This window comes from Xenopus tropicalis, chromosome 2 (genome assembly GCF_000004195.4).
Source record: "Xenopus tropicalis strain Nigerian chromosome 2, UCB_Xtro_10.0, whole genome shotgun sequence".
NCBI classification, from domain to species: Eukaryota; Metazoa; Chordata; class Amphibia; order Anura; family Pipidae; genus Xenopus; species Xenopus tropicalis.
The window spans coordinates 39,078,368-39,222,546 of NC_030678.2; the positions used below are offsets into that span (position 1 = coordinate 39,078,368).

Consider the following 144,179-nt stretch of genomic DNA (forward strand, 5'->3'; position numbering starts at 1 on the left):
TTTGCCTTGAGGAACCCCACTGAACCCCTTTGTTACATACCTTAATAAAACACCAGGTAACAGAGGTGGAGAAAATGGCCACAGCATTTATTCACATTTTATCAAATAAATAGGACCTTGCCAGCCTAACCCAAGGCAATATTCTAAAGCCATAATTCCATAAGAGGTCGCTACTATACTCTGCCGTTCCGCGCTGAAGACTTGAATGAAAATTAGACTGCCTCTACCTACAGAGAGGATGGCCCCAAACTCTGCTACCAACAGGAGCTGCATTACCAACCATGAGAGAAGTTCAGCAGCCCTGCTGCCGGTCCTGGATCTGCAGTGTCTCGATGATAGGAAATCCAAGCAGGCTGTCACCTAGCACAAGCCATAGTGGCGTCTGTATCTATCAATCCACCATGCAGTCACAGGAGAGAACCTCCTTTCTCCCTCTGCTAAAATGACCTGTGCAGTACTCTGGCAAGGTCCTACCACTACTGTAACAAATAAAACTTAAAATACATTATCATATATCCACTGTTTTGATCCAGAGGAAGTCAAAAAACCCAACCTAAAGCTAGTGCCAATTATGCCTCAAGAGGGAAAAAAATCCTTCCTGACCCCTGATTGCAAACATTCCCTGGATAAAGCAATCGTAGTTAACATGAATTAAATACAATGCTGACTCTCAAGTTTATACTGTATAAAGATACAGAAAGCACAATATAACAATGCATTCAGGAAAACATCCACATTCAGTTATTAACAGATAATATGAGAACAAAAAGAAGAGAAACTCCTGACATTTTGCAAAATATGCAAAAAGGGGGAGGGTGGGTGGGATGTTTCTACCTGCTCAGAAGATAAGGAAGTGAGTGCTTTTTTTTCTGCCATCACATCCTTCTCTTTCTCCACCCCCCAGGTCAATTTTCTCCTGCCTTAACTCTTTCCTTCTCACCTAATCACAGTTGCACCTGATTCTGCCAATATCTAAACATAAACCAGTGTAATCTGGCTGCTGGTTATTCTGATCCCTTGTCATGCAGCCTCTGCGCTTATAGCTCCAGGGCTTTCCTTTCTGGAGAACTTTGTTACCACTCTGTAAAAATAAAGTTTGCCTGGCTTATATTATTTGTAAAAAGTAAATAAAAGGTATTTCAAATGAAAGATAGTGGAAGAGGATGTAGAAGAGTCATTTAGAAACTATAACATTTGCAAAAAATCATAGTTAGCAAAAACAGAAAAAACAAGGAATTTATTCCAAACCAACACAATATATATCGATAGTGGAAAAAAGATGAGGACTACTGGTCTGTTGAACAAAATTTATTTTTACAATTATTTTCCTCAGTATACACAAAAAAACAATTAATGTCTAAGTACCTGTACTTAGTAATTGCAGCATAGAATACTCTTTCTTTAACATTAAGACAAAATAATCATTGACTTTGCACTAGCCTGATGTCATTGAAACATAAGTCCTTAAAAGCTCAGCTTAGGTTAAAGGTAGCCATACAGGTTAATATCTGTAATATATATCTGTATATATCTGTAACAAATACATTTCTAAAAAAAAATCCATAGAAATGAATTGAAAGTTGGTGAATTTTTCTGTTCTGTCTAATCTCACATTTTGATAAATCTGGCCCTTAACATATCTAAATGATGAATATTAGTGTATGTATACAGGACTCATTTATAAATACAAATGTATGCAAAATGGAGTGTGGCCAGGGTCCATGGCTCCCTGCAACCATATTAATGACACAGTACAACAGTGTCTCTATACTGTGATCAGCAAACCAACCCGAATCTTGCAGGCCACACAAATTATGCCTAGCTATACCCCAGTTACTCCGCAGTCATACCCCCTGATACCATTCTCTGTTTGTAGCTGCCTGTTTGAGGATTTCATGGGTGTTTGATGCATTTCAGTGGAGGTTTTTAGCAACAATTTGGTTGCAATTAACTGGAAACAGGTGCCCGGGAAGGAGGGACAAGAAATCTGTGGTAGTTGACATGTCTGGTACCCAATAAAGTAATTATATTTTCCAAATCTTCCTTCAACTAATTCCATACTGGCCCTCCACCACTGTTCCAGGCCTACCGTAGAGAATTCCCTGTTTAGAACCCAATGCACCCAACATAGTGGTATATTTATCATGCTGTGTAAAAATTGGAGTTACATAGTTACATAGGGTTGAAAAAAGACCAGAGTCCATCAAGTTCAACCCATCCAAGTAAACCCAGCACACACAACCTATACTTACCAATCTATATATTCACATACATAAACTATATATACAACCACTAATACTAACTGTAGATATTAGTATCACAATAGCCTTGGATATTCTGATTGATCAAGAACTCATCCAGGCCCCTCTTAAAGGCATTAACAGAATCTGCCATTACCACATCACTAGGAAGGGCATTCCATAACCTCACTGCCCTCACCGTGAAAAACCACCTACGCTGCTTCAAATGGAAGCTCTGTTCCTCTTATCTAAAGGGGTGACCTCTGGTGCGCTGATTGTTTTTATGGGAAAAAAGAACAGTAAAACATTACTGGTGATGTTGCTCATAGCAGCCAATCAGATGCCTTGCTTTGATTTTCTAACTGTTGAAGTCTAATTGCTGACTGGTTGCCCTGGGCAACATCACCAGTAATGCTTTACTCCACTTTTTACACAGCATGATAAATACTGTATACCCCTGGATCTCTTCTATATTAAAAACACATAGCCTGGAAGGGGGGTCAAGTAGTTTCCATTCCATTCCTGATACAGCTGCTTTCAGTATGAACCTTGGCAATATAGCTGACTATAAAACAAAGTGGGTGCAAGTGATGAATTTCACTGTCCGAATGCCAGATTTTATGACATTATTTTAGTTCCATCAGAACATCTAAATAAGAATAAGAGGTATTTCTGTTGTACTATAATGAGGCAAATCTATCCATTAAAACTTAAATGAACTCATATACAAAATACTGTGTTAATACTCATTTGACAAAGGAAAAGGTATTGTATTTGTATGTAGGTGGGGGTGACCTGGGGATTACTAACCACAACCCTTCTTGGGTAAAGCACAGAATCGTTGTTGCTAGCTACTCTTTTCTGACTAATAAACTAGTAAAAGGTACATTTGCTACAGGCCTAGTCACTTATAGTAACTAATTAGCAAATACCAGGGTTGGACTGGGCAGCCGGGACACCGGGAAAAATCCCGGTGGGCCTCGGCTCTAGTGGGCCCCGGTGGCCCAGACCCGACCCTTTCCGACGCTCCCCCTGCCCCACCTCTCCTCCCCTGACACGTTAAATTTACGCGCTTGGGGGAGGATGTCGGACCCTGCGAGGGGGATTAGGGGGGCCCCAGGAGGGGGCAGGGCACGGGCACCTGCAGGGCCCCTGGGGCGGGAGCCTCGGTGGGCCCTTCACCCCCCAGTCCGACCCTGGCAAATACCATTTACTGATCACCATTTAAATAGCTAACATCTTGTTAGTTGCTATGGGTTACTGCACCTGGGCAAACTTTGTGCCTAACTTTGTGCCTTTTATTACTTGCCACTTAAAAAGTCCCTCCACCCTGGCTTAATTTAGGCTTTGGAACATGTCCTCCAGTACTGAGACCTTCCTTTACCTCAGCCCCGCCCCCCCTTCCCTTCAGGGCCACCTCCCTGCTAATGTGGAATTCAAAGTTATAGACTTGGGAACTAGTTTGGGATTTGGATTCTGCTAAATCTTTAGCGTTCAGCTAAATCTCAACCCTAACCATAAAGTTGTACCATTTAACCCTTTAAAGCAATGCCATTTTTTTGCATGTGATTCCATTCCATCAGACAGATTGGTAATTATAGTAAGTTTGGTATTTGTCTAAATATTTTGAGAAGGATTCAATAATAGAAAATTATGGAGTTGGTACATCCCTATCATCATAAATTATCAAGTGGTAGGATGGGTAGGGGTGTCATTGGAAATATGACACTACGATGAATCCCCTTTATGGCCTACTCTTAATTTTATAAGTATATCTCATTTTTTCACCTTTCTTAAAAAAATATATATTTTATAATAGAAAACTAAAGAGTTATCCCAAAGCTTCCCCAGGAGCCCCAAACAGAATAGAGGAGTTTCAGTGACTCATATTCTGGTTACAGTGTCATGCACTTCCAATTCAAGTAAATGGGAGACAAAGGGGATGACTGAGTGCTTTTGAATAATTTTGATTAAATTCATATTTGCCCCTGAGTGGCATTAAGGCCCATTCAATATTTGTGACAAATTAGGGCCTTTATGAAATATTGTGATTTTACCATCTAACTAACTGTTATCTCATTGGACTCTGTTTTTATGCTCCTGGAAATACATCAATGTTAATGCTATAGGATTAAAGAATCCTAGTTGTGAGATGTTCCTGGCCCCCACACCACATCCATTGTGGGCCTTAAGCACCAAAATTCCTCCTGATTCAACAGGAAACACAATACTGTAGTAGAGCTTAAGCTTCTTTACATGTAAATGCACTTCCAAGCAGCAAATATAGATCAGAAAGCCAGAAAAGGTAAATTATATTATAAATCTACGATGTTTTTGGCTTTTATGCAGATTGAAATCCAAAAATACACCTTGTGCATATTCAAGTAAAAAGGGCACTTCATAAATTCAGTGTCCTTGGCCACATTGTGCAGAGTCCATTGATGAGTCCACTGTCACAATCTCAATCTCTGAAATGGGTACACATTCATGCTGGGCTGGAACAGCACATTTCTGCCAAAAAAAGGTTAGAAAGTTTTTATCGAAAGTATTTTCCTTTAAGGACAATGAAAGATTAATATAAATTAAAAGTAAGTTATGTGCTTACTGCATATCTAAATTCCCAGATCCCTGCTTGCTTCTCTGAGATATGGTGCTGGCAGCCTACAGCAATTTGAAGACTACAGTGACATCACTGAAATCTCTCTCCCCTTCCTGTAGGTGCCAGCGGCAGCCTTCCTATTCTCTGAGCATGTGTGTAACTTGATCCTGTCTCCTGTTCTGAGCTACACATGCCCACCAGCCAATCAGAAGCGGATCTGGCAGAGGGGAGGGGGGGAGGGAATGAAACACATGTGCAGTATGAAGCAAGGAGGGAAAGGAAGGGAGAATACCTTTTTAGAGATGGCTGCCTGTTCTAGAAAATGTGAAGTAAGTGTGACTGAGTAAATATTTGATTAGGTGAGCCAAAAGTGTGGCATTTTTACTAAACAATAGGAGGACTATTGGGCAGTATGCTTTTTAAATTTAGTTTCACTTAGGAACAAAACGGGAACTGTAACAGGGAATGTTTAGAGCAGAAGGTGGTCTCAGAATGGCAGCGGTCACATGTGTGTGAATATGAAAAGAGGAACATTCTGAAGTGTGTGTGCTGAACAGCTTCCTGTCAGATATATCGCAAGCTACATGTGTTGCCAAATCTCTTGGGAAGAAAATTTCCAGAAGACTAATTTAATTCAAAACTAGTGACTGTGTGATATTTTGAAACTGACTGCAACCAGACATTAAGAAAAAACATAAATTGTGCACTCTTTCAAGATTTACATTTATTGAGAATTGCATTGTTGTAACTATCACCATTTAGCACATAATATAACATTATACACCCTTTGAAAGCAATTTTACACAATGCAAAGTCTGGGTTTGGGTGCACAGAATGCAGTTTATGCCAGATCCAGAATAGTTTAGAACAGCATTGTCCAACTGGCGGCCCACAGGCCTGCAACCCCCCGTCTGTGTGGCCCCCACCTGTCGGCCCACAGGCCTGCGACCCCGCCCCCGTGTGGCCCCCACCTGTCTGGCTGCTGTGACACACATGGCACACAGAGGCAGCATAGGGCAGACAGAGTATGGCACACACAGACAGCATAGGATAGGCAGAGTATGGCACACACAGAGGGCATAGGACAGGCAGCACAGGGCAGGCAGAGTATGGCACACACAGGGTGCACAGGGCAGGCAGAGTATGGAACGCACAGGCAGCATAGGGCAGGCAGAGTATGGCACACACAGGGAGCATACGGCAGGCAGAGTATGGCACACACAGGGAGCACAGGGCAGGCAGAGTATGGCACACACAGGCAGCATAGGGCAGGCAGAGTATGGCACACACAGGCAGCATAGGGCGGGCAGAGTATGGCACACACAGGCAGCATAGGGCGGGCAGATTATGGCACACACAGGCAGCATAAGGCAGACAGAGTATGGCACACACAGGCAGCAGGGCAGGTAGAATATGACAAACACATCTCTGCTAAAGGTCAGAGTATGTGTGAATGCTGCTTGGGAGACAGAGATTACACCTGCACAGTGTGGGAAGCTGACTGAAATCCAGCCAGTGCCATTCCTAGTCACCCGCTCAGTACTGAGAACTGATGTCCCAAACATGTTGCAAAGTATTAGACTTCCCTGTCTCACATCAGTAAGTGTGCAGCAGTAGTGAGATACAAGTAACCAATGTATATGTAACTTGTGCAGCAGCAGTAACACTGGGATAGACTGTACAATATAGTTCCCTCAGACAGACTCTACAGAAGGAAAATTTGTTAGAGGAGACACACACTGCACCAAGCCATTGTCAGATTATGATTACTGACCAACACAAAGTGGATTACAGTGAAAGTACTACTACGAATCAAAGATAATTATATTTAAAGTGACAGTATACATTTGAAGCTATAATACAAAGTTCAAGCATCCCAAACACACACATTGAATTTTAGGTGTTTATTTACGTAAAATGTAAATGTTAGTTGGGTTTAAATTGCATTGCACTACATTTGCCATTGCTGCCAGTCAATATTTTCTGCATTTAATTTACCAACTCATTTTCAGCACCAGCTCCTGTGTAATAAATCTGGGTTTACTTCCTATTTGTGTTAGTCTTTACAGTTGGAATCTTTGGGGTGTCCACACCACCCCCTAGGATGGGCTACAACTATAACTGTTATGCAGTGTATTTAAAGCTGATATATTTAATGTATCAGTTTCTATTTACCTGAAAATATAGTTCACTTGAAGAAAACCAGAATTTTAATTTGCTGGATGGATCTGGTATAACCGCTGTGAAAAATGTCAAGGTGTATCTAGAAATGTGAAAATGATTTTTAAAATAAATGATCATTCATTATAAAGCAAAGCAGAAGAAATATACATGTGCCACCCACCTTATAATCTATGGTGCTGTACCATTGTGCAAGTTCCCTGCTTTCCTTTTGACCAATGCTGTGCCACATGGTAGTGATGTGCGGGCTGGCCTGATACCCACAGATCGGGGGGCTCCGGCCAACCTACGTACTACATTTTCTGGTTGTGGGTGGGTTCTAATTGAGCTTCTCGGCTTGCCCCCCCACCCGTGACCTTATACTACTGGCTCTTTATTTCGTAGGCACACACCTGCCCATGCCCCGCTCCTTTTGTGACATCAGTGGTGGGCGTGTCAGGCACAGGAGTTTAGCCCTCTGGGAGCGGGTGGGTTAGGGTCGGGTGCGGATCAACCTCTACCCCTATCACTACCACATGGTTACTGCCAACATAGTGATGTGGCACATTTAAATGGCACAGAAATGGTTACATTTACCCAAATACACCTATGGCCCATACTAATATTTTTTTCATGCTCCCTAAACACAAATACAAGACTTAATAGTTTAAATATACAGGCACAGAGAATAAATGCTATAATTGCAGTTGCTTTTTGTTACCTGCATCTGCAAAAACATTTTTGAAAATAAAAGCAAAGCCCCAAAATGGTTCCCAAGCCCTAGGCTTGCTAAGTTCCAGCTCTCTATTCAAGGCAAACATACCTTGCAGGTCACAACTGCCTAGCCCTCCCTCTCCAGGAGCACTGGTTCATTGCCCCCAGATAGGGTACTTTATACTGAATGCATGATACAGAAGAAAAATAAGTGGCATGCCTTTAAAACTCTGAAAGGATGTATGACTCAATACGGATACATGACTGCTGAATACAATACAGCAGCACTGCCCCAAAAACTAAATAAAAATGTAACATTTATTTGGGTTATTACTATAAATACCTTTTTAGGGCTTTCTGATCCAATTCATGAATATCAATAGCATGCCTATAAACAGTCGAGTTTTAAAAAATGGCATAATTTCTGCCACAACCTTGATTCAACACAGCCATGTTTAGTGACAGTGATGTAACTACCATACAGCAGACAAGGGTGGGGGCCTGGGCAGGAGGGGGCTTGCACTGCTAGTGGGGTCTGCTACATTACTCAGTGGGATTATGGTCTATGAGCATTAAATAATCTCATGAAACATCATAAAGGGCAGAGCACAGTGTACCAGAAATCTTACCAACTGCTAAAAAAAAATCCTTATAAAACAGAGCTAATAAAAAATACATTACCTTTTTAGTAGGTATAGTAATGTTCCAAGTACAAAAACCATAACAATGATACAAATGAGTGGAAAAATCCAGCCTGGAATCTTTTTTTTGTCTGAAAGTAAAATATGTTGATTTCATATAAATATACTGTCTGACAAACACATACACAGATAGCATTAAATAAACAATCAATTAGATATTGTGTACTCATAAGCCATAAATATATAATTACTGTATTGAAACTTATGTTTATATTAAATAATAAACCCCAGTATTAGAAGTCTACACAGAGTTCCATTAGTGACATGAATAAAACCTTTATATGGTCATGGGTGAATTCTAATATGCATACATTCTACAAAAGGGGGTTGAATATTCCTTCTGTTATGTAATTTACACTGTTGTAAATTACATAACAAAGGGAATATTCAACCCCCTTTTGTGGAATGTATGCAAAGAATGTAGAATGTTGTGCAAAGAATTCTAAGTTTAAGGGCCAAGATGCAACACAGGATCCCATGCCCCTTTCTCTGTTTGTTTAAATGCAAGGAAACAGACTTGGTTGCTGATTAAGGCCACTTTACTTATTGTGTTGAAAATGAAAACTGGAAATATAAATGACTATAATTACTATAATACTATTCATAACTGTGATTAGGAAACACAAAGGAAATCCTTAATATCAGGAAGTTCCAGGAAAACATTTTCTAATATCCATGGAAATTCGTTATGATTTGCCAGGAACTATTCATGAGGATCCTCACTCCACAGGAAAAATACTGCACAATAATAGGCCTGCTTATCATTATGTGTAAAAATAATGCGACTAAGGACACAACACATCATCGTTTGATCACCAGCTATTGCTGCATAAAAAAACATATTTATCAAGCTAAATATTAATTCTAAGCAAGGTAATCAAGTACAATTTTTAAATGCTTCGCTGTTTTTACTTGTCGTTTGAATTTTTCCCATTGAAATGAATGGTTTGCACAAGTTTGAATTGGTGTAAAATAATGGCATCTGGCAGATTTAGAAAAAAAAAAATAATTTTACACAGTTTTAATATTTGGCTTCTAAATCTTAGCTTTCCCCAAGTAATCCGACTAATTAGGTTATTTTGAACAGGACACTTTATACCTTCTGCATCAGTATTTGTGTGTAATTTCTATGTTTGATAGACACCTTTCTGTGGTACAGCTCTTTATAAATTCTGTTTATAATAATATTATTAAACATTTTTCTGCTCTATCTGTAACACATTAAATTCTAGTGTTGTTGGGGCTCACTATTGCAGGAGGGTGGGATCCCCAATTTAAGGAAGAGAAACTATCCCTGCGACCCCCAGTGACAGCTTTTAGCTATTGGTTGGATAATGGGAGTTGTTATTCAGTGACAACTTTTGTAGGTTTGATACTGTTGTATAATAAAAATGGTTAAACAAGTACTTTTATCAAATGCTTTACCTCATAGGGTCCCTGTGATCCTGGGGGTCAGCAAGATGTCCTTTTTGCCATACCCTAAAACTGGCCCTGATATTAGTAGACTTGAAGTGCTTGTATCTGTTATCACTTGTATCAGTATATATGCAATACAAAGTTTGATCTCGTATGCTCCTATGCATCTTTTCTAACAAATCCATCCAAAATCCATACAATCTTACCTTCCCCTATGAACAAAGGTTCACTCCATTCACCCCAAAATTTGCTCAGGCCACAATTCTTAATTTTTCTTCCTCTAATTTGAACGGAATACTGTTTGTCTTTATCCAGATCATCAAAGGTGTGTTCTGTCTTAGAAGTGGTGAGATTCTTTTTTTTTGTTGTATAAAGAAATTAAGTACAACACAGTTAATACCTTTATTTTTAGTGGCTCTGTTTCCAGTTAGTAAAACATTCATGGGCTTATTTGTCAATTTTCAAGTTTGTGAATTCAAGTTTGTTTTTCTAAATCAAATAAACTTGCAAATTGAATGCTCACTTATTTATTAATAAGGAAATGTCATTTGGATAAAAAAAACTCCACTAACACCGCAAATTTTTTTAGTTTACACATTCGGAAAGTTTGAATTTGCAGATACGGCTTGACCAGGGCCAGAACTAGGGGTAGGTAGAAGAGACAGCTGCCTAGGGCACAACGATTGGGGTACTATGCGAACACACGGGGGGAGGGGGCGGGGCGGTGCAATGGGATAGCACAGGTTCAGGGACGAGGTGCCAGACAGGGTTGCCTAGGGCTCCCGGTTGTCTTGGCCCGCCCCTGGGCTTGACTATGCCTAGGACAACTCCCATTGACTTGAATTTTTACATTCGCGTGTTCGGGTTTTTTGCACTTAATAAATACCAGACATTCAAATTTTTTAACCATAATACCTCATATACCTCTTCTGCCTACCCCTAGTTCTGACTTTGGCATTGTGCACTACACATTGCCCAGGGGGTCATAATGGCCACTATGATATTTTTTTATGTAGTATAAATGTAAAGAATTGTAAGGTTTTTTTACATTAATATAATGGAAGTTCCAGAATTAAAATGGGAATGAAACAGGGAATTGATTAACAAACTATAATTACACTAAATTTTAATGCAAAAATGGCTAAAAACCACAGGACCTATGGGACAACCTTAATGTCATTTTAACTTTATATAATTCTTTATATTTATATTTATCAAATATTTATTTGAGATTTAATTACCCGGAAAAGAACATCTTTGTCTGTCTCCCAAACTTTTAATTCGTATTCAAAGCAAGCATTGTTTTTAATGAGTTGTACGGTTGGTGATCGGCTCCATTTGATAATTTCTTTCCCATTTTGCGATTGTTTGGTGATATTGATTGGAGGTTTCATCATCTCTGTTTTGATAAAGCATTGATAAAAGTTAGTAATGTACAGTTATAGGTGGCATCTATAATCAGAAATATGTGGTATATAGGGTTTATAACAGATCAAGGGGAGCAATATACCTTAAGGCTAATAAAAACATTTAAAAACAAACCAATAAGAATGGATCAACATAAACTTTATGCTGATATACAGGTACATACAGGTACAAGAAAGCTCTGCATTACAAGAAGACCATCTACCAAAGAGTCAATTTATATTTGTATTAGAATGTATTCTAATATATTTTTAAAACATTTTCTTTCTTTGTCCTAGGATTACAGAGAATTAGCAAATCAATGATGATAGAAAGGGAGCCTGGAAAATGCATTTGATATACTTTAAAACAATGACCTGTCCAAGATAAGCCTACATGGTGTCACAGCGAACTATAGAATTGTATTACAAATAGTCCTTTCAAAGCTCTGTAAGCAGAGTGGTAGAAAGTGGGTAATTCAAACCGCACATCCCGCAAATCACACAAACACAAATGTACACAACGCACACACACAAAACCGAAGTGCTAATAAACTGCAAATCACATACCTATATCTGAAACTTTAAATTTTTTTTGGCATTGGCATTGACATTTAGTATTGGAAAACTGGAGGCTGATTTTTGGCTTGTCTTTAAAAGCCACATCCTTAATATGACATCCAATAGTTTCATTTTCTTCATTTGTCAAATACTGTGAACAGGGCAACAAGGTACGTTTAATCCTGCATAGTACAAAACAGGGACTTTTCAGATAGAGAAATCTCAGGAATCTCAAATGAACATTTATTGAAAAAGAATTTACCTTAAGACAAAGCAGTACTGAATATCTTTAGGAGCATTGGCCTCCATGTCCCATGTGCAGTTAATGTTGACAAAATTGTAGATTTTGCAAGATATATTGTTGATGTATGCTGTGAAAGTAAAATACATTGTCATTGGATCCTGTGTGTACTGTTTACAAAAGGTTTGTTCTTACTGTATATTCAATATAAAAAATAACCTAAAGAAGTCAAGGAATATTTTATATATATGAATATAAATGATTCTGTAAGTAGATTTCAAAGATTGTTATAGTTTCAAAGATCCCCGGCAGCCCAGTCTGACCATGACTGGCCTTACCCCCATTTGAAGAGGTCATTAAATAAGCGTATCTTTCCCTGATATGCCCACCTTCTTGTAGGCGATATCAGGCTGACCCAATCATTTGGCCCTGGGCCAAACAATTAGATCACAATGATGGTAAATGCAGGCCTTCTGGGCTAGAGTCACATCAATGAGCTGATTCGGTTCCCACCCTTATATGCTTTTTAAACCTGTCTGGTAAATATCTGCACAATTTTTGTCCAGACAGTTGGACAGGCCTGTCCGAGGGCCCCATACATGGCCCAATAAGCTTTTAACTCAGTATTAAAAGACTAAATAGGCAGCTCCTTAACACTCTTCAAACACATCTGCTACCTTAGAAGCACACTGACATTAGTACGAGTTTAAGAGAAGCATATCATTTTCAAGATATTTTGTTTACATCTGGAGAGCTTAAATCACTAAATCTTAAAAAAAACCTTTGCCTAACAAAAATGTATTATTATTACCATGAATTAAGCAACAATATATTTTGCAGAAAAGTACAACAGAAGACTGTATGCGTCATAAATATACATTACATGCTAAAAAAAACCTTCCAAAATACATAACTGATAAAAAATATAAGTGGTAAAGAGGGTCCTGCTGAACTTTTGCAGCCGATCATGGTCAGTTTATTCTACTTAAACACAGAATTCTGAAATAAAAACTACTACGTAGGCTTGAATTGCAGATTTAAGCAGGAGAACATATAAGTATTGAACATTGAAGTCAGAGTGGGCCCCAGTTTTTCAAAAAAAAGCACACACTCAGGGGGCCATTTACTAAGGTTTGTATTTTTTTCACAATTTGGTGTAAAAAAAGCCTCCAACTTTTCAAAATTTATTATGCTTCAAAAACACGAAAACATCATCATCAAAAAGCTGTCAAGGTCATGTAGACGTCAATGGAAATTGCAACAATCTTTATCTAACCTGTGGTTTTAAAGGTTTTCGGTTTTTTTTGTAAGTCCGTGAAGATTTTAGGAAAACCACAATAAATGTGTGCTTTTCATTTTCTTTTGGTTTTGTTCCCCATTTTAATTTGTTTGTGCTTTTTATATTTGGATCTTTTAATAGATGATTAAGCATTTGTGGCTTTATTGGAAATTATTTTGTATGTAGTTTCAAAAACCTCTAAGACTAAGAATGTTGATAAATCTGTTTCCACATAATGAGCATTGAACATTTTAAATACACACACATATTATTACAATATTATCATTAACATGTATTGATAAAGTGCCAGCATATTCCGCAGGGCTGTATGCACTAAACATACAGATTTACATACAAAGCAACTATTAGGCGATGCAAGGGGTGAAGAAGGCCCTGCCCAAAAGAGCTTACAAAATGAAAGGAGACAAGGGGGCACATTTACTAACCCACGAATCCGAATTGGAAAAATTTTGCGCAACATTCGGAATGGCAACGAAAAAGTCGCAACAATTTTCCGAAAAATCGCCAAATACCGATCATTACGAAAAAAACGCAATCGGACGCATTCGGCCCGTTCGTGAGTAGGTAAATGTGCCCCTAAATGTGTGAATGGGCACACATATTTTTGTCCTTGTCTTCCACCACACTGTGGATGGAACCAAACCCTTTCCCGGTGTGCACAAAAGAGATTTTTTATGCATACACAACATAAAATTTAGGGTGGCATTGTTAGACCCTACCATTTACTTCTAAGGGGCAGATTTATCAAATCATGAGTTCGAATCCTGAATGGGAAAAATTTGGATTGGAAACGAAAATTTCTGAAGATCGCATATATCATGAAAATGCTTCCGAAAAAATCATATTAGTCACGATAATATCGTATTGGCGATCCGAAAGTCACAAAATGTTCGTACCGTACAATTGTAAACAGCGGTAAAACCTTTCCAATTTTTTCGTGCAAGCGTACGAAAAAGTCGTGGGGTGTACGAAAAGTCGTGCGGACGCCCGAAAAATTAGCCGAAAATACGCTTGGAGCGTTCGTGCCTTTGTAAATGTGCCCCTAAGTGTCGTAGGAGGAAACTAATGCATTGGGTGGATTACTCTCCACAACTTCACCCTATCTGCTAACCGTATCTGCTGAAAAATCTCATATAAAGTCACGAAATATGTGAAAGAAGTGTCTCTGTATTTATCACTTATGGATAGGTGGAACATGACAAAACAATTTTTTGAAACCCAAGCAAAATGTACAGTGTAAAAAACAATCAAAGCAGTCTTCATACGGATTTTAAATAAATCAAGCTACTCATATATTTCAATTACATAATGATGAGCCGCAAGATAATGCAAAAAAAAATGCTGTGAAAAAACGTCACTTCAAAGCATTTGGAGTAAGAACAACTTTGAGAAAAACTCAATGCATTTGGCATGAGAATAAACTTGAGAAACTCTTATTGACTTCAATGCATTTGACGTGAGAATAAACTTGAGAAACTCTTATTGACTTCAATGCATTTGACGTGAGAATAAACTTGAGAAACTCTTATTGACTTCAATGCATTTGGCGTGAGAATAAACGTGAGAAACTCTTATTGACTTCAATGACTATACTTGACTTCAAACGTTTTTTTCCATGGTTTCACAAATATTTGGTGAAGCAAAACGGGATTTCCCATTACTGTATATTATTAATGCAAACTGTAAACACGCAGACAAGAGTACTGTACTTACTGGATGAATTCCGGCAACCTCCAACTCTTCCATTACCTTCAGGGAAGTGTATGGAGTTCTGCTTTTCACAGAAATCTTCTGCTTGAGAAGAAATAACTAACAAACACAAGCTAATTGTATTATACATTAATATAAACAATTTCATAGCTAGATTTTCAACAAAGGACATATAACCATGGAACTCACATAGATAGAACTTTTGAAAGGTTCAGTATGTGGTTAAAAAGAAGGAAAATGAAATCACTGCATGTGCCTAGTTATTAGATTATAGTTGTTAACCTGTTACCCTGGGCTAGACACCAGGATTGGGTACTGTTTACGGAGCATCACACTGCCAGCTTCTTTCAGTCTTCCATGAGTCCTAGGGGCATATTTATTATGCTGTGTACAAAATGATGAGAAAATTCGCCACAAATTGCCAGGCTTTGCTGTGTAAGAAGAGTAAAATCGGCATAATTTTTCACACGTTTTTTGTTCCACCGGAACTTACGTAAAATAACAGCATAAAATCTTGCATTCGGACGGCGATTTTCTCCATTTATTTTACACAGCTTTTATGCCATTTTTTCAGCGAATTCATTTTACACAGCATAATAAAGATGCCCCCTAAAGTTGCCACCTGGCCAGTATTTAACAAGCCTATTCAGTGAATCACCAGCTAGGGCTGGTACCAGTATTACAAATTTACAAGCAATGTACTTGCCAGTAAATTTGTAATTCCCTATAAATCCTTCCAATTTCTTACCTTCTTTGCTTCCAATCAGCCTTTATATGGGTCCATCTCTGCCCCAGCTATTGCACTACCCAGTGTGGCCATTTTCCTGCTAATTTCCTAGCCCCATTCACCTTTTCCTGCCCAGTCTGCCCATTTTCCTGCCCTTTACATCATAGCCCCGCCCTCAAATTACTTCTCGGTCTGCCCCTGACCTGAAAGGCCGGTTTTACAAATAAGAAAAGGGGGCAACTCTAATGAGTCCCTGCTGGTCTTTGGCGAGCACATGTGCAGTAGAGAACCTTTTCCAAAAATGTCTGTACTGTGCATGTGTCCTACTAGAGCTTTGCACAAAGGATGTCTGGGAGGATGAAAGAAAATGACAGCTCATCTTATTGAACTCTAACCTGGAATGGTTCCATTTTTAAAAAAGAGCAACCTTAGCCAGAGGTAAGATGTAAGTTGGATGTGGGAATATTCTACCTCTCTTTCAGCTTTAAGAGAGGAGAAGGTTTGAGTGAGTGCTAAAAGAAGAGAGGGCAGTGACAAAAAGGAAATAATGACTTTCACAATGGCCTTTTCCTTTCATTTTTTATTTCAGGTAGGACTTTGCTAGGGTACTACAGGGTACTGTAAATTTATAAGAGAACTGATATAAATGATTTTGCTAGAGAACAATGTGCACGGACAAGAAAACGAAAGTATATTGATTCTCCAGCTTAGAGGTATGTTATAGCATGCTAGAGTAGATAACAGCTATTAGAAACAGTTGGCCCAATAATTCTTAGATAACATTTGGCCAGATTCAATTGAGAAAAAGTTATCTCATGGTTTATCACATTAAAACTCATGGCCGAGATTCAGTTTGAGGAGAAAAAAACGTTTCTCCTAATTCAGGTCCAGTTTTTTTTCCATGGACTTCTCATGTGAAAGAGGGAAGTTTTTCCGAATTGAATTGCACCTGAAATTGAACCTTGTCCTTAAGTTTTCACATGATAACCTTTTTTTCATGGAATTGAATCTGGCCCGTTATTGACTTTGCTTGATGCAAACTTGCAGAAATCTCAACAGATCTAGAATTAGAGAGATGAATTCATTGGATGCCTATAAAGAGTACAGAGGATCTACATTTACAATGGGCAGCATCTGAAAGTTTTACTATAAAAGTTGAAGGCCAAATACTTACAGTTTGTTGCCACAACGGCTATCCCCAGTATAAGGTTATATTTGCCTGTCATTCTGCAAATTGGTTTTCTAAAAATGCAAATTAACAAAATGTATGTATTTTAATTTGTGTTAAATGCATTTTTAATTGTACAGCATGCATATGTTGGTGAGAGAAATTATAGTAATCATTTTCAGTATTCGGATTTAGTGGGTCCTCGTGCAAACAGTTTTCTATGTTGTTCAAACATTCTATTCACAGATGAGGGTTCTAGAAACATGTAAATCATACATGAACTATTTTTGACGTTTATGACCGGATTCTCTCCAGTGTGGAGCAGAAATGGAGAAAGAGCATTTTTTTGTCACCTGCGTCTTTTTTTTTTTTAGTGACTGCTCCCGCTACCAATTTGCCACGTTTTTTACCTATGAATTAAGATATACATTGGGTTTTGCTTAGCGTCAACCAGGTCTGTAAATGGGGCCAGTAACCCCCCAAATATAGCGCTACTGACATCCAGAGATTCTCAATTGTCCACATGCATGGCCATGACATTTAAAATGAGATACACCGAAACCACCAAACCACTGTACTAAAAAGAGTAGGGATCAAGCATCTCTTAACAAGTGCTTAACTCACTAACCATTATTTCATTAACCACAACCCCATGAGCAGTAGTTTAGTGTGAAGAAGGGGAATCTATTAAATCTCTACAGATAAACCCAGACACCTTCCAAAACATTTTATTCAATCAGTGATAGAATCAATATAAAATTCCATTTGGTGGTCAGAGCTAAAGCAAAAGATTTGTGGCACAGTAGACAAGTATGTAGGTTCTAATAAAAGGGTGTTTTTAAAATCTTGTTTAAATACTCTGCATGTAAATGCATTTAAAAGAACCCCTTTATTAACGTTTTAGAAGCACCAGATTAGGGTGAGATGGGTAATGTACAATAAATAAAGACTTCCTAAATCAGAAGGAATATGTCATATGGCTGTTATAAAACTGAAAAAAAGGTTTGCCTGAACTTTTTTTTAGCCCATCTTTTATTATAGGGTAATACAGGTATCAGACCCCTTATCCGGAAACCCATTATCCAGAAAGTTCCAAATTATGGAAAAGCTATCTCCCATAGACTCCATTTTAATAAAATAATTTACATTTTTATAAATTATTTCCTTTTTCTCTGTAATAATAAAACAGTACCTTGTACTTGATCCCAACTGAGATATAATTAATCCTTATTGGAGGCAAAACAATTCTATTGGGTTTAATTACTATTTAAATAATTTTATTAGCAGATTTAAGGTAGGAGATCTGAATTACGGAAAGACCCCTTTTCCTGAAAACCCCTTGTCCCAAGCATTCAGGATAACGGGTCCCATACCTGTACATGAAATTTTTGTTTCATCATTTCTGAATTAGCAATACAGGTATGGGATCTTTTATCTGTAAACCTGTTATCCAAAAAGCTCCAATCTACGGGAAGGCCATCTACCATAGACTCCATTTTAATAAAACAATTTGAATTTTTAATAGCGATACAATAATGAAACTGTACCTTGTACTTGATCCTAACTAAAATATCAGGAATCCATATTTTTTAATTCATTCTCAATTCTGTTGAGTTTATTTAATGTGTAATTGTTTTTAAGCTGACCTAAGGCATGGAGATTCAAATTAACAAAAGTCCCCTTATCCAGAAAACACCAGGTCCCAAGCATTCTGGATAACAGAGCCTATACCTGTATAGGAATGTATTATAACAACCACAGGTCAGTTTGTGATTTCGTACCTGATCATATATGCATGGTAATCATGAAATAATAATGCTGTAAGATGTATCCTCTGACTTATCCAACATTCAGGAGAGTGACCCGCTGGCTTGTTTTGTTTTTCAAGGTCTTGCCCGCAGTCACAAATCTGTAATCTCCCCGGCAGTTTCTAAGAAATGAGTGGATTTCACCAAGAACTCCGGCTGTTGCATGCAAGCGCTGCAGCTCTGACTGATATAGCTACCCTAAATACAGGGGAAGTTAGGCAGAAAGGAAATGTGTCAGCCAAGCAGAAGACTATGTCAATGTACAGTATGTGTAATATTTTCTTGTGGTTTTATGTGACATTGGCCTATCTATGAAACTGACTTCAGGGGGGGCATATTTCTTTCATTCTTATTAAAGGGAGTGCACAATCTCATTATGAAAGTAAGCTGACCAGGTCTGGATTGGTTATCTCACACAAGACTTGCCCTATGGGGTCGTTCACCATAAATAATATGGGTCAAATGCAGTGGGCTAAGTGCAGTTTCAAGTATAGTCTCCATATTTTCTACCCACGATGCTGGTTTCCCCATGATTCCAGTGTAACTACAATTGCCAGGGGGAGATGTACGACCAGTGTGTCCCTTGTGCTTGTGATTGGGTGCTGTATGAGAGTGTTTCAGTGCAACTGCAGTGCAGCAGGCTGGTGTAGGGACTTTGGAGATACCTCCTGGTTTGCATGTGGTTCCAGGACACAACTGTGTGAAATTCATAACAGGAGGCTGTGGGAAAGCAGTAGCACCAAAAGCAACTATACGGAAGTGCAAGTACTTTTAATAAATTACATTTTCATGCAACTGACTGCAGCCAAAACAAACATAAATGAGCCCTACTGACTTTTTTCCAACTGCTTTTGATTTTCATATTTTTTTACTGTTCTAAAATTTAAGTTTAAAATTCCCCCTTTTAACTTTCTTGTTTTTCCTAGGAGCAGTTTGGTATGAGAGAGTTGCTGACTGATACATTTGTTGCTAACATTCTTCTAAATCAACTAACTAAGTCTACAGGTAGTGATGAGTAAATCTGTCCCGTTTCACTTCCCTATAAAATTCGCAAAACGGCAAGAAAATTTGCGAAATGCGTCTATTTTTTTGTCGCCTTTTTTTGACGCGACCAGCGCCCTTTTTTTACACGACCGCGCCTTTTTTTGATGCGACCACGTCCGCTTTGACAAAAACTGCGTGACTTTTCACTGAAATTTCCCGGAACTATTTGCCAATGGTGAAATACAGAAATTCGCTACAAATACATGTCTGCCGAAAAAATTTGCTCATCACTATCTACAAGGTCATTTATTAACACACAAAGTGCAAATGCTCTAAATGGACACAATGGCATTTTTTATTGAGGGACTTGTGATGAACATGCTCCTGCACTTACACATGGTTACCAATAGGTTCATCCTGTCTCTTCTGATGAATGGTGCAGAAACTGGGACTATTTAAGCTTGGGAGCCCTGGAGCTATCACCAACCTGAAACCTGGCAGTAGTTCCAGAATTCCAACAGGGGGTTGGGTCATATAATGCAAACAGCACTTTGAAGTTGTACTTTGGCAGTGAAGCACTTTGTATGACCCATTATATTGCTGTTATAGGACAACAATTGAACTAAAAGAAGTATTTGAAATTGAACTACAATGTTGGGATTTGATCTTTTGGTTAAGTAAGTAAGCTGTCCATACAGCCAACCAGCCAACTATTAGGAGGAAGCTTCAGCATTGATTTTTTTTTAAGATCATCTACTCTTCTGCTATAGAATTAAATTTTATCCATTGTGGGCTGTGTACTGGGATGGCCAAGGGGAATCTAAGAATCTAAAGAAAACAGAACTCCTGCAAACCTCTATCAAGGTTATCTAATGATCAGGTAATTTCCTACACAGGATTAGAGAATGGAATAATTGCTGAACTCCACTGTAAAATCATATTGGTAACAAATTAAGCAAAATAAAACCCATGACCACTAGATGACTCACTTCTTCCAAAATTCATAAAAACTCTGACTAAATTCAAGATTTGTAATAACCAGCTGTAAAGCATATTCATGCATTCTACTGAAATTCAAGCATATACCACAAACTATACACCACAAACTTGCTACAATATAAACAGACATGCACATTTCTATTATATATAAAGTTTTCCGAGGACCATACACTTTATGCAAGGCTTCAGTTGAAGCACTTTTAAAAAGGGCACAGAACCTATGGAAAGTTTAATAAAAGCAGTATATGAAATTAATAAGAAAAAAAATCACATTTTTTAATGTGCTAATATTTTAAAGTTCAGAACAAGTAATTTGAGAGACTAATAAGGGCTTTAGGGAGGCAGGAAATGGGAAAATGCCCTTTGTATTTTTTTATTTTTATTCCATACATTGCATTGTGGTAACAAATTGATACGGACGCACAAATGTGTTGTCTTTGTCCCTAATAATTGAAGAAGATTTAATGACTCTACTAAAACTTGCATGATATACTTTCAATGTTTCTGTTTTGGGTCACTGGCCCTGGTGTACTGGGATACTAAGGCTAAAAGAAGAGAATACTAAACAGTCCTATAATGCTCTGTGACTGTGAAGAGAATCAGCCAGGTAACTACTGTACATGCACCTTATTAGGTTTCAACCAACAAAGTATTATAGATTATATTAAATAAACGATTAAGAATTACATATTCATTCTAGCCCAGAGTGACTACAACTAAACAGATAAGTCACTTTATATAAAATTGCAAACAGAAAGCTTTAAATCCTTATTTTAGTGAGGGTTTCTTGAGAAGAAATCCAGCCAGCGTTGTTTTTTTTTTACTGTTTGTCCCATTTCACCAGTTGTTTTGTAAAATAAGCCATCCCTACTAATAAATATGTATTACTGGTTAGATAGTTTCTAGTGAAAATTTCACCACACCCAGGGAAATCATGTGGCTTCTTTAATGGGAGGGCAAAATCATCCATTGCAGGAGTGGAATTTATTATGAAGCTAAGATGCAGGAAGCAAAGTTGGAACTGTTCTGATTCCAAACAGAAGTTCTAGCAGGGCTCTTTTCTGACTGTTAACGTGAGTACAGAAAGCTGAACTGTTTGGGTTTTATTGTTTTAGCATGTTTTATACCATAATCATATCTACAGGAACAGAAATGTGTGACAGGGCACAAAGCTGAGTGCTAAAACTTATTAGAGCTTATATGATTATCAGGCAAATGTAATTAGATAAACATATTCTGTACATACTGGTTACTGAGATCTGTTTTTGGTTTCATACGAACCTGGTTTGTTTGCTAAATCTACCCTTCATAGTGCACTGTAATATTTTGATAGGAGGAGGAACTCAGTGGCCAAAATGGCAATAAGCAAAATATGCATAGAATGGAGCCTATTCATATGGCATCAGATTAGTAGGGCAGGGTACAACGTGCAAAAAAACAGGCAAAAGCTGGAACTTTTTTCACATTGTACCCCCTGTCCCACCATTAGCAGCGACAGGCGCAGGTCTGGAGTGCAAAGACCTGTGTTTTATGGATGAATACAACACTGTTTGCATTCCGTGCATTGCAGTCTGATAGGAAAATCAAACCTGCACAATCGACATCCGAACTACTTTCAGACAGAGATTAGTTGGGTAGGCCTGTTGGAGGGCACCATACATGGCCCAATAAACTGATGACTCATTCTGTCGGCAGCCTTTACTGGGCATGCCTGGCCACCTTTAGTGCCATTTAATGACATTTGTAAAAAAAAAAACCCAGAAAAGTGTGGAATTGTCATAGAAATTCAATTTACACAAAATTTTATGCTGCAGCATGCTGTGAAAAAATTCACACACTTTTTAATGTCTGGGATTATTTTTTGGATAAAATAAGTAAGAAATGTATATACTGTATATAAATTTGTTTGTGTAAAAATTTCTGTAAAAAACAGTGTTGCTGGAAATCTTGAATTAAAAATTTGCATTAATACTACAGGAATGGGATCCCTTATCTGGAAACCCGTTATACACAAAGTTCTGAATTACGGAAAGGCCATCTCCCATAGACTCCATTATAAGCAAATAATTCTAATTTTTAAAAATGATTTCCTTTTTCTCTGTAATAATAAAACAGAACCTTGTAATTGATCCCAACTAATATATAATTAATCCTTATTGGTGGCAAAACAATCCTATTGGGTTAATATAATATTTATATGATTTTCAGCAGACTTAAGTTAAGGAGATCCAAATTATGGAACGATCCCTTATACAGAAAAACCCAGGTCCTGAGCATTCTGAATAATAGGTCCCATACCTGTACTAGTTTTCAATTTTATATATTTTTTAACATCCTTTGATTTCAATGAACTTCCAGAGATGATGCTGCCACAAACAATACATTACACACAAGGGAATCCCAGCATTATTTATCACAGTTTTTTCTGTACAAGGTTTTTTTTACAGTACCATTTAAGTGACGATTCTGTTCTGCAACTTTATATCTATTGTCCTTAGCAGTGCCAAATCGATTTTTTATACATTCAGTTCGCTGTATAAAATCATTTTTTTGTAAAAATAGTTCCACTGATGTCAATGGATTTTGCCAAGTCCAGAGTTATGTAAAATAATGGCATAAAAATAGGCAGTGTTCTGGTGTTGTCACTTTTATAAAAAGGCACAAGGGAGTGTTTACATACAGAATTGATTGAAGAGAATGTGTTACAAATATGTTTAAAAGAAGGTGATTGATTGTGGTGTATTTGTGCCCTGTACTTGCATGAATTAGCTGGTGTGAGCTGCTGGCAAGAAAAAAAGTCAAAATATGATTTAGTCTTTAAACTTCCATTCATGTTTTTATGTTTGTGAATCCACTTTACCTATTAACAATTCCCTGAAGTTTAAAGCACAAGTCTGATCCATATATCAGTTCTGCAGTTAGGCACTGAATCAAGAAACCGCAAGATACAAATTTGCTTTGAAGGGATAAATTCCCCGGTTCCTCATGGACTTCTGTGAAGAGGAACTCAATACATATTAGTTGAGTTTCCAAGTGGGATAGAATTTTCAGCACACCTCCTCTTTATTATGTGGGAATCGTTAGCCTGTGTAGGCTCATCTGTTGCTGTATTAAACTGCAAAAAGCGAGAAAACAAGTTGCTGCAGGTCTCTGAGCAATAAAGGTAACTATTTTATAATTCCAACTCTTTACTGTTTGATTGTTCTGACAGCCTTTGCTTTCACTGTATGTGTTAACTTCTTCAGGTAGGCGGGTGTAGAGAAAAATGATAATCCAATAAGAGCAGAGTCTGTACACACCATTCTGATGAAAGTCTGATCTACTGATAGCAGTTAATACTGGCAGCTGGTGGAGAAAAAGTGGCAGTGAACTGTCTATTTTAATGTTGCAATAAGTTTATTTTATCAGTGCAGTGCTTTATGGGGCTGGTGTGACTACTTAAAAAATTGTACTCCAATTACGCCTGCCAGGGAGAGCAGATGGAGAACCAAAACTGAAACATGTCTGCACATGATATCTGCAGGAAGCTGATCTCACAATGTCCGTAAAGAAATGCATTTCCCCATTTGCATGAGGCTCTCTGAGCTAATGCAACCTACCATTGAAGTCCTGGAGAAACACCTTCAAGACTGCCAAATCATCCCTGTGCCCCCTGTTCAGCCGGGCAAAGTGGTGCAGCTGACAAATTCCTGCTGTAGCTGGTAGGCAGACTGAGGCATGTGTTTATAGAGGGTCATACCACTATATGAGCATCTCAACATCTTAACTGCAAAAGACTTTTATAGGGTTAAACAAAAAACGAATATGGAATGTCTTTAAAATTCTGCTTAACAAATATACCTGTACACATAGAAATTGATGCAGTATTGCACAGATGATTACAGATTACTAAGCAATATTGGCTTTGATCATAATATTTATAGTTGGATAGAAAACAGGCTAAAGGATAGATTACAAAGAGTGATGGTAAATTGACCAGTGTTGTTAGTGGAATACCGCTGGGGTCTGTTTGGCCCTTTGATTTTTAATTTGTTTATATATGCCCTTGAGATTGACATTGTACTTATTTACTCTTTTTTGCCAATGATACTAAACTGTTTAAAACTATGAGTTGATTGAGAAGGATGTGGGAGTTTTTGTGGATAACAGACTGTGGAACTCCAGGCAGCGCTGGTGTCTTCTAACATTAATAAAGTCCTGTCTTGCATAAAAAAGGCATTGGCTTGAATGTAATCATAATTTTGCCTGATTCCTGGTAATGCCTCAGCTTGAGCATGCAGTGCAGTTCATCACATTTTACACAGAGGTGTGAGCAAGATCATCAGGTGCAGATTGCACAGAAGCAAATGCAAAGAACTAGGGAGTCAGAAAGCATACACATTTTATAATAGAGTAAGCAGCCCAGATTAGCCATTTTACTAAAAAAAAATCATAAAATGCATCTTGTACATTAACGTCAAATCTAAATGATTGAACCTGAAGGACTTTTCTGCCCTAAGCTGCAAGCAATATCATCTTAGTAACTACATTTTAACCAAAGACATACAAAACAAATGCTGCATGCAGTTGTAGTTACATAGCCAGCTGAACTCAATTCTATTCAGTAATGCAATGTGGTTTTATACATGTAGAATCTCTCACTAAACCAAAACGTGCATCAGATCTGCGTGTTTAATGCTATTATTCTCAGGTTTATTGCTGGAAGGTGCTAGACCCTTACTGAAGGTTATTTATCCATATTGGAATCTGATGCCCATGCTGAAATGTATTACCCTTTTTTGCTTATATTGACTGATTGGCAATGTTGCTCTATGCCTGCCTCTCAACTAAAATTTTGAACATGATTGACTTGTATCTATTTTCAACCTTATCTACCATAGCATGTTATAAAAAGAGCACTAAAGATAATATAAACATATATATTGATACATATAGCCCTGTGCCTCTTGCACAAGAAAACAAAGCCTTGTGCAGAATGTGCAAAAAATATTCATAGAGTCAAATATTCCAAACAAGCCAGCACATGATTCTCAGAAGTAAAAATGTACTGAACCCTGCCCCCTGCTTGGTCTATTTTACTTTTATTTATTTTTTTTGGAGGAATATAATGTTATAATGCTGACTCAAAGGAAATTGTGAAAACGAGTCATTGTTATCTGTAAGAGAAATTTCCGGTTGTTTATCTTGCATATAGATCGTTGTCTCAAAGTATGCAAACTGAATTTTATTTACTCTTATCCGTTGCTACTCGATGGCTGCAAATGAAGGTGCTGTCAGACCTTTTCTTTTTAAACTGACTAGCACAGTATCAGATTAAGTTTGGATGGAAACAATATTCATTTTGCTTTTACAAAAGGAAGATGTAACCAGCAACTCCTGAACCATCTGACAACTGAAAAAGGTCTTGTTTGTTTAACTGATTTATTATTGTTTTTTTTGCCTTTCACAATACAAGGGTAGTAAAGTCACCATATTTACCATCCTTGTATTATGCTTCTCCTAACTCTTTTTTCCCTGTACTTGTCCTTCCTTTTTTTGCTTTATTTACTCACTACTTTTTCTGGGTTTTGGTTTGTAAATCCTTTCTGTAACTGTTTTTAACTTTTCTGATGTGATTCTTCTGTATACAGCTTTTGGGCATATTACTTTTCATATAAATGTTAGTTAGCTGGCAGTCATTAATTTGCTGACAGCGATATATATATATATATATATATATATATATATATATATATATATATATATATGTAAAAAATGCTGATGCACACCAGGAAAAATTAATCAAAAAAAGTAACTTATTTTATTTAGATCGACGTTTCGGTCCTCGCTCATCCTGATGTGCATCAGCATTTTTTTTTTTACATATTTACGGTATATTGTTTCTCTGATTTGCTCCTAGGTTGTTACTCATATAAGTGTGTGCCTCACCTTTTTTCTTATACTGCACCCAGGCATCCAGTGACTACTTCATACATTCTACTCATATATATAAGGGATGTAGCGAACTGTTCGCCGGCGAACTAATTCGCGCGAACATCAGATGTTCGGAAGTCCGTAAGTTCGCGAACTTTCGTCGTATGTTCGCAATTTGGGTTTGCCTTAGCTGGCGCCAAATTTGGACCTCTCACCCCAGAGTCAGCAGATACATGGCAGCCAATCAGGCAGCTCTCCCTCCTGGACCACCCCCCCAACCCTGGACCACTCCCTTCCATATATAAACCGAAGCCCAGCAGCCATTTTACATTCTGCCTGTGTGTGTTTGAAGAGATAGCATAGGGGAGAGTTGTGCAGGGATTTGAGGGAGAGTTTAGGTAGCTTTGCTGAGTCTGACTAGTGATCTACTTTCTACTGCTCTGTAGTAGCACATAGGGAGAGAGTTGTGCAGGGATTTGAGGGAGAGTTTAGGTAGCTTTGCTAAGTCTGACTAGTGATCTACTTTCTACTGCTCTGTATGTAGCTGCTGTGGGCAGCTGTCCTGTGCTGATCATCTGCTGTAACCCAATAGTCCTTGTAAGGACTGCTTTTATTTTCTGTTCTTTTCATTGTGTACTGCAGCTCCGTCTGTGTGTGTTGGACTAACCACTAAGCACTAACCACCATTTAATACATAATTTTTTTTTATTTGTGTTTTTTTACTTTGCTACAGTAATTTATAGAGCCCAGTGCTAATAGTCTAGCTGTGTTGGGGACTGGTGTGCTGCTCCTAGTAGTTCACCACCAGCACCAACCAGAGATCACTTTTGTTTTATTATTTTTTTTTTTTCATTTATCTTATTAGATATTAGATATATATATTAGATATAGATATTTAGATATTTATTTAGACATTCAGAAACATCACCTGAGTGACGTTTTTCCACCGTCAATACTATATCCACTACTGTATACTTTGCCATTGCAGGCCTTGTTGTTGCCACTGTCTTTTTCAACCAAGTGCCACCTAGCTGTGTGAGCTTTTTCACATTCTGTCTAAAAATAACAATAATAATTCCGTGTCCAGAAACATCACCTGAGTGACGTTTTTCCACCGGCAATACTATATCCACTACTGTATACTTTGCCATTGCAGGCCTTGTTCTTGCCACTGTCTTTTTCAACCAAGTGCCACCTAGCTGTGTGAGCTTTTTCACATTCTGTCTAAAAATAACAATAATAATTCCGTGACCAGAAACATCACCTGAGTGACGTTTTTCCACCGGCAATACTACATCCACTACTGTAACATAGTAACATAGTAAGTTGGGTTGAAAAAAGACATACGTCCATCAAGTTCAACCATAATGCCTATATATAACCTGCCTAACTACTAGTTGATCCAGAGGAAGGCAAAAAACCCCGTCTGAAGCCTCTCTAATTTCCCGCAGAGGGGAAAAAATTCCTTCCTGACTCCAAGATGGCAATCGGACCAGTCCCTGGATCAACTAGTACTAAGAGCTATCTCCCATAACCCTGTATTCCCTCACTTGCTAAGAATCCATCCAGCCCCTTCTTAAAGTTATATAATGTATCAGCCAGCACGATTCGGGGAGGGAATTCCAGAACTTCACAGCTCTCACTGTAAAAAAACCTTTCCAAATGTTTAAATGGAACCTCCCTTCTTCTAAACGAAGTGGGTGCCCTCGTGTCCGTTGGAAGGACCTACTGGTAAATAAAACATTAGAAAGGTTATTATATGATCCCTTTATATATTTATACATAGTTATCATGTCACCTCTTAAGCGCCTCTTCTCCAGTGTAAACAGACCCAACTTGGCCAGTCTTTCTTCATAACTGAGACTTTCCATACCCTTTACCAGCTTAGTTGCCCTTCTCTGGACCCTCTCTAACTCAATAATGTCCCGTTTGAGCACTGGAGACCAAAACTGAACAGAATATTCTAGATGGGGCCTTACCAGCGCTCTGTAAAGGGGAAGTATAACCCCCTCCTCCCGTGAATCTATACCCCTTTTAATACAGCTCAAAACCTTGTTTGCCCTTGCAGCTGCTGCCTGGCATTGCTTGCTACAGCCAAGTTTATTATCTACAAGGACTCCAAGGTCCTTCTCCATTATGGATTTGCCTAGTGCAGTCCCATTAAGGGTATACGGGGCTTGCATATTTTTACATCCCAGGTGCATGACCTTACATTTATCCACATTAAATCTCATCTGCCACTTAGCAGCCCAGATTGCCAGTTGGTCAAGATCCTGCTGCAGGGATGTCACATCCTGGATAGAATTGACTGGTCTGCAGAGTTTTGTGTCATCTGCAAACACTGATACATTACTCATAATACCCTCCCCTAAGTCATTTATGAACAAATTAAACAAAAGTGGACCCAGTACAGAACCCTGAGGGACCCCACTGAGGACCTTATTCCAAGTAGAGAATGTGCCATTAACAACCACCCTCTGTACCCGATCCTGTAGCCAGTTTTCTATCCATGTACAAACGACTTCACTAAGACCAATAGACCTTAGCTTAGAAAGCAGTCGTTTGTGGGGAACGGTATCAAATGCTTTGGCAAAATCCAAATAGATTATATGTACTGCATCCCCACTGTCCAGCTTCTTACTTACCACATCATAAAAAGCAATTAAATTGGTCTGACATGACCTGTCCTTCATAAAGCCATGCTGATTACTGCTCATAATGGCATTCTCCACTACATAATTTTGAATGTGATCCCTTAACAAGGCTTCAAATAACTTGCCCACCACGGATGTCAAACTTACAGGCCTATAATTGCCAGGCTGAGATCTTACTCCCTTTTTAAATATAGGAATGACATTCGCCTTCTTCCAATCCCTAGGTACCATACCTGATGAAAGAGAGTCTGAGAATATCAGAAACAAGGGCCACTGCAATTCTGCCCCTAGCTCTCTCAGTACCCGAGGGTGTATTCCATCTGACCCAGGTGCCTTGTTTACATTTATCGTGTGTAACCCTTTAAGCACCATATCCTGTGCCAACCACTGTGTAGTTGGAGCTGAGGCAACAGTGCAGCTATTGGGTGGGACTTGGCCCACTGGCTCCTCTACTGTATACACAGAAGAAAAAAACTGGTTAAGCACATCTGCCTTTTCTGTATCCGCTGTAACCATATTGTTATTATAACTCAATGGGGCCACACCCTCAACCTGCATCTTTTTACTATTAATATACTTAAAAAACTTTTTGGGGTTAGTCTTGGCCTCGGCCGCGATGCGCTCCTCATTTTCTATCTTTGCCTTCCGGATTGCTGTTTTACAACACTTGATATAGTGTTTATATTCATTAAACGCATCTACTGCCCCCTCTGACTTATATTTCTTAAAAGCTTTCCTTTTTTTCCCTATTAACTTCTTTACCTCAGAGTTAAGCCACATAGGGTGATTCTTAACACTTCTACTTTTTCTTATTAATGGAATGAATTGAGAACAGTAATGATTTAATATCATTTTAAATGACAACCATTTCTGCTCTGTGTTTTTATCAGAAAACATAATGCCCCAATCTATGCCCTGAAGCGCTGCCCTTAAGGAGCTAAAATTTGCCTTCCTAAAATTCAGTGTCTTTGTTGCCCCCGTGTAAATTTGTTTCCTGCACCAAACATCAAATGAAATAACATTATGGTCACTATTACCCAGGGGTTCAACCACTTGCACATTTGCTATACGTTCTGGGTCATTAGAGATCACTAGATCTAGTATAGCATGGTTCCTGGTTGGCTCCTCAACAACTTGTGACATAAAGTTGTCATGCAGCAAGTTTATAAACTTGTTCCCATTTACTGTCCTGGCAGTACTATTGCCCCAGTCAATATCAGGGTAATTAAAATCCCCCATTATTATCACTTGCCCCAAACTAGCAGCCTTTTCTATTTGCAACAGGAGCTGGGCCTCCTCCTCTTCGCTTACATTAGGGGGTCTATAGCATACCCCTACAATTAGTTTGGTAGATTCTTTACTATCTGTGAGAAGCTCAAACCATAAGGCTTCAGCTCCCTCTGTTACCCCCATCACTTCCTCCTTAATATTTGCTTTTAATTCCTGCTTAATGAACAGACACACTCCTCCTCCTTTTCTATTGCCCCTGTCCCTCCGAAACAATGTATACCCCCCAATATTAACAGCCCAGTCATGAGACTCATTCAACCAAGTTTCAGCAACACCAATCACATCATATTTCCGCTCCAACGCCAGTACCTCCAGCTCTCCCATTTTACCAGTCAGACTCCTTGCATTGGTAAACATACATTTAATACTGGTTCCGGCGTGAAAATGACGTGTAAACAACTTATGGGCCTCCCTGCCATTATCAGTATCCCGAAGCAAGTCTCCTCCCCCATTTTCCCTTACTATGCCCACTACCTCATCTATCCTGTCTACCACAGAATTTCCCACTGCACCCTCCCCCCCCACTCCTAGTTTAAAATCTCCTCCTACCCTCTAGCCATCTTTTCCCCCAAAGCAGCTGCCCCATCATTATTGAGGTGCAGCCCATCCCTGGCAAAGAGCTTGTAGCCGATTGAGAAATCAGCCCAGTTCTGGAGAAACCCAAAGCCCTCCTCCCTGCACCAATCTCTCAGCCACGCATTAATCTCCCTAAGCTCCCGCTGCCTTCTTAATGTTGCTCGTGGCACAGGTAATATCTCTGAGAAAATTACCTTGGAAGTCCTCGCCCTCAACTTCGCACCTAGCTTTTTAAAATCATTCTTGAGGACTCCCCCCCCCTCCTCTAACTTTGTCATTGGTACCTATGTGTACCAAGACCGCCGGGTCTTCCCCAGCCCCTCCCAACAATCTGTCCACTCGTTCCACCACATGCCGAACCCTAGCACCAGGCAAGCAACACACAGTTCGGCATGTAGGGTCTTTGCGACAAATTACCCTATCCACCTTTCTAATAATTGAATCCCCTACAACTATAGCCTGCCTTTCCTTCCTAGCACTATTCCCCCCACCTGGTGCCGGCTCCCAGGGTGCTCTGAGAGTCAGCCCGCTCCATACATGCTAGCTCAGAGCTGTCTTCCCCAGCATCTTCACCTAAAGCGGTAAATCTGTTGGTTTGTACAAGCTGTGAACCAGCCCCCCTACCCTTGTGTCCCCTACTTCCCCTCTTAACTGTTACAAATTTGTCTCCCTCATTAACCTCCACTGTCCCTTCGCCACCCCCCACTACACCGGCCCCTGCCAGTGGTTGCTCAGTGAGCCTCCTGTTCTCCCCCATGCTTGCAGCTGCCCTCAGTGCTGCCAGTTCCCCCCTTAGATTCTGCACCTCAGATTCCAAGAGGAAAACCCACCTGCATCTCTCACAAGTAAATGCTGCATGGAACTGCTGCTCCAGGACCACATACATGCGGCAAGATGCACACTGAGTAACACCAGCAATCATACTGCAACTCATATTGCCACTGGGTACTTACAGTCTCCCGAGTGCAATCCCTTGTATAGTGCCTTTTAAGTTTCAAACGCCTTTTTTGTTTTTAACACCTACTATACACTTAATCTACATGCAACACTTTAGATTAAATGCAACACTCGCTAGCAGCTCCCAAACTCGCTGTGCAGTCAGAAACTTATTGAGGTTCAAACCAAACAGCCAAAAGTCTGCTGAGAATTTACCAGATTTACTCCACCCCCTTAATTAGTATGTGCTCAATCAGCCAGGTAGCCCTTACAAGTCACACAGCAGTTAGTTAATTGCACTTACTTCCTCCTTTCATCCCGCACTCCCAGCATGCACAGTAAACCCCAAGTGCCTTTTTTGTTTTTAACGCCTACTATACACTTAATCTACATGCAACACTTTAGATTACATGCAACACTCGCTAGCAGCTCCCAAACTCGCTGTGCAGTCAGAAACTTATTGAGGTTCAAACCAAACAGCCAATTGCCATTGCAGGCCTTGTTGTTGCCACTGTCTTTTTCAACCAAGTGCCACCTAGCTGTGTGAGCTTTTTCACATTCTGTCTAAAAATAACAATAAAAATTCCGTGTCCAGAAACATCACCTGAGTGGCGTTTTTCCACTGGCAATACTATATCCACTACTGTATAATTTGCCATTGCAGGCCTTGTTGTTGCCACTGTCTTTTTCAACCAAGTGCCACCTAGCTGTGTGAGCTTTTTCACATTCTGTCTAAATAACAATAATCGTTCCGTGTCCAGAAACATCACCCAAGTTGTTGTTGTTTTGTAAAAATAAAAAAAATGCCAGGCAAAGGCAGGCCGCCACGCAGAGGCACTAGGGGCCGTGCTGCTATGATATCCTGTGGCCCTAGGAAATCGACCAGTGTTCCGAAGGCACTTACCCTGAACTCCAAAAATGCTGAAGAGGTAGTTGACTGGCTTACACAGCACACCCCATCCTCTACCGTTTCTAACTTTGCCACAACATCCTCATCCTCCTCTGCTATGGGCACCCCACGTACTACTTCCTCCACCACCGCCGCCCCTTCTTCACTGTCAGAGGAGTTGTTTTCACATGAGTTTGTTGAACTGAGTGATGCGCAACCATTATTGCCAGAAGAAGATGAAGGAGATGAGGACGTTACACCAGATATCATAATTCAGGCAGGCAACACAACAGAGATGGACATAAAGTGTGATGAGGTCCCCGCTGCTGCTGTCTTCTGTGAGCTGTCAGAAGAAATTGATGCATCTGAGGAGAATGATGATGAGGAGATTGATGTTTTGTGGGTGCCCAGAAGAAGAGAGCAAGAGGAGGATAGTTCAGATGGAGAGACGGAGAGTCAGAGAGGCAGGAGGAGAATAAGACTTAGAAGAAGCAGGGACAGCTCGCAGGGAACAGTAGGGCAACAACATGAATTGGCACCTGTGGTCAGCCAGCCAACGCACCCGCCAACTTCTACTGTTACTGCTAGAAAGCCCACATCAAAAGGCTCAGCAGTGTGGCATTTTTTTAATGTGTGTGCCTCTGACAAAAGCGCTGTAATTTGCAATGAGTGCAGTCAGAAACTGAGTCTTGGGAAGCCCAACACCCACTTAGGTACAACTGCTATGCGAAGGCACATGAACGCCAAACACAAAGTACTATGGGAGCATCACCTCAAAGGCAGCAGCCAAACTCTAAGCCACCATCCTTCTGCTCCAGCATCTTACTGCTCTACCTCTGCTGTCCTTGACCCGTCTCAACCACCCTCCACTCCGTCTTCCACCTTGACCACCAGTTCCTGCTCATCTGCCCCCAGCCAAGTTTCTGTGAGGGCCATGTTTGAGCGTAAGAAACCAATGCCTCCGAGTCATCCCCTTGCCCGGCGTCTGACAGCTGGATTGTCTGCACTCTTAGCCCGCCAGCTTTTACCATACCAGCTGGTGGACTCTGAGGCTTTCCACCAATTTGTAGCAATTGGGACACCGCAGTGGAAGGTACCCAGCCGCAATTTTTTTTCACAGAAGGGAATACCACACCTGTACCAGCATGTGCAGAGCCAAGTCACCGCATCTCTGTCATTTAGTGTTGGGGCAAAGGTCCATATGACTACTGACACATGGTCCTCCAAGCATGGTCAGGGCAGGTATGTCACCTACACTGCCCACTGGGTGAACCTGGTGATGGCTGAGAAGCAGGGCATGCGTGGTTCAACAACAGTGGAGTTGGTGTCACCGCCACGGGTTGCATGCGGGTCTGCCACCACCTCTACTCCTCCTTTGCTCTCTAACTCGTCTTCTAAGTCGTCTTCTAACTTGGTTTCTTCCTCGGCTTCTTCCTCCTCTGCTGCTGTGTCCTCCTCCACACCTGTGCACCCCCAGCTCCCCATAGGCTATTCGACGTGCCAGGTACGCCGTTGTCATGCTGTCTTGGGCATGACGTGCCTGGAAAGCAGAAACCATACCGGATCTGCACTCCTGTCATCTCTGCACTCATCGGTGGCTGACCCCACACCAACTGAAAATCGGAAAAGTGGTGTGTGACAACGGAAGCAATATGTTGGCAGCACTGAGACTGGGCAATTTAACACATGTGCCCTGCATGGCACATGTTCTAAATTTGATAGTCCAACAGTTTGTCTCGAAGTACCCAGGATTGCAGGACATTCTCAGGCAGTCCAGGAAGGTGTCTGGCCATTTCAGGCGTTCCTACACAGCTTGCCAGTCAGGCGTTTAATTTGCGACAGCCAGACTCGCTGGAATTCAACGCTAACGATGTTTGAACGTCTGCTGCAACAACAAAGAGCCATCAATGAATACCTATTTGAACTGGGTGGTAGGACTGGATCTGCAGAGCTGGGGATTTTTTTCCCCCGTTACTGGGTGCTTATGCGCGACGCCTGCAGGCTGATGCGCCCTTTTGACGAGGTCACAAATATGGTTAGTCGCACCGAAGGCACCATCAGAGACTAATACCCTTTGTTTTTTTTCTGGAGCGTGCCGTGCAACGAGTGACAGATGACGCTGTAGACCAGCGTGACCAGGAGCATGAAGAGCATGATTTCTGGGCGGAATCACCAGAACGATCCCAGGCACCTGCTGCAACGCAGGGAGAGGTGTCAGAAGTGGAGTCAGAGGAGGAAGGTGGCTTTGTGGAGGCGGAAGACCAACAGGAGCAGGCTTCCCGGGGGGCTTGTGGTCACCTTTTGGGGAGCCCTGGTCTTGTACGTGGCTGGGGGGAGGAGACCGTGGTGGATGAGGACGTAGTCCTTGATAACGAGGAAGGGGAGATGGATACCTCTGCATCCAACCTTGTGAGAATGGGGTCTTTCATGCTGTCATGCCTGTTGAAGGACCCCCGTATCAAGAGGCTTAAGGAGAAGGACCTGTACTGGGTGGCAATGCTACTAGACCCTCGTTACAAGCATAAAGTGGCAGAAATGTTACCAACGTACCACAAGTCCGAAAGGATGCTGCATTTCCAAACCAGCCTGCAAAACATGTTGTACAATGCTTTTAAGGGTGATGTCACTCCACATTCCAGGGGCAGAGGTGCCGGTAATCCTCCCACGAGCACACCTGCAAGGACAATGCACTTTGGCCACTCTGTAACGTCAGACATGCAAAGTTTTTTCAGTCCAAGGCAGCGCCAGAACCCTTCTGGATCCACCCTCAGAGAACGCCTCGACCGGCAGGTAGCGGACTACCTGGCATTAACTGCAGATATTGACACTCTGAGGAGCGATGAACCCCTGGACTACTGGGTGCGCAGGCTTGATCTGTGGCCAGAGCTGTCACAATTTGCCATAAACCTGTTGTCTTGCCCCGCCTCAAGTGTCCTCTCAGAAAGGACCTTCAGTGCAGCAGGAGGGATTGTAACTGAGTAGAGAACTCGCCTAGGTCACAAAAGTGGGGATTACCTGACCTTTATTAAAATGAATGAGGCATGGATCTCGGAGGGTTACTGCATGCTGGAAGACTTTTTCTGACTGCCCATGCAGCTGTCCTTCTCTGCACGCCGCTTGACACCACACACAGCTGTCCTTTTGCGTCCTCCTCCGCCACCGTACAAACTAGGGTGCAAATCCTACTGGTTTGAGGCATGGATCTCAGAGGGTTACTGCACGCCGGAAGACTTGTTCTGACTGCCCATGCAGCTGTCCTTCTCTGCACGCCGCTTGACACCACTCACAGCTGTCCTTTAGCGTCCTCCTCCACCACCGTACAAACTAGGGTGCAAATCCTACTGGTTTCATTTTAAGCCAAACTTTTTGGACAGGTAAATCCTGAGTTTTTCTGTCTTCTGTGCTTGGCACGCTATCTTAGTTTTTTTAAAGGTTCTGCCATGGGAATTGTTGTGATACCCTTTATCTAACATATTTTTTCTGTCCTCTGGGCTTCAGTGGCTGCGACAACAAAAAACAAACTTTTTCAACATTTATCTAACATATTTTTTCTGTCCTCTCCTCTGTGCTTCAGTGGCTGCGACAAAAAAAACATAATTTTTCAGGAATGTACACATTCCTGATTTTTCAGGGTTCTGCAACAGCGGCAAAATCGTATCTTTTATGGTCACCACAGGTGATCAATAAAGTAGGACAAAACTGGGCCCACACTGCAGAATCAGTGTTTTTTGGTTCACGTCACTGTACATTGAATTACCTCTGGCTGACCGTGCACGTGCGCACAAGCACGTTGACTGCTAAACACACCACTACAGAAATATTCCCACCGACAGGACGAACGTCCTGGAGGTGACAAGCAACTAGTAAAAACTATTATTCGCTCACTTGACGGTATCATTAAAGCTTTTTGCGTTTTTTTTTCGTTTTTCGCAGTAAATGCAGCGTTTTGTCTTTGCGTGTGAACCGGCCGTAACCTTTACACGACTTGATTGGCATGTAGATGCCGGACGTTTTAAAGCAGTTTATTACACAAGTTTAGGAATGTAGTGTGATTTGTGCCCTTTACAGCACAAAACGCAACGCTGTGTCAACAACGTATTTTTGAGAGACATTTTTGCCCTTGATCCCCCTCCGGCATGCCACTGTCCAGGTCGTAGCACCCTTTAATCAACTTTAAAATCAGTTTTCTGGCCAGAAATGGCTTTTCTGGGTTTTAAAGTTCGCCTTACCATTGAAGTCTATGGGGTTCGCAAAGTTCGCGAACGTTCGCACTTTTTGGCGAAAGTTTGCGAACCTGTTCGCAAACTTTTTTTGTGAGGTTCGCTACATCTCTAATTTATATATATATATTCAGCTTGTAAACAGGCACTCACGTCATAGCATCATAATGCCTGGGTGCAGTCCCAAAGGGTATAGGAAAAATAGCAAATGGAAATGTCCCGCACTCACAGGTCTTAGGTGAAGCAAAAGGTGTTTATTGAATGAGCATCTAACGTTTCAGCTGCCTCCGCAGCCTTTCTCAAAGACAATGTGTGAAAGAACTAAATACAGCTAATTAACATATGTGAATACACAAAAACGAACAAAAGGTATCAACACACTTATGTACAATGCAATATATACATGGTATAAGGAAATTACATACTGGGGGATAGGAAAGTAGTGCAATATAGTAAAATAAAACAAGAAATATATATATAATACATAGAGCCCGCATCCATAGTATTGCTGAACTGCAACTAGCACACCATAGGGGTAACTCTCAGCTGTCAAATGATACAAACCCATGTGATAAATAGTAAAGAGAAAAAAATACAAATAGTAAAGAGAAAAAAAAGACAATATTAGCAGTTACAGAACAAAGTTGCTAATCATAATCTATAAGAAAGAAGCAGAGATAAACATATAGATACACCAATTAACACTTGCAAAACACCACCCAGACAGTAGAAAAGAGATCAAGGAGACATATAGATACAGTATTAGCAGATTGCAATCGTTTTCTTAAAGGACCAGGTGGGGTCTCTCTCAAGTTTCCGGTAGGTGGTGGAATCTGTAAGTTGATTGATATATATATAAAATTAAAAATTGTGTTAATCACAGCAATTAATCAAATGCTGATTGGAGTTGCTTACATGTACTTGCATATATATAAGGAGGGTGCCAAACTTAAAGTTTAAGAGAATTTCTCCCTTTGCACACTCCATTTGCATTTGAAATTAAATTAATTCTCTGGAACCTAAAATGTTGATTATAGCCTGGAATTAACTTTAAAGATATCTGTTCAGTTTTGGAAAAGATAGAGATTAGTGATGAGCAAATCTGTCCCATTTAAAAATTACGAAACTGTGAAAAAAATTGCGAAATGGTGAAAAATTAGCAAAACACATTTTCATGCGCAAGACATTTTTTTTCAGTGTATTTTTGCATCTGCTTTGTGAAAAAATCCGGAATGAGGAAATTCACCGTGAATTCATGCCTGGCGAAAAATGTTGCTCATCACTAATAGAGATATTTAGCCATACCAAGTGGTACGTTGGAGAAAGGTAGCTTATTAATCCCTGGCTAAGAAATTGGTTTAGGGAGGAGTGAGCAGTGAGTAATTCTGTGAAACGTAGGTTACGTGAGGATCTGGGCATATCATTTAAGGAGGATTTAATCATTATCATATTTAAATAATTTACAAGCTGGTACCAGTATTAATTGTACTATATGTTTACACACACACAAAGCTTGGCTGGTAAAAATGGAAAACTCAAAGTAGTGGCACTGGATGGGAAATATTATGTCATTGGAAGGAGTGAGCAGTGGGTAATTCTATAAAGGTAAATTGCACCAGGTTCTGGGCATAATAGGTGAAAAGCTGGTGCCAGTAATAAATAAATGCTTACAAATACAAGAAATGTGTCTGATAAAAAGGGGGAACTGAAAGTAACATCACTGGATGAGAAATATTATATTACTGGTATTGTTGAAAAAGGCTGAATGGCACGCATGACTGAGCAGTAAATATTGAGGGCTATAGCTTTTACCAAAGGGACAAAGGGAATATAAGAGAGGAAGGTATGGCTGTATGTTAAGCATGGTTTAAAACCCATGGCAAGTTCAAGTCACAGATTAAGGATCCAATCAAAAATGCTGCACTGGATCTAGGGATCTGTACCAACCTAGAACATATTCCAAATGTGCAAAAAAAAACCTGGGTAATAGTTACCATAATATTCCCTCATTATGCACTGGGTCATCAAAGGGTATGAATTGCAGGAAAACAAATATTAGCTAAAAAATGTAATTACAGATGCAAGAGAATTCACCAACAAGATTGCTGTTTACAAACACTTTATAGGGTCAAAAGCAAAAAGCACCTCTTATCTAGTATAAGCAACTGTATAGTTGGACTGAAGAAGCTGCTCGGATGAGTAGTGAAACATCTACAATGATTACTCAGCAAGTCCAGTTGCTCTATATTTACTTATACTAGATATGCTATGACCTTTATGAAAGAAAATCTTCATAGTCAAAAGCAACCCTTAGCTCTTTTTGGAAAAGCACTTGTGTCTGGGATCTGCCTTCACCCCAAAAGCAGAAGTGCAGAATAAAGCACTGGTGGGCACATAACAGCCTACTTGCCTAACTCACACCCCCTAGGAGTGTGCTATGGCAGGAACTACTATTTACTGTCTACTCTTCATTGACTAGGGTTCCTTTTCCCTACTTCATTTAGGCTTTCACTCCCTTAGGGCACAAAGCAGCTTACTGGGGCCTTATGCTCTAGGCTCCCCAGCATATTCATACCCATTTGCTCCCACCCCTGATATCACTTAAGATAGGAACTCACACTACCCTGGGCATGTGGGAACGCATCCCACCCTAGGGCATAGGCCACACCTGGTACTTCCTGAGTCAGTAGGAGAATTAAATCTTTGGTGTCCTATAAGCACATTAAGGTATACAGTCCTGATTATGCTGGACTACGGTTCCCAGCAAGCTTTGACCTTTATTAGTACATTAAAGTATGCTAGAATTCGTAGATGAGCAACAGTGGTGAAATCCCTTTAAAAAGGAATGCATTATCAAATCACTGTTTATAGCTTGTTTAAAAATACCTGCTAATTTAGCAACAAATGCATTGTACAAGAGTAACATTTTGGTGCTAGAGAGCAACTCATGCAGGTCTGAATTTTGCATTTTCATGGTTCAGAGTCTAAAACGTCAGCTTAGATGGGAACATGCTGCAATGGTTAGCATTGCTCAGAGATTCTTATTGCTGTCTCAGTAAACCTTATATTGAAAAGTAATTTTAGATATTATCATCTGTTAATTATATAGTGCTGACACATTTCCATGGCATCTTATCGGGATTGTTCATCATTCACATCAGTCCCTGCCCTGGTGGAGCTTGCAATCAAAGATATGAAAAAGTTTGCCTCAACCATCTGTTGAATATGATTACATTTCATTTAATTTATAGATAATTGTTAACTCTCAGATAGAAAGAAATAAGTATTTTATTTTAGGGGGCAAAAGTACTTCTTAACTCCGGAAGATAATATATATGGCAATGGAAGAATGATTAAAAGTAATAAACACATAACTGGTTAAACCAGAAAAACAACAAGATATCACAGAAACTGAAGTAGGTGTGCTCTTCTCCTTAATCATTTTGCCAGGGGACACTGTGCAGGCAGTGCTATCACATGCTGTGAGCTATTTCTTGTAGCTTAGTATCATAAATAGTGGAGGAAAGTATCAGCTACTGGAATCTGGAGTCTTTTTTTAATCTCCTACATGCACTTTAGATATGTTCCCACGCTCACAGACCAGTAGTTTATGAGCCTTATAATCCCCAGTACTGATTTGCCTTCCAAGGAAACTGATGCCAATTGTACTTCTACTGAATGATCACAAGGGTTAATGGGAAGATCACAAAAAGGCCAAAGCTTATTGCCTTCAGTTTATGCCACACTTCAATGCCCTATAAAGCAGTGGAATTGTCTACGATATACAGTATTACATATGATCCTGACCAGTAGCGTAACTATAGAGAAGCAGACCCCATGATCGCCCATGGACCATCCGCCCAGGGAACAGGGGACCCTGGACCGCGGGGTCTGTTTCTAAAGAATAGAAATAGAATAGAAATCCCCCATCCCCAGCTCTTCACCTACCTGTGACTTAGCAGGGGACACAAGTGGGCAGGGGTGGGGTAATGGATCACACTGGGTTGACTGTGGCCACCAGGCCCCTCTGAAGATTTTATGGCATGGGGCAGCACTGTATAGTTACACTGTTGGGCATAACTAATAATACATGGTATATACATGACGTTTATACATGGTATAAAACATCATCATATATTAATTCAAAACAGTAAAATAAAAAATGTATATGTCATATATCAGACCCCAATGAAACCATAATTAACTCATAGTTCATAAAACATTCCTCCATCTGTGTCCCCTGTACCACTATCTTGCCTCCCCTCCCTGCTCCCTCCCCACTCAGTCTGTTACACAGAAAACCACCCAATTTCTGAACCTGACATACTGATGCAGAGTTCTCAGGCACCAGCTTTTGTATTTTCTTTAAATCAGTTTGCGGAGCTTGGAGGTACTTGTGTAGTTGAAACTAATCCCCGACTAGCTCAGGGATTCCCCTTTCTAAAACTACACAATATTTCACACTGTTTTTCAATCTCATTAAACAGTTTGAATTATTGCAAATTTTGATTTAAATGCCAGAGTTTGGTGAAGTTCCACCTCTGCAACAGAATCTTCCAGGTCTTTGGATACTTTCAGTAGTCCTTCAAAATACACTATGGTCCCTTATACTACATTCCAGAGTTTCAATACTTAATTGTGTTTCACCTCTGCATCACGTGAATCCAGTTTTTCTGGTACTTTCAACTTATATACTAGTTATATATACATATATACACAGTATTAATTGCTACAGTATGTAATAATAACAAGGGTGGACCACAGGGCTTAGGCATTATTTGCCTCCTTACATTATGACAAATGTATTTTCTAATTCTTTTTCTAGTGTTCACAAGACAAATAAAATCATCATATTATGGCTAAGAAGAGAAACAAAAGGAAACAGAATCCTAAAAGATGTTGACTCCTCTTAAATGAAAGGATAGGAAACAAGGATAAATCAGGGATATCATAAGCATTATGGCATTAATATTAAATGCAGTCACTTGTTAAAGGTGTATATAAAGCATTTTCCATTACAAAGATTTTGTTCATTCATTTTCCTGTGCACCAGGGTACCTTGTTTATAAATGTTCCATAACTTTTTTCTCAGATGACCAGCTTCACAACCCCAAATTCTGTATAGAAACATTAGTGTACCTCTTTGTAATTACATTTTTCTGCTGCAGAAAGCAATTTGGCATTATTAAGCAGAATCATGGAGACCCACCCTATATGTATCCTGGCCCATGGAAAACTAAATATTGTTGCTCAACCAGAGCTTACTCATTTGTCACTGGACTTTAAATTTGTTACTGGACTTTAAATCCCAGCAACAACAAATTGTAAACAATATTGTTTGATAAAACATTTCTCCAGCTCTCCTGGTAGAAATGAGGGGCAGAGAGGGCTCATGTGGGCAACACAAGGGGATGATTGGATAGAAAGGAAGTTGAAAGAATGTGGTAAAGGAGGGAGAAAAAAGACTTCAGCAAAAATTTGGCACACTTAAAAAAAAGTTGTGGTTGAGTTAAATGGGGCAAAAAAAGATGCGCGTAACTAAAAAAAACGAGGAGAAAAAACAAAGACGCGGGAGACAAACACGTTTCACGGATTTTCCACCTTTTTGCGAATTTTCCTTTTGTTTCTTACATTTTTCACCGAAGTGAAACGGGGCAGATTCACTCACCACTACACTGGAGAGAAGTGCAGAGCACAGAACTGGTGGGCACAATACAGTGTTGTCCTCATAGGGCAAGTTTTAAGCACAGGGCACTCTATATCTGCCAGTGCTCAATAACTTGCATGTCTAAATGACAAGAAATTGGGGAATGGGTGGGGTGAAAGGAGGGGCACCTATGTGCAAGCAGCACTGCATTCATGGGGGAAGTTCAGGTCTTTGTGCCCTATTATGAAGTCAGGGTCAGTTTTAGATCCCCTGGCACAGATTATAGATAGAGTTTTTAGCCTGTTGTAACTGGTATTCATATGTGCTTTAAGGTACCAATAATTTTCTGTGTAGATTGGAAAAATTACTCAGATTAAAAGGGACTTTGTTGCTAGCAAACATTGACATACAGAGCTTGTATACTTCCATACTGCAAAACACAAGATATATTATGTTAAAGAAGGACTTTTGGAATCTGACCTTACAAATAACCTGTTTTATTTCTAATTAACAATTTGACAGTTGTTTTACAGAATACAGGGAGCATGTACAGGATGATAGGATTGAGAACAGGAGCAGGCTGTCTTTTTCATTTTAGTGTAAGTGGTTTCTCAACAGGCTGCAGGCCCCGGGCCTTGTACAAATATGGAGAAAATATCAACCACAGAGCACACAAATTAGCTTATAGCTTTACCTGCAATAAAAAACACTATGGTGAAACATACGCTACTATGTGTTGGGCGATTTTCTCCATATTGGTAGGTATAAGACCAATTTGTATAGGAAACAATCAGCTGAAAGTTATGTCAATCTAAGTCCAATAAGTACTATAACTATTATATATAAAACTATTACTATAACTAAGGGCAAATTCTCACTAATTTTCTCACTCTCTAGAGAATATTGACAAGCATGCTTCTCAAACCCTTAATACTTTTTTATGTGGAAATGAATAATGGTCCTGGGTCTTTATTGAAAACACAATTTTGAAAAGACCCAGAGAAGCTTTAATCCAAAAAGGCAAGGACCAAACAGTTGTCCACAACTGGTATACCATCCATTTTAAGACAAATAATGTATTATTATGGTATCAGGCCTAAGGCAGATGTCATGCATAAGGCATTTATTAAGGTTGGAAATAAAACATTTGTCTCTTTAAGAATACCAGTACTAAGGCAAAAATATTTTCTCTTACAGAGTAATACATAGATAAATAAGCTGCCTTGGAAAAAGGCCCAGAGATGGCCAGGATCCAAGATTTGATTTGCTGTCTGTCTGCTTTTCAAAATCTGCTCTCTGGGTTAAAACAGAGAATAGTTCACTATCATTACTAGTATATCTGTTTCTCAGAATAGGGTATACTGCTGAATAATACAATAAAGTCGGTGAAATGCCAAACTTGTGATCATGTGACAGATTAGTGTGAGGCACTTGCGAGTGACATGTCATAACAAAATGAAACGCTCATTTGCCAACTCTATGGGCTTATGACCCATCCATGAGTATGTAGAGGGGCCCACAGAGCCTGACACTTCCTATCTTGTCATTAGGGATCATCCTAGTTCCACCTATCCACCACACCCATGTGTGTTGCCCCCTATTTTGACCCCTGCTTTCATTCTGGAAAGCAGGGGGCAAAATATGGGGCAACACACAAAGTGCAGAAACAGGGGCTTTTGCATCTGATTTTTAAACATTGCCCCAGGTTACATAAATGAGGCACTAGAAGCACAGTAATTGTAATAATAGCAGAAGTTGGAAAGGGTCCATGTAATATTGTGTAAATTACAGCCGCTGTTCTTGTTATACTATTTAGCTGGCACAGCTGTTTCACAATTACACAACAGGGTATTGTTTAGAAATGCAGTACTAAGTGTGGAATGCAAAGTGGATGAAAATTATTACTCACAATGCAGCTCACAATTTCCCCCTAATAATATCATGGGTTTCAAGCTGGCACCAGACACCAGACACCAGCACAACATGCTATCAATGCATCAATACAAGAACAATTTTGTAAACACTATTTTATGCTTATTATATATTTACATCTACAATACACACAATTATACTCTAGTAAGAAGATGGGGCGGTGCTACTTGGGTGAGAAAGTATTTTTAGGAATAGTGAAAGACTGTGACAAAAGGAGGAAGGAAGAGGAGGATAAGAGGGAATTGAATTGTAAGCATTATTCAGTCTGCCTACTTTAAAGTGATAATAACACAGTGTATGGCATTTTGTAACTACTACAGAAATGTCACCCCATGGACCCCATGTCCTGAGAAAGGTACTTTATTTGGTTCCAATCATTCTTGGTGCTCTTTATATCTGCTCTCTAAATAATTATTTTAATTAATAGTTGTATATCAAAGATGCCTCATTTTGGACACATGAGTCAGGGGTATGCACCTTATGTGGGTTCCTCTTTAATTGTATTGTCTTGCTGTTGCCTTGTGCTGCCTAGAGGGGATGGTTTGGTGGTAGTATCCATTGGGTTTCTCTTTTCTTAACTAATAAAAGCTGCTAATCTGACTTCTGACAGCATTTCTGCTAAAATGTAAAATGGCTGTTTTGCCGTTCCCTACAAACCTTCATTATTCTTACTAGACACAACATAAAGCAGAAATACAGCTGGAAGGGGGGGGGGGGGGGGGGGGGGTCAGGACAGTATCTGACTGTTCATATTGTCTGCACTGCTGGTTCTGCCTCCGACACAAGAGAGCCGAAGTCAACTGAGTTACAACCAGACAACAAGTGATACACAATCCCTGATTTTAGTTTTAAAAAATGTATGTTGCAGTGTCGCTTTAAATTACATTTCAGTTTTTAATGACTATACTAAAATACAGCTACAAATAATATACTGTATATGCATGATTTCAACTCCATACACTGCATTCAGATTCCTTGCTCTCCCATAATAGATTCCTGCCATAATATCTGACAGCCTCCTGATAGGGAAAAGGAAATGGCTTTCTGCCAGAAAACTGAAAGCTGGAGCAGGAGAAAGTACTGTAGGAAAGGGAACATCTATGTATGTTTTAAAAAATGGCATTCTAATTAAGGATGGGTTTAATTTTAGTATTCTAGTCTAGCAACCTTCAAAGTTTCATTTCTTACTATGGTATCTTTTTGGAAATAATGCCGGCTAGTAAAAGTAGGTAATTGGTATTTTTAAACAATAACACAGTATTGTGGAAATCATTCATTCAGAATAAAGAAGACCATTTACTTTAATTTGTTGCTATTGTACATGAAAACAGAGACCAAAGTGTATGTTGAGGCTGGAAGTAGATATATGATGGATTCCAAAACAAGTAAGAAGGTTAAGGAGCAATGCAGTAGGAAGGCTCAGTAGCTTGGAGAAAAAACAAAGGTAGCCGAGAGAATGAGCTATGAACTCACCGGACTAGTGGTTTCTTATCTACAGCCACTTAACTTCCAGACTTTTACTACATGCATCATTTTTGCAATATGACACTAAGGGACTTATTTATCAGTTTTTGAGTTTGTGAATTTGAGAGTTTTCTTCTAATTGGAATAAACTTGCATTTTAAAAAAAAAAATAAAAAAAAAAAAATATATATATATATAAATACTTGCTTATTTATTAATATGGAAAACTTATTCAAATAAAAAACTGAAATACCTTGAAACTTAAAAAAAAATTGAAAAGCTCTAATTGAAAAAATGGCTTGATGTTGCCTTTGACAAATCCCATTGGTTTTTTACATGAACCTCAAGTTTTTCAAATACATTTTTGCACTTAATAAATGCCAAAAATTTAGTTTTTGAATTTTTAGGTTTTGAATTTTTAAAATTCAAATTTGAACGTTGATAAATCACCCCCTAATACCCACTAATATCAAGAAATCAGATTACACCAGTTATTTTATCATCTGCAGAAGCCGCCAATTACCAGTAAAATTACAAACATTAGTGATGTCATCAGTTACAAATGGTATTTTGTAAAGTATCTTGTTTCATGTGATCCATTGAAATGTGCATAATAAGACACAGGGTACCCCCTTTTGGTGACCACCTAAATCATTTAGGGGATCTTACCTAAATCACATCCATGTGATTATAACCTGCCCCTAAAGCACCCATTCATGCCCGCAGACCCTTAGGTAGGCAGGGCCTCCTTCTGACATCACCAACAGGGAGGGTTTGCCAGATGATGACAGCCAAGGTAATGTGCATGGCAATAGCAGTATTGGGGAGCTCAACCCTCTGTTAACTTACCCAAACGGGTATCAGGTGCAAATACTGGAAGAACCTCACCTTGCATGGGGGTCAATATCCAACAGCAAAAAAATCCAGTAGCACACTGAAGATGCAAGCCGTGAAAAAAATATGTTTTATTTGCCCAAGTACATATAAAACAAGCAAAGAGCAACGTTTCGGGCCCCTCCGGACCCTTTCTCAAGCTTGAGAAAGGGTCCGGAGGGGCCCGAAACGTTGCTCTTTGCTTGTTTTATATGTACTTGGGCAAATAAAACACATTTTTTTCACGGCTTGCATCTTGAAGGTAATGTGCATGGGCTCAAGGTGGCAGTTCTGGCATTACCAAAAGCACTAACCGTAACCCACAACAGCAACCCTATTTTTTCCCAAACCCAACTAACCCTAGGGTCCCATGAATGTCAGATATATCTGTACATCACTACTCAATGGGGGACTTATAAAGCTTGCACAGCGCATATTTTATTTGCGTATGGTTTTGTGCATGTTTTTTTCCCCAAAAGGGTATATTTTTTCTGTCTTTCCTTTTTTGTGAATCGCAATGAAATGTGAAATTGTGCATAAAAATTTGCAAATTGTTTGCAAAACAGGCTGAGGTTTCCGTGAGCATGCCCACTGTGCATTTGTTGTGCAGGAATATAGCTCAAATATTCACTTTGCGAATATATATAAATTCGCAATTTGCAAAGTTGTGGCATAATTTGAATGCAGAGCATGTGCATAATATTCCCAAATTTGAGAATTTGCCACATTTAAAATACTCTTAGGGACAATCGCACTGCAAATAAGAAATTTGCAATTATGTTTGCAAATTTAATGCACCAGTCCAGCATTACAGGCAGGGCAAATATGTTAACTGTGTGAATAAGTCTGCACTGTGTGAGCTTTATGAATAAGCTCCTAGGCCCCCCTGACTCTAGTATATATTCACCAGAACACAAACACCTCTGACTTTCCTAGATGGTGCTTCAGTGTGCCTGCCTGGCTAGCCAGCCCCCTTTGTCTGGTTCTGAAGCACATATCCAAAAACTACAGTCCTTTCCCTGGGTTGGTCACTTGTGAGCCCTCTTACACACTGGGGGTCACCATTCTTTTATATATAGTAAAAGGGATTTTGTTGTCCTAAATGAATGCACTGGGGTGCGCATTATGGCAGTTTAGACATCTTGATAGAACTCATGCCCTACAAAACATACAGGGGCACTGCCTACCCAGATAAAGCTTTACCTAGTATAGATACCATTTTAAACCCCATTCATCCCAATGCTACTGTTCCTTAAATCAGTAATTCAGCATTAAGGACTCATGGGGTATATGAGTTATTACATTCACTTTTAGCGATCACCTCTTTACTAAAAGGAAACATTGTATAGAACTGAACAATTATAGCATTTATCGAAAATGGCATTATATACGTGTTTCCTCCTGTTTCAGGTTTTTGTCCCACGAGAATGTACTATATGTACTATTAGCAATGGCTTGGACTTTGATTATTTTTTGCAAGCTCTTCATTCTGTGCACACTGCAATACATGAGAACAATCACCGCACAAGGTAAGTTCTTACCTTAAAATATGGATACTGATCTGGTGCTGTGGGAGATTGGGACAACAAGTTCACTTACAAAATACATAGAGGCAGATCTATGAAATCTTAAAGTGGAGATTTCCTGTGGATTTCCAGCAGTGTCATTTTAACAACATTTTTACATTTTCCAAAACTGTATTCTAACAAACTGGCACATTTACAAAACATTCCAGCTTTAACAACTGGGGCAGTTTGTCAGAACCGACTCATTAATTTCATACTTTACTATAGAAAATGCAATGTAGGATTAGGCCATTTCAATCTATATTGATTGTTAAAGAATAGTAGTTCATAAACCAAAAATCCAGATAGTTTGTTGAAGATGACTTACTTTTTTTTTAGTATAGATACAACACTGGACAGACAAATGGAAATAGGTAGTTGGCCAAATGAATTGCACAACTGTTTATTAGAAATTACCAATCATGTTTTTTTTCTATATCTATATTCAAGGTAGTTTCGAAAAAAGAAAATTCAGTGTATAAATGAATAGACAGATAGTGTTTATTTACTATGTGCAAGGCAAGGTGCAATATGCAAAAAATGGGAGCAATCCTCCAAGTTTTTAGCATTTTGTACCCTGCTCATAAGAGAATGGCTGCAGGTCTCTGTGCTCCAAAATGAAGTGCAGAGACCTGTGTTTCCCCATTGAATTCAGTGCTGTCTGAATTCAACAAAGATGTACTCATAATGTGTGGGCAGGGGAAGCACTTAGATATCCCTCGTCCTGCAGGCTGCCTTCTGCCCACTGGTGCTGCACCCTGCAGCTTGCTCTGGATTTTGTATCCAGCATGACGTGCAGAGCTCAGCCAAATTCTCAGCACAAGTGCTTTTTACATCAGGAATAAGGGGTGCAATTTTGGTTCCCTTAGTGCTTTTGCACTTGCATCTTGGGTCTCAAGAAATAACTTTTTGTTTGTTTACTTATGGTAAAATATAAATGACACAATCATCTTCATGCTTTAATAGCATATCTTGCTGATGTCTACTAAATCTGCCATTTTTTTTAAAGAAGTTTCTCCTTTGCATGTGAAAATTAAAAATGGGACTGTGAAACCGGCTTATATCAGCATTACTTGGGACTGCAATATTACAGAGGAAATGAAAAATTACAAATATTGTGCTACGATAAAAGAAAAAGACGCGGCACTTGAACAGCCCATAGATGTAAGTTCAATATACAGCGGAATTGTTCTGATATAGGTACTGTATCTGTCTAAAATTCATATCTTACTATATATAATTTTATCCTTGAGCAGTAAAAGCGCCACAATACTGCCTATTTGAAATGAAGCCCAAACCTGGCCTTAAAGGACATTGGTACACCCCTGGTAAATAAACCACAAAGTATCCCCTGCTGCAGCGCTCCCTTTTTGAAGAAAACTTCACCAACCCATGGAAAAAGTGCTGCGCCGGCATTAACTTACCTTGCAGTCATCCACATTTGGACTTGGGCATTCATGCATGTGCAGTGGACTAGTCTGGTAGGTAAAATGCAGGAGCAGGTAGGGGTGTATTTAGGTCCGGTGCTGCCCTAGCAGACCTAAATACACCCCTACGTCATGCACGGCCTTATTATAAATATGCCCCTGGGTGCAAGGCTTAAACAGTTTTACCAGCAAGGAAATTTTCACTGTATGGCTGTTTTAGAAGGAAACTCATTCTATATGCATTCCTTACAAACTTGTAATGGTTTTTGAAAGTATATAATTGCTATTAAAAGCAGTGTTTGTCTTTCCTTTTTTATTCCCTGCCCTGGTGGCTCTGGCATTTGAAACAATGTAATATAAGGCAGCAGACTGACATACCTGACTTGCTGGAGGAGACTGGCTTTTGTAACAACCAGGAGTTCAGCAAATGCTGCTTTCAATAGGAAATACATTTACAAATATATTTTAAAGAACTAAACATTTTTAATAAACTCATATTGGAAAGTTGCAAAGTCTTCTTTGATTAGGCAAAAATTATTTTTTTGGTTGACGTGTCCTTCAAGATATTACAGTATCCTAGCTTTGTGATTAGGAGACTACTATATTCTACCATGCCGATTATTGTAATTAAAATACTGCTCAGCCAGGGTACTGTTAGTTTGACATCTGTGGTGGAAACTGTTTGTTGTGATTATTATCACTTACCTTATACCCTAGTGCTCCTTTTAGGAGAAAACCGCAACCCCAGTGATTTTTAACTTTCCTTCTCCTTAAAGCAAAAAAACCATCATAAAAGAGAAAAACTATGTTATCAAAGTGATATAGAGGTCAATGGGAGCTGTCCTAGGCAAACTGTAAGAATCTTTATTTTATTAGTGGTTTTAGAGGATTTGGGGTTCATTTCATTTGTATGCGCATGAAAATTCTTACAAAAATGGAAAATTTGAGGTTTTTGTGTTCTTTTAGTTTTCGTTCCGAATTGGAATTTGTTCATTCTTTTTCAATTAGGATCTTTTAATGTATTTATTATTATTAGTACACTACAGCTTTTGACACAGCCTACTGTGGGAACCCTGGAGCTACTGCAACCTTTGAGGTGGCAATACCTCCATGTTTCCCCAATGTCAATAGGAACTGGAGGCAGGACAGATATAGGGAAAGTCACAATCTACTACGCGAAAGCACAAGGGCCATGTTTAGATGCAAGTACCTTTACTGAACGACGTTTGAACAGATTTTTCCTTGAAAGGGGCGCAAAAATTTGCCACAGAAAAATTATGTTTTGTACACGTGCAACGATTTTTTCTGATGCGCGTCATTTTCTGAGTATCTCAAATTTTTTGCCGTTTTGCAAATCTTTTCATAATTTTTTCAGCGAATTGAAACGTAACAGATTTGCTCATCACTACTAGTAAAGACTTCTGGCATAGGTCATTGATCCATTTAAGTGTCTAATTAAGATGAGGGCTCAAGACAAATCCATAGCGTTTATGTGCATGATGTTTTGTTTATGTAATTTAAACAGGTTCATGAGGGTTTACTGTTATTTTTGCATTTAACAGGCAATAGCCCTAACACGGGGATGCCCAGCTTGTCAGCCTTCTGTACACAAGAAGCCCACAGGTGCACTTTTGTCGACCTGCAGCCCTGGGTTCTTTCTAATTTAGTTCAACATATTATTTGCTGTAGCTGTGGCTACCTTCATCATAAGGTGCTTTTACATCCCTGTAGGTGGTTCTGGCCTGAATCACAAAACTAATGAATGTGCATACATACTGGCAAATGAGAGATATTAGGACTTATTTACATCCACAAGGTTAGTGAGCTACTTACACTTCCCTACAGTGAGTTGCGCAAAACATCACTTCCGTTAAAGGTATCCCTCAGTCTTTCTTTCCTGCCTTCCATTCCCAATCAGGCGCTACTGCGCCTAGCTACCGCCATCTCCTGGCCAGGGGGTAGCTCCAGAGTTCCCTTTTCACCCTGCATCATTCACTGCAGCACAGGTACACCAAAAGAATACAGCAAACATGTCACTTTCACCCCGAACTCCGGAAATGACTCTTGAAAATATTCACTGCTATTACACCTGATTTGCAACAAAGCTGCACAGCACAGACTAGAGTTCTAATCTGGTTATATTGCTCTAGTGCGATCTGATCAATTTTCTGGTTTCTATTCCTAAGACCTGCCCTTTTTCTGTCTGCTGTAAATTCTGGTTCTGACATTTGGTCCATTTCCTGGGCTTGCCTGCTGCCTGCCCAGACTTGACTTGGCCTGTCTATTGGCCATGACTTGCCTGCCACATACCCAGACCTTAGCCTTTTATAGAACAAGCCCCTTGTTTGCACAGCTTATCTTCAGCACTACATTACCATGTCAGCAAATGTCTATGGTTAGCCGGTTAAATCGGATAGTATATTTCCTGAAGGCAGAGAAGTTATTGTTCAGGAAGGCAAAGAAGACGTTTTTACTGCAGGGATGTTATATTGAGAAGTGAAAGTTATCATTGTGAGATGACACTTCCCCTATCTATTAAGCCATATTTATAAACAAGTACAAATGTATTGGTATTCTGAAGCTTTATTCATCACAGTATGTTACAAATTTGCTAGAAGAATACTGACACTATTTACTGACACTATTTAGAAATCCCTAGTATGTAATTCCTGGATGCACTATCCTGGGGATGACACATTCTTTTCCTAAATGTCTGATTATTATTATTGGTGCAACAGTGGCCTAACTAAGGTGGCACTGTCCCTATTGACTTGGGCAGTCTGTTGTAGATCCAAATATGGAGAATGTTTTTAGAAATAAAAGAATATCTGTTGCTGGGGATGAATATCCCCATGACTTTCTACCAATGCCATAGTGGGTCTGTAATCTCAGAGCTGGCTAATTGATTGTTCAAAATTACACATGATCCATCATGTGACATAATTGCGCCCTAAACCACTCTCCTAAACATATTTTTAATTAATGTAGAATCTGTAAACCAGTTACTGCAGAGTTCCCGTTGTTATCCCTTAATCAGCAGTGCTGGATTAGCACAGGATGCTATTGCTTGCAGTAGACTTTCTATGTTAAGTGAGAACCTCACCTTCGGTGGTAAACCTACAAGGCTTGGCCTTTTCTTACAAACTGTATGAAACTGGCCAAAATGAACAGCAGGTGGCACTGTTGTTTAAAATTTATTATATAAGCAGCATAAAAACTGCTAACATCTTGAAAACTAGAAAAAAACCCACAGTATGCATGCAAATTGCAAAAACTTTCCTTTAAAGCCATGTAACTTTAAATCACAATCCCAATTCAGCTGAAAGTGGCAATTTTCTTCTGATTTTGATTCTGCTCATATTTGAATGTACAATTTAGGGTTTGGAATGGAATTCTACCAAATCATTTCTATATTCCAGAAATTATAGATTTGGTGCATGTGTAATATAGATAGTTACATAGGGTTGAAAAAAGACAAGAGTCCATCAAGTTCAACCCATCCAAGTAAACCCAGAACACACAACCCACACCTACCAATCTATACACTCACATACATAAACTATATATACAACCACTAGTACTAACTGTAGATATTAGTATCACAATAGCCTTGGATATTCTGATTGTTCAAGAACTCATCCAGGCCCCTCTTAAAGGCATTAACAGAGTCTGCCATTACCACATCACTAGGAAGGGCATTCCCCAACCTCACTGCCCTCACTGTGAAAACCCCCTACGCTGCTTCAAATGGAAACTCCATTCCTCTAATGTAAAGGGGGGGCCTCTGGTGCGTTGATTGTTTTTATGGGAAAAAAGAACACCCCCCATCTGCCTATAATCCCCTCTAATGTACTTGTACAGAGTAATCATGTCCCCTCGCAAGCACCTCTTTTCCAGAGAAAACAACCCCAACCTCGACAGTCTAACCTCATAGTTTAAATCTTCCATCCCCTTTACCAGTTTAGTTGCACGTCTCTGCACTCTCTCCAGCTCATTAATATCCTTCTTAAGGACTGGAGCCCAAAACTGCACTGCATACTCAAGGTGAGGCCTTACCAGGGACCTATAAAGAGGCAAAATTATGTTCTCATCCCTTGAGTCAATGCTCTTTTTTATACAAGACAGCACTTTATTTGCTTTAGTAGCCACAGAATGACACTGCCTGGAATTAGACAACTTGTTATCAACAAAAACCCCTAGATCCTTCTCCATTAAGGATACCCCCAACACACTACCATTCAGTAGATAGTTTGCGTTTATATTATTTCTACCAAAATGCATAACTTTGCACTTATCAACATTGAACCTCATTTTCCAGTTTGCTGCCCAGTTTTCCAATTTTGTCAAAACACTCTGCAAAGCGGCAGCATCCTGCATGGAACTTATAGTTTTGCACAATTTAGTGTCATCAGCAAAAATAGAAACAGTACTGTCTATGCCCACCTCCAGGTCATTAATAAACAAGTTAAAAAGCAAAGGACCAAGGACTGACCCCTGCGGTACTCCACTAACCACACTGGTTCAACTAGAAAATGTTCCATTTACAACCACTCTTTGTACTCTATCCTTCAGCCAGTTCTCTATCCAATTACAAATATTATGTTCTAGGCCAATATTCCTTAATTTGATTATAAACCTTCTGTGAGGTACTGTATCAAATGCTTTAGCAAAGTCCAAGTAGATGACAAAACCTCCATTCCAGCATCGAGGTTCCTGCTCACCTCCTCATAAAAGGCGACTAAATTAGTCTGGCAAGATCTGTTACGCATAAAACCATGCTGGCACAAACTAATAGTATTGTGAACTGCTATGTATTCAAGTACCTTATCCCTTATTACCCCTTCCAAAAGTTTTCCTACTACTGATGTCAGACTAACAGGCCTATAGTTTTCAGGCTGAGAACGGGATCCCTTTTTAAATAACGGCACCACATTAGCAATCCGCCAGTCTCTCGGCACCATTCCAGACCTCAACGAATCCTGAAAAATTAAGTGAAGAGGTTTGGCAATCACAGCGCTCAGCTCATTTAATACCCTGGGATGAATCCCATCCGGTCCTGGACCTTTGTTTACCTTTACATGTTCAAGTCTCTTTTGAATTTCCTCCCGAGTGACCCATGTGTCAGTAGCTAAATTACTAGAACTGGGCATATTACAAGGGAAGCCTTCATTAGCTGGCTCCTCAGATGTATAGACAGATGAAAAATAAGAGTTCAAAATTTCTGCTTTTTCCCCATTCTCATCAACCAACTTACCCCCCCCCCCCCGTGATAATAAGGTTCCCACCCCTTCTTGCTTCATTTTTTTACTATTCACATAATTAAAAAATAATTTTGGATTATTTTTACTCCTAGCTGCAATATCCCTTTCCATCTCTATTTTAGCTTGCCTGATAGCTTTTTTGCATGCTTTATTTGCCCCCTTGTACCTGATGAAAGTCCCTGCTGTCCCAGCTAACTTGAATGCTTTAAAAGCACATTTTTTCCTACCAACCTCGACACTAACACTTTTATTCAGCCATAAAGGTTTTGCTTTGCGATGCCTCTCCTTGCTTACAAGGGGAATATACTGTTGTGTATACCTGCAAAGCAATGTTTTAAAGATGTTCCATTTTCCTTCTGTGTCTAACCCCATGAAAAGCCTTTCCCAGTTGACACATTGCAGAGATGCCCTTATACTGGCAAAGTCTGCACGTCTAAAATTGAGCGTTTTAGTTACTCCCTTATAGCGCTGTCTCTGCAGCATTATCTCAAAGGAGACCATGTTGTGATCACTGTTCCCCAAATGCTCACCCACACAAATGTTAGAGATGAGTTCATTATTATTAGATATCACCAGGTCCAAAATAGAGTCATTCCTAGTAGGTTCTTGAACCGCCTGAAATAAAAAGTTGTCATTTAGCATATTTACAAACCTACTAGCTTTTTCTGACTTAGCCACCCCATTACTCCAGTCAATGTCCGGATAATTAAAGTCCCCCATAATAACAACTTGACCCAGTTTTGAAGCCTCCTTCATTTGCAACAATAGCTGGGTCTCATCCCCCTCATCTATACGGGGTGGTTTATAGCATACACCAATGATCATTTTCTTTGTGACCTTCAGCCCTACTGAAATTTCTACCCAAAGAGATTCAACGTTTTCATTGGTAATGTCTTTATTACATGGCTTTAAATCTGACTTTACATAAAGACAAACCCCTCCACCCTTTTTAATCTCTCTGTCCCTCCTAAAAAGTGTGTAACCATTTAAATTCACAGCCCAGTCGCATTTATCATCCCACCAGGTCTCAGTGATACCAATTAAATCATAAGTTTCAATACATGCAATAGCTTGCAGCTCCCCTAATTTTCCCGACAAGCTTTGCGCATTAGCCAGCATGCAGCGGAGATTACTACTTCTCCCTCTGATGCTTACATTAGCTAACGGAGAGTTAGAGCTAAGGCAAATATTAGACTGTTTTCCTTGTAACGGAAGCTCCTTATCTGATGAACTATATGCCCCCCTCACTCCTCCCCCACAACCCTTTGCTAGTCCCACTGCCCCGTCTACACTAGCTTTCCTATAGAACTCTAGCTCACCCCCCCCCTCGTGTAGTTTAAACACTCCTCCAGCCTCTTAACCATTCTCTCCCCTAGCACAGCAGACCCCCTTCCATTGAGGTGCAATCCGTCACGGCTGTATAGATTGTACCCCAAGGAAAAGTCAGCCCAGTGCTCTAGGAACCCAAACCCTTCCTTCCTACACCAAGACTTTAGCCATGCATTTAGCTCCCTAAGCTCCCGCTGTCTCCCTAAACTGGCACCGGCAAAATTTCCGAAAAAATGACATTGGAGGACCTTTCCTTAATCTTAGAGCCTAGATCCCTGAACTCACTCTTTAAGGTCCCCCACCTACCGTTCATTTTGTTGTTAGTACCGATATGTACCAAGACAGCTGGGTCATGCCCAGCCCCTCCCAATAGTGTGTCAACCCTATCAACCACATGCCGAACCCTGGCACCAGGAAAACAGCAAACTGTCCGGTTGAAGTGATCCGCTTGACAGATTACCCTGTCCACTTTCCTAATGATTGAATCCCCTATAACCACCATCTGTTTAGGCCTAGCTCTGCTCTCCTCCCCACCACTACTAGAGAAACTGGTCTCCCGGCTGTTAGAGAGATCAGCCTCATCTAGAACCGCCAGTCCAGAGTTCACACTCCCATCTTCTTCACACAATCTGGCAAATCTGTTGGGATGCGCAAACCCTGGAACAGCCTCCCTTTTCCTTTTCCCCACACTAGATTTTCTAACTGTCACCCAGCTTACTGCCCTATCATCCTTTCGTTGCTCCCCTCCCCCCATACTATCTGATCCCGCTAGCTCTTGTTCAGTAAGCAAGAGACTTCTCTCAAAATTGTCGATTGAACGCAGTGTTGCAACTTGTTCCTCTAGTGCTCTAACGCGAGCCTCTAAAGTGGCTATTCGCTCACATCCACAACAGAGGTATGCACTTAGGAACTGTTGTTCCACAACTGCATACATGTGGCAGGCTGTGCACTGTGTCAGACCTTCAATGTTGCTGCCACTCATTCTCCCAGTTACAGGAGCAGTTAAACAAAAATAGGTGAAAGGACTTGAAGTAAATACAAACTTAGTACCTTGTTTTTAACTCCCTTAGTGTTTAACTCCTGAGTTTATAACTCCACTTACAGAGCCCCCACTTAAAGAGCAATCACTTACAGAGCACCTACCACCAGAGCAAGCTCACTGGAGTGCCAGTGGTTCTATTTATACAGTCTGTAAAAGTCAACTAATCAAACCCCACCCACCTCAAACTGAGGGTAATTACAAAGGAATGTAACTTCTGGCAAACTTGCTGTAAGCCTTAAAGTTCACCCAAACTTTGTAAATTAGCACGAAAAACAACAATTACTTTTGAAAAAAATTAAACCCAACAGTTAAAAAACACAATGATTTTGATAAAGAATACTTATCCCTTTTTTGTTGAATTGAAAAGCAAGTTGATTCAACCAGCCTGTTAGTAAGCAACATTAACTTTTTGATTAACTCTTGTCTAAACCAAGCATTTATTAAAAGATATATATTTAGGAATTGCCCCCAAAAGAATGAAAGAACTCCTTTTCTATGCTCCACAGAAGTCTGTGCATATCTTCTAACTACTTGGCCTCAACACAGAAGTATTGTGATGTTACAAGGCCTCAAAAGAGGCTGAAAATCTCACCCACAGTTTAATGGTTGGTGCCAGTAGCAAGTGTGCGAAAAAAGAGGGCTCATGTATACACAATTATACAACTGCACTTGTGGACATAAATGAGCCCCCAAATCTATTAACAGATATAAATGCTGGAATTGAGTTTTCCTTTTACTTAATATGTACCTGTTGTATATCTTCAGATAAACAACTGCTCCGCTGAATTCTTTATTGGTAACTTTGGTGTAGCTCTGAACTTACATGAAGGAGTATCTGTGAAAATTAAAGCAAACAATGATGAAGCTGAAAATATTAAATGGACAACATTCTATCCTGAAGGTAAATACTGATGCCAAAAATATACATGGTGACAAATATACCTAAATGAAATACAGCTGCTGCCATTGCTGTACCATACCACCACTCTGCTGGTAGTAAACTGATTAAAACTAATTTCTGCTTTCTTCATATGGGCAACTCTACTTGTGCAGTATAGTAAGCCCTACTGGCTACATTACTACACAATACCAGTCTTCTTTTTCAGGTCTACTGTTATTGTGATAAGATCGGATAATGATATAGCATAATCATATTTAGACAGCATAATCTTTGCGGCTCTAGTAAGTGTTAGCATCAGTAGCTGTGGTGTTTGGCTGGACCACTTCCAAGCTGCTAATATTTATGAAGGGACCCATAGAGTTAATAGCCATAATGGCTTTAAGTCTCTACACTTCCTTATTTCATTACATAGTTACATAGTTACATAGTTACATAGGGTTGAAAAAAGACCATTGTCCATCAAGTTCAACCCATCCGAGTAAACCCAGCACACAACCTATACTAACCAATCTATACACTCACATACATAAACTATATATATACAACCAGTAATACTAACTGTAGATATTAGTATCACAATAGCCTTGGATATTCTGCTTGTTCAAAAACTCATCCAGGCCCCTCTTAAAGGCATTAACAGAGTCTGCCATTACCACATCACTAGGAAGGGCATTCCACAGCCTCACTGCTCTCACCGTGAAAAACCACCTACGCTGCTTCAAATGGAAGCTCTGTTCCTCTAATCTATAGGGGTGACCTCTGGTGCGCTGATTGTTTTTATGGGAAAAAAGAACATCCCCCAACTGCCTATAATCCCCTCTAATGTACTTGTACAGAGTAATCATGTCCCCTCGCAAGCGCCTCTTTTCCAGAGAAAACAACCCCAACCTCGACAGTCTAACCTCATAGCTTAAATCTTCCATCCCCTTTACCAGTTTAGTTGCACGTCTCTGCACTCTCTCCAGCTCATTAATATCCTTCTTAAGGACTGGAGCCCAAAACTGCACCGCATACTCAAGGTGAGGCCTTACCAGGGACCTATAAAGCGGCAAAAATATGTCCTCATCCCTTGAGTCAATGCCCTTTTTTATACAAGACAGCACATTATTTGCTGTAGTAGCCACAGAATGACACTGCCTGGAATTAGACAACTTATGATCTACAAAAACCCCTAGATCCTTCTCCATTAAGGATGCCCCCAACACACTACCATTCAGTAGATAGTTTTGCGTTTATATTATTCCTACCAAAGTGCATAACTTTGCACTTGTCAACATTGAACCTCATTTTCCAGTTTGCTGCCCAGTTTTCCAATTTTGTCAAATCGCTCTGCAAAGCGGCAGCATCCTGCATGGAACTTATAGTTTTGCACAATTTAGTGTCATCAGCAAAAATAGAAACAGTACTCTCTATGCCCACCTCCAGGTCATTAATAAACAAGTTAAAAGCAAAGGACCAAGGACTGACCCCTGCGGTACTCCACTAACCACACTGGCCCAATTAGAAAATGTTCCATTTACCACCACTCTTTGTACTCTATCCTTCAGCCAGTTTTCTATCCAATTACAAATATTATGTTCTAGGCCAATATTCCTCAATTTGATCATTAACCTTCTGTGAGGTACTGTATCAAACGCTTTAGCAAAATCTAAGTAGACGACATCAACTGCCATTCCAGCATCAAGGTTCCTGCTCACCTCCTCATAAAAGGCAACTAAATTAGTCTGGCAAGATCTGTTACGCATAAAACCATGCTGGCACAAACTAATAGTATTGTGAACTGCAATGTATTCAACTATCCTATCCCTTATTACCCCTTCCAGAAGCTTTCCTACTACTGATGTCAGACTAACAGGCCTATAGTTTTCAGGCTGAGAACGAGATCCCTTTTTAAATAACGGCACCACATTAGCAATCCGCCAGTCTCTCGGCACCATGCCAAACCTCAACGAATCCTGAAAAATTATGTGAAGAGGCTTGGCAATCACAGCGCTCAGCTCATTTAATACCCTGGGATGAATCCCATCCGGCCCTGGACCTTTGTTTACCTTTACATGTTCAAGTCTCTTTTGAATTTCCTCCTGAGTGACCCACGCGTCAGTAGCTAAATTACTAGCACTGGGCATATTAAAAGGGAAGCCTTCATTATCTGGCTCCTCAGATGTATAGACAGATGAAAAATAAGAGTTCAAAATTTCAGCTTTTTCCCCGTTCTCATCAACCAACGTACCTCCCCGTGATAATAAAGTTCCCACCCCTTCTTGCTTCATTTTTTTACTATTCACATAATTAAAAAATAATTTTGGATTCTTTTTACTCCTAGCTGCAATATCCCTTTCCATCTCTATTTTAGCTTGCCTGATAGCTTTTTTGCATGCTTTAGTTGCTTCCTTGTACCTGATGAAAGTTTCCGCTGTCCCAGCTAACTTGAATGCTTTAAAAGCACGTTTTTTATTACCAACCTCGACCTTAACTCTTTTATTCAGCCATAAGGGTTTTGCTTTGCGATGCCTCTCCTTGCTTACAAGGGGAATATACTGTTGTGTATACCTGCAAAGCAATGTTTTAAAGATGTTCCATTTTCCTTCTGTGTCTAACCCCATGAAAAGCCTTTCCCAGTTGACACATTGCAGAGATGCCCTTATACTGGCAAAGTCTGCACGTCTAAAATTGAGCGTTTTAGTTACTCCCTTATAGAGCTGTCTCTGCAGCATTATCTCAAAGGAGACCATGTTGTGATCACTGTTCCCCAAATGCTCACCCACACAAATGTTAGAGATAAGTTCAGTATTATTAGATATTACCAGGTCCAAAATAGACTCATTCCGAGTAGGTTCTTGAACCACCTGAAATAAAAAGTTGTCATTTAGCATATTTACAAACCTACTAGCTTTTTCTGACTTAGCCACCCCATTACTCCAGTCAATGTCCGGATAATTAAAGTCCCCCATAATAAAAACTTGACCCAATTTTGAAGCCTCTTCCATTTGCAAAAGTTTCTGGGACTCATCCCCCTCATCTATACGGGGTGGTTTATAGCATACACCAATGATCATTTTCTTTGTGACCTTCAGCCCTACTGAAATTTCTACCCAAAGAGATTCAACGTTTTCATTGGTAATGTCTTTATTACATGGCTTTAAATCTGACTTTACATAAAGACAAACCCCTCCACCCTTTTTAATCTCTCTGTCCCTCCTAAAAAGCGTATACCCATTTAAATTCACTGCCCAGTCGCATTTTTCATCCCACCAGGTCTCAGTGATACCAATTAAGTCATAATTTTCAATACATGCAATAGCCTGCAGCTCCCCTATTTTTCCCGACAAGCTACGCGCATTAGCCAGCATGCAGCGGAGATTACTACTTCTTCCTCTACAGCTTACATTAGCTAAAGGACAGTTAGAGCTAAGGTGAAAATTAGTCTGTTTCCCTTGTAACAATGGAAGCTCCTTATCTGATAAACTATATGCCCCCCTCACTCCTCCCCCACAACCCTTTACTGGTCCCACTGCCCCATCTACACTAGCTCTCCCATAAGAATCTAGCTTACCAACCCCCCCCTTGTCTAGTTTAAACACTCCTCCAGCCTCTTAACCATTCTCTCCCCAGCACAGTAGACCCCCTTCCATTGAGGTGCAATCCGTCAGGGCTGTATAGATTGTACCCCAAAGAAAAGTCAGCCCAGTGCTCTAGGAACCCAAACCCTTCCTTCCTACACCAAGACTTTAGCCACGCATTTAGCTCCCTAAGCTCCCGCTGTCTCCCTAAACTAGCACGCGGCACCGGCAAAATTTCCGAAAATATTACATTGGAAGACCTTTGCTTAATTTTAGAGCCTAGATCCCTGAACTCACTCTTTAAGGTCCCCCACCTACCGTTCATTTGTCGTTAGTACCGATATGTACCAAGACAGCCGGGTCATGCCCAGCCCCTCCCAATAATGTGTCGACCCGATCAACCACATGCCGAACCCTGGCACCAGGAAGACAGCAAACTGTCCGGTTGAAGCGATCCGCTCGACAGATTACCCTGTCCACTTTCCTAATGATCGAATCCCCTATAACCACCATCTGTTTAGGCCTAGCTCTGCTCTCCTCCCCACCACTACTAGAGAAACTGGTCTCCCGGCTGTTAGAGAGATCAGCCTCATCTAGAACCGCCAGTCCAGAGTTCACACTCCCATCTTCTTCACACAATCTGGCAAATCTGTTGGGATGCGCAAACCCTGGAGCAGCCTCCCTTTTTCTTTTCCCCACACTAGATTTTCTAACTGTCACCCAGCTTACTGCCCTATCATCCTTTCCTTGCTCCCCTCCCCCCATACTATCTGACCCCGCTAGTTCTTGTTCAGTTAGCAAGAGACTTCTTTCAAGATTGTCAATAGAACGCAGTGTTGCAACTTGTTCCTCTAGTGCTCTAACGCGAGCCTCTAAAGTGGCAACTCGCTCACATCCACAACAGAGGTATGCACTTTGGAACTGTTGTTCCACAACTGCATACATGCGGCAGGCTGTGCACTGTGTCATACCTTCAATGTTGCTGCCACTCATTCTCCCAGTTACAGAAACAGTTAAACAAAAATTTGTGAAAAAAGGCTATTAAATAAACAAAAAAAATTTTTTTTTTTTTTTTTTACCTTGTTTTAACTCCCTTAGTTTGTAACTCCTGTGATTATAACTCCACTTATAGAGCCCTCCACTTAAAGAGCAATCACTTATAGAGCACCTACCACCAGAGCAAGCTCCACTGGAGTGCCAGTGGTTCTATTTCATTAGTACAATCAGATGCCCATGTATCTAGTTTGCTATTTTGCATATTTCTATAAATGGCCCACAGTGGTTTAAAGTATAATGTACTGTTGCCCTGCAGTGGTAAAACTGGTGTATTTGCTACAAAAATACTACTGTAGTTTATATAAATGAGCTGCTGTGTAGCCATGGGGGCAGCCATTCAAGCTAGAAAAAAGGTGAAAAGGCAGAGGTTACAGATAAGCTCTGTAGAATATAATGGGATTTTATCTTTAATCTGCTAAGTAACCTGTGCCTTTTCTCCTTTGAATGGCTGCCCCCATGGCTACACAGCAGCTTTGTTTATATAAACTATAGTAGTCTTTTTGAGGCAAACACACCAGTTTTAACACTGCAGGGCAACAGTACATTATACTTTAAACCACTGTGGGCCATTTATAGAAATATGCAAAACAGCAAACTAGATACATGGGCATCTGCATAGTACTAATGAAATAAGGAAGTGTAGAGACTTAAAGCCATTATTGCAGGGCAAATTGTGTTGCCCTAGAGGGGCATTACTTCTAGTGAAGTCGACTGTAATAGCACTGTCTAGGACAGTGCTCTCCAACTTCTGTGGTACCGAGGGCCGGAATTTTTCCGACCTACGTGGTGGAGGGCCGATAATGGAAGACCACTCCCCTTTTTTAAACCGCACCCACTTGAAACCACACCCGTGTTATCACATGACCATACCCATATTAATGGTTGTAGTACAGCAAAAACCTGCCATACTCTGCCTTCCCTTCCCTGCCTGTGTGTGCCATACTCTGCCTTCCCTACCCTGCCTGTGTGTGAGATACTCTGGCTGCCCTACCCTGCCTGTGTGTGCCATACTCTGCCTTCCCTTCCCTGCCTGTGTGTGCCATACTCTGCCTTCCCTACCCTGCCTGTGTGTGAGATACTCTGGCTGCCCTACCCTGCCTGTGTGTGCCATACTCTGCCTGCCCTACCCTGCCTGTGTGTGCCATACTGCTTGCCGTATACTGTATGGCACACACAGGCAGCATACAGTGACACAATGCTGCCACTGCTCCAACAGCCTGCACAATTACTATATATTAAAAACCTTTTTAATTGCAGTACCACCTCAGTATATGTTCTTTTTGTAGTGTGCAGGGATTATTTGTGGGTTTCTACTGCTCTGAGGTGTGAACAGGGGAACAATGTGGGTGAACAATGCAAAAACTAAAAGGTGTGAACAACACAGGGGATTACATATTTAAACAATACAGAGGGTTTACAGCCTGAATCTGAGGTGTTAACCATGCAGGGGGGGCAGTTAATCACAGTAGTGGTACCATTTAAAGCTTACACAACAGTAAGCCATCAAAGCAGCCAGACAGGTGGGGGGCCAGTCCCTGCCTGTAACAAAGGTGTTTATTAATAATTAATATTAATTAAAAAGTGCCGAAGACAAATGTGCAGGAAGAAGCCGTAAAGATCCAAAGACAGCGGTGACAGAAGGAGCCGAGAAAACCCAAAGGAAGCCAAGAAGACCCGAAGACGAGCAGGACACTTAAAGGCACAGTGGGACATTTCATTAAGTATCTGGGACAGCGGGACTGTGTGCAAAAATGGGACATCTGGTGGGGTGGCCACATAATTCGCTTGGTCAAAAAAATTTGCCGCAGTGTGAGCAGCAAAATATTTTATTCCTCTTTCTCATTTTCAAATGTTGGGAGGTATGCAGCACCCTCCCCATGCCAAATTGTAATTTGGGTGGTTTGAGCTGCCTTAGGCTGATACCACAGAGGGTAATCTCTCTGCCAGAAGTCTCTTCTGGCCCACATCAGAGAGCTTGGACCTTTTCTGCAGCTGGCTTTATAATAATTATCTTGTACATTTTACTGGCTCTTTATTATGTGTTCTTACATTATTCAGTTATTTGCGAACTAATATTTGTGTATATTCACTTAGGAGAAAACCAAACGTCTGCTGAAAATGTTGGCTGCAGTCTGTATCATGACAGTGTTGTGAACTGCTCGTGGGATTTTGGCAAAAAAGCTCCCAAAGACACAATTTATTCATTGCGGCTCTAGTAAGTGTCATGTATTTATAAATAAATGTACGCACATATTTTTGGAAATGCATATATATATTTGTATTATAGCTAGATTTTATATCATGTATATTATAAAATATATTTATATATTTTAATGAGAGTCCTTGTCTTCGTAGCCAATCAAACACATGGGAGGAATGTCAAGACTATAAGACTGATTTAGCAGCAAGACAAATGCACTGCTCTTTTAAGGTTTTAAAGATTCAATATAAACAACGGGCATATTTAGTTGTGGAAGGATCAAGCAACACAACACCAATTCTGTTTTATGATCAGTGGATCAATTTGTGTGAAAACGGTAAATATGAATAATGTATGAAAAATAATTGTGAAATATTCTCTGAATTCTCTTTTATCTCAAAGTTCCTTCTTGATAGTCCATTATAGCATTTTTTTCTGTAAACATGTCAGATCGCATGGATGCTTAAGTCCTGGAGGGCACAGGGATATTAAGTTTTGTTGCTGTTGCTGGAAGTCAAGTTTTTACTAGATGAGTGATTTGGGAACAAGTGGATTTTCTTAGCACAGGAAACTGGACTGGAACTAGGGGTAGACAGAAGAGGCACCTGCCTAGGGCACAACGATGATGGGGCACTAGGCAGGTACCTCTCCTTCCCAAACCACAGTCTGCCCTACCTTGCCCCTGCGGCGTGAGGGTGCAGGGGCTAGGTGGCAGGCCGGGTTCCCTAGAGTGCCCAGTCAGCTTGGCCTGCCCCTGATGGGAAACCTTCTTTGTTTTGTCTGATAAGGACAATATTTAAAGATTAAGTCCGCAAAAAAAGCTTAGAAAAAAAAATATATCTTTATTAATAACATTAAAAAATCATACCCCATGTATGCAGCCTAATGCGTTTCATGCTAATCTAGCACTTAATTATCATGGAGCCTATGATTAAGTGCTAGATTAGCATGAAACGCATTAGGCTGTATACATGGGGTATGATTTTTTAATATTATTAATAAAGATATATATTTTTTCTAAGCCATTTTTGCAGACTTAATCTTTAAATATTATGCTTTTCCCTCTTTTGGCCACTGGAGGGCTTAGTCTGCAAAAATTTACAATTTAATTTGACTTGTTTTGATAGAAATGTTTTCTCCTAGTATGGCTAATGTTATAATTATCTGATAAGGTGCTTCACTTATTTTTTATATATCTTCCTATTGTCTTGTGGGAAATATTCAAAGATTGTTGCTGAGCTTTCCACTGCTTTTATAAAAGTGTTTATCACTGATTTCAAACTCTTCTTTGTCTTTTTTCAATAATCTTGCTTATTATTCCCTTATTCCTGCTAACATTTTCTGGCCATTCTTATGTATATGGAATACTTGCAGCAGTGATCATCAGATCGTCTCCCGTTAATAAAAATTGGATGCACTTTTAGTATAATGTAGACAGTAATTTGCAGTTGGCCTTCATTTTTTTTTACCATTTTTGTTTTTTAATTACTACACTTTTTGTTCAGTAGCTCTCCAGTTATGAGTTTCAGCAGCTATGTGGTTGCTAGGGTCCATATTACCTTAGTAACCAGGATGTGGTTTAAATGAGAAACTGGTTTATGAATAGGAAAGGATCTGAATAGAAAAATAAGTTGTAAAAAGTAACAATAACAATAACATTGTAGCCTCACAGAGCAATAGTTTTTTGGCTGCTGGGGTCCCCCATATAAAAGCTGTAAAGATTCAGAAGAAGGAGGCACATACATTGAAAACTATAAAAGATAAGTAATAAAGACCAAATGAAGAGTTGTTGAGAACTGTCCATTCTATAAAATACTAAAAGTTAACTTAAAGGTGAACCACCCCCTTAAGTGCTATTTCAAGCTCCTACACATATTTTGCTGTTTTACCAATATGCCAGTTCTTTCCTGCTTTGGTGCATTGTACACAAAGCAAGAAACACACAGACACAACAAATGCACCAACAAAACGAGCCTTGGAAGTATCTAAGGTTAATGCCACAGGGGTTGATTCATGGCCTGCAGATAAATGCAAAGGCCGATGCCAGCATAGGGGCAGATTTTTGGCCCCATATTGTCCTATAGAACCAGATGCAATTCAGTGAGAAAAACCCATCTCACTGTTTATCATATGAAAACTCTATTGAAGTCTATGGAACTGCATTAGGGGAAAGGGTTTTCTCCTCAAATTCAATCTCATCTAAATGTTTTCATATGATAAACTATAAAATAATTCTCTTTGAATCTGGCCCATTGGTGAGTGCATCGTACTCCACCCGATTCCCTCTTTTCTGCTATTACTGACCAGGCCCATGTGTAGTGGGAACTAGATTCAGATCTGCTCCAATTACATATGTTCTTGGTGTGAGATCACTGAGAAAAGTACATCAAGCAGCACAACTTGGTGCCCACCACCTCCGCAGCTCTACTCTGCTTTTTATTAAGTAGGTAAATGGCCAGTATTGGAGTTTTCCAGTGGTGAAGTTTGGGAAAGCGGAGGGACGCCTTTGGGGAAAGCCTAAGTTTTAACAAGCGATTCTTTTTCCTGGTATGGGTTTGTAAAACTTAAATAAGCACAAAAGAAAAATTCTTCTTACTATTCGTGACAATAGGATAATGATGCTGAATGTAAACCACCTTTATTCAATTGTCTTCAGAAATACTGATGCCTCCCAGAAACATACATATAAATGCAAGTACTCATGGTGTTGAAATTAAGTGGGAAAAGCCTGAAAAACAAACACATCATCCAGACCACTGTTTTAAATATGAAATCACCTTAAAGGAAGAAAAAATGCAGGTAATAAATTATATTTATTTCACTGTGATGCAGTTAATACTTCCGTGATTTTTTTTGTGGTCTAATACAAACAATACTAGTAGTATTAAATAATAATCTGTTTATGGAACAGTTATTGGACTAGGTAAAATGTGAAAGGTGAAAAGTGCAAAGGTTTCTTTTAAAAATACAGGGAGCTCTCCCTTCTTTGATTGCTATGTCAATGAGCGCACATCCCTCCACACAGATGTTGGGCTTAAATCAGAAGTCCCATATGTGGCAGCGCTCCCTTACTGAGCTGCAAGGGCTCAAAACATTGCTTTTGCCCTGCATGTATTAAAAAAAGCATAGCACTATTAGTTACGGTGCAAAGTGCAAACAACATGTGCAAACTGTGTGAGACCTGTGAGCAGGCCCCACCCCCCAAAGAACTGGGGTGCCCTAGCACATCAAAGGAACACCACTGAAGACAGTCATGGTCTAAACCCAAATTATTTCATTTAGGATAAAACCTACAATGTAGATATGAAATTACACTTTACCGTCCATGAATTCACATCAAACCAGCAATTTCAACTAAAAGTGAGAGCGAAAAGGGACTTTGGATGTTCGGACACAAAATGGAGTAAATGGAGTGAAACCTCTAAATTTGTTCCTTCTGGTAAGTAGTTGTTTCCGATAAACAGTGTTTTAGTTATGTAGAATGGAGAAGTGCACTGTCTGAGGCTTCATCAAGAGCAGAAAGAGCTTCATCTTGCTCATCATCAAGATGGAGCATAAAGGGCCTTCCCACTCCCCATCAAGCATTGCTTCAGCGCTCTTGCTTGTCACATTGAGATGGAGCAGGAGGGGCATGCCTTGGGTGCACCTTACATTTTACCTGGTACTGGTATAAGGAGCTGCCTTCTGCAGGGTGCAATTGCCTGTTAGATGAGCTCTAAGGGGAGCACTCTAGCACTTGCACCCAGGGAAATTTTTTCAATTATGTTATGTATGTCACATGAGGCAAGTGCTTTATTAAAATTATCACCTGAAAGGGGGGAGTCACAATGGGTTTAAGACTTTGTGGGTTTAGGAATCCCTTTGGTTTGCTTTAATTGCTTTGGTGACTGTTTGCATACTGTATATCAGGGTTACTAAAAAATCACCCTGCTATGCCTTCAGGCTAGCCCTGTTATTTGGGAGGCTGTAGGATAGTGGGGGAAAAACGTTGAAATTTTAGGGCTGTGAGATAGGACTCTGTGTAAAGTAAAGAGCATGTAACTGTTAGAATCACTGCAGGTACTTCCTACTGACTCTAGTGGGAAACAATATGAGTGTCTCCAAGCATGCAACAGATCAGAACTCGTTTTACCTTATTTTAGAAGGACTGTTGTTCTATTGTCGTTTTTCTGAAGCATCCCATTGACAATCCTGTTGATACTGGTAACATTAAACTTTATAAACTGCCCAAAAAAATAAAGGGACACACAATGTAACTCCAAGTCAATCACACTTCTGTGAAATCAAACTTTTCACTTAGGTAGCAACACTGATTGACAATAAATTTACATGCTGTTGTGCCAATGGCTCAGGTAGTGCAGCTCATCCAGGATGGCACATCAATGCGAGCTGTGTCTGTCACAGGTTTGCTGTGTCTGTCAGTGTAGTGTCCAGAGCATGGAGGCGCTACCAGGAGACAGGCCAGTACATCAGGAGACGTGGAGGAGGCCGTAAGAGGGCAACAACACAGCAGCAGGACCGCTACCTCTGCCTTTGTGCAAGGAGGAACAGGAGGAGCACTGCCAGAGCCCTGCAAAATGACCTCCAGCGGCCCACAAATGTTCATGTGTCTGCTCAACGGTCAGAAACAGACTCCATGAGGGTGGTATGAGGGCCCGATGTCCACAGGTGGGGGTTGTGCTTACAGCCCCAACACCATGCAGGACGTTTGGCATTTGCCAGAGAACACCAAGATTGGCAAATTCGCCACTGGTGCCCTGTGCTTGACAGATGAAAGCAGGTTCACACTGAGCACAAATGACAGACGTGACAGAGTCTGGAGACCCTGTGGAGAACATTCTGCTGCCTGCAACATCCTCCAGCATGACCGCTTTGGCAGTGGGTCAGTAATGGTGTGGGGTGGCATTTCTTTGGGGGGCCGCACAGCCCTCCATGTGCTCGCCAGAGGTAGCCTGACTGCCATTAGGTACCGAGATGAGATCCTCAGACCCCTTGTGAGACCATATGCTGGTGCGGTTGGCCCTGGGTTCCACCTAATGCAAGACAATGCTAGACCTCATGTGGCTGGAGTGTGTCAGCAGGTCCTGCAAGACAAAGGCATTGATGCTATGGACTGGCCCGCCCGTTCTCCAGACCTGAATCCTATTGAGCACATCTGGGACATCAAGTCCACCAACCACCAACACCACGTTGCACCACAGACTGTCCAGGAGTTGGTGGATGCTTTAGTCCAGGTCTGGGAGGAGATCCCTCAGGAGACCATCCGCCACCTCATCAGGAGCATGCCCAGGCATTGTAGGGAGGCCATACAGGCACGTGGAGGCCACACACACTACTGAGCCTCATTTCGACTTGTTTTAAGGACATTACATCAAAGTTGGATCAGCCAGTAGTGTTTATTTCCACTTTAATTTTGAGTGTGACTCCAAATCCAGACCTCCATGGGTTGATAAATTTGATTTCCATTGATTATTTTTGTGTTCCCTTTATTTTTTTGAGCAGTGCATGTTTTAAAATATTTACTTTTTGGAATGTGACCAATACATTTTACATTGTGCATACTTGCTATTCATCTATTCTCTGGTTCTTTTCCCGCAGCGGGCCCCCTCACACACACTCACCTGTTTATTCTTCTAGCAATAGGCACGGTCATTGCCGTAACAGCCCTAATATATGTCTGTCACAGGTAAGGCACAGTTTTTACCCTTTGTAGTACTTTTAAGTATGATACTGATCTGTAATGCATTGTTTAAGCAAAGTGGAAGAATAATAACATTAGTCAGCCTTATATTACACAACGACATACAGTATATGTAATTTTACTCTGATTAAAAAAGTGTTATATAAGGAATTACCTTATGGTGTATATACTGTAGGTACATAACCCATTATCTGTTTACAGTACATATAACTACTGTGGGATTATAATATACCATACCATTCACCCACATTATAGAGTGGTCCAGTGGTACTTATGCAGAGCCCCTTTCCTTTTATAATTTCAAAATTCATATCATTTGCTCTGTATGTGTATGTGCCCATTTCTGCATAAGGAACATTAAGGGCCTAAATATAGATGGGCAAGTGCCCAGCACAGAATGTCATTCTATCTATTCTCCTTGAAATTATTTTGTATCTAAACCATACATTTTTCCTTTAATTGAGTTAGTGTGAAGCACATCTATACGATGTATCTGTCAATTTCTCCTGAAAGTTTCCTTGCTGTTTCCCCCGCTCCAAATGGTTTTAGCCCTCTTACAAAAAATGCCATGAAATCTCTTGTATTGCCTGATATTCTAAGTAAATTAGACTTTATATCATCTAAGTTGCCCTCTTGTGGACAGTTTCAGTATTTATTAACATCTTTCCATAGACTGGACCTCCAAAACCTAACACAATATTCAATGTAAGAGCTCAACAGTGGGACCTGTTATTCAGAATGCTTGAGACCTGGAGTTTTCTGGACAAGGGGTGTTTCTGTAATGTGGATCTCCATACTTTAAGTCTACTAAAAAAAAACATTTAAACATTACATAAACCCTATAGGATGGTTTTGCCTCTAATAAGGCAAACCAGTCAAGTACAATGTACTGTTGTATTATTACAGAGAAATGCAAAATAATTAAAAAAATTGAATCATTTGATTAAAATGTGTCTGTGGGATATGGCCTTTCCATAATTTGGAGCTTTCTGGATAATGGATCCAATACCCCTTCTTATACAACCTAATATTTGTTTTGTCTTCCCTGCTATTTCACACACAAAGGTTATTGTGTAAATTTGACTTCACTATATTAGACTTAAATTAAACTTGGCCTGGGAGGCCATACATGTTTTGTACTAGGAAAATATAAATGTTTCCAACTCCAGTTTCAATTATGAGCAATATGGAGATTTATACTGAAAAACTGGAATCTTTAGTAACAGATTATTCAGCATATTAATGAGGCCACTGGCTCTGGGAAGCTGCAGAAAAGCTTTAATAACCAATTTTGCTCTAACAACACAGCTGTACACAGTTCCGAGCTTTAGCCACTGATAATATGTTAGTGTATGCTGGGAATTGTAGTCCAACAACAATTCAGAAAATTATGGTTTAGCAAATGTAATAAGATCCCTCTTAGCATTTTAGTAGTGGGTATTGCAACTATATTCACTGACTCAAGCTGGAATTAGTTTCTTAGACCAGGAAACTCAATGACTGAAATATACTTAATAATCTTGTAATTTTACTATAACACAACCATTCATTGCTGCCATCAGTGCAATAATTTCATTAAATAGTATAGCACAGTGTTGAGTAACAACTGGAGTACCTTGTTATGATTTTTTTCCTTAAGATTCCAGGTACTGAAAAAAGTATTTCCCCCAGTGCCAGCACCTGTAATAAAATTACAAAGTTTGGACCAAGACGAGCTAAAAGAGCTACAGGTATGGTTTATATTCTTTTTTCATAAAAATTCTTGGTTATAGCAACTATAATGTACAAATATTAGAAAATGTTTGGCTTAATTAAGGTATATTGTGTTGGTGCCATTGCAATAAGTTAGTTACTGCAGCTTTGGAAAATTCTGCAGTTTCAGAAAATCCCAAAATGTTACTTTACTAACACAACTATGGCCAGTAGTCCTCTATATAAACAAACCCCTTCGCTTTTCTCAGATGCAGCCTGTTAGGATTTAGATGTAGAATGTGACCTACTATTACCAGTTTTTCAAGTTTTCCCAGTTTACATGCAAGAAATATGAAAACACATAGATATTTTCTAATTAAAACAGTGGGCAAAATGCTTGTGCAGCATAAGCCCTGTTCAGTGAACTAAAATTGAATTAGGGTTATACTGTAGTAGTGTGTGTGTGTGTCAACAAAAATAGCCATGTGTGGATGTCGGCAAGCACCTGGAGACTACACAGTATCTGGTTCCACTTGCAGAGCTTACAGTATTTTTGGTCTTGTCTAAATGAGTCCACAATTATCATTTTTTACTCACCTCCTGCATGAACATAAATCATAAAACTGGTAGCATCTACTGCAGTGGAAGTTATTTTACCTTTACCCCCAATTATCTTTCCCTACTTCAATAGCAAAGTTCACTCATTTTAAAGGAGAAGGAAAGTCATTTTGGCATTTTACTGCCAACAGATTTTCCACAATAGTGCCACCTTGAACACTATATTTATTCTCCAGAAAGCTTTACCATACCTGAGTAAAGAGCCCTAGAATCTCCCTCCATTTGTTTAAGATTGCAGCTGTCATTTTAGCTTGGTCTTCCTATCTTCCTGCTGCAGCTCTAGCCATTGGTAGCCCAGATTACACATTTCTAAGGGAGGAGGGAGTGAGTTTTATGAATTCTTATGAGAGGGGGAGCAGGAGAAGGGAGAGAGGTGAGAGCTGCACAGACTCTGGCCCCGGGAATGAAGAGAGGAAGTCTGATACCAAAGAACATGTTTACAAAAAAGGATCCAAAAAATCCTGTGTTTCTTTTGATAAAGGACTCAACATTTGCACTCAAGTGCAACATTTCTGTAAGTGCTTTACAGAAGTGCTTATGGCTGTATTTACATAGACCTTTCTGCTAAAGCTTACTTAGTTTTTACCTTTCCTTCTCCTTTAACAGGAGAACCTTCCTACTTCTGCATCTGAAAAACTACCAGACAATGAAGAAGACATTAAAATCTGTGAAATCGATAATTGTTGAAGAATAGAAGATATTTGTGCAGAAGATATTTATTTTGAAAATATATATAAGTAACTGTTACTGTTCTTTATGCAGCTTCACAAAGCTCCACAATGGGACAATAACTGCGAGCTCACAGCGCATATGTGTATGTTTCAGTAGTACTTGATTCTAGTTTATACCCATTCAAATCCCATTATACGTTTTTCAAAGTGGATATATTCTCACACCCAGACCTGAGTGCAAGGCGAAGAAGCAGCTGTATGATGGGACATTCGTTGATCCTCCATTGTAGGATGCTGCCAAAACTAGGAACAACTACACAACATGAGTGCAATGCTGCCGATTTTACATTTACACCACTTCAAAGACAGGGTAAGCATAAGGGATGCAAGGGATTGCTAGTGGCAAATTACCCCATCAACATAGTTTCCATATACACATTAGCCCCCTTATGTAATAAAAGGCACTACGTTTGCCCAGGAGCAGTAAACCATAGCAACCAATAAGATGGTTGCTTTCAAACAGGTGACCAGTAAATGCTATCTGCTGAATAGTTGCTATGGGTTACTGCTCCTGTTCAACATAGGGGCAGATTTACCACAATATGAGTTTAGATCTTAATACATTAAAACTCACCCATGTTCTATTCATTCCTATGGGATTTTTAGATGTGTATTTATCAAATGGTGAATTCTAACTTTCACTCATTGATAAATATGCTTCTAAAAATTACATAGGAATGAAAAGAACATAGGTGAGTTTTAATGTATTAAGATCTGAACACATATTTTGATAAATCTGCCCCTTAGTGCCTTTTATTACATACCCCCATTAGAATCACTAAGAGCCACACATGGTCCCAAAACTGTGCCTGTCTTTATTTTCAGAGGAAATTCATGGGCTATGGGTATTAATGTCCTATGTGTTAATGTGATCTAAGAGATTACTTCTGAGTGAAAAGTGTAATAAAAAAAACTATAAGTCACTAATGTTTTATGCTTTATAATAACATTTTCCCCATGAATGTCCAGACTGCTGTTCTCTGGAAAGGGCCTAATCTAAGAGCCTCACTTCAGGATGTCCTTCTACCTTCAATGACATTATATTTCCCTTCTTCCAGAATTTCATTTTTTCTTATTCAAAATACTGTCCTAGTTCTTTATAGTTACATAGTTACATAGTTACATAAGGTTGAAAAAAGACCAGTGTCCATCAAGTTCAACCCATCCAAGTAAACCCAGCACACCTAACCCACACCTACCAATCTATACACTCACATACATAAACTATAAATACAACCACTAGTACTAACTGTAGATATTAGTATCACAATAGCCTTTGATATTCTGATTGATCAAGAACTCATCCAGGCCCCTCTTAAAGGCATTAACAGAATCTGCCATTACCACATCACTAGGAAGGGCATTCCATAACCTCACTGCCCTCACCGTGAAAAACCACCTACGCTGCTTCAAATGGAAGCTCCTTTCCTCTAATCTAAAGGGGTGACCTCTGGTGCGTTGATTGTTTTTATGGGAAAAAAGAACATCCCCCAACTGCCTATAATCCCCTCTAATGTACTTGTACAGAGTAATCATGTCCCCTCGCAAGCGCCTCTTTTCCAGAGAAAACAACCCCAACCTCGACAGTCTCACCTCATAGTTTAAATCTTCCATCCCCTTAACCAGTTTAGTTGCACGTCTCTGCACTCTCTCCAGCTCATTAATATCCTTCTTAAGGACTGGAGCCCAAAACTGCACTGCATACTCAAGGTGAGGCCTTACCAGGGACCTATAAAGGGGCAAAATTATGTTCTCATCCCTTGAGTCAATGCCCTTTTTTATACAAGACAGCACTTTATTTGCTGTAGTAGCCACAGAATGACACTGCCTGGAATTAGACAACTTGTGATCTACAAAAACCCCCAGATCCTTCTCCATTAAGGAAACCCCCAACACACTACCATTCAGTAGATAGTTTGCGTTTATATTATTTCTACCAAAGTGCATAACTTTGCACTTATCAACATTGAACCTCATTTTCCAGTTTGCTGCCCAGTTATCTAATTTTGTCAAATCGCTCTGCAAAGCGGCAGCATCCTGCATGGAACTTATAGTTTTGCACAATTTAGTGTCATCAGCAAAAATAGAAACAGTACTGTCTATGCCCACCTCCAGGTCATTAATAAACAAGTTAAACAGCAAAGGCCCAAGGACTGACCCCTGCGGTACTCCACTAACCACACTGGTCCAATTAGAAAATGTTCCATTTACAACCACTCTTTGTACTCTATCCTTCAGCCAGTTCTCTATCCAATTACAAATATTATGTTCTAGGCCAATATTCCTTAATTTGATCATTAACCTTCTGTGAGGTACTGTATCAAACACTTTAGCAAAGTCCAAGTAGATGACATCAACTGCCATTCCAGCATCAAGGTTCCTGCTCACTTCCTCATAAAAGGCGACTAAATTAGTCTGGCAAGATCTGTTACGCATAAAACCATGCTGGCAAAAACTAATAGTATTGTGAACTGCAATGTATTCAAGTACCCTATCCCTTATTACCCCTTCCAAAAGTTTTCCTACTACTGATGTCAGACTAACAGGCCTATAGTTTTCAGGCTGAGAACGGGATCCCTTTTTAAATAACGGCACCACATTAGCAATCCGCCAGTCTCTTGGCACCATGCCAGACCTCAATGAATCCTGAAAAATTAAGTGAAGAGGTTTGGCAATCACAGCGCTCAGCTCATTTAATACCCTGGGATGAATCCCATCCGGCCCTGGACCTTTGTTTACCTTTACATGTTCAAGTCTCTTTTGAATTTCCTCCTGAGTGACCCACGCGTCCGTAGCTAAATTACTAGAACTGGGCATATTACAAGGGAAGCCTTCATTATCTGGCTCCTCAGATGTATAGACAGATGAAAAATAAGAGTTCAAAATTTCAGCTTTTTCCCCGTTTTCATCAACCAACGTACCCCCCCGTGATAATAAAGTTCCCACCCCTTCTTGCTTCCTTTTTTTACTATTCACATAATTAAAAAATAATTTTGGATTCTTTTTACTCCTAGCTGCAATATCCCTTTCCATCTCTATTTTAGCTTGCCTGATAGCTTTTTTGCATGCTTTATTTGCTTCCTTGTACCTGATGAAAGTTTCCGCTGTCCCAGCTAACTTGAGTGCCCTAAAAGCACGTTTTTTCTTACCAACCTCGACAATAACACTTTTATTCAGCCATAAAGGTTTTGCTTTGCGATGCCTCTCCTTGCTTACAAGGGGGATATACTGTTGTGTATACCTACAAAGCAATGTTTTAAAGATGTTCCATTTTCCTTCTGTGTCTAACCCCATGAAAAGCCTTTCCCAGTTGACACATTGCAGAGATGCCCTTATACTGGCAAAGTCTGCACGTCTAAAATTGAGCGTTTTAGTTACTCCCTTATAGCGCTGTCTCTGCAGCATTATCTCAAAGGAGACCATGTTGTGATCACTGTTCCCCAAATGCTCACCCACACAAATGTTAGAGATAAGTTCAGCATTATTAGAAATCACCAGGTCCAAAATAGAGTCATTCCTAGTGGGTTCTTGAACCGCCTGAAATAAAAAGTTGTCATTTAGCATATTTACAAACCTACTAGCTCTTTCTGACTTAGCCACCCCATTACTCCAGTCAATGTCCGGATAATTAAAGTCCCCCATAACAACAACTTGACCCAGTTTTGAAGCCTCCTCCATTTGCAACAATAGCTGGGCCTCATCCCCCTCATCTATACGGGGTGGTTTATAGCATACACCAATGATCATTTTCTTTGTGACCTTCAGCCCTACTGAAATTTCTACCCAAAGAGATTCAACGTTTTCATTGGTAATGTCTTTATTACATGGCTTTAAGTCTGACTTTACGTAAAGACAAACCCCTCCACCCTTTTTAATCTCTCTGTCCCTCCTAAAAAGTGTATAACCATTTAAATTCGCAGCCCAGTCGCATTTATCATCCCACCAGGTCTCAGTGATACCTATTAAATCATAATTTTCAATACATGCAATAGCTTGCAGCTCCCCTAATTTACCCGACAAGCTACGCGCATTAGCCAGCATGCAGCGGAGATTATTACTTCTCCCTCTGATGTTTACATTAGCTAAGGGAGAATTAGAGCTAAGGCAATTATGAGACTGCTTTCCTTGTAACGGAAGCTCCTTATCTGATAAACTATATGCCCCCCTCACTCCTCCCCCACAACCCTTTGCTAGTCCCCCTACCCCGTCTACACTAATTTTCCCATGGAATTCTAGCTCACCCACCCCCCCCTTGTCTAGTTTAAACACTCCTCCAACCTCTTAACCATTCTCTCCCCTAGCACAGCAGACCCCCTTCCATTGAGGTACAATCCGTCAGGGCTGTATAGATTGTACCCCAAGGAAAAGTCAGCCCAGTGCTCTAGGAACCCAAACCCTTCCTTCCTACACCAAGACTTTAGCCACGCATTTAGCTCCCTAAGCTCCCGCTGTCTCCCTAAACTTGCACGTGGCACCGGCAAAATTTCCGAAAAAATGACATTGGAGGACCTTTGCCTAATCTTAGAGCCTAGATCCCTGAACTCACTCTTTAAAGTCCCCCACCTACCGTTCATTTTGTCTCTTCTTCCCTCTTCTCTACTTTTCTGGTCCCCTATGCCCCTTTCTCTTCTATTTTCTCATTATGTCCAAATCTCTCTCTTTTCCCTTTTCCTTTTTTATTTCACACTTTAGCCCTGTTTTCATATTTCCTAATTTTCTGTATCTCTTGTTTCCTGTTGCTTCACATGGCAGTGGGCACAGGCTTTACAGTCCAGGAAATGAAAATCTCGGTAAGTATGATTTGATGTTCCGTTTTTTTTCTGCTGGTCCTTTTGTTTTTCCTTCCCTTTCCACATAGCTAGAGATTTAATATCTGTCTTTCTTGACAGATGTTACACCAGGGCAGAAATTAGCTTTTTGAACAAAACTGAACTCTGGATACAAAAGGGTGCATTCATTTACCCTGACACAGTGAGAAAAATGCAATTTCCCACAATGCACTGGTTTTTCCCAGAATGTATCTGTTGTGTGCACAGAGTGAGCCGGCTCAACCGCATCTGATTTGTCAAAATTGATTAGCCAGGTGCCACCGGGTACTAATAACTTTGTAGTCTACATTTAAATATGAAGCATTTTGAAGATCTGATCCTTATTGTTTGGGTCAATAACATTAAAATAGAGTTTAGTTTTGCTTTGATGGCTTCCTGCCAACTAAGATGATCAAGAAGGGGTTATTATGCATAAGTAAGACTGCCCATTTAATCCTTAAAAGGAAACTTACTTTTACATTTAGATGGACATACTCTAAGCAACATTTGTTTTTTTGATAGTCCATTTCTGTTTGAAAAGGCTCAAAGTAAGTGCTTATTTTCCCTGTATTTTTACATTACTGCCTTGGAGTAATCTGGTAAAACATTGAAAGGACTTTGACAGAGGGACTGTTGTTCTGTGTGCTGCTCTCACAAGATGGCAGTGTCTGCCGTGCCCAGGGACAAAGGTTACCCACTCACACAGACTTATCTAAAGAAATGGACCATCCCCTGGACAGTTATGGATTTTTAAATCAATATAATTTGTGTTCGGCTTAAGTAGACCAAAAAAGCTCTTATCCAAGCTTCTATCAATGAAAAGCTGAGTTCAAAAGGTGTTTCTGGGTACAGACAAGGAAGCATTCTGCCATATTAAAGGGCCACTATTCTGTGTTTAATACATAGAATTACATATCTGTATGTTTATTTTGTAATAGGCGTATGCTGATACGGAATAGATATGGAAGTCACACCTTCGTGTAGGTGGGATCTGGTCACTAGTTTTGTTTTATCTATGTGGAACATGTGTAAATGTATTTATTCATTTTGCTTTATTGGGTGAAAGTAATAACAGGTATAAACTTTGCCCCAAGCCTTGTATCCCTTAGCAACCAATAAGAATTTTGCAATTTTAATATCGATAACTTAAACTGAAAAATGTTACTAATACGGGGGCGTGTCTTGCCGTGCTGGTGAATGGCCGCTTAGTGTAGCTGCTCCGTACAGCCAGAAACCGGGCCGCCAACTTGGACAAAAGAAAGGATGGGGAAACCAGGCAAAAACAGAGGGGAAGCCTCGGGCACCCCAACAAGCAAAAAATCGCATGCCAAAAACGACATAGCACCGATGTTTTTAAAGTCTAAAGCTGGCCGCGCTCCTTCCAAAATGGCGCCGATTCAGGAAGCGCAAGGGGAAGAGAGAGACCCGACACAGCCAGACACCTCCGATGCAGAAAGTGAAGTGGAGGAAGAACTGGATATGCGTTCCTACCTCAGTCATTTGCCATCCAGATCTGACATCAAGGATATGCTCCAAAAATTCACCTCCAGTGTAGGGTTCCCTAGAAATTGGGTCCCCTAGGTTGGTTGCCCCCAGGATAGGCCCCAGGGAGGGTAACACTTTAGTAGTGGGACACCTTGGGTGGTTGGTACTATAAGGGTTAACAGGGAGTTAGCTTCCCTGCAGTTCAGTAGTTAGGCCACAAGGTGCACACAGTATATAAGGCTGTGCAGCCATGTGCCTTGAGGTCTTTCAGCCTGGGACCCCTCTTGGATAAGAGGTGAACAACAGGTTAGAGTTAGACAGTTAGAGATTTGTTATAGACCACTCTAGGAGTGGGAGACAGGTTATTTAGTTGGGCAGCGTGGCCCCGACAGGAGGTGTAATGGATTAAGATCCACCAGCACTCATAGCTGGAGTCAGGGTATAAAGTGCTAAGTATAGGAGATTTGCCTAATCCAGGGATATCTAAGTGGAAGTACCGGGGTGAGGTCTGCTGAGGGGGTGTCCGCTTGGCGAGAAGTACCGGGAAGTGCCCTATAGAGGGGCTTCTGGCGAGAAGTACCGGAGGGAACCCCTAAAGGGAATCATCTGGCGTGTAGTACTGCTAATATCTCGTGGAGAGAGGGTCTCTTAAGGAAGAGGGAGTATACCCTGACTGCCTCATTGCTCCTGTGTATAATCTGCCTGTCTGATACAACTGTACAATAAATAAGTTCCACTGGTTAAACATCAATCCAGTGTCCTGTCTCTGCATATCTGGAGGATCCACCTGCCTGGTAAGCAACTACCCCAGGGAGGGGGCAAGGTGCCAGGAGTGTTGGGAGTCCTCACACTGCAGTACAGTATTAGGTCCCAGGAGGGGAGTTATAGTTCATTCTATCCCTATTCTGGGTGGAGGCACGCCAAAGTATAAAGTAACAGCTGTTCCCCAAAGTAAGCGGGGCTCAGGATCTCTGAAAGCGCCAAGTATAGTGAAAGATCAGCAGGTAGTGCCACAAGTAAAGATAAAGTGGGCTACATTTGGAGGCACTGCTGAGATTTCGAAACAGCAGAAAAAGAACAGCAAGTGCAGTGCAGAAAGGCCATAACTAAGTTTGGGCCTAGTGTGAATCTGGAAGCCTGACCTCCGATTGGATTAAATTTTTGGGCACCCTGAATCGGTATCCAGTGAGGGAAAATTGGCGCCAAAAGAGCTGAGGAGTTGCTTTGGGCCAATCAGATTGCAGGACTGTGGCGCCAAATAGACCTGGAAATTCCCAGGAGGGGGAGGAGGCAGAACCTTCTTGATTGCGGGGGGCCGCCCCTTAGAGTGTTTAGCCAACCGGGTGGCAGAAAAAGTGCGCCAAAGTAACGTGGGCGCAACTTGGTCGGTGACGTCACCGCGGCCATTTTGGACCGTCGCCAGAGTGTGTCTGACTGAGCTAGGGAGTAGAGCTGCTGAGCATCACTGAAAAAGTTTCGGAATGCCTCATATGAGTAAACCCCTACCACCTGGGCAGGGACTTCCACCTCCTGCCAGGATGCCCGGACGGGGAGCCGTGCGGATGGAGGACACCGGCCGCAGATTTATCTGGTCTGGCAGCTTCGCGGAGATGCGAGTGAATGACTCGCTACACTGGATGGTACCGCTATGTGGCGGGTGTGAGACCGAGTCGTTCGGGTCCCTAAAACACCCGGAGTCCAACTGCCCCACCTGTGATCGACCCTATTGGTGCGGACCACTTGGAGTGGGCCCCCGTGGGGCGCAAGTACTCGAGGTGGAGGACATCACCGATGCCTGCGAGGGCCTTACCATCAGTGAGGAGGAAGAGCTGGAGGAGACAGAGGAAGTGCCTGCCATTCCAACCCAGGAGGGGGATCCTATAGAAAGGGAGGTCGAACCGGATGGGGCCTGCGCTCCCGCCTATACCGCCTCTTGTACTCCACTGGCGGTGGAAGCTGCGGCTGAAGGGGTGAGTGAACAGAGTGCCCAAAGTAATACCCGGCCTAATCCTGACCCACCCCTAGAAGGGAATGTTATCCGAGACAATCTACCCAGAGCCCGTAGGCAAAGGGGAGGACCCAGGAGGGGCACTTACCAGGGAGAAAGGGATCAGGCCTGGGCTGCAGCGATGGGACCCCCATCACCAGTACCGTCTGAGTCTGGGCTGGATGAGGTTCTGGCTCCCCCTTCCTATTTACAATCATTAAGAGAGGGTCCAACTGCCCGAGCACCCCCACCCTACGGTCCTGAGAGGGCCTGCTCTCAGGGTGAGTACACCACTGGGGCAGAGGATTCAGCGGAGGAGGCTGAAGGGGGCATGGTGGCGGTACTAAGATCTCCCCAAAGTTTTGCGGCCCCCCCCAAAGTGAGCCCAGAAGAAGAGAAGTACTTCTGGGTACTGCCTGGCCAGGCAGACCCTGCAGTTTTTCGTTCTGTATCCAGAATCCAGAGGGTGCTGAACTATAAAGTTCATATGATGTGGGGATATTTTCTTCCCTATGCACCCCTCTGGGTGTACGATAAAATTGAGCACATGATGGAGGAGTGGGTGGTGGAGGAGATACAGAGGAAGGAAAAAATGCCCCTTAACATCTTGCAGTCCCCTGACCGGGCCAAAAGATTACAGGCCTGGAAGCATGTGCGCTCCAGGGAAAAGGAGTGGTGGTGGGGCCGCACCGTGCTCAAGCATGCTGTCCAGAGTTGTGGGAAGCGAAACCCCAAGCCACGTTTCTTTAGTGTGGAATACACTATGCCTGATGGTGGGAAGGTGGAGAAACCTCACCCCCGCTACTACACCTCATATGCAGATGTGAAGAGCAGGTTCACTTACCTCGTGTGAGGTGGATGCTCCAGAGGGGTCAAGTTCATCTTGCTGTTACTTCGTGGGGGCCTGGACTGCCTGCCACTTCTCCCAAAAAGGGGAGCAGTTCTTCAGTTGAAAGGGGGAAATCCCCTTCCAGGTTATTGCCCAGGACGGGCGCAGCAGCTGCCGGCAGGAGTTGCCACTTGAGTTGCACATCCCCACCCGTTGGTGGAAGACCCCAGGAGGTGCTGATCACCCGGGGGTAAGGACTCCCTCAAGGAGGAGGGGGGAGTACAGGAGCAGTTTAATAAAATTTTCTTTTGTTTTTGAGAGATAATTGTCCTGTGCATTTCTGAGTATGTGTGCAATTTCTTTCAGGAAAAAGGACTTTGGGACTTATACCAAGACTTTGGGGTGGGGGGAAAGGTAAAATTGTGTTTACTGTTTCTTTCCCAGGTAATTTAGGTTTCTGCTCAGACCCCGCGAGGGACCGTGGAAGAAGGATTTGGTATAAGAAATGTGTGGGTAAAATGTATATGTTTGGTTAAAGGTATGTCAGCCAGGAGGTGACATTTTTGGTCAAGGGGGAGAATGTAGGGTTCCCTAGAAATTGGGTCCCCTAGGTTGGTTGCCCCCAGGATAGGCCCCAGGGAGGGTAACACTTTAGTAGTGGGACACCTTGGGTGGTTGGTACTATAAGGGTTAACAGGGAGTTAGCTTCCCTGCAGTTCAGTAGTTAGGCCACAAGGTGCACACAGTATATAAGGCTGTGCAGCCATGTGCCTTGAGGTCTTTCAGCCTGGGACCCCTCTTGGATAAGAGGTGAACAACAGGTTAGAGTTAGACAGTTAGAGATTTGTTATAGACCACTCTAGGAGTGGGAGACAGGTTATTTAGTTGGGCAGCGTGGCCCCGACAGGAGGTGTAATGGATTAAGATCCACCAGCACTCATAGCTGGAGTCAGGGTATAAAGTGCTAAGTATAGGAGATTTGCCTAATCCAGGGATATCTAAGTGGAAGTACCGGGGTGAGGTCTGCTGAGGGGGTGTCCGCTTGGCGAGAAGTACCGGGAAGTGCCCTATAGAGGGGCTTCTGGCGAGAAGTACCGGAGGGAACCCCTAAAGGGAATCATCTGGCGTGTAGTACTGCTAATATCTCGTGGAGAGAGGGTCTCTTAAGGAAGAGGGAGTATACCCTGACTGCCTCATTGCTCCTGTGTATAATCTGCCTGTCTGATACAACTGTACAATAAATAAGTTCCACTGGTTAAACATCAATCCAGTGTCCTGTCTCTGCATATCTGGAGGATCCACCTGCCTGGTAAGCAACTACCCCAGGGAGGGGGCAAGGTGCCAGGAGTGTTGGGAGTCCTCACACTGCAGTACAGTATTAGGTCCCAGGAGGGGAGTTATAGTTCATTCTATCCCTATTCTGGGTGGAGGCACGCCAAAGTATAAAGTAACAGCTGTTCCCCAAAGTAAGCGGGGCTCAGGATCTCTGAAAGCGCCAAGTATAGTGAAAGATCAGCAGGTAGTGCCACAAGTAAAGATAAAGTGGGCTACATCCAGTATTAAGGAAGATCTGCAGGAAATAAAAAAAGATATGCTGACGCTGGCTACCAGATCAGATCATCTAGAAACCAACCAAAGTAAGCTTGCACAAAACCAAAAACTATTACTAACTAAAATTACCACACAAAACAAGCACATTGATGATCTTAAGAGACACATAGACGATCTGGAAAACAGAGGGAGGAGAAACAATATCAGAGTCAGAGGGGTCCCAGAAACTGTAAAAACAGAGGAGATCCATGATGTATTGTTAAAAATCTTTAACAGCGTCCTTGATAGAGACCTGATGACCGAAATTATTATGGATAGGGCCCACAGGGTCCCGAAACCTAAAGGTGCACCTCTGAATGCACCCAGAGATATACTCTGCTGCCTGCACTACTTTAAAGAAAAAGAAGATATATTGCAGAAAGCAAGAGAAGTGAACAATATTACATATGAAGACTGCAGGATAACACTGTTTCAGGATTTATCCAGGTCTACCTTAATACAGAGAAAACAACTCAAACCCCTGACTGACACCCTAAGGGATAAAGGAATACAATACAAATGGGGATACCCCTTCAGCCTCACAGCCAGAAAGGATGGATTACAATACACATTGCGCTCACCAAGCGAGACAGATTCCTTCCTTCACCACTTCCAGCTGGAAAAAATCCCACTACCAGGTTGGGAAATCCCCAGCAACCACAGCAATGACATAGACACTACCTTACAAGGTGAATGGAAAACCCAAACGCCACATCGTACACCACGCACCCCTAGAAATAGGGGGCAATGGATAAGAGAACAAGAGGAAATAACACCAAATGACTGAGTAATATCCGTTATATTATAACGTTTTTCTTTGAATAACAGCTAACCAACTAGACACACATTGTCTGGTGAGTTTATGTGTTAACTAACAGTTCTGTTGTGTTAAATTTCCATACACAGTTTGATATGTGATGTTTAATCTTGCTCCTATGCTTTCCTCTTACCTGCTTGCCACCAAGTACCCTATCTAACTCTAATAACAATTATTAACCAAAGATCACATTCCCCAATAACAGTAATGTATTATGTAGGCCCGGGACGGCACCCCTATGCACCTATCAGATTAAACTTAAAAATCCCTCAAGGGCCAGACACTACTACTGCAACCACTATCCCCCACGGAGATACCAAACGCCGTCAAGGAACCCAATTTCCCCAGGCATTATAAGGCCTGGCTAACTACTGGTGCGGCAAACTCTATTACCACACCAAAACTAATACCTTTACCTTTTTCCTTCTCTCTCTGCTTCCTACCCCTTTGCTAATTCCCTACCTCCCACCACCCATCCTTTTTCCTGCTCTATTTGAGAGCTCATAGTTTTCACAAATATAAGACTGTAAACTAATATAATATTACAAGTTTTTACACTCTATTCAAGTTAACATGGTACTAGATAAATGTACAGTGTACTCACTAAACTCAAATGGCCTCAATGAACCAGTCAAGCGTTCCCAAATACTTAAAGACTGTGCAAAATCAGGGGCTAAAATAGTTCTTTTACAAGAAACGCACTTTAAAGAGGCAAAAGTTCCCAAAATCCCGGACCATACTTTCAAGACGGTCTTTACAAGCAATAACCCCGACAAAAAGGCTACCGGGGCTATGATCCTCCTACACAAAAACCTACCCTTCAAATTAATCGCTAGCAGAAAAGACGCAGAAGGTAGATACGTTATGATTAAGGGCAACCTCAGTAACTCGAAGATCACTATTGCAAGTGTTTACTCTCCAAACACAAACCAAATTACCTTCCTCTCCAAATTTATTAAAGATCTGGAATCCTTTGCAGAAGGCATAATACTTATAGGAGGTGACTTTAACCTAGCATTGAACCCTCTAGTTGATTCCTCCAAAAAGAAATTCAATATCTCCTACAAACGCCTAAAACAAGCAAAGATGCACCTACATAAACTACATCTCATTGACGCATGGAGATACATGAACCCTAAATTAAGAGACTACACTTACCACTCTAAACCTTTCAACTGCTACAACAGAATCGACTACATTTTTATCAACCAAGAATGGCTACACTTGATTAACAAAGCAAAGATTGGTACACCTCTTTTCTCAGATCATGCCCCAGTGATTACAGAATTTACTATACCAAACTCGACTAAACCAGAATACAATTGGAAACTGAACAACTTCTTAATCCACACCAAAGAAAACAGACTCCTGGTAGAAAAACATATCCAACAAATATTACTTGAAAATTCAACACCTGGAATTGACCCAGGTACTCTCTGGGAAACAACCAAATGCGTACTGAGAGGATATTTAATTGCATTAGGAGCTAGACTCAAAAAGAAAAAACAAAAAGAACTCTCCAATCTACTGGAGGACATACAAAAATTAGAAGCTACCCATAAAGAAACTCTTGCCATTTCTACCTTGTCAGAACTAGATAAAAAGCGAGCCCAAGTGAAAACACTACTTGACAGTAAAACGCAGAAAGCCTATCTCAAATGTAAACAACAGACCTACGAATTAGGGGACAAATGCAACAGATTTTTTGCAAGAAAATTCAAAAACTTACAAAACAACACCCATATCAGTGCAATTAAAGATAAAACGCAAGAAACCCAGTGCTCATCCCCTAACATAGCCAAATGCTTTCAGGAGTTTTATCAAGATCTTTACCATCTCAAACCACACCCTAACTCCCACGCAATGCTAGAAAAAATCAACGAATTTATCACCAAAGCCAACCTAACAAAAATAACAAGGGAAGAAGCAGACTGGTTAGACTCCCCATTTACCGAACAGGAATTACTGATCACAATAAACTCATTTTCAAACAACAAAAGCCCAGGCCCTGATGGATATGGAGCTAGCTTCTACAAAATCTTCAAGCACTTACTCTCTACTCCATTACTAAAATATCTCAACTCAATCGGGCAAACTTGTAAAATCCCTCCACAGGCACAAGAGGCCCACATAACTATTATCCCTAAACCAAACAAAGACCCACAACAATGCAGCAGTTACAGACCCATTTCGCTGATCAATGTAGACCTCAAGATATATGCCAAAATGATAGCCAACAGAATGAGATGCCTGATACCTAAACTAATTCATCCAGAACAATGTGGATTTGTACCCAACAGGGAAGGGAAAGACAACACGACAAAAGTAATCGCCTTAATTCACCACGCAAAATCTAAAAAGATACCATCTCTTATCCTAACTACCGACGCAGAAAAGGCATTTGATCGGGTCTCCTGGGATTACTTAAAAGCCACCCTGACTGGATTCGGACTCCAGGAGACAATTATTGCAAAAATAATGGCACTTTACGACGCACCGACAACCAGAGTAAAAACGAATGGCATCCTCTCCCCTCAAGTAAGAATACATAACGGCACTAGACAAGGTTGCCCATTATCACCGATTCTATTTATCCTGGTGATGGAAACCCTTTTAAATACCATCAGACTGAATCAAAACATATCAGGCCTAACGATAGGAAAAACAGAGCATAAAGCGGCCGCCTTTGCAGACGATCTGCTATTATTTATAACAAGACCCAACATATCCCTCCCAAACCTGATGAAAACCTTTAACTCATTCAGCAATCTTTCCAATTTTAAAATAAATTTCAGCAAATCCGAGGCTCTAAACATAAACCTCCCCCATTCAACGAAACAACAAATATCATCATCCTTCCCATTCCAATGGACAGATAAACCAATCAAATATCTAGGAGTCCTTATATCAAACGACTTATCAAAGCTATATGCTGACAATATAGAACCTCTACTCACGAGCATCCCAGCCTTACTAAACAAATGGAACAAGATATGCCTGTCCTGGTTAGGAAGAATCCAAGCAATCAAGATGATAGCAATCCCAAAAGTACTGTATGTTCTACAAACTCTCCCGATAGATATACCAACAATATTCTTTAAAAAACTAAAAACAATTTTTTCGAGCTTTATCTGGGCGAACAAAAACCCAAGAATCGCACACTCACTTCTCACTCTACCCAAACACAAAGGAGGCCTTTCACTACCAGATACTCACCTCTACCATAAAGCGATTCATCTCTCACGAATTCTTCAGTGGAACCTGAAAGAAAGCACAAAACTATGGTTAGAAGTAGAACAAGCTGAAACCAAAATCCCTCTAACAAACCTATTATGGACACATTTACCAAACATACCGAAAGAAATCAAAAACCACCCCACCATTGCTGCAACATTAAAAACCTGGTACAATAGCTACGAGAAACACAACTTAGCCAGCTCCCCCTTCAACCTTCAGCCCCTCGTATCAAATATAGACTTTCTGCCAAGCCTCGAGAAGAAAATGTTTGACAGATGGAGTACGTACAAGAACAGACCCACCTTGATAAAGGATTTTATAAAGAACCATAGAATCATACCACTATCCACAGTACAAAAGAGATGGGGAAACCACCCAAGAGACCAATGGAACTACAATCAGCTCCACCATTACATAGAAACCACAAACCTAAAAGACTTAAGTAAACAAAATACGTGGTGGGAAAACCTAATTACAACTCAAACTAAATTAAAAAGACCACTGTCGGAACTATACAAACACCTCCTCAACTCCCCCCATGAAACAAAAAAGCTACATCAAACTAGCTGGGAGAAAGAATTAAACATAAAGATACCAATAGAACAGTGGAGGAATATCTATAATTCAATACACAAAGCCTTCACAGCATCTAAAACACAAGAATTTACATATAAACTAATTACCCGATGGTACTACACTCCAACCAGATTGAAACAAATGTTTCCCACAGCCCAAGACAGCTGTTGGAGATGTCTTCACCACCAAGGTACCTTTAGCCACATCTGGTATCACTGCGCTGCACTAAAAGACTACTGGAAAGAAGTCATCACAACAATGGAAAAGGTCACGCAAGAAAACTTATCCACTGACTTTCTACCCAAACTTATACTCCACTATGATACACAAGCCTTAACTACCATTAAAAACCAACTGCTCCTATTTATGCTGCAAGCTGCAAAAGCCATCATACCTAAAAAATGGAAGGATAAAGCTCCACCGACCATACAGGAATGGACCGCTCTTCTTGAAGAAACTAGACTAATGGAAGAAATAACAGCGATTATTCATGGAAAAAGTAAAAAATACTGGGAGACATGGTCCCCATGGATAAACTTCCTCAGACTGCAAAAATAGACAAAATCCACCTTTGCACAAATTAAATCTCTAGATAAGGAAACTATATAGCTCTCCTTTTATAAGTAAGCCTTATAACTTTTTCCAAAATGTGATTTAATTGCGAAATGTTAACTGTATGATAGTAAACTCTGTATACCCTCTCCCTCCCCCCCCCCTCCCTTTTTCTATTTCTGTACCCCTCCCCCCCCCTTTTTCATTAAAATGTTATAAATAAAGATTTAAAAAAAAAAAAAAAATGTTACTAATACATCTCGCCATCTTTTAGATGCCAAATTTAGATGCCAAGTTTTTCAGAAGGTGATCAGTAAACGCTGTGAGCTCACTGGTTCCGAGAAACAAAGAAAACTTTTATTGCATATGTCACTGTTCTACTGCAGTCAAATATCTCATTGGTATCTTTTGGTTACTAAGCCTTGGCCAATGTCAATTCTGTCATTCCGTCCCCTTTGTTAAATGCTCTGCAGTCTAGTGGGGCAATGCAATAAAAGTCTTTAGTGGCAAACAAATTTGCAATGTAATAAGGTTACTCCTTAATAATTGACCTTAATAATGGATTAGTTACAGGAAATGTTTGCAATCTACTAACTGTCCAATGAAAAATACTACATTGCATAAAGCAGATATTTGCTCTCATTTGTGCAATTATTTTTTTTCTATTTACAACTTTTATTACATCTGCCTAGAAATTTTTTAAATTACCCTTTAACCCTTTTACTGCCAGCTGTTTTGGTCAAAGCGGAACTTGTATTGCCAGACAGTTTTTGAACATTTTGCACTGTTTCACTTTAGGGGCCTTTCCTCAGGGCGACTTTTAGTTTACCCAGGAAAACAATATATCGTTTTTTTCAGAACAACCTAAGCTTTCAAAATATGGTAGAATTTTTGTGTAATTCCAATTCTGTAACAAGATATAGGCTTCTAAATGTCTAAAAATGCAAAACATTTTTCCATAATATAATCACACATACTAGAAACAAAAATTATTTTATGCACGAATATACAACTGATTTGGAAAGTCCCATGTCTCCTGAACATGCCAATACCAAATATACCTGTATATAGTTTTATGGAGATTTCTCACTTGTATAGGTCAAAAACTCCCAGCAGTACATTACCAAATTTCCAAAGCACTGCTCCAGAAAGCTGCATACTTTAGATTTCAAGGACAAAAATTCCACTAACAGAAGGTTTATCCCAGAAAATTGTACATTTTTGGAAAGAACAGATTCTGGGGAATACAGAATAGGCACAACTGTCTGTCTACTCCAAACTATCAAGTCGCAATGCTTTCCTAAATGTATTGGTTTTTATCAAAATTTGTAATTTTTTTTAAAAATCGCTTCAAAGCTTCCAGTCTATAGTATCTTATCTCCTACAGGTCATAAAGTAACCAAATAAAACACCCTAAATATGAATGCCAGGGGTCCACTGAACAGTTTGATGCCCAATATGTATAGGTTTACTTAAGTATGTAGCATGTAGGGGCCCCAATGTGAACATACCCCATATGTACTGTCATTTCTGTCATTTCAGCTCCTGCAAAATCAACACATTTACATCATTATATGTGGGATAAAGCTAGTAAAAAGTATGCTCACCCCAGAAAGTCATATATTTTTGGAAAGTACACATTCCCCCAAATCTAAAATGGGTACCCATGTCTTTCTACTCCAAAGTACCAAGCCGCACAGCTTTTCTAAAGTTAGCAATTTTGATGACATTTCCAAAAATCCCCTCAAAGCTTCCACTTTGCAGCATCTTATCTCCTACATAGCATTAGGTACCAAGATAAAACACCCTGAATTTGAACGCCAGGGGTCCACTGAACAGTTTGATGCCCAATATGTATAGGTTTACCTAAGTATTTGGCATGTAGGGGCCCCAATGTGAACATACCCCCATATGTACTGTCATTTCTGTCATTTCAGCTCCTGCAAAATCAACACATTTACATTATTATATGTGGGATAAAGCTAGTAAAAAGTACACTCACCCCAGAAAGTCATATATTTTTGGAAAGTACACATTCCCCCGAATCTAAAATGGGTACCCATGTCTTTCTACTCCAAAGTACCAAGCCACACAGCTTTTCTAAAGTTAGCAATTTTGATGACATTTCCAAAAATCCCCTCAAAGCTTCCACTTTACAGCATCTTAAATCCCACATAGCATTAGGTACCAAGATAAAACCCCCTAAATATGAACGCCAGGGGTCCACTGAACAGTTTGATGCCCAATATGTATAGGTTTACCTAAGTATGTGGCATGTAGGGGCCCCAATGGGAACATACCCCCATTTGATCTATCATTTCAGCTCCTGCAAAATCAACACATTTACATCCTTTATGTGGGATAACGCTACAAAAAAAGTACGCTCACCCCAGAAAGCCATATATTTTTGGAAAGTACACATCCCCCCGAATCTATGATGGGTAAACATTTCTTCTTGCTTCAAAGTACCAAGCTGTAAAGCTTTCCTAAGTTTGCAGATATGGGTACTGAACCCAAAATGAAAATAGCGCATAAGGATTTCTCGCCTGCCAGCTCAGCTTTTGCACACAGAGCCCCCTGTCAGTGTATTATGTGCCAAAACTTCCCCTAACTATACAGAGACCCCCACAAAACCATATATTTTTGGAAAGTACACATTCTGACAAATCCAACAAGGGTAAAGAGTCCTTTCTACACCAAAGTACCAATCTGCAAAGCTTTCCTAAAGTTATTGGTTTTTATGACATTTCAGAAAATCGCCTAAAAATGTTGCAATTTGCCGCATTTATCTCACACAATTTCTTGCGTACAAAGGCAAGTCACCCCTAATAGGAACACCAGAGGTCTACTGAACAGTTTGATGCCCAATATGCATAGATATACCAAAGTCTGCGGTATGTACTGACCCCAAAATTAAAATAACGCATAAGGATTTCTCGCCTGCCAACTCAGCTTTTGCACACAGAGCCCCCTGACAGCGTATTATGTGCAGTAACCCCCCCCTAACTATACAGAGACCCCCAGGAAACCATATATTTTTGGAAAGTACACATTCTGATGAATTCAAAATAGGCAAAGTTATTTTTGTACACCAAAGTTACACCTGGCAAAGCTACGCTAAAAACAGATTAGGAACACTTATACAGGGATAAAATGCGATAAAACCACAAAAATTGTGCAAATCAGTGAAACAACACTATGCCATACGTCGTTGGCAGTAAAAGAGTTAAAGGGAGTGCACAATCTCATTATGAAAGTAAGCTGACCAGGTCTGGATTGGTAATCTCACAGAAGACTTGCCCTATGGGGTCGTTCACCATAAATAATATGGGTCAAATGCAGTCGGCTAAGTGCAGTTTCAAGTATAGTCTCCATATTTTCTACCCACAATGCTGGTTTCCCCATGATTCCAGTGTAACTACAATTGTCAGGGGGAGATGTACTACCAGTGTGTCCCTTGTGCTTGTGATTGGGTGCTGTATGAGAGTGACTTATGTGCCCTGTTTCAGTGCAGCTGCAGTGCAGCAGGCTGGTGTAGGGACTTTGGAGATACCTCCTGGTTTGAATGTGGTTCCAGGACACAACTGTGTGAAATTCATAACAGGAGGCTGTGGGAAAGCAGCAGCACCAAAAGCAACTATACGGAAGTGCAAGTACTTTTAATAAATGACATCTTCATGCAACTGACTGCAGCCAAAACAAACATAAATGAGCCCTACTGACTTTTTTCCAACTGCTTTTGATTTTCATATTTTTTTTACTGTTCTAAAATGTAAGTTTAAAATTCCCCCTTTTAACTTTCTCGTGTTTCCCAGGAGCAGTTTGGTATAAGAGAGTTGCTGACTGATACATTTGTTGCTGACATTCTTCTAAATCAACTAAGTCTACAGGTAGTGATGAGCAAATCTGTCCCATTTGACTTCGCTATAAAATTCGCGAAACGGCAAGAAAATTTGCGAAATGCGCCTATTTTTTTGTCGCCTTTTTTGATGCGACAATCACCCTTTTTTTACACGAGGGGAATTTTCACAGAAATTTCGCAAAACTATTTGCCAATGGCGAAATGCGGAAATTCGCTGCAAATCCATCACTATCTACAAGGTCATTTATAAACACACAAAGTGCAAATGCTCTAAATGGACACAATGGCATTTTTTATTGAGGGACTTGTGATGACCATGCTCCTGCACTTATACATGGTTACCAATAGGTTCATCCTGTCTCTTCTGATGAATGGTGCAGAAACTGGGACTATTTAAGCTTGGGAGCCCTGGAGCTATCGCCAACCTGAAACCTGGCAGTAGTTCCAGAATCCCAACAGGGGGTTGGGTCATATAATGCAAACAGCACTTTGAAGTTGTACTTTGGCAGTGAAGCACTTTGTATGACCCATTATATAGCTGTTATAGGACAACAATTGAACTAAAAGAAGTATTTGAAATTGAACTACAATGTTGGGATTTGATCTTTTGGTTAAGTAAGTAAGCTGTCCATACAGCCAACCAGCCAACTATTGGGAGGAAGCTTCAGCATTGATTTTTTTTTAAGATCATCTACTCTTCTGCTATAGAATTAAATTTTATCCATTGTGGGCTGTGTACTGGGATGGCCAAGGGGAATCTAAGAATCTAAAGAAAACAGAACCCCTGCAAACCTCTATCAAGGTTCTCTAATGATCAGGTAATTTCCTACACAGGATTAGAGAATGGAATAATTGCTAAACTCCACTGTAAAATCATATTGGTAACAAATTAAGCAAAATAAAACCCATGACCACTAGATGACTCACTTCTTCCAAAATTCATAAAAACTCTGACTAAATTCAAGATTTGTAATAACCAGCTGTAAAGCATATTCATGCATTCTACTGAAATTCAAGCATATACCACAAACTATACACCACAAACTTGCTACAATATAAACAGACATTCACATTTCTATTATATATAAAGTTTATCTTACTAGTTACCGAGGACCATATACTTTATGCAAGGCTTCAGTTGAAGCACTTTTAAAAAGGGCACAGAACCTATGGAAAGTTTAATAAAAGCAGTACATGAAATGAATAAGAAAAAACAAAAAATTACATTTTTTAATGTGCTAATATTTTAAAGTTCAGAACAAGTAATTTGAGAGACTAATAAGGGCTTTAGGGAAGCAGGAAATGGGGAAATTCCCTTTGTATTTTTTTATTTTTATTTCATACATTGCATTGTGGTAACAAATTGATACAGACGCACAAATGTGTTGTCTTTGTGCCTAATAACTGAAGAAGATTTAATGGCTCTACTAAAACTTGCATGATATACAGTACATTCAATGCTTCTGTTTTGGGTCACTGGCCCTGGTGTACTGGGATACTAAGGCTAAAAGAAGAGAATACTAAACAGTCCTATAATGCTCTGTGACTGTGAAGAGGATCAGCCAGGTAACTACATGCACCTTATTAGGTTATGATCTTTCAACCAACAAAGTATTATAGATTATATTAAATAAACGGTTAAGAATTACATATTCATTCTAGCCCAGAGTGACTACAACTAAACAGATTGCTCTAAGGGTTTTTCTAAATTAAATAATAAGTCACTTTATATAAAACTGCAAACAGAAAGCTTTGAATCCTTATTTTAGTGAGAGTTTCTTGAGAAGAAATCCAGCCAGCGTTGTCTTTTTTTACTGTTTGTCCCATTTCAACAGTTGTTTTGTAAAATAAGCCATCCCTACTATTAAACATGTATTACTGGTTAGATAGTTTCTAGTAAATGATCAGAACATACCAGCCCTGCTGTGAAAATTTCACCACATGCAGGGAAATCATGTGGCTTCTTTAATGGGAGGGAAAAATCATCATTCCATTGCAGGAGTGGAATTTATTATGAAGCTAAGATGCAGGAAGCAAAGTTGGAACTGGAGTGATTCCAAACAGGAGTTCTAGCAGGGCTCTTTTCTGACTGTTAACGTGAGTACAGAAAGCTGAACTGTTTGGGTTTTATTGTTTTAGCATGTTTTATACCATAATCATATTTACAGGAACAGAAATGTGTGACAGGGCACAAAGCTGAGTGCTAAAACTTACTAGAGCTTTTATGATTATCAGGCAAATGTAATTAGATAAACATATTCTGTACATACTGGTTGCTGAGATCTGTTTTTGGTTTCAAACAAACCTGGTTTGTTTGCTAAATCTACCCTTCATAGTGCACTGTAATATTTTGACAGAATTCATCTATTTATTGATCATATTTGTGTCCTCACATGTAGGAAGTCTGAGATTAAAGCTTTGCTTTGCACACAAGCTTGGCCTCCTCTACGTTATGTCTTCATTCATTCATCTGCTAGGAGGAACTCAGTGACCAAAATGGCAATAAGCAAAATATGCATAGAATGGAGCCTAATCATATGGCATCAGATCAGTAGGGCAGGGTACAATGTGCAAAAAAACAGGCAAAAGCTGGAACTTTTTTCACATTGTACCCCCTGTCCCACCATTAGCAGCAACAGGCACTGGTCTGAAGTGCAAAGACCTGTGTTTTATGGATGAATACAACACTGTTTGCAGCCAGTGCATTGCAGTCTGATAGGAAAATCAAAACCTGCACAATCGACAATTGAACTGACTCAGTCTGTCGGCAGCCTTTACTTGGCATGCTTGGCCAACTTTAGTGCCATTTAATGACATTTGTAAAAAAAAAACAGAAAAGTGTGGAATTGTCACAGAAATTCAATTTACACAAAATTTTATGCTGCAGCATGCTGTGAAAAAATTCACACACTTTTTAATGTCTGGGATTATTTTTTGGATAAAATAAGTAAGAAATGTATATATATAAATTCGTTTGTGTAAAAATTTCTGTAAAAGACAGTGTTGCTGGAAATCTTGAATTAAAAATTTGCATTAGTACAACAGGAATGGGATCCCTTATCTGGAAACCCGTTATACACAAAGTTCTGAATTACGGAAAGGCCATCTCCCATAGACTCCATTATAAGCAAATAATTCTAATTTTTAAAAATGATTTCCTTTTTCTCTGTAATAATAAAACCTTGTAATTGATCCCAAGTAATATATAATTAATCCTTATTGGTGGCAAAACAATCCTATTGGGTTAATATAATATTTATATGATTTTCAGCAGACTTAAGTTAAGGAGATCCAAATTATGGAACGATCCCTTATCCAGAAAAACCCAGGTCCTGAGCATTCTGAATAATAGGTCCCATACCTGTACTAGTTTTCAATTTTATATATTTTTCAACATCCTTTGATTTCAATGGACTTCCAGAGATGATGCTGCCACAAACAATACATTACACACAAGGAAATCCCAGCATTATTTATCACAGTTTTTTCTGTACAAGGTTTTTACAGTACCATTTAGGTGACGATTCTGTTCTGCAACTTTATATCTATTGTCCTTAGCAGTGCCGAATCGATTTTTTTATACATTCAGTTCCCTGTATAAAATCAGTTTTTTGTAAAAATAGTTCCACTGATGTCAATGGATTTTGCCAAGTCCAGAGTTATGTAAAATAATGGCATAAAAATAGGCAGTGTTCTGGTGTTGTCACTTTTATAAAAAAAGGCACAAGGGAGTGTTTACATACAGAATTGATTGAAGAGAATTTGTTACAAATATGTTTAAAAGAAGGTGATTGATAGTGGTGTATTTGTGCCCTGTACTTGCATGAATTAGCTGGTGTGAGCTGCTGGCAAGAAAAAAAGTCAAAATATGACTTAGTCTTTAAACTTCCATTCATGTTTTTATGTTTGTGAATCCACTTTACCTATTAACAATTCCCTGAAGTTTAAAGCACAAGTCTGATCCATATATCAGTTCTGCAGTTAGGCACTGAATCAAGAAACCGCAAGATACAAATTTGCTTTGAAGGGATAAATTCCCCGGTTCCTCATGGACTTCTGTGAAGAGGAACTCAATACATATTAGTTGAGTTTCCAAGTGGGATAGAATTTTCAGCACACCTCCTCTTTATTATGTGGGAATCGTTAGCCTGTGTAGGCTCATCTGTTGCTGTATTAAACTGCAAAAAGCGAGAAAACAAGTTGCTGCAGGTCTCTGAGCAATAAAGGTAACTATTTTATAATTCCAACTCTTTACTGTTTGATTGTTCTGACAGCCTTTGCTTTCACTGTATGTGTTAACTTTTTCAGGTAGGCGGGTGTAGGGAAAAATGATAATCCAATAAGAGCAGAGTCTGTACACACCATTCTGATGAAAGTCTGATCTACTGATAGCTGTTAATACTGGCAGCTGGTGGAGAAAAAGTGGCAGTGAACTGTCTATTTTAATGTTGCAATAAGTTTATTTTATCAGTGCAGTGCTTTATGGAGCTGGTGTGACTACTTAAAAAATTGTACTCCAATTACGCCTGCCAGGGAGAGCAGATGGAGAACCAAAACTGAAACATGTCTGCACATGATATCTGCAGGAAGCTGATCTCACAATGTCCGTAAAGAAATGCATTTCCCCATTTGCATGAGGCTCTCTGAGCTAATGCAACCTACCATTGAAGTCCTGGAGAAACACCCTCAAGACTGCCAAATCATCCCTGTGCCCCCTGTTCAGCCGGGCAAAGTGGTGCAGCTGACAAATTCCTGCTGTAGCTGGTAGGCAGACTGAGGCATGTGTTTATAGAGGGTCATACCACTATATGAGCATCTCAACATCTTAACTGGAAAAGACTTTTATAGGGTTAAACAAAAAACGAATATGGAATGTCTTTAAAATTCTGCTTAACAAATATACCTATACACATAGAAATTGATGCAGTATTGCACAGATGATTACAGATTACTAAGCAATATTGGCTTTGATCATAAAATTTATAGTTGGATAGAAAACAGGCTAAAGCATAGATTACAAAGAGTGATGGTAAATTGACCAGTGTTGTTAGTGGAATACCGCAGGGGTCTCTTTGGCCCTTTGATTTTTAATTTGTTTATATATGACCTTGAGATTGACATTGTACTTATTTACTCTTTTTTGCCAATGATACTAAACTGTTTAAAACTATGAGTTGATTGAGAAGGATGTGGGAGTTTTTGTGGATAACAGACTGTGGAACTCCAGGCAGCGCTGGTGTCTTCTAACATTAATAAAGTCCTGTCTTGCATAAAAAAGGCATTGGCTTGAATGTAATCATAATTTTGCCTGATTCCTGGTAATGCCTCAGCTTGAGCATGCAGTGCAGTTCATCACATTTTACACAGAGGTGTGAGCAAGATCATCAGTTGCAGATTGCACAGAAGCAAATGCAAAGAACTAGGGAGTCAGAAAGCATACACATTTTATAATAGAGTAAGCAGCCCAGATTAGCCATTTTACTAAAAAAATCATAAAATGCATCTTGTACAGTTACATCAAATCTAAATGATTGAACCTGAAGGACTTTTCTGCCCTAAGCTGCAAGCAATATCATCTTAGTAACTACATTTTAATCAAAGACATACAAAACAAATACTGCATGCAGTTGTAGTTACATAGCCAGCTGAACTCAATTCTATTCAGTAATGCAATGTGGTTTTATACATGTAGAATCTCTCACTAAACCAAAACGTGCATCAGATCTGCGTGTTTAATGCTATTATTCTCAGGTTTATTGCTGGAAGGTGCTAGACCCTTACTGAAGGTTATTTATCCATATTGGAATCTGATGCCCATGCTGAAATTTATTGACTAATGCCTGATTGGCAATGTTGCTCTATGCCTTCCTCTCAAGTAAAATTTTGAACATGATTGACTTGTATCTATTTTCAACCTTATCTACCATAGCATGTTATAAAAAGAGCACTAAAGATAATATAAACATATATATTGATACATATAGCCCTGTGCCTCTTGCACAAGAAAACAAAGCCTTGTGCAGAATGTGCAAAAAATATTCATAGAGTCAAATATTCCAAACAAGCCAACCGTGCCCCCTGCTTGGTCTATTTTACTTTTATTTTATTTTTTTGGAGGAATATAATGTTATATTACATTCCATGAAATGCTGACTCAAAGGAAATTGTGAAAACGAGTCATTGTTATCTGTAAGAGAAATTTCCGGTTGTTTATCTTGCATATAGATCGTTGTCTCAAAGTATGCAAATTGAATTTTATTTACTCTTATCCGTTGCTACTCGATGGCTGCAAATGAAGGTGCTGTCAGACCTTTTCTTTCTAAACTGACTAGCACAGTATCAGATTAAGTTTGGATGGAAACAATATTCATTTTGCTTTTACAAAAGGAAGATGTAACCAGCAACTCCTGAACCATCTGACAACTGAAAAAGGTCTTGTTTGTTTAACTGATTTATTATTGTTTTTTTGCCTTTCACAATACAAGGGTAGTAAAGTCACCGTATTTACCATCCTTGTATTATGCTTCTCCTAACTCTTTTTTCCCTGTATTTGTCCTTCCTTTTTTTGCTTTATTTACTCACTACTTTTTCTGGGTTTTGGTTTGTAAATCCTTTCTGTAACTGTTTTTAACTTTTCTGATGTGATTCTTCTGTATACAGCTTTTGGGCATATTACTTTTCATATAAATGTTAGTTAGCTGGCACACCAGGAAAAATTAATCAAAAAAAGTAACTTATTTTATTTAGATTTTATTTTATATATATATATATATATATATATATATATATATATAAAATTAAAAATTGTGTTAATCACAGCAATTAATCAGATGCTGATTGGAGTTGCTTACACGTACTTGCATATATATAAGGAGGGTGCCAAGTTTAAGAGAGTTTCTAAACTTTTATTTTATTGTTCACATTTATAGTAGGATTTCAGACCATAACAAGGGAATATCCCCTGTTGGCTTCAATTCAGCATCCAGTCACAGGAAAGGTCTTTCTGTGAGATTGAAACTCAAATAAACTTTTAGAAAATCAGGGATATCTTTAGAACTCCCTTTGCACACTCCATTTGCATTTGCAAATTAAATTACTTCTCTGGAACCTAAAATGTTGATTATAGTCTGGAATTACCTTTAAAGATATCTGTTCAGTTTTGGAAAAGATAGAGATTAGTGATGAGCAAATCTGTCCCATTTAAAAATTACGAAACTGTGAAAAAAATTGCGAAATGGTGAAAAATTAGCAAAACACATTTTCATGCGCAAGACATTTTTTTTCAGTGTATTTTTGCATCTGCTTTGTGAAAAAATGCAGAATGAGGAAATTCATCGCGAATCCATGCCTGGCGAAAAATGTTGCTCATCACTAATAGAGATATTTAGCCATACCAAGTGGTACGTTGAAGAGAGGTAGCTTATTAATCCCTGGCTAAGAAATTGGTTTAGGGAGGAGCACTCTCTATACCTCCTTATACCAACCTAAGCTGGTTGTTCTGTCAGCTACAGACTCTTTTATGCGGATGGGCTTCACCTTGCAGATGTTTTGGGGGAAAGAATTGCTAGAAGGTTGAAACAGATTTTAAAGTAGGCTTGAGGAGGAGTGAGCAATTCTGTGAAACGTAGGTTACGTGAGGATCTGGGCATATCATTTAAGGAGGATTTAATCATTATCATTTAAGTCATATTTAAATAATTTACAAGTTGGTACCAGTATTAATTGTACTATATGTTTACACACACACAAAGCTTGGCTGGTAAAAATGGAAAACTCAAAGTAGTGGCACCGTATGGGAAATATTATTTCATTGGAAGGAGTGAGCAGTGGGTAATTCTATAAAGGTAAATTGCACAAGGATCTGGGCATAATAGGTGAAAAGCTGGTGCCAGTAATAAATAAATGCTTACAAATACAAGAAATGTAGCTGATAAAAAGGAGGAACTGAAAGTAACATTACTGGTTGAGAAATATTATATTACTGGTATTGTTGAAAAAGGCCGTATGGCACGTATTACTGAGCAGTAAATATAGAAGGCTATAGCTTTTACCAGAGGGACAAAGGGAATATAAGAGAGGGAGGTATGGCTGTATGTTAAGCATGGTTTAAAACTCATGGCAAGTTCAAGTCACAGATTGTTAAGGATCCAATCAAAAATGCTGTACTGGATCTAGGGATCTGTACCAATCTAGAACATATAACTAATGTGCAACAAAAACCTGGGTAATAGTTACCATAATTTTACCTCATTATGCACTGGGTCATCAAAGAGTATGAATTGCAGGAAAACAAATATTAGCTAAAAAATGTAATTACAGATGCAAGAGAATTCATTGACTAGGGTCCCTTTTCCCTACTTCATTTAGGCTTTCACTCCCTTAGGGCACAATCAGCTTACTGGGGCCTTATGCTCTAGGCTCCCCAGCATATTCATACCCATGTGCTCCCACCCCTTATATCACCTGGGCACGTGGGAACGCGTCCCACCCTAGGGCATAGGCCAAACCTGGTACTTCCTGAGTCAGTAGGAGAAATAAATCTTTGGTGTCCTATAAGCACATTAAGGTATACAGTCCTGATTATCAACAGTAAGAATACCTGCTAATTTAGCAACAAATGCATTGTACAAGAGTAACATTTTGGTGCTAGAGAGCAACTCATGCAGGTCTGAATTTTGCATTTTCATGATTCACAGTCTAAAACGTCAGCTTAGATGGGAACATGCTACAATGGTTAGCATTGCTCAGGGATTCTTATTGCTGTCTCAGTAAACCTTATATTGAAATGTCATTTTAGATATTATCATCTGTTAATTATATAGTGCTGACGCATTTCCATGGAATCTTATCGGGATTGTTTATCATTCACATCAGTCCCTGCCCTGGTGGAGCTTGCAATCAAAGATATGAAAAAGTTACTCTATGCCTTTGACGAATTCTCCCTCCCCAAATCATTCTCAGAAGCAACCATTGTAGTCATCCCCAAACCCGGAAAAGATCCAACCCTGTGTTCTTCATACAGGCCAATTTCTTTACTCAATATAGAGATCAAAATCCTCGCAAAAATCCTAGCAAAACGCCTAGCCAAAGTAATATCCACACTAGTAGAACCAGATCAAACTGGATTCATGCCAGCAAAATCCACAAGCTTTAACTTTAGGAGATTATTCCTCAATCTGCAACTACCTCATGAAAATAAGGGGTCCAGATTAGTAGTATCTCTGGATACAGCCAAAGCTTTTGATTCTATTGAATGGCCCTATCTTTGGGAGGTAATCGCTAGAATGGGGTTTGGTCCCTCTTTTGCCAAGTGGCTTAAGCTGATGTATAGTGAACCCAAAGCAGCTGTCAAAGTAAACGGAATTCTATCTACCCCATTCCAACTCACCAGAGGTACCCGCCAAGGATGCCCCCTCTCCCCACTACTTTTCGCCCTAGCGATCGAACCCATGGAAATCCAGATTAGACACTCCCAGCAAATTAAAGGACTCATATACAAAACTGTTGAAGAGAAAATTTCTCTATATGCAGATGACACCCTGTTATATCTAGCAGACCCCAATGGCTCATTCCAAGCAGTACTACACATAATCAAGTCCTTTGGTACATTCTCAGGCCTACAGATCAATTGGGAAAAATCTATAATCTTTCCCCTTGATGGCCAAATCCCAACAATGACTAATAAAGCTTCAAATACTTGGGAATAACGGTTCATAAAGAACCAGCACAATTCCTTGAACATAACTTACGCCCACTATACAACAAATTCTCAGAGACTCTCAAACACTGGACAAAACTACCACTCAAACTAATAGGAAGAATCAATATATGCAAAATGATCTTCCTACCGAAATTCCTATACCAATTCAGTAACACTCCATGTCCTATACCCAAAAGCTTTTTAGTAGAAATAAACTGAACCCAATCTGCATTCATCTGGGGTAACAAATCTCCAACGCTTTCTAGACACACACTGAATGCCCCGCAAGAACAACTAGGACTAGCATCCCCTAACTACGAGCTCTACTATCTAGCTTCCCAGTGTGCCCATGTCGCTAACTGGAAAGTGTTTGACCCCGAAAACCCAGCCTCGATTTTAGAAGCCCTTTACTTCACCTCAATAGAAAGTATACACAATGCCCTATATAGAACAAGGAAGGATATTAGCCCACTACTCCCAGTTTCAGATGCCACCAAAAAAGCATGGGACTCCATGACCCTATTAACCAACAAAACAGGAATAATATCACCTGACGCCCCACTATGGGGAAACAGTAACCTACCGCAATTCGCTTCTTTCCCAGAAGCAGGATCCTGGGCTAAACTTGGGGTAAAGTGTATTGACCACTTATATACAAAAGGAGAACTACACACCCTACCTCTTCTGCAGCAAATTATCCCCCGACCCGGCTTGTCAGACCTTAGATACGAACAGATTACACACCTATGTGGCGCACAGTTCCAACAACCACCAAATACACCACACATAGAACTAGAACTGCTGACAGCTCAGACAAAAAAAACCAAACTACTCTCAAACTCCTACAAAATCCTGATCGCTAAAAGATATGACCCAAGACCAAGAGTCAAGCTTAAATGGGAAACCTCTGGGGTACACCTAGACCCCGAGGACTGGGACGAGGTCATTAGCAACTTATACCAGCCCCTAATAAGTACAAGGGACAAGCTTATACAATTTAAAATTATACACCAGACCTATCTCACCCCGCAAAAGCTGCACGTCATGGGGAAAACCGACTCAGCGAACTGTCCAAGATGCAAAGCATATATGGCTAACTTTATGCCCCGTAATACAAAAGTTTTGGCACAAAGTCACAAAATTTATGGGTACTGAACTGAACCTCCCCCAAATATTCAATCCAGCTACCTGCATACTGGGCCTCCTAGACTCACTGGTACACAGAAGAAACTCTAAATTACTAATGAGACTGCTACTATTTTACGCTAAAAAAACCATCGCCCATCACCTCCAACACTCCGCAGATGGATTACCCTGGTCAACTCACAATTGGACCTATACAAGCTTACCTATCTTGCCAGAGGATGCCTGGCGAAGTTTGAAAACATTTGGTCTACTTGGACTGATTCACCAGCTACAATAATGTATCAACCGTTACTCTCCAACCCTCTCTCTCTTTCCCTTCTTTCTTTCCTCTCCCCTTTCCCATTTCCATTGTTGTTGTAAAACTCAATAAAAATCAACCTTTAAAAAAAAAAAAAAAAAAAGATATGAAAAAGTTTAGCTCAACCACTTTGGTAAACTATTTTGCCTATTAAGGTTTAAACCTGCGTTCCCTGGATTTGAACTAAGGGACAAAATACTACCCACTAAGGCTATGCAGACACTTAGAAAGCATACCCACCCTCCCCAACAATAGATGGGAATACTACAATGCGCGCCTATAATATACAGGCGGACAGCATTAAACCCATTTTTGATGATGTGTACTAAAAAACATAACTATGCTGTTTATGGTTGGACCGGAACCAATCCGGCCAAAATACAAAATTGTTATATGACAGAAATAGTAAATACGATAGATATATATGTATATAGTTCTTGGCACAAATCCTTCTTTTTTCTTAGGTGGCTATCTCGCTGTGGCAATCTTCAAATTGTAAGTTGGTACAAATGCATGTGGTATAGTAACACTCACCTTGATATGTATGATGGCGGATAATTTGAAAATTGTGTCCCTCAATGTGAATGGCTTGAACACTCCTGAAAAAAGGAAACAGATAGTTAACATTATGAAAAAACAAAAGGGTGATATAGTTATTATGCAAGAAACACATTTTAGAAAAGAAGCTCCCCCAATGCATAAATTGGGCACCTATACACAATGGTTCTACAGCAACAACCCCATGCAGAAAACAAAAGGAGTAGCCATAGCCATTAAAAATACAATTGATTTTAAAGTACAGGCAATACTAGCAGACCAGAATGGGAGATATTTAGTAATTAAAGGCCTACTATATCATACTCTATACACCATAGGAAGTGTGTATGTACCCAATGTAAAGCAAGGAAAATTCTTTACGCAATTTACTAACAAACTGGTTAATTTTGCGGAAGGGGTTACAGTATTAGGAGGAGACCTGAACTTAGCCCTTAACCCAATGTTAGATACATCCAAAGGTATAGCCAGCTCCCCCATCCAAACTAGGAAAGAGGTGAATAGAAAGTTGCAAACACTTAGATTAATAGACTCCTGGAGATTCCTTAACCCCTCTTCTAAGGAATACTCTTTCTACTCTTATGCCCAGAATGGATACTCACGAATTGATTATATATTTATCTCCCAACACCACCTCCAACAACTCCGACAAGCTAATATTAGCAATATCATGTGGTCAGACCACGCAGCAACATCTGTAACTATTCAAATTATAAACAAACCTAAGCACGTATGGAATTGGAGGTTAAATGATAATTTACTAAAAGACTCTGACTGTAAAACAGAAATCCAGTCTACCATAGATGAATATAAAAACAACGTAATAGCAGACCCCTCAACCCACCAAAGCAAATGGTTAGCCCTCAAATGCTTACTTAGGGGAATTTTAATTAAACATGGCACACGACTTAAAAAACAAAGACAAAGTAACATAGAAAACCTTATTACAGAGATTAAGCAATTGGAAGAGCAACAACAGCAAAACCTAGAAAGTGAAACTCTAAAGACCCTAACTAATAAAAGACTTGAGTTGAAACAATATTTGAACACCCAGACAAAATTCGCAATGTCTAGGCTAAAACAAAAATATTATGAATATGGAAACAAGTCAGGGAAACTGTTAGCTAGAGCTTTAAAAGATAAGCAAATAAATCTACACATACACAAAATTAAAAATAAAAAAGATGAAATGCAAGTTATCCCCGACAAAATAGCATTAGCCTTTAAAAATTACTATGAAGGCCTATACAATTTACCACAAAAAAACAACAAAAACACATTGCAGACCAAGATTAAGGAATACATAGCGAAATATCCTCTTCCTAAATTAGAAGCCACTACTTTAGAGAACCTCTGTATACCCTTCCAAACCCAAGAAATAATATTGGCTATAAAACAGACACAACCTCATAAGGCCCCTGGACCAGACGGCTACACAAACCAGTTTTACAAACAATATGCTACATCCATTACCCCTCTCTTCCTAGGCTTTATTAATGAAATAGACCAAAACCACCCGTTAAACAAAGAATTTCTAGCAGCTCATATTTCAGTAATTCACAAACCAGGCAAGGACCCTACTTGCTGTAGCAGCTATAGACCGATATCTCTACGCAATACAGATCTCAAAATATACACAAAAATTATAGCTACAAGACTTAGCCATCTACTCCCTACTTTGATACATAGGGACCAAGTAGGCTTCGTAAAGGGAAGAGAGGGAAAGGAAAACACGATGAAAATCTTACATCTAATTGTTATAGCTCAAAAACAACACATACCTTCTCTGCTCCTCTCAACAGATGCAGAGAAGGCATTTGATAGAGTCAATTGGTCATTTTTGAAACATATGCTAGAAGGAATGGGCCTAACCAACACCTTTAGAGACAAAATAATGGCAGTCTATTCTAAACCCACAGCTCAAATTAAAATAAATGGTATCCAGTCAGATCCTTTTTGTATAAGCAATGGGACAAGACAAGGTTGTCCGCTGTCCCCGTTACTGTATGTTTTGTGTATGGAACATCTGCTAATAGCAATTAGAGCAAATCCAGATGTTAAGGGATTGACAGTTGGAACACATGAGTATAAAGCTGCGGTATTTGCAGACGATCTAATGATGTTTGTGACAAACCCATATATTTCTATGCCTAACATTATGAAAGAGATTCAAACATATGGAGAAATTTCGAATTACAAGATTAATATGTCTAAATCAGAAGCACTGTCAGTATTTATGCCTAAACAAATGGGGGAACTACTGAAAACAAATTTTCCGTTCAAATGGCAAAAAGATAAGATTAAATATTTGGGAATATTTATACCACAAAACCTAAGCAACATATACTTATACAATTATAAACCCTTACTTTTTACAATAGAGGGACTGCTTCAAAGATGGGACCTCCAACACTTTACATGGACAGGAAGGATAAGTATAATTAAAATGTCGGTACTACCTAAGATCCTATACCATTTTCAATCACTCCCTATTCATCTCCCCAAAAGCTTTTTCCAAACAGTGGATTCATTAATCAGTAGATTTATATGGTGCAAGAAACATCCCAGACTGAGGAAAACTATCCTATATATGCCCAAAAGCGCAGGAGGACTAAGTCTCCCAGACACTACATCATACTACCAAGCTACTTTACTGACCAAACTAACGGACCACTCACAAACTATGGTCAATAAACAATGGAAAACACTAGAGAATTACTGGACAACATTACCAACACAAAATATCCTCTGGAACAGAGACCCACATATTAAGCTATACGCAGGCAACAACCCTCAGATACAAGCTCAAGTAAAGTTCTGGAAAATCCTTAACTCTGCTCACCACCTAATACCATACCCTTCACCGTTAACCCCGTTAAGTTTAAACCCGGAATATCCCCCGGGCTTAATAGACAATGGACTCTCCCAGGCCTTTGGAATACAAAACCTACAGCTACAACATGTCTTAGAATTACCAGATAAGCCTTCTACCATTCAAACGGACACGTCACTCTGGACCAAAAGAGACTACTGGAGATACATTCAAATTAAACATTATCTGGAAAAAAACCCTACTCTACAAAAAGCAGATAGACCGCTCACAGACTTAGAAAGGATATGCAACTCTAAGGAACCCACCAACCATCTAATATCTCAACTGTATAAACTAATAATTGCAAAAAAATACTCTAACTTACCTCACTTTACACGCACCTGGGATACGGAACTGCAACTGAACCTGCAAGAAGAAGAATGGGGGAAAATCTTTAGGCTGATAGCCAAATGTTCTATAAGTAATAGATATCAAGAGAACTCATACAAGATACTTTCAAAATGGTATAGAACCCCGTTGCAACTACATCAAATGGGTCTGTTACCGCATGACAAATGTTGGAGATGCAATTCTGCCCAAGGAACAATCCCCCATATTTGGATATCTTGCCCAGTACTTTCTCACTTCTGGAACAATGTACAAATGATTACTCAGGAGATCTTGGGTACCCAGGTGATACTTACTCCTCAATTAGTACTTTTATACCACACAGATCTACCAGAGCATATATTTAAACATAGCCTCCTCTTACAGCTGCTGTTAGCAGCAAAGTCTCTAATTCCTAAACATTGGAGGGATGTAAATCCACCAACAATAGAGGAATGGTTTACGAATATTAATGATATCTGCACAATGGAAGAGATTACCTCTTCAATTCATGGAAAACAACAGGAGTATGTATTAACCTGGAGACCTTGGATATCCTACCTGTACTCTCATAACAAGCTGTAAAATAATGTAAAATATTGCATATGATTGCCATAGCGAGATACCTAATACTCACCGATTATGTGCCAAATGATTTCAAGTTTGATATCTTCCACCTTCTCTCCCCTCTCCTTAAGACTCCCTTCTAGCCTCGAACGGTAAAGATAGTCCGGAGTCTCTACAAAAGATGTTTTCTGTGTAGTCAGCTCCTATGCTTTTTCTTCTCCTCCCCTTTGCTTACTTCGTTTTTCCATTCTTTTGTTTTGTTTCTTTCTCCTTTAAGTGCCTTAACAATACTTAAGAAGATATTAAGATTGTTAAACGAATATTTGCATAAGATGTATGTGCAACTTTGCATTTATTACTGTAATAAAGAATTTGGTGAAATACAAAAAAAAAAGAAAAAGTTTAGCTCAACCATCTGTTGAATATGATTACATTTTATTAACTTTATAGATAATTGTTAACTCTCAGATAGAAAGAAATAAGTACTTTATTTTAGGGGGCAAAAGTACTTCTTAACTCTGGATGTAAAAGAGAACATAGTAGCCAAGTTCATCAGATAATTGTTAAATGTGCTAAATGATAAAGTAAACCACAACACAATTATTCTTAAGACAAGAACTGCTTCAAAGCTGTCTTCTTTTTCAAGACCTCTAGGATGTGTAAATTGCTTTAGATAATATATATGGCAATGGAAGAATATGATTAAAAGTAATAAACACATAACTGGTTAAACCAGAAAAACAACAAGATATTATCACAGAAACTGAAGTAGGATCATAAATAGTGGAGGAAAGCATCAGTTACTTCAAGTCTTTTTTTAATCTCCTACATGCACTTTAGAAATGTTCCCACGCTCACAGTACAGTAGTTTATGAGCCTTATAATCCCCAATACTGATTTGCCTTCCAAGGAAACTGATGCCAATTGTACTTCTACTGAATGATCACAAGGGTTAATGGGGAGATCACAAAAAGGCCGCAGCTTATTCCCTTCAGTTTATGCCACACTTCAATGCCCTATAAAGCAGTGGAATTGTCTACAACATATTACACATGATCCTGACCAGTAGCGTAACTATAGAGAAGCAGACCCCATGATTGCCAATGGTCCGGGGTCCCATGTCCTCTGGACCATCCGCCCAGGGAACAGGGGACCCTGGACCGCGGGGTCTGTTTCTAAAGAATAGAAATAGAATAGAAATCCCCCATCCCCAGCTCTTCACCTACCTGTGACTTAGCAGGGGACACAAGTGGGCAGGGGGTGGGGTAATGGATCACACTGGGTTGACTGTGGCCACCAGGCCCCTCTGAAGATTTTATGGCATGGGGCAGCACTGTATAGTTACGCTGTTGGGCATAACTAATAATACATGGTATATACATGACGCTTATACATGGTATAAAACATCATCATATATTAATTCAAAACAGTAAAATAAAAAATGTATATGTCATATATCAGACCCCAATGAAACCATAATTAACTCATAGTTCATAAAACATTCCTCCATCTGTGTCCCCTGTACCACTATCTTGCTCTCCCCCCCTGCTCCCTCCCCACTCAGTCTGTTACACAGAAAACCACCCAATTTGTGAACCTGACATACTGATGCAGAGTTCTCAGGCACCAGCTTTTGTATTTTCTTTAAATCAGTTTGCGGAGCTTGGAGGTACATGTGTAGTTGAAACTAATCCCAGACTAGCTCAGGGATTCCCCTTTCTAAAACTACACAATATTTCACACTGTTTTTCAACCTAAATAAACACTTTGAATTATTGCAAATTTTGATTTAAATGCCAGAGTTTGGTGAAGTTCCACCTCTGCAACAGAATCTTCCAGGTCTTTGGATACTTTCAGTAGTCCTTCAAAATACACTATGGTCCCTTATACTACATTCCAGAGTTTCAATACTTAATTGTGTTTCACCTCTGCATCACGTGAATCCAGTTTTTTCTGGTACTTTCAACTTATATACTAGTTATATATACATATATACACAGTATTAATTGCTACAGTATGTAACAATAACAAGGGTGGACCACAGGGCTTAGGCATTATTTGCCTCCTTACATTATGACAAATGTATTTTTTAATTCTTTTTCTAGTATTCACAAAATAAATAAAATCATCTTATTATGGCTAAGAAGAGAAACAAAAGGAAACAGAATCCGAAAAGATGTTGACTCCTCTTAAATGAAAGGATAGGAAACAAGGATAAATCAGGGATATCATAAGCAGTATGGCATTAATATTAAATGCAGTCACTTGTTAAAGGTGTATATAAAGCATTTTCCATTACAAAGATTTTGTTCATTCGTTTTCCTGTGCACCAGGGTACCTTGTTTATAAATGTTCCATAACTTTTTTCTCAGATGACCAGCTTCACAACCCCGAATTCTATATAGAAACATTAGTGTACCTCTTTGTAATTACATTTTTCTGCTGCAGAAAGCAATTTGGCATTATTAAGCAGAATCATGGAGACCCACCCTATATGTATCCTGGCCCATGGAAAACTAAATATTGTTGCTCAACCAGAGTTATCTCATTTGTTACTGGACTTTAAATTTGTTACTGAACTTTAAATCCCAGCAACAACAAATTGTAAACAATATTGTTTGATAAAACATTTCTCCAGCTCTCCTGGTAGAAATGAGGGACAGAGAGGGCTCATGTGGGCAACACAAGGGCATGATTGGATAGAAAGGAAGTTGAAAGAATGAGGTAAAGGAAGGAGAAAAAAGACTTCAGCAAAAATTTGGCACACTTGTAAATGGGGCAAAAAAAGATGCGCGTAACTAAAAAAAACGAGGAGAAAAAACAAAGACGCGGGAGACAAACACGTTTCACGGATTTTCCACCTTTTTGCGAATTTTCCTTTTGTTTCTTACATTTTTCACCGAAGTGAAACGGGACAAATTCACTCACCACTACACTGGAGAGAAGTGCAGAGCACAGAACTAGTGGGCACAATACAGTGTTGTCCTTATTGCCTGTCATAGGGCAAGTTTTAAGCACAGGGCACTCTACATCTGCCAGTGCTCAATAACTTGCATGTCTAAATGACAAGAAATTGGGGAATGGGTGGGGCGAAAGGAGGGGCACCTATGTGGAAGCAGCACTGCATTCATGGGGAAATGCAGGTCTTTGTGCCCTATTATGAAGTCAGGGTCAGTTTTAGATCCCCTGGCACAGATTATAGATGTAACTGGTATTCATATGTGCTTTAAGGTACCAATAATCTTCTGTGTAGGTTGGAAAAATTACTCAGACTAAAGGGGACTTTGTTGCTAGCAAACATTGACATACAGAGCTTGTATACTTCCATACTGCAAAACACAAGATATATTATGTTAAAGAAGGACTTTTGGAATCTGACCTTACAAATAACCTGTTCTATTTCTAATTAACAATTTGACAGTTGTTTTACAGAATACAGGGAGCATGTACAGGATGATAGGATTGAGAACAGGAGCAGGCTGTCTTTTTTGTTTTAGTTTAAGTGGTTTCTCAATAGGCGGCAGGCCCCGGGCCTTGTACAAATATGGAGAAAATATCAACCACAGAGCACACAAATTAGCTTATAGCTTTAACTGCAATAAAAAACACTATGGTGAAACATACGCTAATATGTGTTGGGCGATTTTCTCCATATTGGTAGGTATAAGACCAATTTGTATAGGAAACAATCAGCTGAAAGTTATGTCAATCTAAGTCCAATAAGTACTATAACTATTATATATAAAACTCACTCACTCATTTTCTCACTCTCTAGAGAATATTGACAAGCATGCTTCTCAAACCCTTAATACGTTTTTATGTGGAAATGAATAATGGTCCTGGGTCTTTATTGAAAACACAATTTTGAAAAGACCCAGAGAAGCTTTAATCCAAAAAGGCAAGGACCAAACAGTTGTCCACAACTGGTATACCATCCATTTTAAGACAAATAGTGTATTATTATGGTGTCAGGCATAAGGCAGATGTCATGCATAAGGCATTTATTAAGGTGGAAATAAAACATTTGTCTCTTTAAGAATACCAGTACTAAGGCAAAAATATTTTCTCTTACAGAGTAATACATAGATAAATAATATGCCTTGGAAAAGGGCCCAGAAATGGCCAGGATCCAAGATTTGATTTGCTGTCTGTCTGCTTTTCAAAATCTGCTCTCTGGTTAAAACAGAGAATAGTTCACTATCATTACTAGTATATCTGTTTCTCAGAATAGGGTATACTGCTGAATAATACAATAAAGTCGGTGAAATGCCAAACTTGTGATCATGAAGACAAAAAGGAACACCAAGAGCCCCAATAGTGTAATATGTTTTTACAAGGAGTACTTGCTTCCCCATGTTGTTTTTCATTTCCCCCCCCCATATACTTGGCCCAAGGGCTCCCCTCACTCCCTTCCTGCCCCTTTCCTTTCCCTACTTTCTTTTTTTCTTCCCCCCCCCCAACTGTTATTATTCACCGTATATCTGTACTCCTCCATACATCACTCACATCAGTATCTTCACCTCCCCATAATTTGAACAGCCGTATACAACAATGTTTTATAATAACTTGCCTGTCTCTGTGTTTTTAGTTTTTTTTGTGCTTATTCTACATTGCCTGATGAAGCAGGAAATGCCTGCGAAACGCATTGCAATATTGTTGTGAATAAACTATTACTGAAAATTACCACTTTTGTTGGTGTCTGCCTGGAGGAGGTAAGCTTACTACTACCTCCTCTGAATTACCCATTGGGTTTTTAAGTGTTTTTAGCTAATTTTATCCTTTTGGCGCCTCTGTTTTGTCTTATCACTAAACTTGTGATCATGTGTCAGATTAGTGTGAGGCACTTGCGAGTGCCATGTCATAACAAAATGAAACGCTCATTTGCCAACTCTATGGGCTTATGCCCATCCATCTTAGTTCCACCTATCCACCACACCCATGTGTGTTGCCCCCTATTTTGACCCCTGCTTTCATTCTGGAATAGAGAAAGCCATCTGATTTTTAAACATTGCCTCAGGTTACATAAATGAGGCACTAGAACAGGGATCCCCAACCTTTTACACCCGTGAGCCACATTGAAATGGAAGAAGACTTGGGGAGCAACACAAACATGGAAAAAGTTCCTGGGGGTGCAAATAAGAGCTATAATTGGCTATTTTGTTGCCCCTATGTGGACTGGCAGCCTATAGAAGGTTCTGTTTGGCTTTACACTGCCTTTGCATGCAACCAAAACTTGCCTCCTAACCAGAAATTCAAAAATGAGCACCTACTTTGAGGCCACTGGGAGCAACATCCAAGGGGTTGGTGAGCAACATGTTGCTCACGAACCACTGGTTGGGGATCACTGCACTAGAAGCACAGTAATTGTAATAATAGCAGAAGTTGGAAAGGGTCCATGTAATATTGTGTAAATTACAGCCGCTCTTCTTGTTTTACTATTTAGCTGGCACAGCTGTTTCACAATTACACAACAGGTTATTGCTTAGAAATGCAGTACTAAGTGTGGAATGCAAAGTGGATGAAAATTTTTACTCACAATGCAGCTCACAATTTTCCCCTAATAATATCATGGGTTTCAAGCTGGCACCAGACACCAGACACCAGCACAACATGCTATCAATGCATCAATACAAGAACAATTTTGTAAACACTATTTTATGCTTATTATATATTTACATCTACAATACACACAATTATACTCTAGTAAGAAGATGGGGCGGTGCTACTTGGGTGAGAAAGTATTTTTAGGAATAGTGAAAGACTGTGACAAAAGGAGGAAGGAAGAGGAGGATAAGAGGGAATTGAATTGTAAGCATTATTCAGTCTGCCTACTTTAAAGTGATACTAACACAGTGTATGGCATTTTGTAACTACTACAGAAGTGTCACCCCATGGACCCCATGTCCTGAGAAAGGTACTTTATTTGGTTCCAAGTATTGCATTCTTGGTGCTCTTTATATCTGCTCTCTAAATAATTATTTTAATTAATAGTTGTATATCAAATATGCCTCATTTTGGACACATGAGTCAGGGGTATGCCCCTTATGTGGGTTCCTCTTTAATTGTATTGTCTTGCTGGTGCCTTGTGCTGCCTAGAGTGGATGGTTTGGTGGTAGTATCCATTGGCTTTCTCTTTTCTTAACTAATAAAAGCTGCTAATCTGACTTCTGACAGCATTCCTGCTAAAATGTAAAATGTCTGTTTTGCCGTTCCCTACAAACCTTCATTATTCTTACTAGACTCAACATAAAGCAGAAATACAGCTGGAAGGGGGGGGTCAGGACAAAGGACCTTATTTTATCTTTACTTTACTTAACTACATGTGGGACAGGATAACAGAGTTCCATTTTATAATTTGCTAAAGTCATAATTAAAAAACATCAATACTTTAAAAGTTATTTTACAATATAGTTGACAGTATCTGACTGTTTATATTGTCTGCACTGCTGGTTCTGCCTCCGACACAAGAGAGCTGAAGTCAGCTGAGTTACAACCAGACAACAACAAGTGATACTCAATCACTGTTTTTAGTTTTTAAAAATGTATGTTGCAGTGTCGCTTTAAATTACATTTCAGTTTTTAATGACTATACTAAAATACAGCTACAAATAATATATATGCATGGGTGTTTCAAAACATTCAACTCCATACACTGCGTTCAGATTCCTTGCTCTCACATAATAGATTCCTGCCATAATATCTGACAGCCTCCTGATAGGGAAAAGGAAATGGCTTTCTGCCAGAAAACTGAAAGCTGGAGCAGGAGAAAGTACTGTAGGAAAGGGAACATCTATGTATGTTTTAAAAAATGGCATTCTAATTAAGGATGGGTTTAATTTTAGTATTCTAGTCTAGCAACCTTCAAAGTTTCATTTCTTACTATGGTATCTTTTTGGAAATAATGCCGGCTAGTAAAAGTAGGTAATTGATATTTTTAAACAATAACACAGTATTGTGGAGATCATTCATTCAGAATAAAGAAGACCATTTACTTTAATTTGTTGCTATTGTACATGAAAACAGAGACCAAAGTGTATGTTGAGGCTGGAAGTAGATATATGATGGATTGCAAAACACAGGCAACAAGTAAGAAGGTTAAGGAGCAATGCAGTAGGAGGGCTCAGTAGCTTGCAATATGACACTAAAGGGGCTTATTTATCAGTTTTTGAGTTTGTGAATTTGAGAGTTTTCTTCTAACTGAAATAAACTCGCATTTAAAAAATATATATGTAAATACTTGCTTATTTATTAATATGGAAAACTCATTCAAATAAAAAACTGAAATACCTTGAAACTTAAAAAAAATTTGAAAGCTCTAATTGAAAAAATGATTTTCTACATGAACCTCAAGTTTTTCAAATACATTTTTGCACTTAATAAATGCCAAAAATTTAGTTTTTGAACCATAACCTGAATTTTTAAAATTCAAATTTGAATGTTGATAAATCACCCCCTAATACCCACTAATATCAAGAAATCAGATTACACCAGTTATTTTATCATCTGCAGAAGCCACCAATTACACCAAAACATTAGTGATGTCATCAGTTACAAATGGTATTTTGTAAAGTATCTTGTTTCATGTGATCCATTGAAATGTGCATAATAACACACAGGGTACCCCTTTTTGGTGACCACCTAAATCATTTAGGGGATTTTCTCTATAGTCCTTACCTAAATCACATCCATGTGATTATAACCTGCCCCTAAAGCACCCATTCATGCCCGCAGACCCTTAGGTAGGCAGGGCCTCCTTCTGATATCACCAACAGGGAGGGTTTGCCAGATGATGACAGCCAAGGTAATGTGCATGGGCTCAAGGTGGTAGTTCTGGCATTACCAAAAGCACTAACCGTAACCCACAACAGCAACCCTATTTTTTCCCAAACCCAACTAACCCTAGGGTCCCATGAATGTCAGATATATCTGTACATCACTACTCAATGGGGGACTTATAAAGCTTGCACAGCGCATATTTTATTTGCGTATGGTTTTGTGCATGTTTTTTTCCCCAAATGGGTATATTTTTTCAGTCTTTCCTTTTTTGTGAATCGCTATGAAATGTGAAATTGTGCATAACAATTTGCAAATTGTTTGCAAAACAGGCTGAGGTTTCCGTGAGCATGCCCACTGTACGTTTGTTGTGCAGGAATATAGCTCAAATATTCACTTTGCGAATATATATAAATTCGCAATTTGCAAAGTTGTGGCATAATTTGAATTAGATATAGTAAAAGGGATTTTGTTGTCCTAAATGAATGCACTGGGGTGCGCATTATGGCAGTTTAGACATCTTGATAGAACTCTTGCCCTACAAAACATACAGGGGCACTGCATACCCAGATAAAGCTTTACCTAGTATAGATACCATTTTGTAATATATTTTCACAGAATTATAATTCCACAGCATATGAAATGTATACCTATCATTCACACATACTTGTAAGTTAATTTGGGAAAGGACTGAGCACGCCTTTTAACATATGTTCTTGCCTTTTATAGATACTTGGGGGGTAGGGACATACGGACACCAGGCATATACTCTTGGACACAAGTCTCTTGCTCTCTCTCTCTCTTCCCAGGAGGGACACACACATCTCGCTCTCTGTCCTGGAGGGACAGACAGGTCTCTCTTCCTGAGAGATGGACACACATCCAGACACACACATATATGAAACATACACACATATTACATATACTTAACATTATTTTTTTATATGCATTAATTGTACAGATTACTCCTATGAGCTGTCAAGGGTATGTTTGACTGGCTGTTTGTACTTGGCATATAATTTGTAACTCCACACAATAAAGATATTTTGCTATCACCTTGGTGAGTGGTACTTTGACCATAATACTTACACAAAATTTTATAATAAATAGATGATATTCTACACATTTTAAACCCCATTCATCCCAATGCTACTGTTCCTTAAATCAGTAATTCAGCATTAAGGACTCATGGGGTATATGAGTTATTACATTCACTTTTAGCGATCACTTCTTTACTAAAAGGAAACATTGTATAGAACTGAACAATTATAGCATTTATCGAAAATGGCATTATATACGTGTTTCCTCCTGTTTCAGGTTTTTGTGCCACGAGAATGTACTATATGTACTATTAGCAATGGCTTGGACGCTCTTCATTCTGTGCACACTGCAATACATGAGAACAATCACTGCACAAGGTAAGTTCTTACCTTAAAATATGGATACTGATCTGGTGCTGTGGGAGATTGGGACAGCAAGTTCACTTACAAAATACAGAGAGGCAGATCTTTGAAATCTTAAAGTGGAGATTTCCTGTGGATTTCCAGCAGTGTCATTTTATCAACATTTTTACATTTTCCAAAACAGTATTCTAACAAACTGGCACATTTACAAAACATTCCAGCTTTAACTACTGTGGCAGTTTGTCAGAACCAATATAGGACTATGGGCGAGCCTTTGATTAGGTAATTATCCATATTGATTGTTAAAGAATAGTAGTCCATAAACCAAAAATCCAGATAGTTTGTTGAAGATGAATTACTTTTATTTTAGTATAGATACAACACTGGACATACAAATGAAAATAGGTAGTTGGTTCAATGAATCACACAACTGTTTATTAGAAATTACCAATCATGTTTTTTTTCTGTATCTATATTCAAGGTAGTTTCGAAAAAAGAAAATTCAGTGTTTAAATGAATAGACAGATAGTGTTTATTTACTATGTGCAAGGCAAGGTGCAATATGCAAAAAATGGGAGCAATCCTCCAAGTTTTTAGCATTTTGTACCCTGCTTGTAAGAGAATGGCTGCAGGTCTCTGTGCTCCAAACTGAAATGCAGAGACCTGTGTTTCCCCATTGAATTCAGTGCTGTCTTAATTCAACAAAGATGTACTCATAATGTGTGGGCAGGGGAAGCACTTATATATCCCTCGTCCTGCAGGCTGCCTTCTGCCCACCGGTGCTGCACCCTGTAGCTTGCTCTGGCTTTTGTATCCAGCATGACGTGCAGAACTCACCCAAATCCTTTACATCAGGAATAAGGGGTGCAACTTTGGTTCCCTTAGTGCTCTTGCATGTGCATCTTGGGTCTTAAGAGATAACCCCTAAAGAGTTTGAAATATAAATGACTCTATTATCTTCATGCTTTAATCGCATATCTTGCTGATGTCTAATAAATCTGGCATTTTGTTTTTTTAAAGAAGTTTCTCCTTTGCATGTGAAAATTAAAAATGGGACTGTGAAACCAGCTTATATCAGCATTACTTGGGACTGCAATATTACAGAGGAAATGAAAAATTACAAATATTCTGCTGTGATAAAGGACAAAAAAACATTTTTTCCACATGACATAGATGTAAGTTTAATACAGCAGAATTGTTCTGATATAGGTACTGTATCTGTCTAACTGTATATAATTTTATCTTTGAGCAGTAAAAGCCCCACAAAACTGCCTGTTTGAAATGCAGGCCAAGCCTGGCCATAAAGGACATTGGTACACCCCTGGTAAATAAACCACAAAGTATCCCCTGCAGCAGCACTCACTTTTTGAAGAAAACTTCACCAATCCATGGAAAAATGGGAAAAAGTGCTGCGCTGGCGTTTTTCTTACCTTGCAGTCATCCACATTTAGACTTGGGCATTCATGCATGTGCAGTAGACTACCCTGGTAGGTAAAATGCTGGAGCAGGCAGGGGTGTATTTAGGTCCGGTGCTAAATACACCCCTACGTCATGCACGTGACATCACTTCTGCAGAGCCCGCAACCCCCTACCCCCCTCACCCCTCAGCTCCTTTACCAGATTACCTATGGAAATCGCCTGCGGAGGCTGGGGGCATTTATTTTATTTCAATAAAAAAAGAAAACATAGCCAACCAAGGGCCGCCCCCCCCAAAGCGTGCTGCCCTAGGCGGAGGCCTTATTATAAATATGCCCCTGGGTGCAGGGCTTAAACAGTTTTACCAGCAAGGGAATTTTCACTGTATGGCTGTTTTGGAAGGAAACTCATTCTATATGCATTCCTTACAAACTTGTAATGGTTTTTGAAAGTATATAGTTGCTATTAAAAGCAGTGTTTGTCTTTCTTTTTTTATTCCCTGCCCTGGTGGCTCTGGCATTTGAAACAATGTAATATAAGGCAGCAGACTGACAGACCTGACTTGCTGGAGGAGACTGGCTTTTGCAACATTGTTTAAAAAGTAACAACCAGGAGTTCAGCAAATGCTGCTTTCAATAGCAATTACATTTACAAATATCTTTTAAAGAACTAAACATTTTTAATAAACTGATATTGGAAAGTTGCAAAGTCTTCTTTTATTAGGCAAAAATTATTTTTTTGGTTGACGTGTCCTTCAAGATATTACAGTATCCTAGCTCTGTGATTAGGAGACTACTATATTCTACCATGCCGATTATTGTAATTAAAATACTGCTCAGCTAGGGTACTGTTAGTTTGACATCTGTGGTGGAAACTGTTTGTTGTGATTATTATCACTTACCTTATACCCTAGTGCTCTTTTTAGGAGAAAACCGCAACCCCAGTGATTTTTAACTTTCCTTCTCCTTAAAGCAAAAAAACCATCATAAAAGAGAAAAACTATGTTATCAAAGTGATATAGAGGTCAATGGGAGCTGTCTGTAAACTGTAAGAATCTTTATTTTATTAGTGGTTTTAGAGGATTTTGGGTTCATTTCATTTGTATGCGCATGAAAATTCTTACAAAAATGGAAAATTTAAGGTTTTTGTGTTCTTTTAGTTTTCGTTCCGAATTGGAATTTGTTCATTCTTTTTCAATTAGGATCTTTTAATGTATTTATTATTATTAGTACGCTACAGCTTTTGACACAGCCTACTGTGGGAACCCTGGAGCTACTGCAACCTTTGAGGTGGCAATACCTCCATGTTTCCCCAATGTCAATAGGAACTGGAGGCAGGACAGATATAGTGAAAGTCACAATCTACTATGCGAAAGCACAAGGGCCATGTTTAGATGCAAGTACCTTTACTCAACGATGTTTGAACAGATTTTTCCTTGAAAGGGGCGCAAAAATTTGCCACAGAAAAATTAGCGTGCGAAAAAAAATTGTCCCCTGCGTAAGAAAAAAAATGTTTTGGACAAGTGCAACGATTTTTTTTGATGCGCGTCATGTTCTGAGTATCTCAAATTTTTTGCCGTTTTGCAAATCTTTTCATAATTTTTTCAGCGAATTGAAACGTAACAGATTTGCTCATCACTACTAGTAAAGACTTCTGGCATAGGACATAGATCCATTTAAGTGTCTAATTAAGATGAGGGCTCAAGACAAATCCACAGCGTTTATGTGCATGATGTTTTGTTTATGTAATTTAAACAGGTTCATGAGGGTTTACTGTTATTTTTGCATTTAACAGGCAATAGCCCTAACACGGGGATGCCCAGCTTGTCAGCACTAGAAGCCCACAGGTGCACTTTTGTCGACCTGCAGCCCTGGGTTCTTTCTAATTTAGTTCAACATATTATTTGCTGTAGCTGGGGCTACCTTCATCATAAGGTGCTTTTACATCCCTGTAGGTAGTTCTGGCCTGAATCACAAAACTAATGAATGTGCATACATACTGGCAAATGAGAGATATTAGGACTTATTTACATCCACAAGGTTAGTGAGCTACTTACACTTCCCTACAGTGAGTTGCGCAAAACATCACTTCCGTTAAAGGTATCCCTCAGTCTTTCTTTCCTGCCTTCCATTACCGATCAGGCGCTACTGCGCCTAGCTACCGCCATCTCCTGGCCAGGGGGTAGCTCCAGAATTCCCTTTTCACCCTGCATCATTCACTGCAGCACAGGTACACCAAAAAAAATACAGCAAACATGTCACATTCACCCCGAACTCCAGAAATGACTCTTGAAAATATTCACTGCTATCACACCTGATTTGAAACAAAGCTGGACAGTACAGACTAGACCTCTAGTCTGGTTATATTGCTCTAGTGCTTTCTGATCAATTGTCTGGTTTATGTATTCAATGCCTATTCCTAAGACCTGCCCTTTTTCTGTCTGCTGTAAATTCTGGTTCTGACAGTTGGTCCATTTCCTGGGCTTGCCTGCTGCCTGCCCAGTGTCACGATCGGTATCCCAGAACTCAGAACAGGCTCCAAGGGTCCGGTCTCGGCTCACGCTTCTGCCTATAACAGCTGCCTTTCATGTCGGGAGGAGCCCTTCACTACTCGGATGCCGACACTTCTTATAGTGAGAGGCCCAAAGAGAGAGTTCTAAGCAGGCACGGGAACCAATCGTGTGACAGGCAGGTGGGGAACACTTTGGAGTGGTCAGGACAGGCCGGAGTCAGCAACGGTCAGGCAGTGAAGCACAGAATCAGAATCCAAGAGAATAGTCAGGCAGGCAGAGGTCGGTTCAGGCAGCAGACAAGAAAGGTCAAGAATGGGCAAAGGTCAATTCAGGCAGCAAGCAAGAGAGGTCAGGTACAGGCTAAGGTCAAGAACACGGTAGAACAGCAGATAAATCGCACCCAGGAAGCCACCAAAGGAAAACCTACGTTGGGCAACGAGTACAATACAGTGAGCGCTTTAAATATTTGAATTTCGCACCAAAAATGACATCACGTGCCGGCGACAAAACGCGAGTGCACATGCGTGCCTAGAAGATGATGGCGGGCGTCCCCGCACCGGAGGAGGCGGCGGACATCCCCGCCGCCCCACTAGACCACCAGATATAGTTACATTACCCCCCCTCCAGAGGAGGCCACCGGACCCCTAGGCTTATCAGGGAACCTGGCGTGGAATTGTCGAACAAGACGATCTGCCCAAACATCAGAGGCTGGGACCCACGACCTCTCTTTGGGGCCATAACCTTTCCAATGTACCAGGTATTGTAGCTTACCCCTAGAGAGGCGGGAGTCCACTAACCTTTGTATCACATACTCGGGCTGTCCTTCAATAGAAACGGGAGGAGGAGGAGGAGACATTTGCTGAACCACTCTAGCAGGTTTTAACAAAGAGACATGAAAAGAATTTGAAATTTTGAGTTCGGGAGGGAGCTCTTGAATGCAAACTCAGCCCATGGAAGAAAATCAGCCCAAAGGGATTGGTTACTGGAAACATAACACCTGAGGTACTGCTCCAGAGACTGATTTGTCCTCTCCATCTGCCCGTTGGTCTGTGGATGATGAGCAGAGGAGAAGGACAAATCCATACCCATCAGTAAACAGAAGGCCCGCCAAAATTTTTAAACAAACTGAACTCCTCTATCAGAGACAATGTTCTGCGGAGCACCAAGAAGCCTAAAGATATCAGTCAGGAAACGTTCTGCAAGAGACTTTGCAGATGGGAGGGCGGGAAGGGGAATAAAATGAGACATTTTACTAAAGCGGTCCACAACCACCCATATGACAGTATTCCCCTTGGAAGGAGGTAAATCTACAATGAAATCCATGGAAGCGTGAGTCCACAGCCTTTCGGGAATCGGCAGTGATTATAGCAGGCCCTGAGGCAAAGATCTGGAAGGTTTAGAGCGTTGACAGGTTGGACAGGAATCAACATAATTACTAACATCTTGTCTCAAAGTTGGCCACCAGAGGGTCCGGGACAAAAGAGAACAGGTTTTATAGCGACCAGGGTGCCCAGCCAACTTAGAATCATGGGCTTCTAAAAAAACCGCATCAAGGAGGTTTTCTGGAACAAATAACTTTCCCGGGGGTAGGTTGGGAGGAGAGTTAACTTGGGCCTTAGACAAAGAAGAAAGTAAATCTGGACTTAGGGCCGCTACAATCAACTCCTTAGGAACGATGGGGTCAGGTTGACACCTCTCCAGCGGATTGGAATCAAAACTTCTAGACAAGGCATCAGCTTTAACATTCTTTTTGCCAGGTCTATAGGTTATAATAAAATTAAAACGAGAAAAGAATAATGCCAACCTGGCCTGTCTGGGATTTAAACGCTTAGCGGATTCAATATATAAGAAATTCTTGTGGTCTGCGATTACTGTAACTACATGTTTCGCTCCTTCCAAGAGGTGTCTCCATTCTATGAATGCCAATTTTATGGCCAGTAATTCCCTATTACCAATATCATAATTCATCTCCGTAGGAGAAAACTTTTTAGAAAAGAAACCACATGGGTGAACCTTATTGGTCACAGGGTGACGCTGAGATAAGATCGCCCCTGCCCCAACTTCAGAAGCATCTACTTCCACCAGAAAAGGGAGAGTCAAATCAGGGTGCAAGAGTACAGGAGCAGAAATAAAAGCTTCTTTTAGCAATTTGAAGGCTGTTAGGGCCTCTACTGACCAAATACTTGGGTCAACCCCTTTTTTAGTGAGAGCAGTAATTGGAGCCACTAGTGTAGAATATCTCTTAATAAATTGTCTGTAATAATTGGCGAAACCCAAAAATCTTTGTATGGCCCACAGAGACAATTAAGGATAGCCTGAACCTTGGCTGGGACCTTTATGGGAAATAATAAACCCAAGGAAGTGAACCGAAGAGACTTCAAAGGTGCACTTCTCAATTTTTGCATACAAATGATTTTGCCTTAATCTAAGTAAGACCTCCTGAACATGAACACGATGATCAGAGAGACTATTAGAATAAATCAAAGTATCGTCAAGGTAAACTACTACAGAGCGACCTAAAAGATCACGGAATATATCATTTACCAGTTCTTGGAAGACAGGAGGAGCATTACATAACCCGAAGGGCATTACCAGATATCATAATGCCCATTGCCGGTATTAAAGGCTGTTTTCCACTCATCCCCTTCCCGGATTCGTATTAAATTATACGCACCTCTAAGGTCGAGCTTAGAGAAAATAGTGGCTCCCTTTACTCTATCAAAGAGCTCGGAAATCAAGGGAAGGTGGTAGGGGTGGTGGGAAGGTAATTTTGTTTAAACCCCTATAGTCAATACATGGCCTGAGACCCCCATCTTTCTTCTCCACAAAGAAGAAACCAGCTCCTGCTGGAGAGGTAGAGGGCCTTATAAAACCTCTCTATAGATTTTCCTTAATATATTCTTCCATAGCCTGGGTCTCAGGGAGAGATATGTTGTAAGTTCTACCTCTAGGAGGAGAGGAACCAGGAATTAAATCTATGGCACAATCGTAAGGTCTGTGTGGGGGCAGTGTTTCGGCTGCCTTTTTAGAAAAGACGTCCGCAAACGGGGAATAAGGAGAAGGTAGCCCCTGTTGCGGCCACAACTTGAACAGGCTTCATGCATAAGCTCTGACAGTCTGTTCCCCATTGAAGTATCCTGTTAGTTAGCCAATCAATTTTTAGTCGCCTTTTATGAGGAGGTGAGCAGGAACCTTGATGCTGGAATGGCAGTTGATGTCATCTACTTGGACTTTGCTAAAGCGTTTGATACAGTACCTCACAGAAGGTTAATGATCAAATTAAGGAATATTGGCCTAGAACATAATATTTGTAATTGGATAGAGAACTGGCTGAAGGATAGATTACAAAGAGTGGTTGTAAATGGAACATTTTCTAATTGGACCAGTGTGGTTAGTGGAGTACCGCAGGGGTCAGTCCTTGGGCCTTTGCTGTTTAACTTGTTTATTAATGACCTGGAGGTGGGCATAGACAGTACTGTTTCTATTTTTGCTGATGACACTAAATTGTGCAAAACTATAAGTTCCATGCAGGATGCTGCCGCTTTGCAGAGCGATTTGACAAAATTAGATAACTGGGCAGCAAACTGGAAAATGAGGTTCAATGTTGATAAGTGCAAAGTTATGCACTTTGGTAGAAATAATATAAACGCAAACTATCTACTGAATGGTAGTGTGTTGGGGGTATCCTTAATGGAGAAGGATCTAGGGGTTTTTGTTGATAACAAGTTGTCTAATGCCAGGCAGTGTCATTCTGTGGCTACTAAAGCAAATAAAGTGTTGTCTTGTATAAAAAAGGGCATTGACTCAAGGGATGAGAACATAATTTTGCCCCTTTATAGGTCCCTGGTAAGGCCTCACCTTGAGTATGCAGTGCAGTTTTGGGCTCCAGTCCTTAAGAGGGATATTAATGAGCTGGAGAAAGTGCAGAGACGTGCAACTAAACTGGTTAAGGGGATGGAAGATTTAAACTATGAGGTGAGACTGTCGAGGTTGGGGTGTCACGGTCAGTATCCCAAAACTCAGAACAGGCTCCAAGGGTCCGGTCTCGGCTCACGCTTCTGCCTATAACCGCCGCCTTTCACGTCGGGAGGAGCCCTTCGCTACTCGGATGCCGCCAGGTCTTATTGTGAGAGACCCAAGGAGAGCGTTCTGAGCAAGCACGGGAACCAATCGTATGACAGGTAGATGGGGAACACTTCAGAGTGGTCAGGGGAGGCCGGAGTCAGCAACGATCAAGCAGCGCAGTACAGAATCAGAATCCAAGAGAATAGTCAGACAGGCAGAGGTCGGTTCAGGCAGCAGACAAGGAGGGTCAAAAACAGGCAAAAGGTCAATACACGCAGCAGGCAAGAGAGGTCAGGAACAGGCAAGGTCAAGAACACAGCAGAACAGCAGGATAATCGCACCCAGGAAGTAACCAGAGGTAAAACCTACGTTGGGCAATAGTTTCCATTCAGTGAGCGCTTAAATATTTGAATTTTGGCGCCAAAATGACGTCATGCGCACGCCGGCGACAGACGCTAGTGCGCATGCGCGCGCATCAGGAGCGCGCATGTGCATAAACAGCAGAGCGAGGCATCAGCGGGCGTCCCCGCACCGGAGGAGGCGGCGGGCGTCCCCGTCGCCCCACTAGACCACCAGGTATTGTTACATTACCCCCCCTCCAGAGGGGGCCACCGGACCCCTGGGCTTATCAGGGAACCTGACGTGGAATTGTCGAACAAGACGATCTGCCCGAACATCAGAGGCTGGAACCCACGACCTCTCTTCGGGGCCATAACCTTTCCAATGTACCAGGTATTGTAGCCTACCCCTAGAGAGGCGGGAGTCCACTAACCTTTGTATCGCATACTCGGCCTGTCCCTCAACAGAAACGGGAGGAGGAGGAGACCTCTGCCGAACCACTCTAGCAGGTTTTAATAAAGAGACATGGAAGGAATTAGAAATTTTGAGTTCAGGAGGGAGCTCTAATCGGACCGTATTGGGGTTAATAACTTCAGATACACAAAAGGGACCAATATATTTGGGTGCGAATTTAGAAGAAGAAACCTTCAGAGGGACATTTCTGGAAGAAAGCCAAACTTTATCACCAACCTGATATTCTGGCGATGCTTTATGATGTTTATCGAAGGCTTTCTTTTGAATAGCTACTGCGGTGGATAATGACTCTTGGACTCTTTGCCAAATGCTGGAGAACTGATTGACCAAGGAATCCACCGCAGGCACATCAGAAGATGTGGTTGAGAAAGAGAACACTCTGGGATGATACCCAAAGACCACAAAAAATGGAGACTCTCCAGTGGATGAGTGAGTAGAATTATTGAATGCGAACTCCGCCCAAGGAAGAAACTCAGCCCAAAGGGATTGGTTACTGGAGATATAACACCTGAGGTACTGCTCCAGAGACTGATTTGTCCTTTCCGTCTGTCCATTGGTCTGTGGATGATAAGCAGAAGAGAAGGACAAATCTGTACCCATCAGAGAACAGAAGGCCCGCCAAAATTTTGAAACAAATTGAACTCCTCTATCAGAGACAATGTTCTGTGGGGCACCATGGAGCCTAAAAATATCAGTCAGAAAACGTTCTGCAAGAGATTTTGCAGATGGGAGGGCGGGGAGGGGAATAAAATGAGACATTTTACTAAAGCGGTCCACAACCACCCATATGATAGAATTCCCCTTGGAAGGAGGCAAGTCTACAATGAAGTCCATGGAAATGTGAGTCCACGGCCTTTCGGGAATTGGCAGAGATTGTAGCAGACCCTGGGGCAAAGACCTGGAGGGTTTAGAGCGTTGACAAATTGGACAGGTGTCAACATTATGCATGCGCATAAACAGCAGAGCGAGGCGCGCGTGCGCGCCTAGAAGCCATCGGCGGGCGTCCCCGCACCGGAGGAGGCGGCGGGCGTCCCCGTCGCCCCACTAGACCACCAGGTATTGTTACATGGGGTTGTTTTCTCTGGAAAAGAGGCGCTTGCGAGGGGACATGATTACTCTGTACAAGTACATTAGAGGGGATTATAGGCAGTTGGGGGATGTTCTTTTTTCCCATAAAAACAATCAACGCACCAGAGGTCACCCCTTTAGATTAGAGGAAAGGAGCTTCCATTTGAAGCAGCGTAGGTGGTTTTTCACGGTGAGGGCAGTGAGGTTATGGAATGCCCTTCCTAGTGATGTGGTAATGGCAGATTCTGTTAATGCCTTTAAGAGGGGCCTGGATGAGTTCTTGATCAATCAGAATATCCAAGGCTATTGTGATACTAATATCTACAGTTAGTACTAGTGGTTGTATTTATAGTTTATGTATGTGAGTGTATAGATTGGTAGGTGTGGGTTAGGTGTGCTGGGTTTACTTGGATGGGTTGAACTTGATGGACACTGGTCTTTTTTTCAACCCTATGTAACTATGTAACTAAATTTGGGGACTGTGCTTTCGCAGCCAAGGGAGACCTAAGATCACGAGGTATGCGGGCAATCTATGATTAAAAAGGAAATTTGTTCCACATGGAGAGAACTTATAGACATGGAACAACTTACAGACTTGAAAGATATAACCCCGCGACCTAGGGAAGTACCATCAATAGCAATTAACTTGACAGAAGGGACTAAAGGAACTGTGGGTATTGCATGTCTGCGGGCAAAGTTAGCATCTAAAAAGTTCCCTTCCGCCCCGGAATCAATGAAAGCCAGGCTCTCCACAGTACTCGTATCCCATCCCAAAAGAACCGGAATCATGACTTTAGAAGAACTTTGTTGGGGAGTAGAAATGACATTGCCCAAGCAGAACTCCCCAGATCTGCTTAGGCTCTGTCGTTTTTCGGCCTTTTAGGACAAGTGCTACGAAAATGATCTCTATCCCCACAGTACAAACACAACCCATTAGCCCGTCTACGACCCTTTTCCTCAGCAGATAACTGGGTAGAACCCAGCTGCATGGGTTCATCTGAGGGCCTAGAGGAAGTCTGCTCAGGTTTAGATAAACACTCTGGAGGAAAGGTTTGTGGAGCCGCTGCAGGAAGTCTCTCCTGGCATCTCTCCCTGTGCCTCCTATCAATCTGAATGGCAAGGTGCATCAGGGAGTCTAAGGAGGATGACGTGGGAAAATTAATCAGGCTGTCTTTCACAGCGTCAGATAGGCCCACTCTAAACTGACTTCGTAAGGCAGTATCATTCCACCGTGTCTCTACCACCCATCGGCGGAATTCAGTACAATAATCCTCGACCCGTCATTTACCTTGCCTGAGGTTACGAATAGCAGAGTCAGCAGAGGCAGAACGATCAGGATCGTCATAGATTATCGCCATGGCCTTAAAAAAGGAATCAAGGGATGAATGGGCTGTGTCAGAGGGAGGTAAAGTAAATGCCCATAGCTGAGGATCATGACAAAATTAACTTTTAGCTCCTCGGTAGGAAAAGAACGAGGGAGGAAGCTAAAATACAATTTACATGCTTCCTGGAAGGCAAAAAATTCACTGCACACCCCCAAAAACTTTTCAGGGAAAGGAACCTTAGGCTCCACTACATACATTCCCGGAGCAGTGTGAGGAGAACTGCCTCCTGGGAGAGAAGCAGAAGTAGGAGCGCATCCAACCTTACAGATAGTCTCTGGAGCCATTGGATAATCTGGTCTTGCTGGGCTTCTTGTTCCCCAAGACGCTGGAGGAGATTTGCCCGGATAGCCTCAGAGGAGGGAGGTGACGCAGCAGCCCCTTCAGCATCCATGTATTTGGGCCCAACGTAATGTCACGATCGGTATCCCAGAACTCAGAACAGACTCCAAGGGTCCGGTCTCGGCTCACGCTTCTGCCTATAACAGCCGCCTTTCACGTCGGGAGGAGCCCTTCGCTACTCGGATGCCGCCAGGTCTTATTATACTTAAATCGGATAGTATATTTCCTGAAGGCAGAGAAGTTGTTGTTCAGGAAGGCAAAGAAGACATGTCTACCGTAGGGATGTTATACTGATAAGTGAAAGTTATCATTGTGAGATGACACTTCTCCTATCGTATAAACAAGTGTATTGGTATTCTGAAGCTTTATTCTTAACAGTATGTTACAAATTTGCTAGAAGAATACTGACACTATTTACTGACACTATTTAGAAATCCAAAGTATGTAATTTCTTGATCCACTATCCTGGGGATGACACATTCTTTTCCTAAATGTCTGATTATTATTATTGGCGCTACAGTGGCCTAACTAAGGTGGCACTGTCCCTATTGACTTGGGCAGTCTGTTGTAGAGCCAAATATGGAGCATATTTTTGAAGAATATCTGTTGCTTGGGATGAATATCCCCATGACTTTCTACCAACGCCATAGTGGGTCTGTAATCTCAGAGCTGGCTAATTGATTGTTCAAAATTACACATGATCCATCATGTGACATAATTGCACCCTAAACCACTCTCCTAAATCCTAAACATATTTTTTAAATTAATGTAGAATCTTTAGACTAGTTATTGCAGAGTTCTCATTGTTATCCCTTAATCAGCAGTGCTGGATTTGCACAGGAAGCTACCTTTGGTGGTAAACCTACAAGGCTGGCAAAAAGATGATCTTAGGAAAAGTTACTTGGGCATTCATGGAACACATATAAGGGTTCACTTATTAATGAAATCTGCCAATAACAACCAATAAGCAATTAGCTAATACAAGTTAGAAAATGGAAGCAATAAAATAATTTGACTGCTATTGGAAACTGCAGTTTCGCACCAATGTTTGTAAATCATCCCCATTGGAAAGCTAAACTTCTGTGTTTAACGCTAGATAGTTTATAGAGCAGGGAAGTGCAGTAGCTTTCTCTGCACTGGGAACTACATTTCTCCCACAGTCACAGCAAGTAATGACCAGAAATGGAGAAAAGCAGGGGAACTAGGGTCTGCTGCTATAGCCAAAAATTACCTCTGTACCATTACATCTCCAAAGTACCTCCATGTCCTTTAAACATTCTAAGATATAAACAGGACATAAGGTATTTCCTTTTCTTACAAACTGTAAGAAACTGGCCAAAATGAAGAGCAGGTGGCACTGTTGTTTCAAATTTATTATATAAGCAGCATTAAAAACTGCTTAAATCTTGAAAACTAGAACAAAAATACAGTATGCATGCAAATTGCAAAATTCCAAAAACTTTCCTTTAAAGCCGCGTGACTTGTAAATCACAATTCAGCTGAAAGTGGCTATTTTCTACTGATTTTGATTCTGCTCATATTTGAATTTACAATTTATGGTTTAGGATGGAATTCTACCAAATCATTTCTATATTCCAGAAATTATAGATTTGGTGCATCTGTAATATAGATGCTCATTAACTCTTGTCTAAACCAAGCATTCAGTGTAGCATTAAAAGATATATATTGATGAATTGCCCCCAAAAGAACGAAAGAACTCCAGGATAACCAATGTGGTAATCCAGTCTACCCATTCAAAGAAACAGCTGTTCTATGCTGCACAGATGTCTGTGAAAATCTCACCCACAGTTTAATGGCAAGTGTGTGAAAAAAGAGGGCTCACGTATACACAATTACACAACTGCACTTGTGGACATAAATGAGCCCCCAAATCTATTAACAGATATAAATGCTGGAATTGAGTTTTCTTTTTACTTAATATGTACCTGTTGTATATCTTCAGATAAACAACTGCTCCACTGAATTCTTAATTGGTGACTTTGTATTTCTAAACTTACACGAAGGAGTATCTGTGAAAATTAAAGCAAACAATAAAGAAACTGAAAATATTAAATGGACAACATTCTATCCTGAAGGTAAATACTGATGACAAAAATATACATAGTGACAAATATACCTAAATGAAATACAGCTGCTGTCATTGCTGTACCATACCACAACTCTGCTGGTAGTAAACTGATTAAAACTAATTGCTGCATTCTTCATATTAGCCTGGATTCGCCCGACATCACCAAGTGAGTGGATCTTAACGTGTATGGCCACCTTTAGGCTGATGCCACAGAGGGCTAATCTCAGCCTGCGAAAAAATCAATCCCTGCACTGTCTTCTTTGTCTGCATCTGGAAACATGAGGGTTGATTCACTAAAGTGCGTTAAAACGTGCGCTATTTATAGCATGCGTTGAAAATGTTATCGCGTATAATTTTTTGCGTTTTAACGCACAATTCACTAAAAGTAGATTTGCGTTAATTTAGACACGATGCTGTTTGCGTTATTTAAGTCGCAAAGACTATTTTCGTGCGGTATTAGACGCAACGCGCGGTAACTAACGTGTGCGCGCTACTTTTCGTGTGCGCGCTAATTAACGCACGCTAATTGACACATGCGGTAGCACATAACTAGCGCCATTTTGTGCATTTGAAAACTAAGGCCTGGAGGGACATAGCAGACCATGTTAACAGTGTTGGGGTCTGTCTGCGCACTGTCCAACACTGCAAGAAGCGCCACCAGGTCATTAAGAGGGTCCTGAAGAAAAAGCTGGCAGAGGACTCCAGATACAGGTAAGTATCTTACATTCATCTTTCTATTTAACACTTGCTCATCTGCTTTTCTACTCATCTGGCTTTTCCTTTTGGCTTACTGTCTTTCCATCCTTTTTGGCTTCTTTTCTACTTACTTTACTTGTATGTAATGTATGTATGGCACACCTATTATTATGTGCGCAACTTATGTCCTCAAAGCTGTGGAGTACAACAACAAATTAGGCCAGTAAATAGGGGGGGTCATTTAAGAATTATTTTCCAAAATACTTAATGCCCTGTACTCTCCTTTATCAAGGAGGATTATTGTTTAAGCATTGTTTAATACAGAGTATAAGGGAGAGCCCTGGGAGTTAGTGAGGCCACTTAGCAGCAACTTGCAGCATTTCAGTATGGTTTTTGTGACAGAGCATGCCTTAGTATTGTTACACTTGAAAGTAAAGGGAATTGATTGGGGCAACAATGAGTAACAAAAAGTGACTGCATTGGTATGGCTTGCTTATTGGAGACAACACAATAAAACCATTTGTATATTTTATTTAGATCTGGAACTGGAGGTGGCCCTGCAAAGAAAGTGTATTTTACAATATAAGAGGAGCTGCTTCTGCCTTTTCTACACACAGAGAGTGTGAGCGGACAGGAATGTTGGCCAAGGTAGGTGTAATGACATTATACAAGTGTATTAACTCTTGCAGAGAAGCTTAATATTAATGTAAAACAATGTTTTCTCCAACAGATTCATCCTTACCACAACCTGGCACGAGCAGACGCAGACAATTGTCATCTGCTCCGATTCCAGGTATTTTTGTTACCAAATTTGGTTGGACCTGTGTTTTGTGTTAGGCTTGTGCAGTGGCATAATAGTGGATTGTGTCTGTGTATATTGCAGGTGTTTCAATTCCAGAAGTGCAGTGTATTGCTAATAAGATAGGTGTGTTATTGGACAAGTGTGTCTTCCTGGGTTAGGTGCAGTCAGTTCATCTTGTACTTTTGGACAGTCAATCTTTTCAACTTGATTTTACCTTTTTGCCTCATTTGGAATGAATCAATGTCCACAAATAGTTTTTGCTAAATAAACTTGGTCAAGTTTTCCAAAAAATGACCATTCATGGAATCATTATTGTCCATGAAGTTTGTCTGGCATCATGAACATAATATCAAAAAATTAAATAAAGTATTTTCCAAAAGGTGGACGCTCCTCGTCTGTGCTCCACTCCCCACGGTGTGATCCTGAAATTGAAGGGAATAGGTTTAGTGGGGAGACAAGTGAGAGAGGGTCACATGTATGTGGCAGCGATGTGGCCTTGTTCTCAGATGAGGAGCCGGCCAACATTCCCCAGCAGCAGCAGGAGGTCCTAACCCAGGCCATAAGAGATAATGTGGCCCCCCGGGAACCTGAGAAAGATAGGTTCCACATATCCCTAACAAGGCATCATAAAGCCTTAATAAAACTATTGGACACCATGCATGTCGACTTGTGTGTGGCCACTAACGCCTACAATGCCAGTCAGGCACGGCAAGCTTCACGAGTCGGCCATGTTAAGCCTACAACAGGCCAGTGAGACACGGAAAGCACAACACGAGGCTGCCATGTTAAGCCTGCAAGAGGAGCGGTTAGAACTGAAAATGCAAAAACTTGCATTGTTGGCTAGCCAAAATTTGCTCCTAGAGCAACAAATTGCCTTACAAGAAAAGGCACAAAAGGCAACTGAGCCAACATGCTCTACCAGTAGAGCTAGTGGTGAGAGCACAGCTACCGCTCCTGCAGCTTCGGAAAAGGAAATAAATCTGCCACATTAGGGATCTGTGGAACCTATCTTTTCTTAGGCCTATGTTTTTTGTAAATCTTTCTTTCTGTTTTTTCTATTTGTGTTGCGGGTGGGGGGAATCACCTGCTCAAACCATTTCTTTTGGAATTGGGTTCCCTGTAAATAAACCTTTTTTTGGATAAGTTGTTTGGTATTTCTTGTGTATGGGATTAAAGATTGTAGGTACTTACAGGAAAAGTAATTGTTAATGATTTGTCCCCAGACTTCATTCCCTCTGGCATCCGCACCTCGGACAGGATCTTGTGTATGTATGGGGTCCTCCAGGTAATCGGCCACATCACCTGGTAAGCCATGCCGGTTTGCCAGATGCAGTACAGCACACGCAGCAACAATGTTGGAAACTTTAGTGGGGCTGTACATAAGGCTGCCTCCTGATTTATCCAGGCAGCGGATCTGGCTTCTAAGGACCCCAAATGTCCGCTCAATCACAGACCGCGCTCTCCCATGTACTTCGTTAAAAGCACACTTGGCCCGTGAACGCGTCCTGTGAATGGGTGTGATGAGCCACCTAGAGCACGGGTAGCCAGCATCTTGTTCCGATGTTGGGGGAACGAGATGAAATTCCCGGACACCAAGTGTATGGCGTCCAGGACCTGGCCAAGGCACCATGAAAAGGTGGGCTGTGACATCCCCCCATAAACCTCCCCAACCCTCTGGAAACTTCCAGTGGCCAAAAAGTGCAGGGAGCACAGCAGTTTTACCATTCCGGGGACAGCACAGCTTCTGCAAGTCAGTGGCTGCAGGGAAGGCTCAAGCAGCTCATACAGGCTGGATATCGCTGCCCTATTGAGCCTGTATCGCCTGACCACTTCATCCTCGCTTAAGCACTCTAAAGTGGCCCTTTCGCAAAAAAAGCGAGGCCGCATCACTCTGGAAGGCTGGCGGACTTGCTGTTTCTCCTCCATATCGATCAAAAACCCCATTGCAAAATCCATTTTTGTTTTTAAACACTCAAAAGTGAAAAATGTGCTCTGCCCAATGCCTCCCCCAATTAGGCGCTAAAATACGTACACATTTGCGCGCTAATGAACGAATTTAACGCTTTAGGTGTTTTTGTGAATCATGCGTTAGTATTCTTTTCATTCGCTAATTACCGCGTTGCGTTAAAATTAACGCATACGGTTGCGCGTAAATTAACACACGCGATATGTGACTTAACGCACGTGGTAATACTTTAGCGAATCACGCATTTTTTTCGCGCCAATTTTAACGCAAAAAAGTGTGCAATAAAAATTAGCGCACTTTAGTGAATCAACCCTATTGCGTTTGGCTTGGTGCAGGCACACCAGGAAGATACTGGCGCTGAAATATGAGAGTTTGTGTGCCTGCACCCAGACGCTAGTCCTCTGTTTTTCCGCAGGTTGATATCATACCCGTGTGGCATCAGCGTAAGGCTCTTGGGGTTGCTCGTAACCGCTTGTGATTGCAGTTATATGCTGAAATTCACTTTTTGTGCCAGCACCCAGGCTTACACAATGACAACAAAAAGCTTTTTGAAGGGTAGGGGTGGATTGTAAGCCTGCGTTTATCCGCTGGTCGAGAATACGCCCTGTGTGGCGGGAGCCATATTATTATATTTATAGCCTTATTATTATATGTGCAAGTTATATGTGACAGAAGTCTCTTCTGGCCCACGTCAGAGAGCTTGGACCCTTTCTGCAGCTGGCCTTATAATAATTATCTTGTGTGTTTTACTGGCTCTTTATTATGTGTTCTTGGGTTTTTGGTTATCTTACTAATATTCAGTTATTTGCAAGCTAATATTTGTATATATTCACTTAGGAGAAAACCAAACATCTGCTGAAAATGTTGGCTGCATTGTGCATGGCACTGTTGTGAACTGCTTGTGGGATTTTGGCAAAAAAGCTCCCAAAGACACAATTTATTCATTGTGGCTCTAGTAAGTGTCACATATATATAAATAAATGTACACGCACATTTTTGGATATGCATATATATATATTTATATTATGGCTAGATTTTCTATCATATATATTACATAATATAAACATATACAAATATATATATTTATATCTTTTAATGAGATTCCTTGTCCTCGTAGCCAATCACATACATGGGAGGAATGTCAAGACTATAAGACTGATTTAGCAGCAAGACAAATGCACTGCTCTTTTAAGGTTTTACGGATTCAATATAAATTACCAGCATATTTATTTGTGGAAGGATCAAGCAACACAACATCAATTCTTTTTTATGATCAGTGGATCACTTTGTCTGAAAACGGTAAATATAAATAATGTGATGTTAAAAAATAATTGTGAAATATTCTCTGAATTCTCTTTTATATAAAAATTCCTTCTTGATAATCTATTATAAATAAGTAAATAATTAAGTCTGAAGCATTTTTTTCTGTAAACATGTTAGATCACATAGATGCTTAAGTCCTGGAAGGCACAAGGATATTAAGTTTAGTTGCTGGAAGTCTAGTTTTTACTAGATGAGTGATTTGGGAACAAGTGGATTTACTTAGCACAAGAAACAGAACTGGAACTAGGGGTGGGCAGAAGAGCGACCTGCCTAGGGTGCAACAATGATGGGGCACTAGGCAGGTACCTCTCCTGCCTACCCCTAGTCCGCCCTACCTTGCCCCTGCCGCCAGGGCCGGATTTACAAATTTGCCACCCCGAGGCCGCCCCCGGTCGCACAGCGGGGGGGGGGGGGGTGCGCTGGGTGCAAGCGCGCATGCGCCATAGGCCAAACTTGCATACGGAGCAGCGGGGAGAAGTCCCCATTGCTCCGTATGGGAACACAAAGTTTTAGATCTTTGTGCGGCGGGGCGGCATGCCACCCCCAGGTTTCTGCCGCCCTAGGCCACAAATCCGGGCCAGATAAAACAAAGAAGGTTTCTCCGGCCGGGTTCCCTAGAGTGCCCAGACAGCTTGGCCTGCCCCTGATGGGAAACCTTCTTTGCTTTATCTGATAAGGTGCTGCACTTATTTTTTATATATCTTCCTATTGTCTTGTGGGAAATATTCAAAGATTGTTGCAGAGCTTTCCGCTGCTTTTATAAAAGTGTTTATCACTTATTGCAAACTCTACTTTGTCTTTTTTTCCATAATCTCCCTTTTACCTGCTAACATTTTCTGGCCATTCTTATGTATATGGCAGTGCTGTCCAACTGGCAGCCCACGGGCCGCATGTGGCCCACGACCCCCTCTGTGTGGCCCCCCACCTGTCTGGCTGCTTTGATGGCATACCTTTTGTAGTGTTTCTGACTGTGGAGTTTAACTATTGACAAAGACACAGGACACACTCTTGCTGTTAGGGATCTGTATTACTCCCAGGCTGCACATTTTAAGATGGCTACTGAACCTACCCTCACCAACAAGTTAGATTCTTTAATGCATCAAGCATTATCATGTTATAGCGACATCTAGTGTGCACCACATTATGTTACACCTTTGTGTAGGCTTTAAATGGTATCAATTCTGGGATTAACTGGCCCCCTGCATGGTTGACACCTCACATCTAGGCTGCAATACCCCTGTATTGTTTAAAAATTTAATCCCCTGTGTTGTTCACACCTTATGCATACATTGTTCACTCCCTGCAGTGTTCATACCTCAGGCTCAGGCTGTAATCACCCCCATTGTTCACCTGTTCACACCTCAGACTGTAGGAGCAGCAGAAACCCACAAATAAACCCTGCACACTACAAAAACAACATATACTGAGGTGGTACTGCAATTAAAAAGTTTTTTCAATATATAGTTATTATGAAGACTGTAGGAGCAGTGCCAGCATTGTCTCACTGTATACTGCCTTTGTGTGCCATACACACAGGCAGCATAGGGCAGGCAGAGTATGGCACACACAGGCAGGGTAGGGCAGGCAGAGTATGGTACACACAAGCAGATAGGGAAGGCAGGGTATGGCACACACAGGCAGGGTATGGAAGGCAGAGTATGGCACACACAGGCAAGGTAGGGAAGGCAGAGTATGGCACACACAGGCAGGGTAGGGAAGGCAGAATATGGCACACATAGGCAGCATAGGGCAGGCAGAGTACGGCACACACGCAGGCAGCATAGGGCAGGCAGAGCATGGCACACACAGGCAGCATAGGGCAGGCTGAGTATGGCACACACAGGCAGGGTAGGGCAGGGAGAGTATGGCACATACAGGCAGGGTAGGGAAGGCAGAGTATTGCACACACAGGCAGGGTAGGGCAGGCAGAGTATGGCACACACAGGCAGGGTAGGGAAGGCAGACTATGGCACACACAGGCAGGGTAGGGCAGGCAGAGTACGGCACACACAAGCAGGGTAGGGAAGGCTGAGTATGGCAGGTTTTTGCTGTACTACCACCATTAATATGGGTAAGGTCATGTTATAACATGGGTTTGGTTTCAAGTGGGTGTGGTTTAACAAAGGGGAGTGGTCAAAAGTGGCTTCCATTATCGGCCCTCCACCATGTACGCCGGAAAAATTCCGGCCCTCGGTACCACAGAAGTTGGACAGCACTGGTAAATGGCATACTTGCAGCAGCGATCATCAGATCGTCTCCCATTAATAAAAATTGTTCAGCAGCTCTCCAGTTATGAGTTTCAGCAGCTATATGGTTGCTAGGGTCCATATTACCTTAGTAACCAGGATGTGGTTTAAATGAGAGACTGGTTTATGAATAGGAAAGGCTCTGAATAGAAAAATAAGTTGTAAAAAGTAACAATAACAATAACATTGTAGCCTCACAGAGCAATAGTTTTTTGGCTGCTGGGGTCCCCCATATAAAAGCTGTAAAGAGTCAGAAGAAGGAGGCGCATAAATTGAAAACTATAAAAGATAAGTAATAAAGACCAAATGAAGAGTTGTTGAGAACTGTCCATTCTATAAAATACTAAAAGTTAACTTAAAGGTGAACCACCCCCTTAAGTGCTATTACAAGCTCCTACACATATTTTTCTCTTCTACCAATATGCCAGTTCTTTCCTGCTTTGGTGCATTGTACATGTTCTGTCCTCACCACGTGTTACCCTGAGGTAGTGTGTAGCTTGGCATACAGCTAAACCTTCCCACACTCCAATAAAGAGACAAAGGGTTAAATCTGTAGAACTTTACTGGGTGATTGTGGAAATAAGTGGTAAAACTGTAATACAAATGAAATAAAGCACAATGAGTATATGGGAAATACACCAACACAAAAACAACTGCAACATACACATCATTTCTGGATCTGATGATATGCCACAGTGTCACTGAGGAGCTGGCAGCTTTTTAATAGTGGCTCAGTCCAGTTTTTATGACCATAATGCTTACCAGCGATGCTACCATGGGGAGAAGATGGATAGTGTGTGCTTCTTGTACAGCATGATCTATAAAATGGAGTCTGTACTCCCACAAAGCATTGCAAACATCACATGGCAGAAAGTGTGGTGGTTCCATGAGGTCATAGGTTACAGAAAATGAATGCAGAGGGGGTTCACTGCTAATGAGCACGATAAACAGCAAAAATGATGGAAGCTGTGCTGGAGACATGACAGTACACAAAGCAAGAAACACACAGACACAACAAATGCACCGACAAAACGAGCCTTGGAAGTATCTAAGGTTAATGCCACAGGGGTTGATTCATCGCCTGCAGATAAATGCAAAGGACGACGCCAGCATAGGGGCAGATTTTTGGCCCCATATTGTCCTATAGAACCAGATGCAATTCAGTGAGAAAAACCCATCTCACTGTTTATCATATGAAAACTCTATTGAAGTCTATGGAACTGCATTAGGGGAAAGGGTTTTCTCCTCAAATTCAATCTCATCTAAATGTTTTCATATGATAAACTATAAAATAATTCTCTTTGAATCTGGCCCATTGGTGAGTGCATCGTACTCCACCCGATTCCCTCTTTTCTGCTATTACTGACCAGGCCCATGTGTAGTGGGAACTAGATTCAGATCTGCTCCAATTACATATGTTCTTGGTGTGAGATCACTGAGAAAAGTACATCAAACAGCACAACTTGGTGCCCACCACCTCCGCAGCTCTACTCTGCTTTTTATTAAGTAGGTAAATGGCCAGTATTGGAGTTTTCCAGCGGTGCAGTTTGGGAAAGCGGAGGGGCGCCTTTGGGGAAAGCCTAGGTTTTAACAAGCGATTCTTTTTCCTGGTATGGGTTTCTGAAACTTAAATAAGCACAAAAGAAAAATTCTTCTTACTATTCGTGACAATAGGATAATGATGCTGAATGTAAACCACCTTTATTCAATTGTCTTCAGAAATACTGATGCCTCCCAGAAACATACTTATAAATGCAAGTACTCATGGTGTTGAAATTAAGTGGGAAAAGCCTGAAACACACACATATTATTCAGACCACTGTTTTAAATATGAAATCACCTTAAAGGAAGAAAAAATGCAGGTAATAAATTATATTTTTTTCACTGTGATGCAGTTAATACTTTCGTGATTTTTTTTTTGTCTAATACAAACAATACTAGTAGTATTAAATAATAATAATCTGGAACAGTTATTGGACTAGTTAAAATGTGAAAGGTGAAAAGTGCAAAGGTTTCTTTTAAAAATACAGGGAGCTCTCCCTTCTTTGATTGCTATGTCAATGAGCGCACATCCCTCCACACAGATGTTGGGCTTAAATCAGAAGTCCCATATGTGGCAGCGCTCCCTTAATGAGCTGCAAGGGCTCAAAACATTGCTTTTGCCCTGCATGTATTAAAAAAAACTTAGCACTATTAGTTACGGTGCAAAGTGCAAACAACATGTGCAAACTGTGATCAAGCCCCACCCCCCAAAGAACTGGGGTGCCCTAGCACATCAAAGGAACACCACTGAAGACAGTCATGGTCTAAACCCAAATTATTTCATTTAGGATAAAACCTACAATGTAGATAAGAAATTACACTTTACCGTCCATGAATTCACATCAAACCAGCAATTTCAACTAAAAGTGAGAGCAAAAAGGAACTTTGGATGTTCAGACACAAAATGGAGTACATGGAGTGAAACCTCTAAATTTGTTCCTTCTGGTAAGTAGTTGTTTCCGATAAACAGTGTTTTAGTTATGTAGAACGGAGAAGTGCACTGTCTGAGGCTTCATCAAGAGCAGAAAGAGCTTCATCCTGCTCATCATCAAGATGGAGCATAAAGGGCCTTCCCACTCTCCATCAAGCATTGCTTCAGCGCTCTTGCTTGTCACATTGAGATGGAGCAGGAGGGGCATGCCTTGGGTGCACCTTACATTTTACCTGGTACTGGTATAAGGAGCTGCCTTCTGCAGGGTGCAATTGCCTGTTAGATGAGCTCTAAGGGGAGCACTCTAGCACTTGCACCCAGGGAAATTTTTTCAATTATGTTATGTATGTCACATGAGGCAAGTGCTTTATTAAAATTATCACCTGAAAGGGGGGAGTCACAATGGGTTTAAGACTTTGTGGGTTTAGGAATCCCTTTGGTTTGCTTTAATTGCTTTGGTGACTCTTTGCATACTGTATATCAGGGTTACTAAAAAATCACCCTGCTATGCCTTCAGGCTAGCCCTGTTATTTGGGAGGCTGTAGAATAGTGGGGGAAAAACGTTGAAATTTTAGGGCTGTGAGATCGGACTCTGTGTAAAGTAAAGAGCATGTAACTGTTAGAATCACTGCAGGTACTTCCTACTGACTCTAGTGGGAAACAATATGAGTGTCTCCAAGCATGCAACAGATAAGAACTCATTTTACCTTATTTTAGAAGGACTGTTGTTCTATTGTTGTTTTTCTGAAGCGCTTACATCCCATTGACAATCCTGTTGATACTGGTAACATTAAACTTTATAAACTGCCCAAAAAAATAAAGGGACACACAATGTAACTCCAAGTCACACTTCTGTGAAATCAAACTGTTCACTTAGGTAGCAACAAGGATTGACAATCAATTTCACATGCTGTTGTGCAAATGGCTCAGGTAGTGCCGCTCATAAAGGATGGCACATCAATGCGAGCTGTGGCAAGAAGGTTTGCTGTGTCTGTCAGTGTAGTGTCCAGAGCATGGAGGCGCTACCAGGAGATAGGCGAGGTGTAGGAGGCCGTAGGAGGGCAACAACACAGCAGCAGGACCGCTACCTCTGCCTTTGTGCAAGGAGGAGGAGCACTGCCAGAGCCCTGCAAAATGACCTCCAGCGGGCCACAAATGTGCATGTGTCTGCTCAAACGGTCAGAAACAGACTCCATGAGGGTGGTATGAGGGCCCGATGTCCACAGGTGGGGGTTGTGCTTACAGCCCAACACCATGCAGGACGTTTGGCATTTGCCAGAGAACACCAAGATTGGCAAATTCGCCACTGGTGCCCTGTGCTTGACCGATGAAAGCAGGTTCACACTGAGCACATGTGACAGATGTGACAGAGTCTGGAGACCCTGTGGAGAACGTTCTGCTGCCTGCAACATCCTCCAGCATGACCGGTTTGGCAGTGGGTCAGTAATGGTGTGGGGTGGCATTTCTTTGGGGGGCCGCCATGTGCTCGCCAGAGGTAGCCTGACTGCAATTAGGTACCGAGAGATCCTCAGACCTCTTGTGTGACCATATGCTGGTGCGGTTGGCCCTGGGTTCCACCTAATGCAAGACAATGCTAGACCTCATGTGGCTGGAGTGTGTCAGCAGGTCCTGCAAGACGAAGGCATTGATGCTATGGACTGGCCCACCCGTTCTTCAGACCTGAATCCTATTGAGCACATCTGGGACATCATGTCGCACTCCATTCACCAACACCACGTTGCACCACAGACTGTCCAGGAGTTGGTGGATGCTTTAGTCCAGGTCTGGGAGGAGATCCCTCAGGAGACTATCCGCCACCTCATCAGGAGCATGCCCAGGCATTGTAGGGAGGCCATACAGGCACGTGGAGGCCACACACACCACTGAGCCTCATTTTGACTTGTTTTAAGGACATTACATCAAAGTTGGATCAGCCTATAGTGTTTATTTCCACTTTAATTTTGAGTGTGACTCCAAATCCAGACCTCCATGGGTTGATAAATTTGATTTCCATTGATTATTTTTGTGTTCCCTTTATTTTTTTGAGCAGTGCATGTTATAAAATATTTACTCTTTGGAATGTGACCAAAACATTTTACATTGTGCATACTTGCTATTCATCTATTCTCTGGTTCTTTTCCCGCAGCGGGCCCCCTCACACACACTCACCTGTTTATTCTTCTAGCAATAGGCACGGTCATTGCCGTAACAGCCCTAATATATGTCTGTCACAGGTAAGGCACAGTTTTTACCCTTTGTAGTACTTTTAAGTACATTGTTTAAGCAAAGTGGAAGAATAATAACATTAGTCAGCCTTATATTACACAACGACATACAGTATATGTAATTTTACACTGATTAAAACAAGTGTTATATAAGGAATTACCTTATGGT

General features: G+C 40.5%; 3 protein-coding genes across 6 annotated transcripts in view; 2 read left to right on the forward strand and 1 right to left on the reverse strand.

Moving 5' to 3' along the window:
• Window positions 1–3,239: 3,239 nt before the first annotated feature.
• LOC101731623 (interleukin-5 receptor subunit alpha-like) lies at window positions 3,240–18,938 on the reverse strand. The gene is made up of 10 exons (XM_018091466.2): window positions 18,722–18,938; window positions 16,947–17,014; window positions 15,049–15,144; window positions 12,057–12,165; window positions 11,804–11,976; window positions 11,072–11,229; window positions 10,037–10,184; window positions 8,395–8,485; window positions 7,015–7,102; window positions 3,240–4,751 (listed from the first exon to the last, which is right to left on the reverse strand). Exons 1-10 carry the CDS (start codon window positions 18,727–18,729, stop codon window positions 4,647–4,649), a joined length of 1,044 nt encoding a protein of 347 aa, XP_017946955.2. The 5' UTR covers window positions 18,730–18,938; the 3' UTR covers window positions 3,240–4,646.
• Window positions 18,939–21,694: 2,756 nt separating this feature from the next.
• Window positions 21,695–74,274, forward strand: LOC101732217 (granulocyte-macrophage colony-stimulating factor receptor subunit alpha). Of its 3 annotated transcripts, none has more exons than XM_018091799.2 (11): window positions 21,695–21,804; window positions 48,536–48,654; window positions 49,700–49,854; window positions 58,515–58,650; window positions 65,361–65,481; window positions 65,622–65,803; window positions 68,123–68,265; window positions 68,749–68,905; window positions 71,065–71,152; window positions 72,807–72,897; window positions 74,084–74,274. In XM_018091799.2, exons 2-11 carry the CDS (start codon window positions 48,576–48,578, stop codon window positions 74,162–74,164), a joined length of 1,233 nt encoding a protein of 410 aa, XP_017947288.1. In that variant the 5' UTR covers window positions 21,695–21,804; window positions 48,536–48,575; the 3' UTR covers window positions 74,165–74,274. The 3 variants fall into 3 exon arrangements, with proteins under 3 accessions (XP_017947288.1, XP_031752559.1, XP_031752560.1); XM_031896699.1 differs by lacking the exon at window positions 21,695–21,804 and adding an exon at window positions 23,705–23,894; XM_031896700.1 differs by lacking the exon at window positions 21,695–21,804 and adding an exon at window positions 26,009–26,132.
• Window positions 74,275–95,949: 21,675 nt separating this feature from the next.
• The window catches only part of LOC101731565 (granulocyte-macrophage colony-stimulating factor receptor subunit alpha), a 66,337-nt gene continuing 18,107 nt past the window's right edge, over window positions 95,950–144,179 (forward strand). Inside the window, exons 1-9 of one of the 2 annotated variants that reach the window (XM_018091468.2) lie at window positions 95,950–96,048; window positions 118,507–118,607; window positions 119,613–119,767; window positions 132,154–132,286; window positions 136,581–136,698; window positions 136,861–137,042; window positions 141,032–141,174; window positions 141,643–141,799; window positions 143,932–144,019. In XM_018091468.2, the coding sequence (XP_017946957.2) occupies window positions 118,547–118,607; window positions 119,613–119,767; window positions 132,154–132,286; window positions 136,581–136,698; window positions 136,861–137,042; window positions 141,032–141,174; window positions 141,643–141,799; window positions 143,932–144,019 (1,037 nt within the window). In that variant the 5' untranslated portion in view covers window positions 95,950–96,048; window positions 118,507–118,546. Of the gene's footprint in view, window positions 96,049–97,880; window positions 98,178–118,506; window positions 118,608–119,612; window positions 119,768–132,153; window positions 132,287–136,580; window positions 136,699–136,860; window positions 137,043–141,031; window positions 141,175–141,642; window positions 141,800–143,931; window positions 144,020–144,179 lie in introns of those variants that run through there. The other variant, XM_018091467.2, reaches the window with a different exon arrangement.

Coding starts and splice junctions, on each gene's coding strand:
- LOC101731623 (XM_018091466.2), bottom strand. Junction 15,145..16,946: donor AGCCGTTGTGGCAACAAACT/GTAAGTATTTGG, acceptor TGTGTTTGTTAG/TTATTTCTTCTCAAGCAGAA. Junction 8,486..10,036: donor ACCTTTGTTCATAGGGGAAG/GTAAGATTGTAT, acceptor TTTTACTTTCAG/ACAAAAAAAAGATTCCAGGC.
- LOC101732217 (XM_018091799.2), top strand. CDS start 48,576: ATGGCTTGGACTTTGATTATTTTTTGCAAGCTCTTCATTCTGTGCACA. Junction 49,855..58,514: donor CACTTGAACAGCCCATAGAT/GTAAGTTCAATA, acceptor GTATATCTTCAG/ATAAACAACTGCTCCGCTGA. Junction 58,651..65,360: donor GACAACATTCTATCCTGAAG/GTAAATACTGAT, acceptor ATATTCACTTAG/GAGAAAACCAAACGTCTGCT.